Source organism: Antechinus flavipes, chromosome 1, assembly GCF_016432865.1.
Source record: "Antechinus flavipes isolate AdamAnt ecotype Samford, QLD, Australia chromosome 1, AdamAnt_v2, whole genome shotgun sequence".
Classification (NCBI taxonomy): domain Eukaryota; kingdom Metazoa; phylum Chordata; class Mammalia; order Dasyuromorphia; family Dasyuridae; genus Antechinus; species Antechinus flavipes.
In genome coordinates this window covers 391,919,786-392,063,964 of record NC_067398.1, presented here as the reverse complement: position 1 = coordinate 392,063,964, position 144,179 = coordinate 391,919,786, and the positions used below count along the sequence as shown (strand labels likewise).

The following is a 144,179-nucleotide window of genomic DNA, read 5'->3' as shown; positions in this document are numbered from 1 at the left end:
CATATTTCTTATAAACAACATATTGCTGAACTCTACTTTCTAATTTATTCTGCAATCTACTTCAATTTTATGGATAAGTTCTTCCCATTCATATTCCAATTATAATTATTAACTGTATTTTCCTCCATCCCATTATCTTCTGTTTCTTCCTGTTTTTATATCTTGTCCTTTTTCAAAAGTCTATTTTGCTTCAAACCATTGTTTTCCTTAATTCTTCTTTCCCTTTACCATTCACTTATCCCCTTCCTTTCTTTTTTCCCTATAAGTTACATTTCTGCATATAATATAGTGTTTATATATTATTTCCCTCTTTCAGCCAATTCTGATGAGAGTGAAAGTCAAGCATTATCTTCCACCATCCCTTATTTCTCCCTCCATTGTAAAACCTATTCCTTGAGTACCTCTTTTACTTGAGAAAAGTTTACCCTCATACCTCTTCCTTCTCCCTTCTCCCAATGTATTCACTCTTTTTCCACCCTTTATTTTTTATTTATTTTATTTAAAATATCATTCCAACATAATCAGCTCACACCTGTCTTCTGTCTATGTAAACTCCTTTTTAACTGCCCTAATCATGATAAAGTTTATAGGAGTTACATGTGATTACTCTTTCATTTTACCTTTTTATATTTCTCTTGACTCTGTGTTTGAATGTCACATTTTCTATTCAGCTCTTGTCTTTTCATCAGGAATGGTTGAAAGTTCTACATTTCATTAAATATCCATTTTTGTTATAATCTTACTCCTTAGCCTTGTATAATATTATATTTCAAGCCCTCTACTCAATTAACATTGAAACCATTAAATCTCATGTAATCATGAATTTTGGGATTTGGCTATAATATTCCTGGGAATTTTCATTTATAGTTCTTTTTTAAATAATTAGTGAATTCTTTCAATTTCTGTTTTTCAAACTCTGGATTCGAGATACCAGATCAGCTTTCTTTAACAACTTCTTAAAATATGATGTCTTTAATCACGGCTTTTATTTTTTATTTTTCAATAATTCTTAAATTATCTCTCCAGTTCAGTTGTTTTTCCAATAGCATAGTTCACATTGTCCTCTCTGTCTCTATCTCTCTCTGTGTGTCTTTCTCTGTGTGTTTTATTCTTTCATGATGTCTCATGGAGTAATTAGTTTCCAATTGCCTAGTTCTAATTTTTAATCATATATTTTCTTTGGTGAAATTTTGTACCTTTTTTCCATTTGGCCTATTCTGATTTCTAAGGTATTATTTTCTTCAGTATTGTGTGTGTGTGTGTGTGTGTGTGTGTGTGTGTGTGTGTATCTCTTTTACTAAATTGCTAATTCTCTTTTCATAATTTTCTTGCACCACTGTCATTTCTCTACCCAATTTTTTCTTCTACCATTCTTATCTCTTTATCTCCCCCAGGAAAATTTGTTGAGCTTGGGTCTCATTACATTTTTCTTTAAGGCTTTGTTTGCAACTGTTTTTACATTGTTGTCTTTTTCTGACTTTATGTCTTGATCTTCCCTGCCAAAGTAGAGGCTTTTTGTGGTCAAATGCTCATTTTTATAACATATAAAATGTTATAAAACTTTGACTTTGAAATTTGTTAAAGTTGGACTCTGCTCACCTGAGGGTGAAGAGGCATTGTTCCAAGCTTCACATTTTTTCATACTGATGTTTTCAGAACTATTTCTGGGAATCTGCAAGTTTTTGGTGCTTCCAAGGTATTGTGAAGAATATAATTACTGCTCTTCTAGTCTGTGCTCTGGTCCTCTGTAGGTGCATTTAAGAGTGTTCCTCATTGCCTTAGAATTAACCAGAGCCTCTGTTCCCTTATGACTGAAAACCAGCACTCCTTTCTGTCTGAAATTGCAACCCAGAACTGCATATGAATTAGAGTTGCCAATCAGAGTCAGCTATGCCCAGTGTCAGTCAGTAGTCCCTTGTAATCCCTTTCTGATCAATAATACAACCTTCTTACCATCTCTAGGCTAAGAGTTTCCAAAGCTACTGTTGCTGCTCCAGCTGTGTTGTAGAACACAGGTAGACGTTTATCCTGGTATCATAGACTTCTCCTTATGACTTTTTAAATTTTCTTAGCCTAGAAAAATCTCACCTTGAATTTCTGTTGTCTCTGCTGCTCTAAAATTTGATTTGAGGTATTATCTTTTAAATGGGTTGGAGGAGAATATTGGAAGAATTCAGCTGGATGATTGCCCCAATCCCCCATTTTGATTCCACCCTGAGCCTCTTTATTCTTAACTAGTGCTCTTTCTTCCAACATACAATCTCCCTGGAAACTAACCAAATGGTACTTTACCGATGATACGCTATTGTAATATTTTAACAGTCCCAGTGACATGAAAAAATTTCCATCTCTTCAAAAAATTTGTCATTTACTCCAAGGAGATCTGCCATCTTAAATTAAGAAAGAATATATAATTTATAGAATGTTGACTTTGGAGTCAAGAAGATCTGAGGTCAAGTCTCTACCTATCCCCATATTGACTGTGTGATCCTAATGAAGTCACATCTCTCTAGTGTTCTAGACAATTCTCTAAGACCAAAAGTTGCAGAGATGGTGCTAACCTGTACTTGTGAAGTTACTTTATCTGGGAGTTCCCTATAAAGTTGCCTATAAAGATGAACTCACAGGTCCAATCCCTATCTTCTACATCTTAAACTAACATAATGTCCCTAAAAAATTTCTTTGAAATATTTGGACTCTAAATGTGGTCCCCCAAAATACCTTGCAGTATAAGTATTTTGAAATTAATATTTGAAGTAATTGTAAATCATTTGTCCATTTATAATTCTCCGGGTCCAGTCAAAATCTCAACCATGGATCTTTCACATATAAGCAATCAATTTTGGAATATACTCTGTACAAGGTATGATATTTCTATAATAAGTTTACTAAAAGAAACAGCTGTAAGCAAGTTATCTGTAGGAAAAACCATAAAAACATAAGGGGTCTGAAGGAAATAAAAATAATAGTTTTCTCAGGTGTTTAGTGGTTTAAAAAACTCTGCTTTTACATTAGAGACTGCCTATACTGATTAGAGTATTGGATTTGGAGAGTCAGAAAGACTAGGCTTGAATTAAACTGAGACAAGAGACCCCCAAAAGTATTAATCAACCTTCTTTACCTTCCAGATCATTTGAATTAAACAGACATGTCTAAGTTTCTAAGAAGGGAGGTTCTGAACCCAAAATATAACCTGTAAATATGATTATCTGATCATTATTTCTTTGTGCTTATATTTTCTTGATTCTAGATAAAAGAAATATTAGCTTTAAAGGGTGAAAAGTAGATTTTAGGAAGTAGAATTTGTGAACAACCAAGCCCAATCCAGATGTCCTGTAGTGGATGGACTAAAGGCAAACACAAGGAAGCAATTCCACCTATTGCCTGTACCCATTCAAAACTAGGAGAAGAGAGGAAGGAAGAAGAATACTTTGTTAGAAACTTCTTTAATTTTCACTCCACTTTCCCCAGGGACCAAAGTGGTTTAGAAGAGATTTAATGTGACAAAAAGAGCGAAACTTGACGGAAAATTTGATATATAAGATCCAGAAGAAATTTAAGGTAAATATTAAAGACCAATTATAAAGGACTTGATAAGGTCAAACTGTTTACTTCTTATATGTGTAAATATTATCAGTACTTTTATAATTATCATTATTATCTGGGTAATTTTTTGGGGGAAGGCTAGGGTTCAGCCATGTATGATGGAGTCAAGTGAAAAACAACAAATAAAAGTAATTCTCTCATACAAATGAGGCAAGAAAGGAAAAATTGATACAGAATAAGTAAGTGGAGTAGGGTAGAACTTGTAGTTTTGAAACCTTAATTCTCTTTGGAAAGGGATTAAAGAGATAACAACCTATATATCTAGAAAGAATTTAGAAAGAAATCTAAATTTAAAAAAAAATCAAGAGAGCAAAGGGATAAGAGAAGAGAGGAACTTTTAAAAAGGCATGCAGCTTAAAAAATAGGAAGAGAGAAGGATAAGGGAAAAAATCTTAGAAAGATAGGTATTTTAAGGTGGAGAATAGAGGGATTCTCAGAGGGCTGAGAAAAAAATAGGCGATAGTGTGTACAAGTAAATTAGATGAGTGGGGAGGAGTATGGTACATAGGGCAATAAGGATAATGAGGAAAAACAGGATGGGGGGAAATATACAATAAGTAATTATAACTTAGAATCCAATGGGATGAATTTACCCATAAAACTGAAAAGGAATAGCAAAATGGATTTAAAATCTGAATTCAACAAGCTTTCAGGAAAAGAAATAAAAAAATTAAAGATACACAACAAAGATAAAATTAAGGGGTAGACTTTTTATGTTAAAAAAGCAAGAGTAGTAGTCATGATCTCAAAGTCAAAGCTAAAATAGATTTAATTAAATCAGAAAAATGGGGAAACTACACTGTCACCAATATTATTCAATTTTGTTTTAGACCAGTTAAAATAACTAGACATTATAAAATACCTAAGAGCATACCTTCCAAAAGAGACACAGGAACTAACTGCATGAACATAAAAACATTTTATATAAAGATTTAAACAATTGCAGAAATAGTCATTGTTCATGAGTGGATAAAGTCAATATAATAAAAATGACAATTTTACCTAACTAATCTAGTTATTCATTGCCATCCCAATTAAATTAGTAAAATAAAAGATTTAGTTGAGTTAGAAAAGGTAATGATAAAATTCATTTGGAAGAACAAAAGGTCAAGTAGTTCAAAGAAACTAAGGGAATAAAATGTAAAGGAAGAAGATTCAGCAATACCAGACCTTAACTGATACTATAAGATAAGAGAACATTATTAAAGTCTAAAATGGATAATCTTGGTTACATTGATTTTTGTTTATACAAGAAAATTAATGTAACCAAGATTAGAAGGAATGCAGAAAACTTGGGGGAATGTTTTCAATAGATAATCTCTCAAATAGGATATGATTATGATAAAATACTGCTAGAATATAGGAAAGTATGAGCTGGTTAATTTAGAAAATACATGGAAAGACTTGGACCAGTAATGCTGGAAAAACTGAGGCAAGATAGAGATTAGAGAGTATTTAATAATTTATTTAATGGGAGAGAGTTACTGAGACCAAATGGATCCATGGTTTGGTCCCAGGGCTGAATGAGACTATCGTCACCAAGATTACAGCAAACATTGAGAGTTCTCAATGACCTATATACATTGCCTCAGACTCAGGGGGTAGACTGAAGCAAGGGCAGAGTTAGGGTGCTGGAAGTGGGAACGGGATTCTGACAGGGTAAGATGAGCCTCTGGAGATGAGATAACATAATAGGGGGAGGCACTCCGGACATAGGCAGAAGTATCTTGATAAGAAGGTATCTGACATTCCAGTAGCTTAGGATGGGGAGAGGCATTCTGATATTCTAAAACATAAGATTTTTTTTATCCTTATCAAATATTCTGATAAAGAGGGAAGGGAGGATAAAGAGGTCCAACTCCAGAGAAAGAACTGACAAATGAAATATGTATAGTTTGGTCTTACATATATGTGTGTGTGTGTGTGTGTGTATAAAATGCATATTTTTCAATTTAATAATAGCCTTCTCTAGGGCAGGGAGGTGGGAAGAAAGAGTAAAATTTAAAAGTACATACCAGAGAACAAAAGAAAATCTAGAAGGAAGTCCACAAAAGCTGGGTTTCTTTGAAAACAATGTATAGGATTTATAATATAGCTTGTAGTGAAATGGAAATGTATTGTTTTATATTGAATCTTCTCTTATATTCTACAGTATACATGGAATTTTTTTCTGTTTTGATTTTGTACTTTAATTTAAAATAAATTTAAAAATGAACATTAAAAAAAGAGATAGAGGAGATGCCATGCCTGAAAGCTTTGGGAAAAGGTCTATACTTTTCTTGTTGCTATCATAGTAAATATTCCTTATAAAAGTTAATTGATATTACTTGATTAATAATAATGGAACTCTAATCATTGCCTATTTATATTGCAGGGAACACATGGTACTATCTCTCACTTAATCCCCTTTTTCTCCTCTGACCACTAACCTGGTAGCTCTTATTACCTACTATTATTACCATACTATTGTCATAGTATGGAGTATTGAAATGGCCTACTGGTTGGTTTCCCTGCCACAAGTCCATCCTTCACTCAACTGTAAAAGTGTAACCTTCTATTTGCAGATCTAAGGAATTTTGCAGTTTTCTAGATTATGAAAACTTGTCTCTGATAGAGTTGAACACTTTTTCTCAGGGCCTTTTAAAGGTGACTATAAGTAAAAAGAACTTGCTGCTTCATCAGCTCAGGAACAGAAGAGAATCGGCTTTGACCATCAGGGGAGTAGTGAAAAACCAGAAAGGATCCAACTAACAGAAAAGTGACTTTGTGCTATACAGATTGTTCATAAATAATCAAGGTACCAAGGCTTTCAGTTCAGAAGAAAGTGAGGTTGGTGATTTTTCAAAGCTCTGCCTCACTTAAATCTAAATTACAAGCAATTCAAGGCATCATCCTTGTAATGACATTGGTCTTCTTTAGGAATAAAAGATGAAAAAAAAAAAATTCCAGTAACTTCCTATCACTTTCAGGATCATTTTATTGTTCCAATAGCCTGGACCCTATTTATCTTTCCACTCTACTTACATTTTATACTTACTTTATACATTGTAGTGACGCTGGCCTCCTATGGTTTTCCATAAACATGGCGTTCCACTTTCAACTCCAAACATTTTCTTTGGCTATTCTTCATGCCTGAAACGCTTTCCTTCCTCTTCTCTGCCTCCCAGCTTTCCTGGCTTCAAGTCCCAGCTAAAACCCCACCTTCTACAGGAAGTCTTTCCTGACCCTTATTAATTCTAGTGCTTTCCCTCTGTTGACTATTGATAATTTACCCTGTATATAGCTTGTTTATTTGTAGTTGTTTGCATGTTGTTTCTTCCCATTAGACTATGAACTACTTCAAAATAGGGGCTGTCATTTACCTTTTTAATTTTTTTTTGCATCTTTGGCAATTAGCACAATGCCTAGTATGTAGTACGCACTTAATAAATGTATATTGATTGACCAGTATAGATGCTCAAGGTGAATGCATTAGAGATAAATTTACTACCAGCTTCTCAGAGGTACCTCACTGAACCTTAAGGGAAGAGGTGATTTAGCAAGAATTATCATTGTGTGTGGTTGGAAACAGGGATCAGAATCCCCAGAGTTTATATAGGAGAAGGGGAGAGTGGGGAGATTCTAGAAGAAATTGTGAACCATTTCTGGGGCTACAGAATTCCTCTATTCGGTCCTAAAGAGATCACACACATTTAAGTTTTAAGAAATACAAATTTAGTTACATCAGTCTTAGCCAACCCCAATGGACCTATACTGGTCATCACTCATCTTGTTTTTATTTTTCCACTGTGCTTATCACATGAAGATCAATAAGTAGCATGCAAATCTGGACCTAACAAGAACAAACCATTCCATGTCCTCACTAGGAAGGTAAGAAAATCTGATCATTAAGACTTGTTTACATGATATGGGGAACTCCAGGTTTGGATGTTTTTCACTGGGATTGACCAACCCTGTCAGAGACAAACCATCAACACAAACATTTTCCAAGGGTATAGGAATTGACAGTTCCCCCATCATGATCATTAACAATGACAGCAAAAATGAACTTTGAAAGGTCATTAAAACAATAGAGGAAACAGCACATTAGAGCGGAATTGCCTTGTTTGGGGCTTTTGATACTGAAAGAAATAATCCAAATCCTCCTGGGTGGGAATAACAAGTTTTCATTTAAAATGCCCTGATTTTGATTGTAGAGATTTTCCAGACACTCTTTCAGTAGAAAACGGTGGGGGTGGGTGGAGGTTTGAGATTGTTATGAATAATCATTGCTATCCTTTTTTAAATGTTCTATTTTAAGTATTAGGCACAATCTTTCTGTCCTAGAATTAACTTAATTCACAGACCTAACTTAGAGAGACACCCTCTGACTTAAAAAGAAATCACTCTTTCACAAAAGCAGCATATGGGGCCCTGATCAGACAGGCAAGGTAATGGGAGTGTTTGTTTTTCTTGCACTGAAATAAAGCAAAGACTGATACAAGAGTGCCCCCTCTCTCTGGAAAGACTGCTCAGCAACAGCAAATATTTCAGGCAGGGTTTAGAAATGTTTGGTGCTTGGGAATTTAAGTTTTCAGACTACATGCTATCTGCAAATATAGGGCATTTAGTTAATGAGTATCAACAGCCAAGTAGGTATCTCAAAGGAGATGAGCTGCACAGTGGCTCAGATAATACAAAAGTAGCCAAAGCAACAGCTAGCTTGGCCCAGATATAGGAGAAGAAATCACTCATAGATTGATAGCAACAAGACCCCATACTTACAACTTGCATCAATGAATAGTTAATGGATAGATATGTTTAAACAAAAAAAAAAGTTAAAAATCATTTAGGAAGCATTGTAAATTTTAAGACATTATAGAAATATGAGTCATTATCTCATTTTCTTCCAAACCCCTCAATGTTTTCAAATCTCTTTTCATTAAAATTGTTCCTCACTCTGAACCAATAAAATTAAGGGCCCTACAGATAAAGGATTTTTAAAAATAAGATTGCAAAGTTCTTAGCAAATTTTGAGTTTCAAATTTGAAATTCCAAAAATTATCTTTGGATAGTTATTCACAGTCCCTCCCCCCCCCCAATTTATAAAGCATATTTTAAACCTTTGAAATACTGAAGTATTGCTATATATTTGTCTGATTGAAGGAAAAGATTTAGGAACTTACAATACAGCTTTTGTTCAAGGCAATGAAAAGGCAAGATTAAGTTAACACAAGCAAATGTAATTCAATCTAAATTTACTGAGTCTCTAACATGTAAAAAGAACTGTTCTAGATGTTCTGGGAAACACACATATCAGGTACTGCCCCTTTTCTATGAAAACTTTTTAGGTTGTCTAAGGAGGAGCAAACCAGGGGGAGGAGGAGAAGGAAGAAAAGGAGAAAGAGTAGTAAGGAGGAGGAAGGGAAAAAAAAAGGAGAAGAGGAACTTAGGAGGAAAAATGAAAAGAGGAGGAGGAGGAGAAAGAAAAGAGAAAGAGAAGAAAAGAGAAAAAACAGAAGAAGGAGGAAGAGAGAAGAAGGAGTAAGAGGGAGAGAGAAGGAGAAAATGAGGAAAAAGAAAGGGGAGGAAGGGAAAAGAGGAACAACAGCAGCAGCATCACTATCCTCACTATCACCACTACCAGCAGCAACAGCAGCCAGAGACAGAAGACTTAGAAATCTTCCCATTTTGACAGCTGATTTTTCAGCTGCTTAGCTGGGGATTTTCATATTTAAAGGGAAGCACAGCTGAGCTGTTTGGTTGGAGAAATGCTGGAACAGTTACAAGAAGCTCACTGGAAGGAAACTAACTCGTGTTGCTAGTGAAGAGCAATGATGACTTATTGTTCTAGTGTCATCTACAACTGCAGGGAGGAAAACTCAAAGATCCATATGTTTCTTTTGACTTTTTCTAATTTCAGAGGAAGAAACAGATTATATATGTGCTGGGCTTTGCTATGAGAGGAGTCTTGGAGCTAATTGACAAATTATATCATACTATTGCACTTCTGATAGTTTTTACGGTGTTTTGACTTAAGGAATTTGTCACTAATATCTTATAACATTTTTTCTGCTCAATGTGCTGTTAACTGTGTCTATGAGAAGAAAAAAAATGTATTGCTTCATCAGCTCAAGAAAAAGAGAAGTTTTGCCCATAGGGAGAAAAATAAAGATCAGATGAGAAGCATCTAGCAGAGAAGTGACTTTATGTAGTTCCGATTGTTCCTGAAGGGAATAAAGAATCAAGATTTGAAGTCTAGTGTTGTGAATTTCCCCCAGGAAGGTGAGTTTTCCTACTCATGTATCTCCCTGCTAGATTTCTCTAAAGTTTGTACCCAATCTTCCTCATGGACATTGTGTACATTGCTAGGACAGTGTTTATGAATGGACTGTGATTTATTATTATTATTATTCCAGCTTTTGCCTTGTATTGAGTAACTTTGGAGTTTGAGGCTTCCTGCTTTTGTTTTCTATTAAATAAAAGGACTGGTTATTCCTGTTTTTGTGTTACAGTTTAGTAAATGTCTTATGCTTAAGAGTTAATGTATCATAATGTTTGCTTTTATATAAATGGAAAGCTAACCAGTGTGAGTTTGGGAGCTAGAGTAACAAGTATTATGAGGGTATACACTGCTTCTTGTACCAGGGTCAGTCCTAGAATCCTGACACTGAGTCATCTGGGAATCCCAAGTCTGCCACCATTGGTTTAAAATGGCTTGAGTAAATCAGCCCTGAGAATAAAAATGGAAGTGAATGCCTTGTCTAGGCTACATAAAAATACCCCCTCCTTTCAGGAGCCTATACTTGGAGAAATAACTAAAAACAAGAAAAGTTCAATGGCAGTGATAAATAATAGTTAATAATTCAAAGTCACAATATTATAAATGACTAATTAATTGTCAAATTCTATAGAGAACTCAGTAGAGAAGTTTAGAGACCAGAGTAAGCAAACAAGATTTCATAGAAGAGCAGCACAATTTACCTAAGCTGGGACTTTAAAAACAAAAACAAGGTCTTGTACTTGTATCAAAAAACACTGTTGTTATTTAGAATTATTAATAATGAAAAGAGCCCTAGAGGATTCCAACAATTGTTAATTTCAATGAATTTTGATAAAAATCAGTCATCAAAATTTTAATTAACTTCACAAGTAGGAAGAACTCCAAAAGGACCCTTCCAGGTCAAAAAAAAAAAAAAAAAACTGAAGAGAAACAATTAAGTCAGACAGAGAGAACAACAATGAGAAATCTTTGAATACTTTTCTCCCTAAAAAGACTGACTCTGTGTGAGATCAGACTACTTTGGACACACTGATAGCTTACAAATCTTCAATTGAGCTACCCCTGCAATCTTTGAAGCATACTGCACTGAATAGTCAAAGAAAGCAGCAGTAGCAAGATGCAAAACACAAAGACATCCATGCAATGTCCTAAAACTCCTTCCAAAATTATTCAGAGAATGATGTATGTAAATGGAATACACTTAAGTAGGTTGGAAAAACTCATAAGCAAATAAAGTTGTTATTATATATGAATTGTTATGGAGATGACTAACACAAACTCAGAATAAGAGGATAACTCTAAAATATCTTCAAACAAAGCATCAGGGCAAAACCTAGTTTGGGTACAAATTCTACTAGAATTAGGGGGGAAATGAAGCAAGAATTTGAAAGAGTTAAAAAATGATCTATTAGTAAGTGAAAATACACAAGGAAAAAGCTGGAAAAGAAATTGAAGTTATCAAGGAAAGATTTGGAAAGAGAATTTATAGCTTAACCCAAGAGGTATAAATCTTAACCTAAGCATAAGATTTCTTGAAAATTATAATGGAATAGAAGTTAATGACTCTTTGAAACAATAAAAATACATTAAGGCAAAATCAAAAAACTGGGGAAAAATAGAAGAAAATGTTAAGATGCCTCATATCAAAAATATGACCTAATCTGGAAAACACATTAAAAAGAAAAAATTTAAGAATCATTAAGAACCTAAAAAAGCTAGGACAAAAATAGCATATCATATTTTAAAAATTCCTTAAATAAGGGAATTTAATAAACAAACATTTATTGAGCATCTAATATGGACAATGGCAATGTTAAGTCTGGAGGACAGAAAGAGTAAACAAACAAAAACAAAAAAAAAACTTTTTTATACCCAATTAGTTAATGATCCAGTAGATTATAAGGAAATAAAATGGTCCTTTCCAACTATGAGATTTTATGACTCTTAAAGAGACCACTTTGTTTTGTTTTGTTTTTTAAAACTGAGTCAAAAGAAAATATTTTTTCCCCAAAAAAAATTAAACACAGTATTTGGGTGTTGAACAAATTAAAAGAACAAATCTAAAAAGAAGATTAAAAAGTTAGCTATTAAACTTTACTTTTCGGGTCCTATTCATTTGATGCATTTTCTTCAAAAATTAAGTTTTCAAAGGAATATAAGGATATTTCTGGCAAAGGAAAAAAAAGTCAATTTTCTCTTATTCTTAGAATGTGCTTTCTCTTTAGACCTGTGTAATTCTCTACTGCCATCTAGTGGTATTTAATAATTTTTAAAAAGTTAACAGCCTTAAAGTTTTCAAACTAATATTACATTCAGTAACAAACTGTGACAAAAAGAAACAAAAGCAGGAAAAGACTATTTGAGATGTTATAATGCTAACACAAAAATTAAATAAATCCAAAGCAAGTTCACAACCAATTTATAGAGTCAAATTTTCAGATTTGAAAAGTTCTTCCTTGGATAACATGTAGTCTAATTCGTACCTAAACTCCACCATCTGCAACATGCCTGACAGGTGGTCATCAATCCTTTATTTACAATCTTAAATGATAGGGAAATCATGATCCACTAGGGCAGTCCATTCCTCTTTTGGACAGTTCTGATTATTAGGAACTTTTTTTCTAACATCAAGTCTAAATCTGCAACCTAAAACCACTGCTCATCATTCCTATTAAAGGCCAAATAAAGCAAATCTAATCTCTCTTTCAAATTATCTGTCTTCAAATGATAGACAAGTAACATTGACTTCAGCTCCTGGAAAAAGTCTTCATTGTTCATGACATATAGAAATGGAAGCCATAATACACAACAGCATGATTTCAGTGAGTTCAAGCTATGCCACATTAACTTCATTTCCTTTTTTTTCTTTTTTTTTTTTTTTTTTTTTTTTTACCAGCTCATTACAATGTTAGGTCAGAGGAATAATAAATACACATAACATATGTAGCATCTCCTTGACAATGCTTAATGAGGAATCTTTCCACTTCAGACCATACCCAAAGGGAATATGTCATGGATAGATGTCAGTAAATTGTGGATCCTGGTATTCAAGATGGAGAAAGATGGCTAAAAGATAATACAAAAAGGTGAATTTAGAACTAGTTGAATACGAGTGAGAAATCATGATGTATTTGTTAATGATGTGGTTGTCCAATTCTGTTTTACCTTCATCAGAACTTAAGAGTATTCAGTTCTTCTATGAAGGATTTTATTAAAAGGGATGAGAGAAACAGAGAGAGGAGGGGAGAGAGGGATTGGGAGGAAGAAAGAGGGAGAAGGAGGGAGGGAGGGAAAGAGAGAAAGAGAGGAGTGAGGGAGGGAGAGAAAAGGGAGAAAGAAAAAGAAAGAGGGGAAAGAATTAAGAGAAAGAAGAGAAAGGGGGAAGGGAGGGGAAAAAAAAGGGAGGAGAGAGATTCCAGTAACTCCCAAGATGACACATTCCTCTTTGGGATGTTTCTGGATATTTTTCTTCAATTAAGTCTAAATTTGTTTATAAAGCCTCCAGCCAACACTTTTATGTGACAAAACAAAACAGGATTAAACCCTTTTTTACTCTAACAGCCCTTCAAATACTCAAAAGTCTAAGGTCATTCAGTTCATCCTTCCATGGCATGGTGTCTAGTCTTTTCACTAGTTACTTCCTCTAGAAAAATACATATCTATTACTCAGCACCAAATATACAATTTAATTAAATTCAAAATTTATTAAATATCTGTTATATCCAGGGCATTGTTACATCCTGGGAATACAAAGAAAAAAGTCCTTGCTTTCAAAGAGTTTCATTCTATTATAAGTATTCAGTGGTTGTTCTTGCCTTTCTTCTCTATCATATTCTTCTACCTTATAAATTTGTAGAACAGGAGAAGGAATACTAGATTTGGAGTCAGAGTACCTGTGTTTAAATCAGTTTCTTAAAAATGTAAATTCAGGGAGTTGGACTAAATAGCGTTTGAAGTCCTTTTATCTATGATCCCTTCTAACTTAAATTCTATTATTCTGAGCCAATGACTCCCCTAGCCAAAGTCTGGATTTCTTTCTTGCCTTTTCCAAGGCATTTTGTTGTTGTTTTTTTTTTTTTTTTTTTTGGGGGGGTGCTTTTATTTAATATTTAATATTTCTCTCTCTAGTTACATGTAAAACAATTTTTTATTTGCTTTTGAAACTTTTGAGTTCCAGATTCCCTCCCTTCCTTCCTCCCTACCACTCACCCCCATTGAGAAAGCACATGTGAACTTATATAAAAGTCATGCTGTGAAAGGAAACATAAATTTCCCCTCCCCCAAAAGAAAATCTTCAAGAAAAATAAAGTTTTCTTTTGTTTTGAAGAGTATGCTTCAATCTATACTGTTGATCACGCTTTTCAGATAAACCGATAATTTTTAAATTATTTCTCCTGGATCTATTTTCCAGGTTAGTTATTTTTCCAATGAGTTATTTTACATTGTTATCTTTTTTTTTTATTCTTTTGGTTTGTTTTATTGTTTCTTTACTTCTCATAAAGTCCATTTGCTCAATTCTAATTTTCAAGTATTTTCCTTGGTGAAGTTTTGTAACTCCTTTTCCATTTGGCCAATTTTACTTTTTAAGATGTTCTTCTCCTCATTAGTTTTTCTAGTTCCTTTGCACTACTCTTGAAGGGGGAGGGGAACTATTCCCTTTAAGATTATTACTCTGAGATTGTATACCCTTTGAGCAGGATTTCTCAGACTCCAAGAAGTCCAGATAGAGCCCAAACCATTCAAGATAAGAGAATCAACTCCCATAGAAATTTTAAATTCTCATTCAATTGAGGAATCCTGATCTGATCTGTCCCAGCCCTCACTGGGTCTGACCTGCTTGGGCTGTCCCAGCCCCCACTAAAGATACCCAATATAACAGCTTCCCTCTACCAAGGTCTTTTGCAGATGGATGTAAATAACTCACTCAGCTGTCAAGATCCTTCTGCCCATTGAGAAAGCATTCTCTCAGTGCCAAAATTCCATTTTCCAATAGATCTACCACTATAGAAGTCAGTCTCTTGGTAAACTGATTTCTATCCAACAATAAACTTTCATTTTGCAACTAATAATTCGGGAATGAGTGAATTCTTTCACTCCTAAAACATGGCCGATTTAAAGGGGATTCTTAACAACTCTCTTATTGCCACTAACCTCTAGACCATCAGGAATTGAGACCACTCAAACTGCATCATTCTCAGTTTTCTTCCCAATTTTTCATCTTTCTCTCTTATTTGATTTTCAAAATTCCTTTTGAATTCTTCTATAACCTGAGGAATTCTCCTTATTTTTCTTGAATGTAGGAGCTTTAACTTTATCTTCTTCTGAGTGTGTTTTTATCTTCGTTGTCACCACAGTAGCTTTTTATGGTCAGAATCTTTTTCTGTAGTTTGCACTTTCTCATAGATATCATCCTCTACTCTTTTATATTTATTGGCAATTTGGTCAAGAAGACTTGAAATTTTTCAGAAGCATCCATAATGATGATTTTAGAACCTTGAATTGATTTTTCTGATTCATATGTTCAAAAAAAAATGCAGCTAGATAAGCCAACCAGTAGGTAAAAATCTCTCCTTTCAAAGCACTCCTACACTGGATTTTTTTTCTTTCAGAAAAAAGTGGAAATATTGCATTTCAAACAACTTCTTTAAAACTTGTCATCCTGAAAGCCAGTACACTTCTGTATGATTAAGCAGGACTTGTCTGCTAATCTGCTAGTCTGGCAAAATCATCTTTTAAATGATCTGATTCAGAGACTTACTTTTGATAAGCTGATGACTTTTATGGCTCTTGATAAGACTTTTTTCAGAATTGTTGAAAGTCTTTACTACCAGCATCACGTTACTGTAAAAAACAAATACAACATGAAAAGTTTCTTTTTTCATAAAATCAGCAAAATTAAATATATTATGAAGCAATAAGGAATTCCACATATGCAAAGAATATGAGGTTTTTCTTTCAAGTAAAAATTCTGTTTGGGGGAGTGGGGACCCTACCATTTTCAAAATATCAATGTCCCTTTAAAGAATCACAAAATAAAAATCCTTCTTTCATGGCATTAGTATGCCATCAAAAATCACTATTTTTTGTGGCACAGTGAACAAAAACAAGAAACTGACTACACTGTCTATTGATGTCTAGTTGCATCCTGAAAGGGGATGGCAAGGCTTTCAATTTCTCAATGACTTACTTCAAAATGTTAATATTGTTTGTCTTTGAACATATTTCATATTGTAATAGAATTTACCTTCCCCCACCTTCTGTTTTAGTCCTAAAAAAATCTCTCCAATAGTGTGGGGCCGGTTCTGATAAAAAAAGTGACCCACATCTGTAGATGCATTTTCAAGACAGACAGATGTGAGTTGTTCTTTCAGTTTTGCTAGCTTCATAAATCTGGTTCAGAAGAACTGTTCTGCACAAAAAAATTCACTAATGTTTTTGTCTTGTCACATTCCTTAATGAAAATTCAACTATTAATATATAGACTTCATTGTATTTCCTTTTTATTATATCTCAACTTAAAATTGAGTCTACAAAAATACAAAATAAAACTAAAATTAAATATTAATTTAATTGATATTTTAAAGCATTTTGTGTAGCTTTTAAATGATTTCCTTGATAAATCTGCATAGAAATAAATGACTGTGTTGATTAGGTAATGCTCATGTGCCACCTGCTACAACAAACTTTTCTTGATTTTCTTAGTGCCTTCTTCCTTCTCAAATGATTTTACATATATTTATTTGTTTATATGTTAAAATCAGGAGAGTTCAAGTTTCTTAATTACAGAGACCATGTTTCACTTGAGCTTTATTCTTTTAATAAGAACTAAACAAACACTTTTTACACTAACATGATGTAGCAACAAAGACTCTTCTAACAACCCTAAAAAAAAGTATTTTCAAGAGCCATAAAGATTATTAATTTCTCAAAAGCAAGCCTCTGAATTATCCCTTTTTGAGATGATTTTGTAAATTAAATAACAACAGACCATGAAGTGCTATTTGACTATACAAAGTATACTGATTTTCAAGGTGACGAGTCAAAGCATTTGTTGAATAATCTTGTTGCATTGAATCTATCATAAATTGCTTCTTAGAAATTTGGCTGAAGGTTAAAAGTCTAGTATCAGTACTAAAGATAGAAAAACAAAACCTCTTTTAAATTAAGACAATTTTTTGTTTTTAAGAATCAAATTAGGCCCTAAAAATTTGTAATGCAAGAGAGGTCTGCTCTATTCTTCTTCATATTCTGCTCTTTAGACTTCTTAGTTTGCAGCTTGTTGGAGGCAGAGTATGTAGGATGAAAATTGTTAGGAGGCAAGGTGGCTCAATGGATGGAGCACTGGATTTGGAGTCAAAAAGATCTGAATTCAAATCTGGCCTAAGACACTCATAGGCTTGATCCTAAGTAACTCATTTAATCTCTGCTTCAGTTTCCTTGTTTACTAAATAGGGTAACAATGAAGCCTACCTCCCAGGGGTTATTGTGAAAATCAAAGAAGATAATATTTGTAAAAAGCTTTAAAAACTTTAAAGCACTATATAAAATGCTAGTGATTATGACTGTTGTTATTTTATATGACACATATCCCTACAAAGTGAATTTTCCTGGAAGCAGAAAGGGAACAAAACTAAAAAAATAATTTAATACTATTCCTCCCTGCTTCTGGAGAACCTATGCTCCATCATTCATTCTCTTCCCTTCCTCCTTCCCCCTCTAATGTTCAGAGTCCCTATGTCCTTGACCTTTATCCAGTAACTGACACTAAGAGTAAGTCTTCACTGATAATCTCTGTTCCCTTTTCTTAGAGGATATCATATTTTTCTGGTTCCTCTTGTACCTTGGTAATTCCATTTACTCTATCTCCTTTCCTGGCTCTCATTTCACTTTCTAACACCTTAATATTTATGAAAAGGTTACCTCCTCAGGCCACTTCTCTATTTTTCCATTCATTCTTTTATTTGACAAAATGACTTATATATGAATGATTACTAAATTTATATATTTAGTCCTAATCTCTCTTAGATACAGACTGTTATCCCACATGGATTATCCTACCTGAATAAACTGGTGATATCCCAAATCTAATGTATCAAAAACTAAATTATTGTATTTCTATGAAAATCTGTTCTTCTAACATAGGATAGCTCACCTCTCAGACCTGTGGAGGAGGAAGAAATTTGTGACCAAAGAAGAACTAGAGATCATTATTGATCACAAAACAGAAAATTTTGATTGTATCAAATTGAAAAGTTTTTGTACAAACAAAACTAATGCAGACAAGATTAGAAGGGAAATAATAAACTAGGAAAACATTTTTACAGTCAAAGGTTCTGATAAAGGCCTCATTTCTAAAATATAGAGAGAATTGACTCTAATTTATAAGAAATCAAGCCATTCTCCAATTGATAAATGGTCAAAGGATATTAACAATTTTCAGATGAAGAAATTGAAACTATTTCTAGCCATATGAAAAGATGCTCCAAGTCATTATTAATCAGAGAAATGAAAATTAAGACAACTCTGAGATACCACTACACACTTGTCAGATTGGCTAGGATGACAGGGAAAAACAATGCTGAATGTTGGAGGGGATGTGGGAAAACTGGGACACTGATATATTGTTGGTGGAATTGCGAACACATCCAGCCATTCTGGAGAGCAATTTGGAACTATGCTCACAAAGTTATTAAACTGTGCATACCCTTTGATCCAGCAGTGTTACTATTGGGCTTATATGCCAAAGAGACGTTAAAGAAGGTAAAAGGGTGACCCGTATGTGCAAGAATGTTTGTGGCAGCCTTCTTGTGTGGCCAGAAACTGGAAACTGAATGGGTGCCCATCAATTGGAAAATGGCTGAATAAATTGTGGTATATGAATGTTATAGAATGTTATTGTTCTGTAAGAAATGCCCAGCAGGATGATTTCAGAAAGGCCTGGAGAGACTTACATGAACTGATGCTGAGTGAATGAGCAGGACCAGGAAATCATTATATACTTCAACAACAATACTATATGATCATCAATTCTGATAGACGTGGCTGACTTCAACAATGAGATGAACCAAATCAATTCCAATAGAGTAGTAATGAATTGAACCAACTATACCCCGCAAAAGAATTCTGGGAAATGAGTGTGAACCACTACACAGGATTCCCAGTCACTCTATTTTTGTCCACCTGCATTTTTGATTTCCTCCACAGGTTAATTGTACACTATTTCAAAATCCAATTCTTCTTGTGCAGCAAAATAACTGTATGGATATGTATACATATATTGTATTTAACATATATTTTAACATATTTAACATGTATTGGTTTACCTGCCATCTGGAGGAGGGGTGGGGGGAAGGAGGGGAAAAATTGGAACAAAAAGTTTTGCAATTATCAATGCTGAAAAATTATCCATGCATTTATCTTGGAAATAAAAAGCTATAATTAAAAAAAAAAAAAAAAAAAGAAAATCTGTTCTTCTTCTTGACCTCCTGATTTATGACAATAACTAATAGCCAAAACATGATATTTACTTTTCTGATTCCTTTATTTCCCAAATCCATCAGTTGTCCAGCCCTGAGGACTATATTTGTCACAACCCTTGTAGTGATTCTTCAATTTGCTTCCTTACCATAACCCACTATTGTAAACTCTCTCCTTGAATATAAGGCAAAAAAGCTCCAGGAATATTTCTCTTCTCTGTGTCATCAGGGACTATATATTTCTTTGGGATAAACAAAGTAGAAATAATTAAATGTGAAAACAAAGAGGTGGCAAAGAAAAATACTGACTTGTTACAAGAAATTAGATGAAAGAAATTAGAAGAGATCAAGAAGAAGAACCACTAAGCACTTGAAACCAAATAATAGATAAGAATCTATCCTCAAAGAGGATTCAGGTAAACAATCTGAAGAAGCTATTGCCTGTCCTCCAAGGAATGATGATGGGTGTAGTTCAACAGGTGCTATCAGGTGAGCAATCATCCAGTGAGGAAAGGAAGAAGAAAACCTCCAAGTCCAAAATAATAGTAGAGACATTTGCTTTCCTTACAGAATATATATTCAAAAAGGGATATAGAACTACCTGACATAAGGCTACTATTTGCTTTCCAATGATTCACACATACATCAAATGGTACAACTAGAAGAAATTTAGAAAGCACTGCTAAAATTATGACATCCTGGTCAGGAAATAGGAGACCTTAGGGGCTCAAGTTGTTTCTGTCATTATTAAGCAAGAAAGGAGTTTCAGAAAAGACAGATTTGGTTTCAAATCTGAGAATGAGTTTTGGATTAATACGCCATGGCTTAAAATACAAGAATATCAGAAATGTAATGTATGTAGTAAAGTGAAGCAAGGTAATAGTTTATAAAGGTATTTTTTTCTGGAGTTTTACAAATCTAGTCAAAAGGATTTCAAACTGAAAAGAAAGGGGAAGGGAGAAAACTGTCCATGAATGTCAGCTAAACTAGATAGGCTTAGACTTACTATTACAGAGAGTCCTTATGATATTGGATCAAAGAGCGGAGAAATCTAGACACCCACAAGAGATACAATTCAAGAAAAGAGATAGGAAAAAAATAGACAAAAAACAAACAAACAAAAAAAAAAAACAAAAAACTATGGCAAAAAGTCTGATCTAGAGTTCTAGAACTGGAGTCAGGAATCTTTAAGTTCAAATTTAATCCCTAAAATTTACCATTGTTCAACTATTAGGCAACTCATGCTTTTGAGTATCTTTTTGCAAATTCCAAATCCTCCTAAATATCTGGAATACATAATTAAAGGGAGAATTAGTGAATATTTAGAAAAGCAAAAAGGCATTATGAAGAGTTGCATAGTTTCATCAGAACAGGTTGTGCCCCACTAAACTAAATTTTTTTCTTAGTATTACAAGACTAGTAAATGGGAGGAGGGGAAATACAATAAGTAGAGCTTTTTTAGATCTCAACAAAATGTCTATGCTATTTTGTGAAAAAGATTAAAAATGTAGGTCACAGAAGATTATAAATAGGTGGCTTCTGAAGTAGTTGAATGGTCAGACTAAAAGATACTAATTAATGATTTGCTGTCAAGTTTGCTGTCAAAGTTTCAATGAATAGAGAGATTTGTCCTTGGTGCTGCAGAGTTTAACACTTTTAAAAAATCAATCATTTACACAAAAGTATAGATATCAAATTTTCAGGAGCCATAAAGTTAAGATGTATAGCTAACACTGAATAACAAATCAAGATGCAAAAATACCTCAAGAGGATAGAATAGTGGGCCTGACCAAATAAAATGAAATGTAATAAGAATAGACATGAAAACTTACACTTGTATTCAAAAAGTATATTTCAAAAGAACATTATCGAAATTGGGTGATAAAATAGCAATGTATCTAAAAAAGATTTGGGGTTTTCAGTCAATCATAAATATGGTTTAAGTATCAGTGTGTTATGCTCCTCCTCAGAATGAATGCATCCAGCGGGTTATATCAGGAATAGTACTCAATTTGGAACAAATTGGATTGGAGCAAGAACATTGACATAAACTGGAGACATCCAAAGGAGGATATTCAGGATGATAAAGGACCTGATGATCTTGCCATATAATTGATTGAAGGATGTTTAGCCTCAAGAAGGACAATGGGAACATAATCACAATGTCAACAAGGAACTGTAGAAAAGCAGAATTAGGCATCCTAGAGGAAAACTTTGCTCACATTATAAAAGCTCCTGTTAGGAAAGGGCTTCTGGTGTTTTTTTTTTTTTGACCTTACTTTGCATCTACAGTATTTAATATAGGGCACAAAGTAATCCCCTACTAAATGGTTACAGACTGATTAACATTTAAAGCTGATCAATGGTGAATAAGTGCCTTAAAAAGTAATGGGTTCTCTTACAGGTTTTAAAAAGAAGGTAACAGTAACATATACTCCTAATTTGACACTTAACTACCTGTGTGACTAGGGCAAATTATTAAACTTTTCAGAGACTTTTTAAAAAAATTATCTCCAAAGTAGGGCTAATGATAATACCTATCTCACAGAGCTATTGTGAGGATCATACATGAATATATGTAAAGCAAAGCTTCTTAAACTGTTTCCATTTGTGATCCCTTTTTGCCATAGAAATTTTTAGGTGACCCCCAGGTACATAGATATATAAACTGTCATTATTCTAGAAGGGAAGAGTGAGGGGAGTGATTCCTGGCCCAATACAGTGGACTAGCTGGCTTCTAACATCCCTTTTAACTCTAGATTTTCTGATCTTTTAAGTTAGTTCTATCATTTTACTATTGCAATATCCTTCTAACTAGTTTCTTTACCTTTATTCTAATCCATAATCATTCCTTTGTAATGACAAATTCATCTTCTTTGTGTACTGTTCTAATCACATCAGTTATAGACACAAAGATTTTTAATAGCTCCCTTTTATCTACAGCATTGGTCTAAGTTCAGCATTAATCTCTGCAATTACTATTATCCCACCTTTCCAGCCTCATCTTATACCACTTACACATATTCAATATTCCCAATAAGAGTGCACTACTACTTAATAGTACTCATATATATCCCCTACTGCATTCTCAACCTTGTGTGTTGCTCATAGCATTTTCCTATTTTGAGACTACTCTTCCCATTTACATTGTACCCCCCCCAACTTACTAAAATCCTCCTCATACTTCAAGACCTAATTAAAATACCACTATTTTCTTGAACTGTTTTTTAAAATTTACTTTCCTTAGTGTTTTGCTTGTATCTAGTGTTTTATTTTACATTGTATTTATATAACATACCTTATCCCCTATTTGATTGTAGAAACCTCAAAGTCAGGAAGACCCACATTCAAGTCTCCCTTCTGCCTTCAGTTGATTCCGAGTCATTTAACTCATATCACCTCTCAGAGCTCTAAGATTGATGAGAGTAAAACTCTGTTTGACCTGAGACAGCCCTGTAAAGTTATGTAAAATCACCAGGAAAATGTATATACAAACCCAATGGTCGTGCATCCTCTGGAGACAGGATTCTCTTAGACTCATGCATAAAATGAGTCTTCAGAAAATGTCTCCTTTGATATACAAAGTGGTCTTGCATAATCGCTTGGAGGAAGTTTGACAGGATGTTGGACTCATGTATAAAATGGATTTTCAGAAAATGTTTTTTTGCAGTTCACTTCTCTCTTTAGAATGATTTGCCCGCCAAGAGAATTTGTCTTGGTGTTTTCCTTAATAATAAAAGCTTGTTACCATAGTCTTTGAGTTTAGCGAAATTCCTTCACTTCGAACTCACACCTTGGAGAACAAGGAAACCTCACCCACTCCTACCAAACCTCTTCTTACATACTGTTGCCCTCATCAAGACAATGAGTTGCAGAAAAGATACCAACTTGTTTTAGTAGAGGGTATCTACTATTGATGAAATCATAAATCTTTTCTCTGTTCCTATGTGTATGATCTCCTATTCCTTTAAAAATTTGTCTCCATCTAATATATTCAATTCTCACTATTGATTCTACAATTTCTTGCAAACTGGCTTTTATCCTCATCATTTTACTGAACAACTCTCTCAGAGGTTACCAGTAATCTCTTAATCATCAAATTCAATAGTCTTTTTCTTTTTCAATCTTCTTTCTTGGTTTCTCTGAAGTAGATGATATTGACACTTACTCTTCCCTTACTTCCAGACACTAGACCACCTTGGTATACCAACCTCTGAAGGCAGCTCTTTCTCTGGCTTCTTTTCCTCTTCCAGCACCTAACAGTGGGTGCCCCTCAAAGTGATATCCTTGGCTTTGTCTCAAAACTGTTTCCTTTGAAGGCAAGGACTTTTTTCTGACTTCAATCTTATCTAGCACTTGGTATAGCTCTGAATACAGTAGGTACTTAATATATGCTTATTATGTTTAACACAAAAGAGTACAAGTATAATTTTATAACTACAAAGAGAAACCTTTACAATAAATCTTTAGTCCTGATATCATTTCTTTTTTAACCACTTTATTTAATGCTGGTCCAGCCAGATTAATAATAAAAGGAAGGTCATTTGGCTATCTCTCTTAGATTAAAGACCCCTTATATTACTTACTAGATAACTGGAAATGAATCAATCACCCCCCCCCAACTTCAATGCATATTTGAAGGAATTCACTTAGTCATCTGATGTCTATTGTTGATGGAGGTGAAGTTCAACAACTTGTATGTGAATGTAAAAAAAATCAAAAAGATGATTATCACAGAGACATATAGATGACTTATGGGAGAAAATTCAAAGTATAACAAACTATATATACAAAATAATATTCAGGACTAAATAATGTAAACAGAAACAACAAATTAATTGAAACTAAATTCTGTGAGGTTATGATGAACAAGCTTAGACACAAAGAAAAGATATGAGAAGTCCCCGAGTCTAGCTGCTTTGCAAGATGATAGGTATAAAATTTTATATATGAGATCAGACTTTTTTCAACAACTTTGTTGGTTTTACTAACCTATGTTTTCCCCTTTTTTCCCCTTGGAATTAATGATTGAAGAACTATATTGGGAACTACAAGTTAATATATAAGCAAAAGATATCAATGCATTTCTTTTTTGCCATCCTGAGTGAAACAAGGCAAATTCCTGCTTACAAACTAATCATCCTTAGAAATTATGAAGTGTCTGAGAAAGATGGTCCACAGGTGGGATGTGAGAATTCATCCTTCCTAGAAGTATTTGAAAAAGATATAGCAGGGAATTTTGAAACTCAAAATAGAAGGGAGGTAGGAAGCAAAGGCAAGGGTGGTGGGAAGTAAGGAGTAATGGATAAAATTTTTAAAAGGAAAATTTTACATATGTTTGACTTATTAGGACCAATTATCTTCCTAAAATTTTCCCACATCCAAATTCTTAGTTACTGTTAAGTGTGCTATTCTATTACTAATTTTGGATTTTTTTGGGGGGAGGTTGAGGTAATGAAAGTTAATTGCTTTGTCCAGGTTATACAGCTAGTAAGTCTCAGGTGTCTGAAGTCAAATTTGAACTTAGGTCTTACTGATTCCAGGGGAAATGTTCTACCTATTCACTGTGCCAAATTAACTGTCTCTATTACTAGCTTTTTAAAAACAAGGCTAACCTGTAATTCTTTTTATAGGCCATACATAAGTTCCACAGATAAGTTTTTCCACTTCGTTATAATGACTTAAATACCACTTCTGGGGGGCAACTTGGTGGAATAGTAGATAGAGTTCTGAAACAAAAGTCAGGAAAAACTGAATTCCAATCCAGCCACAGATACTTACTAGCTGTGTGACTGGGTAAATCATTTAATCCTATTTACTTTTGTTTCATTATCAGTAAAATAGATTAGAGAAGGAAAAGGCAAACCCTTCCAGTATCTTTGCCAAGAAACCCTCAAATGAATAATGAGACACAACTGAAATGATTGAATAACCACCACCACTTGCATTCCAGTTCTACAATAAATTCCTAGGGAATTTATTTCCTGATGAGATTATCCTACTCTCTTCTTTCATCACCTAACTACTATCAACTCACTTCCAATCAACTTTTTAACTTCTCCTATCACCATAATGCTCAGATGACCTTTCTCCTTAGAATCTTCATATGGTTTTGCTACATCCCCTTTGTGCACAGTCCTACATTTGGGGTACATTATTGCAAAATCCTACCATCTCTTGTTTTTTTTTTTTTTTTGGCTAAACCAGCTAGTCTCATGGCTCAGATCTCCCACTTAATCTCATACCTCTTTACTACTACTACTCCTTATGTCTAGAACTCCTCCCCTCCCCCAACATTTACCTTTACCAAAATCACTGACAAAGTGTTAACATCCAATTTCCTCCTTGAATTTATTTGAATTGGTTGCAAGGGTCTTTCCTTCTTTTTTCCACTCATATGGTTTAGTGCAAAATTCTTACTAAAGCTCTAAGGTAAATGATTTTATTGACCCTTTGATCTAGGGCTATCTTTATTTTTCTTATTTTACATTTGTTATTCCTTCATATGTATTCATAGCTATGCAACCTGTAAAAATAAAAAACAAAAAATTTATTTGTAGAACACATAGCTATGGCATGCACCAAGAAATATAATTTCATTAATTATGGAAAATTCAGTTCTTATTTATGCTCCCTTGCACTCTCTCACATATCAGCATTTACTAATTTAACCCATTTATTGGTCAGGTAGGTGAGTGGATAGAGGGCCAGGCCTAAAGTCAAGACATCTTCCTGAATTCAAACCTGCACTTGAATACTCATTAGCTGTATTACTCTAGGCAAGTTACTTATTCCTGTTTCCTTCAGTTTCCTCATCTATAAAATGAGCTGAAGAAATGGCAAACCAATTCAGTATCTTTGCCAAGAAAACCACAAATAGGGTCACAAAATTAGACATAACTAAAAACAATGAAACAATAAAAGCCTAAATTATATAATATGATGGCCCTTTAACTCTCTGCCTCACAATGAATATGGATACATTTTGAGTGAACTATACATATCCCAGCTGAAGCTGCCAAGGGATAACAGGATATTGTTTAAGCCAGTTTGAAGCAGTAAAATAAATTGTGATGCTAATGAGACTGACAAAAGAAAAAAATATTTCCAAGAAATGATTAGTTGATGAGTTACCAAATAAGCCTAGTTGAAAAGTTATTGGCAGTTCAAGTTTGACTGAAAAAAATTTACCATCCAAGGTGTGATCTCACTGGATTCTTCCAAATATTGTATTTATTTATATTTAGTATTGAACTCTTGGCTTTGCTTATAATTTTTCTACCATTTAATCTTCCAAAAGGCACATAAGGCAAGAATTTAGGCACTATGTTTAATGTATCAGACACAACTTTAACTATGAACATAGTAGCATCTTTTAACTTTTTCTTTTGTATAAATTGATTCAATGTATTTCAAAACTATTTTCCCCTTCATTAATGCAACAGAAATATGTGCATTTTGTGGCTTAGTCAATACATATTACTTACCTGAATTCAGATATCTTTTCTTATAAGCCCAAATGAATTATCTGAGCTAATTTACAAAAATATATTTGCTAAGAGACTGTTTAAAACAAGACTTAAACAAGATGTAGTAGAATTAAAGGGATTGTGATAACCTAGTCCGTTCTCATTTTACAAATGAGCAAACTGAATTCCAGTTAATGAATTTAAATTATTCATTCAGGTTCTACAACTTAAACAGTGAATAATAGAAGTCAGAGCTCCCAATATTCAATGTTCTAACCATGATCGCCTTTGGAGGGGGAGGGGTGGGTTATCCCTAATGAGTAGTACAATATTTGACATTTAACAAGCACATCCCTCTCTAGACCTTGTATTGACTTAAAAAAAAAAAAATGGAGAGTGGGGAAGGAAGGGAAATACTTCAAAAGTCCCTTTTGAGCCCCTAAATACCATGAACTTGGGTGAATGTTTTATTTGAGAACCAGTGCTTAAGTAATATGTTTATCTAAAAGCATCTGTGATGAATGCTTGGTTCAAAGTTTCTTTAAAAACTTGATCCATTTTAAGCAAAACAGAAAATATTTTTTCTTCTGAAGAAATAGGAATCCTTTCAGATAAGTTTCTGTATATAAGCTGTAGTTTTCAAAAATACAAACTTTAGAATAAGTGAATTCTGAGTAGTATCATTAGTATACTTTTCTCATTCACAAATTGCTGAAGAGAGGGCAGGAGAGAGGAAGAGAGAATCAAGAGAAGGGGAGGAAAAGGAGGGAGAGAGGGAAGAGAAGATTTTGTAGTTTAAATTTCATCTTTACTTGAATATTAGAGAAGATCTATGATTTGTCTATATTAACATATTCTTTTTCTCATGCCCTCTTCCCCACTGCATACCTTCCCCTCAATAATAGCCAACTTTCTCATGATGGAATTTGCTGAATTTTACTAGATCTCAATGACAGATACAGAAATCTGTTATTGGGTCTGCCTCTGAAGCCTTTCTAGGTAAGTAGGAATTTCAGAAGTTTGTCTTCCACTGGCATAGCTTCCAAAATTAATACCAGATTCCCCTCTATACCATGACAAGTCAACAAGTAAGACTTTAATGATAATTTTTTTTTATCTGAATGTATACTTTCCCTGAATTATGTGTGGACTATTTTGAGACAATATTCCCATCAAGAACATAAATAGATTTTAAAATGAAATCAGATTAAGCAATTTTAAATTATTTTGAGCTTCCTGAAAAGATGATGCTTGATTTGAAATCTGAAATACAAAGCTTCACTAGACTAATAAAATTTTCTCAATTCATCAGAGATGAGGTCTGGAAAAACTGACTAAAATCCTACAAAAATTAAGATACTTAGAATGAGAATACTATTAATCTATGAAAAAGTAAATGATCTGTGAGAAAACAGAATGGAAATATTAAAAGTTATGATTTTTAATCCCATTTAAGTGGTCTAAACCAAAAACAAAACAAAACAAAACAAAAACATGCAATTTAACAAAGATATATATCCACAAAGACAAAGACAAAAGTGGTTTCCAAAGTTTATTAAAAATCAAAGAATAGAAAAACTTTACATAAAAATATGTCAATTTTAGCTTCCACATTGTTGTCCACACAAAAAAAAAATCTAAACATGATATCTTTTTTTAAACCTGTAGCACATAACCACAGTGGTAGCCAGGCCAATTCATTTGGTTCACCATGACTGAAATGGAACATGATACCTGTGTTCTATGAATCTAGCTTTAAAATGCACACTACATAAGATACCAACTAAAGTCTGTGTAGTGGTTTCCTTAATGTAGGTTTATACTCAATATTGCTAATGTGTAAAGATTAGTAGTATAGGCCTATGTATCAGTCTTTATAAATATCTGTTTATGAATAGGTTCACAATTTAAATATTTTTAAATATTTTTGATAAGTTTCAATCATCAAGAACTGCAGAAAAATGTGCTACTCTATTCTGGAATGCCCTCCTTCTAAAAAATCTGCAGTTGCAGTTTATAGATTCCAATGACAATGTGGGCTAGTCCTGCTTCAAAAGGCATACCACAGACATTTTAAAGCTTTATCATGCTAGATGCCTATTTTAACATTCAGATATCAATTCTAAAACTTCCCACTTCTCTACATCATTTAGATGTCATGGTAATAAGTTTTCCTCTCAACATTCTCCACTAGTGGACTTCAAAAAACAACCCACCTGTAGTGTTTAGCAGGGCTACAACCCCTCATTTTAAAAACAGGAAGTCAGATGGCATATGAGATGCAACCAACTCCCAGGACAACTGTGGTGCTTCTAAAACTCAGGGTTAGGCAGGATGGATATATTCTTGTTCAAAAAAAGGTAACAAAGACAGTGGTTGTCATGGCAGAATACACTTGCATAGTATACCTGTATGCATCTGTAAATTAAGTGCCAGTCACTCAGACATGTGCAACCCTTGGCTGTGCTCTCCTGCAATACATTAAAAGATACTTCCTAGAGTGCACTGAGCAGATGAAGTACTTTTCATATATTTGCTCTTAACAGAACTAATGCATACTGCTATACAGATTCCATAATGGAATCAACATAATTCCTTTCTCCACATTCCTAAAACTGGGCAAATCTTTTTTAGTAATGATGTTCAGCAGATCCCCCAAGTTATTATAGGTTCTGTTTCATTACTAAAACTGACTGGAGCAATTCAAAATTCACAAATTTTTTTTAAAATTTTTTTTGGATTTTATATTGTGACAACCCTTTTCTCACCCTTAGAAAGTTATACTTCTGGCACTTTAATTGCTGGATTTGTTGTCTAGTTAAAAAGAAGAAAAAAAGAAAAACAAAACAATTAAAACTCACTGGTCAGAGCAAGACAACTGACAAGAGGCCAGACTAATGAGCTAATGAGGCAGGGTCAAAATAGTTTGGAGCTTAATTCCTTCATAAAACCGTAAGCTAACTCTGCCCATTCACTATGAATCAAGAAGCCTCACATTTAACCAAGAAAAACAAAACAAAACAAAACAAAAAAAGGCTAAAAACAAAAACCCTCAGTGTGGTGTTCTAATGACATTCAACCTGCCAAAACTACTAAACCCAACTTAGAAAATGCAACTTGGGAAAGGATATAAGATTTAAAAAAAAAAAATTCCCTCCTCCCTTAAATATAACTTATGTGAAAATATGAAATTAAATTAAAAAATTCTGAGTTATTGCACAAATTATAAGTTTTCAATATTTACAGAGCAAAAAAGTTCTGAAATTTGAAAAAGAACATGAGGGCAGTAAAACTGTTACAAACTCCCAACTGTGTCTGCTGGGGGAAAAAACATCAGGGGTTTAACTCTCCTCTGCTTCTTTGACAGAAATAAAAATAAGAAACCCAAACTGCTAAGGAACAAATGCAGCTACAGCAAAAATGCCAAAGCATTTAATGTCCTTGCAGTTCTTTATGAAGAGCTGCTTCGGCACTCAATGAATAATCCTGGGAAGGCAGAAAACAACTTCCACATTTAATAAGGCTTCACAGATGAGCACAACTACTTTTTCTTTAAGATGGACTTAACCACCACACAAAGAAACATGCAAAATAATCAGCTGCAGATATTTCACAATACCCGGGCGCTGATGTGCTGAATGCTGGTCTCAGTTCCCCAGTTTAGTGTCCAATGTCACTCAGCTTCAGTTTGTAAAATTGGGGGTAGATAATTTTGACATGAGCCATTATCTGCTGAGACTAAGAGGCAAACTGTCTCTTGTGTGTGTGTGTTTTTTCCTTCTCCAGCCAGTACGGTTATATTGATGGTGTCCTCTGTTGCCCACAGGCTGCCGCATGCCACTGCTGCCAACAGGATTGTAACCATTGCCTTGGTTATGATTATGAGTTCCTTTCATGGAAAATTTCATGCCATTGTGCTGCTAAAAAAAAAAAAAATTGAAAGTTCTCAGTATGTAGGTAGTCCAAGACAGCAACTATAAGCATAGTCACAAGGCAGAAAATGTCTCAAGTATAGGATGAATAGCTTTGTGTTATGTAGAAAATTGAGGATTGGTAAATGTAGCACAAAGGATTCTAAAATTCAGGAGCAATTTAAGTATTATATAAATACTAAATACAGTATTTCTTAAAGTTCACAGACATCAATCTATTAGTTCTATTTCTCATAGAAAAAAGAGACTTGTCATAAACTTCTAAAACTCACTTACTTATAGAGAGACCATATCAGTAAGACAAAGATTATATATATTTGGGTTTATCTCCCTCTGACAAACCCTGCATTTGGAACTAATTTCAAAGATTTTAAAAGTTTAAAATCACTATAGATTTTGAATACAAAAAAAAAAAATCACAAGATATTCAGTGTCATAAATGAAACTTCCTTCAGAAATAGGCTAAATGTAAATCAAGAGTAAACAAAGGTAAGACCTGGAAAGATTCCATGACAGAATGAGTGGCAAATTGGGAGGCAGAGAGGAGAAGATAACAAAAAGAAGTCAAAGTTTCAATCATGTATCATATATGGAAGATTATTATTTATTAATAAATCTATTAATTAAATCATTTATTCTTACAAACTTTGAATTTCATCTGGAATATTCCCAGTTTTATATTAGCAATGGTATGCCCTCTACATATTAATGCTTATTTTTGATTTTTCTTGTTGAAGTTTAAGTATTATGATAATATAGTTTCATTCAGGTAGAAAAATTTCAATTTTTAGAAGATTAAAGGAGCTAAAAACTTAGCCAAGTGTTATTATTTTTGCCCCCTTAATGAGCTTAGATTCCAAGAATAAACAAGTTAGATTAAAAAAATGAAAGAAAAATAAGCAAAGGAAGTGAATTCATTTTTATCACTAATGAACATATTCCATGATTGAACCCATAGGGTTGTAAAGTCCCTATATCATTAAGGAAAAACAAATTCCTTAATGTGGAGACATTTACCTTCAGGACCTGTCTGACATATTGTCTTATAGCCATCAATTTTTGAGAAACTATCCCTCAAATTCAATATATAAGTATATGTATATATACATACATATATATACACACACACACACACACACACACACACATATAAGTACATAGAGATAACACAATCTATATTTAGCTTATCTGTTTTCTTTATAACAGCTGTTACTACTTTAGGCTGTATATATTTGGGGATTTGCAAGTAGATAAAAGAGAAATCCTTGGGATATTACAAAAACCAGAAAGTTTGATTTAATGAAATACTTTGCTAAGTAGGGGAAACATCAAGAATGCAGGTTATGAAGCAATGGCTAACACTACCACCTCCAATTCTTCAAGTAGTAGTTTTTATTTGATTAAAAGTAATATATTTTCTCTTGATCCTTAACATATGAAGAAGTGTTTATCATGACACTGAGTTTTTAACAGAAATCTTTTAATAGAAAACAAAGTGTTTTTACTTTATTTGGTTACTAATTTGAAATTCTATTTGCTAATATGTATAAGAACATAAAAACTGAGACCATTAGGAGACAAGAACTTAATATACTTTAAAGGCACTTTATATACTTTAAAGTTTAACAGAATTTCCTTTGCCCTACTTATCAAGAATAGGTTTTGCTTAAAAGGTCCTAATGTTAGCATTATATAATGTTTAGAAAAGCTGGGGTTGGTCTTAAAATTTTAACTCTATCACAAAAATATGTTAAATTAAATTTTAGCAAGTCATATACAGAACATTTTCAACATTTTTTTTTTGAATTTAACATATACTAGGATGGTTAAAACTCCAAATTCAAGTAGTATATTAATATGATTTTGAAGCATACCTTATGATACAAATGGGGGCTTGAGAGTGGGTTGGGAGATGTAGAAGGAACAGCAGGAGATGACATGTGATGAACAGTTTTCAAAGATGGTGTCCCTTCAATACCAACTTGTCTGCAAGGAAGTGGGGGCACACCTAAGGTAGGTGGAGGTATAGTAAACCTAGTCTATGAAAAAGAAATTGTAATAAACATTCAATGAATAGCAGAATAATTTAAATACAATTAAATTTTTAATCCTCATAAATAAAATTTGTATATTAAAACTACAAAAATGAAATTCTTACAGATGGCTTTTGAACAAAAGTACATTATAGTAATAAATTTTATTTATTAAAATGTAAAGTAATAGGTTTTATTTAGAATTAGGTTCACTATATAAGTAAGTAGCAGGAAGACCTGGGTTTTAATTTCTCTTCAGACTTACTATCAGTGTGTCCCTAGGCAACTCACTGATCTTAAATCAGTTTCCTCATCTGTAAAATGGGGATAACAACAATACCTGCCTCAAAGAATTATGTGAGAATCAAATACTAAAGCACTATATTCGATGAATGTATAGCAAATAAAGTACTTGTAAACCCTTAAATTATTGTTATTATTAAAGTGCAATATTGAGGACCAATTCATAAAGTAATACAATTTTGCATATATTTAATTTTGGTTCAAAAATAAGAAATATTCTACTTCATCTTAGAATACTACTATTACTATTCAGTTTTAAGAAATTGGTCTAAAGCATAACTGTCAAACTTGAACATGAACTTTGAGCAGGCTTCAAGAAGCCAGCAAAATTCAAAATATAATTGGGAAATATTTAATAAAATAAATAAAAATATGTATCACATAGATATTATAAATTTGCAGCAACCTTGCAGGAATTCTTTTTACAAGAATATACTTCTATTTTAACTTGATATCACCTTTCTAAAGTGTCCTATATTAATACTTTCATTTTCCTTTTGAAAATTTCCTAATTCAAGTATACAGTGTCATTAAGTAAGAATATGTTCTTCAATATAATCAATGACTCCAAACCTTGATCTGGCTAGTATGGCTTATGGACTATAGTTACTAGCAAAGCAATAATACTTTTTGACTTATTGTTTTTCAAAATGACAACATCTTCAGTTTATTTGTTTTAGTATTTTTATTATTTTTCACTGTGGAAAAGGTCTCACTCAATAACTCTTCCCTAGACTTCAAAGAGTTTCACAGTTGTATCTTGAGATCAATACAAGTTTACAAGAGTAAAAACAAACTTTTAATTAGGCTCTCAAATGCCAATGTGGTTGGATAACCTCACAAAACTGAAGCAGTACTGTTTTAAGAAGAAACAAAGCAAGGATCCCTCCCCTTGTATACTCTTTCTTATACATATAAACATATATGCATACATAAACATATATGTGTGTATATATAACTATATGTGTATATATGTATATGTATTCATACATATACATATAAACACACTAACTGGGTATGCCTTCAGGGAGTTGTGGGAAGCTCTTGACCATAAGGTCAATGATAGAAAGGTCCCATACATACCAAAATATGAATAGCAGTACTCTGGCAGCAAAAAAAGAAAAGAAAAGAAACAAAGTGGGTGCCTATCAATTGGAAAATGATTGAACAAAGTATGACATATGAAAATAATATAGAATATTAGAATATAGGATAATAATATGAAATAATACATAATAAGTATCTTAAAATAAAAATGAGGAATTGAAATAGAGGATCATGTGTAAAGTGATAAAGAGAAGAAAGCAGAACTGAGAACAATATATATATATACAATGAGTATCACAATTTGAATAACACTAAAAGGAAGATGAAGTTAGAATAATAGGATGAATGATGTTGGTTCTGGGAAAACAAAAAAGTGAAATATACATTCCTCCTCTCAGTACAGAGTTGGAAACTCAGGATGTTAAAAGTGTTATATTCAATAACACACATAGTTATTTTGTCAGTTGTAATTATTTTTGTCTACAAGGGAAAGTTAAAGGAAAGTATATGATAGGGTAATACTGAAAAGTGATTGATGGAAAAAAAAAAAGACATCAATTTTTTGGGAAGGAAGAAATGAAGAGAGATGTCCTTAGTGTAATTCATGAGGATCCTTTGAGATATGTTTAAATCCTAAGTCCCTTTCCTGAAAGATCTGTACCAAAATCTAATTAAAGGATTAAGGAACTGCTTCATCTTGGGTAAGTCTTCAGGGGAGGGATGGGCAAAATACCAAAGAACTTTGGCTCAACACTTGATTGTACCACTTGCCCCTGGGCACATCCCATCATCTCTATGAGCCTCAGTTTTTTCATCAATATAATAAGAGAGTCAGACACAATATGTGAAATCCATCTACAGGATTTTATGTGTCTCTATATATGGGTAAAAAAACAAATTTTAAAAATAATTGCTCCCACAAAAATAGCATCATAACATCATAGATACAGAAATAAGACTGCAGTCGTCAACTGGAGCAGCTATTTAATTTTACAGATAAGGAAAGAGATCCAGAGAGGATGGATAATTTCCCTATGGTCATATAGGTAATAGTGGCAGATCTGATCTTAGGCCTTCAAAAGGAACACTCTTTCCAATACACCAACTGAGGCTTTTCAAGATTTGTTTCTTAAGGAGGTCTTCATTAATTGTCAGAACTCAGATTACAATGTAATAATCCAAATCAGTTTAATTTCATTGAAATATTAACTTGCTAAGCACTTGGCACTAAGAATAGAAAAAGAAAAAAAAAATGGCAGTAATTACACCTCAAGGAGATTATCATCTACTAAAGCGAGATATCACCACACATATAAATAAAGGTAAGTTAAAGTGTGATGGAGCAAAGAAGCCAAAAAGAGTTTTAGAAAAATTTAGAAAGAAGAAAATATTTTCAGCTAGGAAGATACTTTAACTTACTTCCTCATTAGCATTCAAATATTGAATTTTAAATATAAATTTCAATTGCCTAGAATCACTCAAAAACTTTTACACATTTCCCATGTCAACGTTTTCTTTTTTTTTTAAATAACAAATATTCATCTTGAAAAATATGGAACTAAATGTTGCCATATTTCCACAAAATGGAATAAATGATATTCAAAATGCCTTGGGAAGCAACTAGCCTATTTTATGGTCAAATCATTACAAAATTTTTGAAATTCTTTTAGTTTGCCTACTTAATGAATGCTTTTCCTCACATGTATACTATTCTGAAACACAATCTGGCAACAGAAAATTAAATTATTTTCAAATTTTCCCTTTGGTCTATTAATCATCTCTCGAAAGGGGGGAATCTGTTTATAATTATTTGAAGCAGAATAACCCTATATGCCAGTTTAGTGCTAAAAAATAATTCACAGTAAATGAAACAGAAGAAACTATAGCTTTAAGGTTGCTTTTTAAATTATTTAAACTGAAAATTTAAAGATGGAGTGCAAAGTACAATATACTCTAAAACACTGCTCACTAAGTGCAATTAAAAACAGATGTAGCAGGACCTCTCTCTCTCCCTCCCTCTTCCCTATCCCTAAGAATATTTACTAAACTATCAAAAGGATCACATTATAAAGGCAATCCTACTTATAAAACAACTCCACTATATTGGGAAATGTAGATAATATTAAAGAAAAAATTATAGAGTCACAGAGGTAGAAATAAGTTCAGAGGTCATTTAGTCCAACCCCTTAATTTTACAGATGAGGAAACTATCGGGGCCCAGGGAGGTTTGGTGACTTGCTCAAAGAATTTGTCTCCAGAGCATTCTATCAATTGGTCAAAATATTTAGTATTTCTGAAAGATGAAATGTGTCAATTTCTAATATATGTATATGTATGTGTGTGTGTGTGTGTGTGTGTGTGTGTGTGTGTGTATAAAACTTATTGAAATGAAATGAAATCATTTAATGGATAAAAGATAGGTGGACTACTTCTGTGATTTCAGAATTTTATTTTCAGATTTTATAATTAAATCAGTGACTGATAGTTGAGGATTACTCACTTTTCCCCTGCACCCTCTTAATAACCACATAAACCCTGACAAACTACCTGCACACTCTTTTCATTTAAAATCTTTGATGTTTGTGAAGATTTGTCTATTCATATTTTTGTATTTACATATGGAATGTGCTGGATGGGAACAGGGAGAAGGAAACAGAAATGGGATAGACCTAAAACGGGTATTAAGAAGAAAAGAAAAAGAATATAATCAATCAGCAAACATTTTTATTTACTATGTGCCAGAAAAAGTGCTAAGGATGGGAAATATAAGGAAGAAAAATAAAGTCCATGGTCTTTAAAGAGTTCACCTTCTAATAGAGTAGACAGTATGCAAACAACTATGTATATACAAAGTATATACAGAGCAAAAAGAAGATACTCAGAGGAAAAGGTAATATTAATTGATTATTAAAGGAAAATAGAGAAGCTGGTAAGCAGAGGTGAGGAATTAAGCATTCCAGGCCACAACTCAGAAGAACAGCCATTTAAAAGGCACAGAATTGGGAGTTGGACTATTGTACAAGAAGGCAGATGCTGCTAGCTTGTAAAGTATATTGAGAAGAGTAAAAGGTAACAGGCAAGAAGTGAATTGTTTTAAATGCCAGAGCATTTTATTTTATTTCTCAAGGTAATAAAGAGCCACTGAAATATATTTAGTTAGGAGTAGAGTATCCTCAGCTTTAAGATAATAATTTTGATAGTTGAATAGAGGATGGAGTGGTCAGAGAAATGAATAGAGACTATTGCAATAATCCAGATATGAGATAACAAAACATTTGCAGCACAGTGAATAGAAAGAAGAGGACATATACATAAAATAATGTGAAGTGAGAAGTAGTAAGACCAAACTTGATAATTATTTAGATATGTGGAGTACAAGAAGAGAGTCAAGGACAATATCCCATAAGAACTTGAGTGACTAAAGGGTGGTGATATCCTTGACAATAATGGAGAAGTTCAGAAGAGGGAAAGGTTTGTAGGGAAAGAAAATGAGGTTAAATTTGAAATGCATACAGGACATCCAGTGTGAGATATCAAAATACAGTTGTTGATGCAAAACTAGAGTTCAAAAGAGATTATTGTTGAATACATGACTCTGGGAATCACTTATACAAATATAAAAAATGAACTCATGAGAGCTTATGAAACCACAAAGAAAAAAGAGGAAAAGAGGCTCCAGAAAAGAGTTTTGGAGGACATTTACAACTGTAAGTGGACATGATTTTAATGAAGAGACAAAAAAGGATACGGGGAAACAGTAGTTAGGCAAGCAGGAAGAGAATAAAGAGAGAACAGTGTCACAAAAACCTAGAGAAGATTAGATTTAGATTAGTGTCTTAAAAGGGAAAGCATTCAGGAGAAAAGAGTGATCAAAAATTTCAAAGATTACAAAAAAAAGTCAAGATATTTGAAGAATAAAAAGAAGACATAGAGATTTAGTAGGTAAGAGATCACTGATGGGCAGAAAGGTGGTATAATCCATAGAACACCAGCTGTAGAGTCACGAGGGCCTAAGTTCAAATAAGCCTCAGACTTTTATTAGATGTATGATCCTGGACAAGTTATTTAACACCTATTTTCCAAAGACAGACAGACTGACCTCATTGGTGATTTAAGAAGATTAGCTTTAGTTGAATGAGAAGCTTGAAAACCAGATAACAGAAGATTTAGAATAAAATGAAGGGAGAGAAAGTGAGGGTAGATTGACTTCTCAAGAAATTTAGTCAAGAAAAATGAGAGTATGTACAAGATAACCTTTTGAGATGGTAGGACCAAGTGAGAGTATTTTAAGGATAGGAAGACATATTTAGAGACATAATGAAAGGAATGAATAGACACAAAAAGATCAAAGAGTGGATGGCAGAGGAATGGAATGAAATCAAGAGTTCATGTAAAAGAGATTTGCCTTGGCAAGGAAAAGGGTTATCTCTTCACAAAAGGAAGGCATAAATGAAGGGTATTTGGGAGAGAAAATGTTCTTAGGTGAAGGTAAAATATTTTTGTTTCTGTATAGGTAAGAGAAGATGTGAACAACTATGAGAATATATACAAATATCCTAAAAAGGTCTCTTTTCTTCCCACGGCTACCTTGAAAACCTCTGATCCTTTTTCCTATTCAGAAGTATCCCTGATTAAGTAAGGTTTATATTGTATTTTGAACAACTTCTTCTCTATCATCAATATCCTCTTAATTACTTTTAGACAGCATTGTACTCCTCATCCAATATAACAAACTAACCAAATAAATTAAAAAAAAAAAAAAACCATCCAATCTTGGGGAACATTTGTACCAATGAAATATTTCCAATTGGAATTCTGTATTCTAGAAATGAAAAATTAACATTTTAGAGAAATATGAAAATAATTGTACCTGGTTATTGGTTGTCATTATTAGCGTTCTAGTAGGAGCTGACTGAGGTTTACCACTTGGCATTGGCAATGCTGTAGGTAAACTGGCCATAAGCGGAGATGGTGCTTGCAGACTAAATTGGTAAACATTAGGAGTTGTGCAAGGTGGTGTATCAGAATCCTTTTTTGTAGAGAAAAATTAGAAAGGAAAAGCAGCTTCGTGAAAGGAATATTAGCTTATTTTCCAAAAACTAAGTAATGACAAACAAAAGCACTTATGCTAATGAAAGCTAATGAGCCTGATTATTTTTATCAGTGTGAAACTCAAGTCACAAAATTACATGTACTTTCTATGAAGCAGTTTCAAAACTTAATACAATTAGAATAAAAAATATTGAAGAACAAAATTAATAATTCAAGTCTTTATCGATGTTTCTTTCCCTATTGCAAAAGTATCTTTAAATCTAATATTTAATCATTTGAATTTCTGTATGATTTTAAAGAAGTGCACATGATAGATATTAACCACAAGAATCATGTCTCCTACATTTTAAGCACATGGATAAAGAAAGGGCTACATATAACAATAAATCAGGTTTAAGTCTTTATGCCAATTTTTAATAAATTTTTAATGAAAATGAAAATAGAATTTTAGCACTGAAATTCTTTTGTAAAAATATCAACTTTCAGAAAGATTTTAATATTTGCCACTAATTACACTGTTGCAATGTGTTAAAGAAGTATCTTAAAAAGAAGATATTATCACATTATTAATGGGTGCTTTACAATGACCACAAAACATAAAATATTCCATACTTACAATATCACTTCCAGAAAGTGAAGATACAGAAGAAGCAGATGAACCAGAGGAAAGAGGTTGGGTGCTAGACAAAGGCAAAGTCAAACGCTGGCTAAAGGGTGATTCTGTGTCTCTGCTTTGAGGCTGATCCCCATTACATGGAGTTATCTGCTCTTTTATCTTTATTCTATTATCTGTTAAGGCAAGAAAAAAAATTAGAGAAAAAAAGTTTCTTAAACAGTCAATGTTGTATAATTTTTATTAAGAATTTTGTAAAAATGAGTATAATTGGGGTTTTTTTCAGTTGTTAAGTTTGAATGAGAAAATGTTATATTGGAAAACTATAAAAGTCATCATAAACATAATTATCTTTCTTACCAAGTTCAGGTGATAGATTAATTTTGTTTCCCCATTTTTCTTTGATCCATCCTCTATAGTCAATCACTTCCTGTGTTACTTTGATGATTCTACCTAGTGTACTTTTAAAAAAAAGTTTGAAGATTACTGTAAAAATTTCTGAAAATTATCTTGTATCCTTCCCACTAACTAGCTAATTTAAATACTATTTCTCAACATGACAGCTTGCTAAGTCAAAGGCAATTGTAAAGAAGCTAACATTTTATAAAATTTCCTTCATTTCTGTTATTAAGTAAAAATCCTGTTTACATTTCAGATACTGGATGCTGCTATAAGTTTAAGTCCTTTTAAGAGATCATATTATGGAAGCTGTGCTCAACAAGTTCCTTATTTGCATACTAGCCCTCTTCTCTTCAGGCCTAGAGCTACCTCCTCTTAATTTTCCCTGCAAAGAAAAATTCTTTAATTAACTCAAAATCCTAAATAGCATAGCACCCAAAAATCTATATAATGTGGACATTAACACCAAAATTCAAATTTTGTGGGGATAAAACTATTTCTACATTGTCAAATGCCATATATCCAATAAACATTTAAATACCAGAATTTTGCCTATCTCTTTCTGATAACTTTGGTAAGAGAATCATTTTCAACAGATAAAATTATGAGTGAGAGGCACTAAAAATTGCTTTACATATTAAGCAGAACAGACTGTGTGAAGTACAGCAAAAGATAAGAATCCATATAGGCTGTTCCAAGCATATGAAAAGGTTGTATTCTAAAATTGTATTTTTAAAGTTGGTTATTTGGAATAGCATCATAGAAATATAAGTGATGGTTAAGTTTTTTAAGACTAGTCCACAAATACTAATTCAAACCAAACTACACCCTAGCATGCACATTTCAACTATATCTTCAACTATAATTATTAATGTATTTTATGGTAAAATGCATTCTCTAGGTTTCAGCATGACTTCATTCTCTTCTCTTCTTTCTCTTAAACACTTTGAGGGGAGAAGAGAGCATATAAAGGGTAAGGTATTAGCATGTTGCTAATTCTCTATACTTCACTAAGACAATTCTCTAAGTCAAACGTTTTCACAGAGTGGTCAAGTGATCCTTTCCCGGGATCATAAGCTCAAAACTAATTTCATAATAATAATAACATGTCTTAACTCTTTTATCGTGAATACCAATTGATATAATTCACATAAACAAAAGTTTTTTGAAACTGCCAAGTTTTAAAAGTGCAAAAGGGTCCTGAAATCAAAAAATTTGAGAAGCATTGCTCTGAGCCAAGTAGTTTTCATGTATTTTAAACTAAGGAACAAAAAAAGAGTTGACTCACAAGAGTTGTGAGGGGGAGTCCAGTTACTCTGAGAATCTCCCCCCTCCTTAATATATTCAATTGCCATACAGTTTAAATTTTAATAAACTGGGAGACTTCCTGTAGAAAAAACAAAATCTAAGAAATCATTAACTATCAATTATTCAGGTCTGGATTAGAATTGGAAAGGGGCAAAGCAGGATCATTTGAAGAAAAGAAGACTAAAGTAAATGCTAGTTCTGCTAACATCTTTAGATTTTGCATCTTCTAGATCATTAGACAATAAATATTTTCAAATGGTTACTCCTTATAATCACTTTCCAATAAAATTTGATTTAACACCCAGAAAACAATTTGTAATTAGAGAAATTCTGCTTTTACTAGTGTTTTCCAAATAACAATAAGGAATATAATAACTCCATAATGATAGGTAACTGAATATATAATTCCAGAAAATTCCAAAAACAAATGAGACCATATTACCTTTCAGAATCTCTGTTTGGGTATGATCTTGCTAATGGTGACACTGCATGGCTAAGAACAATGTAGGCATAGTCAAAAACTTGCTTCACTTGCATGGCACCATATGAACTTCTGCCAACATCATTCCCTATAATAAGATGAACAGTTACAAAAATCTACAAAACATTTAAAGAGCAATTACCTAGATGATTTTTTTTTGCATTTATGTTTGCAAAAGGCTTTTGTTTTAATCGGTTCACAAATATCCATAGCAATGATCTGGACCTGGTCCCCAATAACAGGGTATAATACATACAACAGGACATGAGTGGGGAAACAGGTACTGAATGATCTAATATTCTAATATTAATAATAACGCTAATATTAATTTAAATTAAAATACAAATGATTGTTAGATTGTTTTATGACTCTCTCCTACTTTAAAAATGGGTAACAGAGTTGTTAATAAAGTTTTTATATATTTATCAAAACAAAAAAAAAAGACCAACCAAAAACTGGCATCTCCTAATTAAATATTTTGTATTCAACCATTAAGACAAAATTGACATACTATGATAGCTAAAATACTTTAATATACCTAGAGCTAGAACCTAAAATTAAAATTAATTATATACTGCAAGGCATATAACTGACAGAATTTAACATGTTCTTAAATTTTAGGTACTTAGGTCTAAGCTTTGATCCAACAAACCAGAGCACATTTTAAATAAGTCACTTAAATAAAATCATTTTATTTTACATAAATAATATGCCATAACTAATATATAATCTTTGTAATTCAGAGGGAAGGGAAGTATTAGGTAAAGAATATGTCTTATGTTATTTTCCTAGTTAAGATTACCATGAATTGGAAATCTATTTAACAACTAAAAATCCTTACAACTTTCAGTATTCATGTTATTTCTGAGTCAAATAATAAATGTCTAAATTTTAAAATAGTAAAATGCTATTCTTGTTTATAGAATGCTTTCTTGCTCAGACTCTGGGAAAATGAGAACATTTAGTGATTTTTATTTAGTCTTACCAGGCAGTAGAGGATCTTCAATGCACAACATGGATGGTCTATATCCATTGGTCATGGCTTTCATGATTTCTTCTTTGGCGATATAGGCACCTCCATTTTTTATTCTAATACCAGTCTTCAAGTAATTAAAATTTCTTCCATACAGTTCAAAAAATTCTACTAGAAGCATTCCAAGGTTTTCATCAGCTCTTCTGGCATCAATTCTGGGATGCAACTGCAAAAGAAACACATTTCCTCTTTGCACAAATCTGAGTGAACCTTTTAAATATGTCATATATCATCAACTCTGTTGTCTAGGCATCCTATAAGATTCAAATCCTTATTGGACAGCATTTCTTTTACAATCACTAGCTGGTACTTATGATGATTATAAGGCCAGGAAAGAATTTGAAATGCTTTCTGAATCAAAGCTTTTATTTAGCACAATTATGGTGCAAAATACATTTTATGGCATATTTTAAATATTTTCAAATTGGTTGACTTGTGATTTATAAGGTAACTAAAATTTATTCACAATATTGCCTTAATTAGAATTAATCTGTGTGCTAGAGACACAGTTTACTAACTTGAACCTTGGTTAAAAGTAAATTCCACTATTTGTTACATGTGTTATATTGAGCAGGGCATTTCTGGGCCTCATTTCCATATCTATTAAATGAGTCTATTGGATCCTTCTAGCAATAAATTTATGATCCTGTGTAATAGCCTGGATTCTAGACAGTCCAAGTTGAATAGTCTTGATTATTCTGAAGTAAAGCCAAAAGGGGGCAGCACCAGAATGAATAATTCACATTTTACATAAAATAGACAAATCAACAGACCTAATGTGTAATAATAATTAGTAAGCATATTTCCACTATTCAAACAAATCAGTATGTGATTCAGATCACCACTGCTTAGTCACCTAACATTCTGCTTTAAAAAGAAAGTTCAGTTTATACTAAACCTAAACAAACAACAGGCAAGCAAGAAGAGACAGGCAAGGAAGAAAGATTTCTAAGAGCTGCTTTTCTTGAAAAAGCTTGATGTAGCCTGCTCATACTTTCCCCAACACAGTAATAAGAGATGCCAAAACCTATTACATTTAAAAACTAAATCCCTACCTAAAGCAACAATTTTCAATTAAATAACCATATATTAATTGTTTCTCCACAGGGCATTGTAATAGGTTTTCTGTATATAAAGAGGATAAATGACAGTCTCTGTCCTAGTATGTAGACTACAACAATAGAATGAATCAGCTTTACTAAATCCTAAAATAATTGGGCTACCTAAATAGACTAAGGACAAGAATCCAGGGTAACTAAGCAGAACTATGTGGCCCACAAAATTTTCTTCAAAAATGATTTCAAGTAGAAATCAATATTCCATAATACACTGTTCACAAATATTTGATGTGGGAAAAGAAATAGTTCTAATCCAATCTCTTTCAAAGAAAAATGTGGAACATCCAATCTTTATTAGATATTAAAATAAGATTTTCATCTCCTGATTTTAAAACAGAGTAGGAGAAAAAAATTATAGACCACCCACAAAACTATGGTGGCAATCCAGTTATGATATGGTGAAGGTTACTGTCAAGAAAGATGAGTCTAGGATATTAAAAATAGTAATCACAAAAGAGTTTACAAGTAAAATTAGTACTTCATACCTTTTAAGATTGGCTAAGATGACAGGAAAAGGTAGTAACAAATGTTGGAAGGGATGTGGGAAAACTGGGACATAAATATGGAAAAATCAGATGGTAGAATTGTAAAATGATCCAACCTTTCTGGAGAGCAATTTGGAACTATACCCAAAAGGCTATAAAATTGTGCATGCCCTTTGATCCAGAAGTGTCTCTACTGGGTCTATATCCCAAAAAGATCATAAAAAAGGGAAAAGGATCCACCTGTGCAAAAATGTTTGTAGAACATGGAAAGGGAGTGGATATTTGTCAATTTGGGGAATGGCTGAATAAGTTATAGTATATGAATGTGATGGAATATTACTGTTCTATAAGAAATGATGAGCAAGCTGATTTCAGAAAAGCCTGGAAAGACTTATATGAACTGATGCTGAGTAAAGTGAACAAAATCAAGAGAACATTGTACATAATAACAAGATTATGTGATCAATTGTGATGGATATTTCCATGAATATTTCAATAATGCAGCGATTCAAGACAATTCCAATAGACTATTTCCAATAGGAAAATGCCATCTTTATGCAGAGAGAATTATGGAGATTGAATGTTTTACCTTTTGTTATTATTGCTGTTTGCTTGCTTGTTTTTTTTTTTCCCCCCATGGGTTTTCCCCTTTTGATCTGATTTTTCTTGCACAAAATAATAAATACAGAAATGTTTTTAAAATTGCACATTTTTTTTAAAAAAGTAGAGGTAGAAAAAGATTAATTTAGTTTTGAATGTAAATAATACAATTTAGAGCTAAATTAAGAAATCATCTAATTCAACTCCCTCATTTTATAGTAAGAAAAAGGAGGCATTTTAAGGTCATAAGAGTAGATAGTAGAGTTGAACTCTGAACTCAGGTCTTCTTATACTACGTAATAATTTTATCCATTATACCAAGCTGTATCAATGTTTTGACGAGTTTAAGGTGACAACAGAATATCCAAGTGGAGGTATCCTTTAGGTAGCTGTAAATATGGAACTAGAAAGCAGGACAGAAGTTAAGGGAGTCAAATATCACTTCTATATTGCTGAAACCATCAGAGTGAAAATGTCATCTACCAGAGTGAATGTAAGAGAAATACTCACTAAAGAGGACCATTTTAATATGACCCAAAGAAGTCAAAGATTTTCAAAAGAGAAAAAAGTTACATATCCATTCATTCTCTGAGAGTATCAGTTTCCTCATCTGTAAAATGAGATGGTTAGGTTAGATGCACTTTAAGAGCCCTCCTAATTTTAAGTAATAATCTTCACAAGACCATTAAATCTCTGTAAATCATTGTCTAAGTTACAATATTAAATAATACTACTTTTATTATAGTTGACTATATATACATGTATATTTATGTGTGTATGTGTATGTTAACACACACATACATAGAATTAAGGCTATTTTAAGAGATTCCATATTTTCTCAATTGGCAGATCAGAAAATTTTTTTTGTATTATCAGCTCTCAAAACAGTGTTTGGCATGTAGTAGGTGTATCTAAGAATAATCTGCCACATTATCACAGTACTTAAAGACATAATAACAATTAATTTTTCTATGCTCCTTATAAAAACTGAGATTATATTTTATTCTGAGAAGCAGATATCTGGAGTAAGGATACCTGAATTCAAATCCATTCTCTCCTGTGACCTTGGGTAAGGAGTCTAGCGCCAGAGTTACTTCATTTATAAAATAAGATTATGGGAGCTAAGCCCCCTTCAGCTCTAGATCTGGATGTGATCCTATAATTTTGATAGGCTTAGATCACAACATTTAGCTCTCAAAAATACATGCCATATTTTCTAGTAACTCTTCCATTTTTGAAGATGAAGAAAATAAGGGCCAGAATGGCTCAGAGAATTGTCCAAGATTACCTCAGTTCTTAAATGCCTTTTCCAATGTACAACACTGCCCTGAATACAGTGTATTCTACATACTATGTGACTCTACAATTCGAAGAGATCTATTAAAGAAATATTAGAGTGAACTACCTAATAAGTAGTAATAGCTTGCCTAAACATATTAATAAATGTTTTATTTTACCTAACTGCCCTGGAAAAATGCTTAACCAAAAAAGGAAAAGAAAAATATATTTAAGTTAGTCTATTTTTTTCACAAAATACTAGAATGTTAGATGAAGCAAAGTTCCTTTAATGAAAAAGGCTATTCAAGTTCTCTGTCAGGAAAAAATAGCTGTACCATATTTTAAATTATAACTATATTCTATGTTAAGTGAAGATTTTCAGAATCAGCTATAGTAGAATATAAGCACTTTGGGGGAAGGAATGTTTTTTTTTATATATCTATAAAAAATTATATTATATTATTAAAAAAAAAAAAAGCCCCAGCAGCTAGTACAAATGGTGAGAAAGGCTTATTAAAATGAAGAAAACCATTTAGAAAAAAAGATTTATAATGAATAGCATAGTAAAATCCTTCTCATTATAGGGAGAAGGGGAACCCTCTTTTCCCCATTTGGAGGAATTTATATCCTATGTGTACCACCTGGCTCCACCTAACTAAAGCTTTAAGTGAGTTGAGGTGGACCAAGATCTGAAGAAAGGACAATCTTCCCAACTCTTAAGCACCAGGAGAAGAGCTTCTATGTTCCACCAGGTGTTTCCAATAGAATGAATCATTACTTAAATTTTTATACACAAAGTTTCAGGTTTATTTATACAAAGTGACCTTATATGTTCCATAAGTTCCAAAACAAAATAAGAATAAGGAGATACTAAGGGAAAAGGACAAAAACATTTTATCTTCTTATGAAACAAAATTAAGTATAACTAGAATATAAAACACCTGTTAACTTATTTTTTTTAAATTGATCAGGGAGAAATCACTTACCTGTAGAAAGCTAATGGCCATTAAAATTAGGCTATAAGAGCTAATTCCACCTGTAAAAACTTCATTCAGGTCCCTCTGCAAGAGGAACTGTTTTAATACTAAAATCAAGTAAGGCAGCAATGAATATTTCTGTAAATAAAAGAAAACAGATGCACTATAGTTAATATATTTTTAGACAAATTTTAGATTATCTTAATAGGGAGATAAAGGAGAATATTACAACTTCCAAGTGGATTACATAAAGGCTTTAAGATCTGTCCTAGGTATCTAGATAGCTGAAAATTGCCTTTTACCAGCTCGGTTATCAAGGTAAAAGTTTTGCAATTTCTGTTTGAGTTTTGTTTTGCTACAAGAGGAGAATAGGTAAAAAGCATGCTTTGAAGAAATAAGTTCACCTCTCTTCCTCAAATAATACCTAGTTCTAAAACTATATCTTCTCCTACTTCCTAAAAAGTAATATTTGTTTAAAAGAGTATACTAGAGAATTAAGGATTTTCCCCAACCCATCCAATGTAATTCACTTTTTCTCCAATCTGAAGGTCGGTTATAACTTTATAAAAAAGTTATCATTTAAAATAGTATGGGGGCTGAACTTCCGGATCTTCAATAAAATGCTTTTCAGCATAAAATCATCTATATTGCTTCTACTTCATCTTTTCATTAATTTTTATTGCAAACTTAACCAAAAATAAACATTTCAATATAAAAATAAAAGACTGAGAAAAAACTGTCATCTTATATAATTAAAAAAAATATATATATATATATATATATAAAATAAAATATAGAAACAAATTTTATGTCCTGTACTTTTTGTGGTATTTTGAATACACATACAAATATATGTACGTATATGTGTATATATGTACACATATAACATGTATATATATATGTATATATGTATTTTGTAAGGAAAGAAAACTTAAACTACTATAATAAATATGTATAATCAAGAAAAACAAAAGCCTATAGTAAATGACTTCAACTCAAATGATTTCACCTCTTTAGAAGCAAATATTGCATAGCTTCCTAACTTTGGATATTTTTCTCAGAAAAGGCCATGGTGACATTTCCCCAGGGCTTCTTAAACTTCTTCCACTCACAAACCCTTTTTGCCTGAGAAATTTTTACATGACCCCCAGATATAAAGGTATATTACAAGCATTTAATGATATGAAATCATGATTTCTGCACTCCCAACCTTCAGTCACAAGATTCTCCCATGGGATGGAGAACCACAGTTTAAGAAGCTGGGCATCATCCAATGTTAATCTGTGGTTTATATGGTGAAATCAGTTAAATGGATGATTTGCCAATTTTCATTCTTTGTAAACATCTTTATTTTTATATTCAATCTAAATACTTAAAATATTACTTTATAGTTCTGAAGTTTAACCCCTTAATTAGTAAACAACAATTTTTTTACTACAAAGATTTTATTACAAAATAATAATATTGAATTCATTGGTGATATATATATATAGCTCCAGTCTCTGGGGAAAAAAAAAAAAGCTACGAGCATTAGCATTCAAGGGGGAAAGACAGGGTTCACACACTTTTAAAGTACCAAATATATTTATTTAATATTGACAGTTTAAGCATCAGCAAGTTAACATTCACTCTGATTCATTCAGGTACAACCTTTTTTTCCAAAACAGATATACTTCAAATTTGAATACAAAGCCACATTTTTTCCAATTTGCTTTTTATTAAAAATTGCCTGTATTCTCAAAAAAATTTCTCATAGAAATGAATTTGAAAACCTCTGGATAAAAAAAGATTAAAATGATAGTAGCTAATCTAGTAATATAATATGACCAAGTGGTCATTGTGGTACAGACACTTCCTAGTTGTTGCTTCTAATCTATCAATTATTTCCTGCATACAACATTTCATCTTTCACTTCCATGCCTTTGCTCAAGTAATCCCTTCACATCTGGAATGTATTTTTTCCTTATTTCTGCTTCTAATAATCCTTAGCTTTTCTCAAAGCATAGCTTCTACATTAGACTATTTCTGATCCTCCTGGTTGGTACTACATTCTACTTCTTAAAATTTGTTTGCATTACTTAGCTCTCTAAACATGTAAAACCCCAGAAAAATGTAAGCTCTTGAAGGCAAGGAAAGACTGCTTTGTTTTTGTATCTCCATCACACAGGACATTGTCCTATACATTATTTCTGAAAAACATTTATTTGTCTAAATGAATTTGGTTTGTTTTGCATATTCATCTCCTACCAAAATTTATTCACTCCTTCATAGGCACCTCAAACAATTCAGCCACAGCTAATCCAAGCAGTAAGGTGTGTGCCCTCTCTAAATGAACTTCAATGAGGTTAAACTATCCATTTCCATGCTTTTTAAAACTATGCTTCTAATATTTCAATATTTTAAGGACCAATTGATTTACTAATTCTCATCAGTATGAGAAATTCCTCTACAATACACATACAAATCCTTATGGAGTGATTACCTTTGAGAACTTATCTAGGCTCTTGAATGAAACACAAAGGTCATCTATTGACCTTACCAGCTTACAAGAATCTGCTAGAGCTTGGAATCTGCTAGTATAATTCTTCAGAATGCAGGATTAGCTCCAATTCATGATTGATAGGATATGTCAGTTCAATTTTAGAGCAAAATACTCAATTTAAATATTATACCATGAAGTTCTGTTAAATAATACCCAATTTTTTACTTTAACTATTTTCCCAATAATTTACTCTAACTCTAATTTTATAAACACAAACCCTGATTAGAAACATTTAACTTTAAAATACTTTCAATTTTATGTTCTGCTCTTTCAGTCTGTTAATGTCCCTCAGGTCCTATTAAGAATCTTCTCTTATTCAGATTCTCCCTACTATCACCACCCTAACCGAGGATATAAATACTACATGTTTTATCCCCATTCTGCATATTAAGAAATCAAGGTTCAATCACATTCCTATGGTAACACAGATGAGAAATCTCATAGCAGAATGAAAATTCAGGCAATCTTAACTTCAAATTACTCTTCTGACTACACTTTCACTTGTCAAACAAAAGCAGTAATATGTAACATGAATTTTTTTGAACATTTATTTATATTTTTATTCCAACATTTTCACTACATATGAAAAAATAAATTATACAATCACATGAGTCTTGTCAACTATCACCCTGGTTAGACTTTCTTAATTTAAGACTGTTAATCCCATTCACTAAAGAAAACTCATTCCAAGTTAGAAAATGAGTAGTAATATTAATGATAACTAAATTTAATATTTTCCCTCTTCATCAATAATTCCTGCTGTTCCTGAAAAATACACATTAGAAAACATCTTTAAAAAAAGCAAAGATTTTTCCTATGATATTTCTTTATGAAGAACTCACTGTTTATATTATTAAGGAGATCCTTAAATAATCAGGGTAAAGGTAATCAAAAAGAGACCACCAGAATGAATTTAGTGATATGCAACTGATTAAAAGTTGACCAATATATTTATTATTTCCACTAATTTTCAGATTAAGGATTTAAGTATGTCTGACCCAGATGGGAAAAAAAAAAAATCATTCAGTACCAAAAGCAGCAAATAATTTGCTCTTGATTTAGATGTGTATATTCCATCTCAACTTAGACTCTAAACTATAAAGGCAAGTAACACATTTTTTACAACAAATAGTATAACACCTTCACTTATTTATTGTGTATCTGACTACGCAATACACAGTGTTAGATGTTGGGAGAGACAGATTTATTTTTAAAAGCACAGATCCTACTTGCATAGAGCTTATAATCTAGTAAAAGGAAAAATTTGGACACAGACTCATATAGTATAATGTAAACCAAAGCAGTGAGGAAAAAAATACTTAATAGAAACATAATAAAAAGAGGTGTAAGCTCCAGAGAATAAATGTTGATTTCATATAGCTTCATCTCATCAACTGTCCTTACTGTTTTTATCTTTTAATCTTTGCTGTGATGAGAAGTACTTCATATTCTAAGGAGAAAATAATGCCCAATGAAGAAGCTTCTAAAATTGCACTAGAGATCACATGTGGCTAAAAAGAAAGGTGGACAAACAGACAGAAACAGAGAGGGACAACAAAAAGGAAAGGAGAGAGTACAGAGAAAAAAGGAAAGGTAAGGAGGGAAAGACAGAAGGATGTAAAGGAGGGGGAAAAAGGAGAGAGGTGAGCACATGACGAAAATCAAGGCAATAATAGAAAGGAATAATGTGAAACACATATTGGCCAATAATCATTTAAAGTTGTAAATGTTTACAAAGTAAATATTTGAAAGTGTGTCTTATCTATGTCCTCATAAATTTATTTTAAGATTTACTGTTCTGCTATGCCCAAAGGACTATAAAACTGTGTATACCTTTTGATCCAGCAATATTACTATTAGGTCTGTATCTCAAAAGGATCATAAAAGAAGGAAAAGGCCCATGTGTGCAAAAAAAAAATAGTTTGTAACAACTCTTTTTGTGGTGGCAAATAATTGGAAAATAATGGAATACCCATCAGTTAGGGCATGGCCAAATAAATTATGGATATGAATGTAATGGGATATTATTGTTCTATAAGAAATGATGAACAGACTGATAACAGAATAGCCTGGAAAGACTTGATGAATTGATGTTAAGTGAGAAGAATTAGAAGAGAACACTGTACACAGTAACAGCAAGATTATGTGATGATAAACTAAGATAGACTTGACTCTTCTCAGCAATACCTTGATTCAAGACAATTCCAATAGACATAGGGTGAAAAATTCTATCTGTATCCAGAGAGAGAACTATGGGGAATGAATGTTGATCAAACATACTTTCACCTCTTTTTTGTTTGCTTGCATGTGCTATGCACATGGCGACATTTTTTCTTTTCTTATTTTGCATTTAAGTTTTTTTTTGAAAATTGTAAGGTTTTTCCCTTGTGTTCTGATTTTCCTTTTGCAAAATGACTAATATGGAAATATGCTTAAAATGATTATACATGCATAACCTATATCAGATTGCTTGCTATCTTGGAGAGAGGGTAGGTAAGGGATTGGGGAAACTGGGGGAAATTAAAAGGACTAGACAAATGGTAAGAAAGGAAAAGTTGTAAATTTCATAGACTAAGTGAAATTCCCATGAATTTAAACATTTTCTAAAGCTAGAGATAAATCTGGTACTTTAGGGTTGCAGCCAAAAACATCATAAACAATAAAATGCAGCATAATGTTGAACGACAACAAAGACATTCAATGAATTGCCAAACTTTTAGGATATTGTTGTAAAAAAGACTTCAACTTAATAGAAAATTTGATATACAAGATACAAGGGAAATATAAAATAAACATCAAAGACTAATTACAAGGAACTCAATAAGGACAAATTATTCACTTTATATATACTGTATGTCTAAGATTGTTATTGGTAATTGGGTAGTTCGAAAGAAAGATTAGGGTAGAGTCAAGTATAATGTAATTCTAAAAAGCAAAACCATGTAGGGAAAAGAAAAAAAGTAATTATCTCATTACAAAGGAAGTACAAGAGGAAGAACTAATATAAAGAAATAAGATGAAATAGGAGGGTTTTCTGGTACCTTACTCTCATCAGGAATGACTTAAAGAGGGAACAATACATATATATCTAAAAGGATATAAAAGTCTTATAAATTAAGAAAGAAATAAGAGGGTAAAGAGATAAGAAGATGGGAGAGGATAAGGGAGGGATTTTTAGACAAAACCCTACTCACATCAGATCTAGGTTAAAGAGAGAACAACATATTATATATATACACATATATATACATACATACATACATATATATATATATATATATATATATATATATATATATATATGTAGAAAGGAATAAAAGTCTTCTAAATTCATAAAGAAATAAGAAGGGTGAAGTTATAAGGTATGGGGGAAGGGTATAAAAGAGATGTGTAGATTAAATGCAATGGGGTAAAGAGAGAACATATATATTTGAATGTCTAGAAAAGTCATCTATATTCAGATAGAAACAACAAGTCAAGGGGATAGGCTCTCAGGAGAGGATAAGGGAGGGATTTGTGAAAAGGGGGTAAGTTAAGTAATAAGAGGGCAAGAGAGTGGATAGAAATAAAGTAGAAGAATTAGAAGGAATAGGAATAGAGTGAGAAATATAGTAAGGAAAGGAGGAAGGAAGAAAATAAATAAGTAATTATAGCTTAAAATATTCAACTGTATGAATTCACCTATAAAATGAGCCAAGAGTAGATTTAAAATTCTAACTCATTGCTTTCAGGAAATATAAAAATGAGAGATATTCACAAATATAAAATAAAGATCCAGAGTAGAATTTATTATGTAAAAACAAAGCAGATGGAGCAATCTCAGATGAAGTTAAAGCTAAAATAGATTTAATCAAAAGAGAAAAATGGAAACTAAACTAGATATTAGCCACATTAATCTTATTTTAGACTATTTAAAATAACTAGTTAGATAAAATAAGTCAGTCAGGCTGGAATATTGTTGTGGTATAAGAAATGATGAATTTGTGGATTTAGGAAAATATGGAAAGACCTGGATTTATGAAGAAAGATGCTAGCCACCTTCAAAGAAACAGAGGAAAAGTGGAAAAAAGCATAGTATGTTATGTATATGTCTATGATTATAGATGTATATGTATGTGTATCCATATTTAACTGTAACCTTCTTGGCCTGGGAGAAGGGGGGGTGGGAAAAGACAAAGAGGTTAGGAAAGGGGGGAAAATTAAGTAAAAAGTATACAACGGAGAATAAAATAAAACCAACAATGAAGTAAAGAAAAAGACGGACAGCTCAGTATTTATTATATAGGCTTTCTTGAAATGGAAATTTATTGCTTTTATTTTGAATTTCTCTTATGTTCTGCTATGCACATGGCAACATCTTTTCTTTTCTTATTTTGCATTTAAGTTTTTTTTGAAAATTTTAAGAAAACAAATTAAGCAACAATTGCTCAATTAAAAAGGATGTAAATAATCAGAGCACTTCAAAGCAGAAAAAAAACCACAGAGATCAATTCACTCCCAGATATTGCCAACAAGACATAATCTACTCATTGACAGGTAGAACTGGGGTTCTAAAAAATAAATTATATTAATTTATAAATCAGTGCTTACTCTGGCTTCCCTCTCTCTCCACTTGGCAAGAAAATTAAGGGTTTGCTAGATGAAGCAGTTTCTAGGTTCTTTCAGTTTCAGTTTAATTATTGATTTACAATAGATAAACTTCCATAAGAAATGGTGGGTCATTTTCTACACATTATCATTTTATACATTTCTCATTTTAGGGAATGAAAAATTTGTTTAAATAAGCTCCAAGCAGACCAAACTAAATGTTATATCTTCTCATTTTGATATTCTAATTTAGGATTGATTTTAAAGTCAAATCTGTTACGTAACTATACAAAAGACAGCTTATAAGGGAATGACTCCCACATTAGTATTTAGTATTCTTTTCTACTAAAATGTAATTAATTTCATGTTTTTGATGCTAAACATTTTCCATATCCAGTTCCAATTTTTTTCTCAAAGGAAATATTCATGATATATAAGAGTAAAGTTTCTACCCAGAATGAAAGTACTTTGCCTCTTGTTTCTTATTTTGACTCATGCTTTCCAACAAATTTTTCTGTTTTTCCCTAATGTCAATTTAATATAGAAGTCCCCAAAATATTAAAGTATAAGTTGATTTAATTTAGAGGGGTCTGTTGAGCTCTTCATAGATTTTTCTCCAAATTTTCATTCTCTGAAGTAAGAGTTGTTTCAAAAGCTTCCGGTACTTTTATAGTGATCTTTTTGCATATATTTATCACATATTATAAGAGTCAATTAAGTGTAATGGAGGGAAGCTGTGACCTGAGTTCAAGTCCAGCCTCAGACACTTAATAGCCATGTGATCCCAGGCTCACCACTTAATCCTATTTGCTTCAGTTTCTTCATCTGTAAAATAAGCTGGAGAAAAAAAAATGGCAAATGACTCCAGTTTCTTGGCCAAGAAAATCCCATATGGGGGTCACAAAGAGTCAGACAAGAAACAACACAATAAGTGTAGCAAATGATGTTTCTTATTATTTTATGACAGACCCAACTCCATCAACTTTTATTTGCTTCTTCAAAGAGAATGAATAAGTCCTACCAAGTCTTATTCTGATGGTTTCTTGTGGCATAGAGGAAACCCAGATTTTTTAGCATTAGTTCTTTTAAAGTTCTACCAGAACAGTCCTCAAATGAACTCCCAGCAGTATGTAGCTAAATACTGAGAAACTCACTACCTAGGCAGGCCACCTAGTGATGAATATAAAGCTATTCAATTCAATAAATATTTATTAAGTGTCTACTATATACCATATACTGTGGTAAATGCTAGACAAAGAAGGGCAACCATACTACCCAAAAATGTAGCAGGAATAGAGCCTGTTTCTAGCAGAAACCCAAATTCAGGAACTAAAGCCAGAGATGGGTAAATAGAAGAAGATGCTGAGCAGAACCAAAAATTAGTGCTAATTTAGAGATATTACAAAAGAAGAGAGTAATTCTGTAATAACAGCAGCAGACATTTAAAAGAAAAACTATTAATTTTCCACAAGGACTCTATGAATACCTAGATTTTTTTTTTTTTAAATCTCTTAAGGAATTAGGAGATTTAAAAAGGGGGGGGGGAAGCTCTGGAGGAAAGAATAGGAAGAAGAATAAATAATTTAAAATAGAAAGTAGCAAACTTTAACAAGTAATACACTCCCTGAAAACCAGAACAGACCAGACAGAAATAAATAATTCTATAAAAAAGAGAAATAAATATAATAATTGGGGGGAGAGAAAAACCTTATACTAAATGCAATTAATCTAGAAAACAGGTCAAGGAGAGAGTTTTAAAATCATCACCTTCCCTCAAAACTATGATTTTTACAATACATATTTAAAGAAATCATAAATGAGAACTAACCAGATCTGTAAGATCAAGAAAGCAAAGATAGAATTCTATCACTTTCTGAAATAACTACAAAAGAGTTCAAAGCTCCCACATCAAAGAAGATACCATGAATATCCAAAAAGAAGCAATCCAAGGACCAAAGATAAAAACCAGGATCCTAAAAAGACCTAGAAACTCCTGTGGTAAATGAAAGGAGACCTTGAAATGCAATATTAAAAAGCAGAAGACATACTTTTGCCACTAAAAATAACCTATCCTGAAAAGAAATGTATCATCTTACTAATTAAAGTAGGGAAAAGAGACCTTTAATGGACTTGAAGATTTTCAACCATTACTAGAAAAGACTAGAACTAAGAAGGAACTCTGAAATGCCAATACAAGAGTTAAGAGAAACCAAGAAAGTTAAAATTTATTTGAGGAAATGGATGAGGCTTTATGATAATGTAATGCTAACAACATGATAGGAGATAAAACAAGTATCTCTTCAGAACTTTGTTTTCAAAAAAATTTTTGGGCTCTAAATCAGAAAAATACAAGTCTTGGGACCAAATTAGTCCCTTTCTTGGTATTTAAAAAGAAAATATGGGTGACTATAAGAAATACTTAATAGTTGTAGGACAGTTAGATGGTGTAGAGGACAGAGCACTAACCTTCAAGTCTGGAATATCTGAGTTCAAATCCGACCTCAAACACTTAACACTTACTAGCTGTGTGACTCTAGGCAAGCCAATTAATTCCAATTGCCTTGACAAATAAATAAAATTATTATTATAATAATGCAATTATGTTATATAATACATTATATAATTACTATTAAGGATAGAAAGTGTTAAAAGTTGTTCTTTTTCATAATGGAGATGTGTGAGAAGAAAAGCATGGACAGGCATCAAAATGAACCTCACTTTTAACTGAAACAGATAAAGGTAGATTAAACATAGATACAATTTAGTGCAGAAATATATCAAATTCAAGAGAGAAGCAATCAGAAATGAAGGGTACAGAATTAAGGAAAAGGAGAATACTGGGGTAGAAATAGCTGCAGGCAAAACAAACTTCTTGATGTTGAGAAGTAAAAGAAAAAGCAAAGAATTAGATTCTAAAGGGGATGCTTATTATCCTTAGGAGAATGGCTGAACATATTTTGACATATGAATGTTATAAATTATTATGCCATTAGAAATGAAGAAAATTTGCAGAAAATCATTTATAATATGAATTATAAGAGGGTAAAGTATGCAGAAACAAAGAATGGTTTATATACGGACAACAACTGTATAAAGAAAAACAAGAACTCTAATCAATATGATAATCACTCATGTCCAAAGGATATATGATGAAACATATTAGCCATCTAATAAAAAAGAGGTGATAAAGAAAGAATTTAGGAAAAAAGGCATACATGGACACTGAATAGATGCTTTTTGCTTAATTATTTTTGTTACAAAAGTTTTGTTTCCCCACTTCCTCTCACTTTTTAAATTTGGAGTACTGGAGGAGTGTTGAATAAAGAGGACAGGTTATCAGTGCTAATACCAAATAAGGGAGCTAGCCACTGAAACAAATTTTGTTTAAATGCACAGAAGAAATCAGGAAAAAATAAAGACAAGTAGGACAAATTTAAATGCAATGCATGGAATTTATCTACTTTTTAACAAATAAAAAAAACAAACAGTATGAATTGGAAACTTATGGTCTCATATACTATCCTTTGCATTCTTCTGTTTATATCACTATGTTGTTTTTTATTTCTAAGTTCAAAATTTTAAAAATAGCAACAGAAAACTTATAACTAGATGAGAATCCAACTAAGTCAATTCATACCAAGAGTGGATAACAATGAAATTAGAAGTATAATGAAACAAAAAATAGAAAAGATCTATAAAAATTTATATGACAATCTGTTGTCTTCAGTAATAATAGAGACATCATGTTCATACTACAATAAAATAGTCCCTAAACGAGCATAAAAATGTCTTTAAAGAAAGTAAAGATGGAAAAAACAACTAGATGACGGCATATAAAAGGTCCAACAGTGAAGGAATGAGGGGGAAAAAATCTTGGAATTTATTAGGAATTCCAAAACAGATATATGAAGAAATATCAATAACTACAAAATCAATTATTTATTAAGCAGCTACTATGCTTGCCCAAGATCACAAAGGTAGTAAAAGGGTATAGGATATGAGTCCAGGTTCTTTGACTCTTGAGCTAGTTTTTTTTAAAGAAACAGTTCATCTATTTCACTACTAACCATTACATGAATGATGAAATCTTCTTCCTTAGGACAATGCAGAGCATCCTAAATGAAGTCTATAATCATCAGAGTTCAGGCTAACTATCCAAATAGGAAAAAGTAAGTGAATGAAGCATGTCTATTATCCAGAATTTTTAAAATATAACTGGACAGAATTGATCCAAAAATAAATACTTTGCACAGACACTGAAAAGTAGACAATGAACTGGGTCCAGAATTAAATAGAAAGAGACAAGTAGGTTATATTGCCTCTAGGAAATTTAATAACTTATCTTCTCTTTAAAAAACAAAACATCTTAACCACATCAATATTCTTTTTTTTTCCCCCTGAGGCAATTAGGGTTAAGTGATTTGTCCAGAGTCACACAACTAGGAAGTGTTAAGTGTCACAAAGTGTCATGGTCTCTGAAGAATTAAAGTTGAGGGTGACCTTAAGGACAGTAGAAAGACAGACAAGCACGAGTAGGCTATAGCACATTACCAAGGGAGAATTCCACATCTATGAGATCATAGAGCCATTAAATTATGAAATGACTTCATTTGTAAACACAAGAATTTTATAAAACTTTGATGTTGAATTTTAAAATTCTGATGATTAAGAATAACAGTACTTAGAAAACTTTAGTTAAAGAAGAAATCTTTAAAATTTATACAAATCTATATCTGATTGTTTACCATCTTAGGGAGAGAGGAATGAAATTTGAAATTCAACATTTCAGATGTTTTAACATATAACTGGGGAAAAATATATTTTAAAAAACTACACACGTGTATGTATGTACATATATGTGTGTGTGTGTATTATAGTTATATTACATAGTTTAATGTTGTCTGAAAGATGAATCACATTAGGAATGTTTATAACTTTCTACAAGTCATCCTTTTGGTATTGCTATCAGAAAGGATTTTTAAAAACCTATGGTGAGATAAAGTTATATCATTTTAAAGAAAATTTAAAAGGGTATGTATCTAAAAAAGAAAAAAAAGGGGTTCAAATAAAATGTGAAGCTCATTTTAATCAAAATGAAGGACATTTCAAAGGATATACTTTTCTTTGAATTTTTAAGTAATAGTAACACAGTTACAACTGAATGCCAGACAATGTTACATTTCTAAATTTTAAATTCACAACTAATTTAAGATTTGCCTGAATTCTCATTAAAAATCCTGAATTAAACTTGTAAATATGGCCAATTTTCTATGTTATTTCTATAAAGAAACACCAGAAAAAGAAATTTAATAACTTCTTTCAGACCAAAATCCTACTTTGTTTCAAATTTAAAGATAGTACAAGATATTTCACAATGTAGAAGCAAATTTGCCAAATGGCTACTGAAATGAGACTCCCTCAGCTAAAACTTTGTAAATACTTAAGTGTAAGTGGAAAGGCAAATCTTAATAGTTACTTAGAAAAGGACTTTCCTTTATAATTTTGTAGCACAAATTAGGGCAAATACAATGCATTAAAAATAAAACAGTCATTTTCCAAATATATACCATATCCAGCACTGTTACTTAAAATTTTTAAGTTTAAATCAAAGAACTAAAATAACTTTTAAAATTCCTTTAAATTTTTTGAGATCCAACTTTTTAGCTTTATAAACATACCTTCATGTAATCCTTGATCAACCGAGCTGCCTTCACACCAGTTTCCATATTAAAACTGATGTCAACTTTTACTTCTGTCTCCTGGTCAGTGAGTTTTATTATTGGTACCTAAAAAAATTTTTTAAAGTAATTACTAAGTTATTGTTTAATATTTGTAGTAATAAGATTTTTCAAAATTGCTAGTTTCTATACTTTTCAGGAAATAAAAATAACAAACAGCTGGACAAAAAGGACTTAACAATGATACCTCCATAAATGAAGAGACTGAGATACTACATAATCTTGTAATCATAAACCAGATTACTAGAAATGCAAATAATGTAGAGTGAAGTAGTGTTGCCTTTCAGAACTATAAACAAATAGTGCTTATAGTATCTTACATATAGCAGAAATTAGTAAACACATTAATTTAAAGTTTTAGAGCTGAAAAAAGTCTTAGAACACAGACCTCATTTTTATCAAGAAGAAAAGTGACCTTGACAAAAATGGAATGACTTGTCCAGGAACACCTAACTAGCAAGAACCTGAGGCTTAAACTAAACTTAGGTCTTCTTGACTTCAATTTCAACTCTCTATTCAGTATGCCATTCAGCTGCCCCATAATTAGTGACAAAGCTGAAACAGTACCATGTATAACTACACCTAAATGCTTTCACATGAAAGTACAACTCAATAAGTAAATGTAGGTGACTGAGATCTCATTCATCCTTGTTTTTACAGAATGGAGAATTTGAGAGCAAGAGGTGTCCTGGAGTAGAGAAGTAAAGATGCAAGCCTCTCATTAAAATTTGCCTGTGTGTATAATCAGGTAATGAAAAATATTTTGTCTATTATTGATCTAAATTGTGTACTTAAATTAAAATCTTTTTTTTTAGAATTTCTAAATATTAAATATGTATGCCTATATTAGAATTATATATATTTTTACCATGTTTAACAGATATTGGATTACTTGTCATCTAGGGAAGGGAGTTAGGAGGAAGGAGAGAAGAATTAGAACACAAGGTTTTGCAAGGGTTAATGGTGAAAAATTATCCTCACATGTTTTGAAAATAAGCTTCAATTTTTAAAAAAAAAAAGAATTTTTAAATACTTTCATCCAGCTTTAAGAATCACAACAAATCTAATCTTCTATATTACCAGTAATTCCATTTCTTGGTAATATAAATACATAAGATTATTTTTATCCCTCTAAAACTAAAAGTAATAAAATATAAGAATATAATTTCATCTAAGGGGCAGCTAGGTGACGCAGTGGATAGAGCACTAATCCTGACTTGAGTTCAAATTTAGCCTCAGACACTTAACACTTCTTAGCTGTATGACCCTGGGCAAGTCACCTAACCCCAATTGCCTCAGCAGTTAAAAAAAGAAAAAAGAAAGAAAAATTTCATTCAATTTGAAAATGGAGCAAATATTTAATAAAGTTATTTTACAAGTTCTCTATCTCAGAGTTTATACTAATGCCACTGTTTTGGTGTTTACTAATACACCAGGGTACATTAAAAACCCAAAATTACCCTAGCCTCCCATTTTCAAGGTCTCTAAATGATTACAAAATTTCTAACTTAAATCATTTTTCTTCCTCCACAAAAAGGAAATTAAGTTTAAGTAAAATCATGGTACTCTGCCAAGAAAATCTTGGTTGTTTACAAGCTCTTGCTCTACTGATAATTAAAATTTCCATTAAGTTCTTATACAGCTGGTGATCACGATTACAGAATACATTACAAAAAGATTTACACGCATTTTTAACCTACATAAGAGCTAAATGTTAGTTAAAAAATTAAACATATTAAGTCTTATAATCTACTGGACTCAAAGAGCTGTTTATACAGAATTTCTTTTTTTAATTCTTTAAATCCACCTGCCTCATTACTTTAAAAAAATACTTACTGTAGCTTTGTCAAGTACTTTAATGGAACATGGCTCAGCCACATTGTGTTTCCGTAGTGCTTGTTCCAATAGCTGTAAAGGCGGACGTTCCCATTTTCCAAAAACTACTAAATCTATGTCGCTACGCAAAAAACAGAGTATATATATCGATAAAACATGCAATAAGTACATTTTATTTATATTCATAAAGTATAACAATACATAATATTTAGAATGAATAAATCATTCACTCTTATCTTTAGAAACATAAAATGATTCTACAAATTGTCACCACTGGTAAAAGGCAGTTTATTTCCTGTTGCAAAATGACACAGAATAGAGAAGACAAATAGTTTCCCTGGAACATCCAACAGTTATAATGTAAAAACAGAGCTCATGTCTCCCAATTCACACTTCTGTGCTTTCTATTGATTATAGTGAATTTCTAAGTCAAATTCATCTTTTGTTAATGTGATTTGAGATGTCCCTGAATTATCTAGAATCCTAATAAATTTCAAAGACTGTTTCTCCCTCAAGAAGGGCATTAACTCTTAAAAATCAAATTTTTAATGAAATTTCTTATATGATTATGACAAATATTACCCATAATTATGAGTAAAAAGGCCTATAATAGAGAAAATAGAAAAGTATAAAAACTACTTAGTTAAGATCACTGAATCACAGAGTTAGATGGCTTAGATACAAATAGTTTATCTTCTCATTTCATAAGTAATTTTAGTCTTTAAATGAGTCCAAGACTAAAACTAAGAACTATTAATAAAAATTTATAACCAAAACCGCAAACTTCTTGATATTTCATTTCTTACCATCAAGATTCTTCACCAATTCATGTTTTGACTCTAATCATGTGATATATAATCTAAAACTTTAAAAAAGTAAACTACTTTATCTTTAATATTCACAAACACACAACATTTAACAGGAATTTTAGACACTAAACAAGTAAAAATTTAACTTAGAATTAACTTACCTAGTTGGAAGATAAAGCCCTGTACTAAAGCTGCCAAATATCTGAACCTGAAAGAAAAAGATATGCTCTACTAAAACATTTCATATAATTGATAATGATCAAAGTTCTAATTAAATTAACAAGTTTAATGTAAAAAGAAATATTTATTATTAGATACTAAGTCAAACTAGAATTTTAATAGTAAAACACAAATCAAAATTAAATAACTGGTAAGGAAATATTTTGTAATCTAGGAACATTCTTATTTTATTGATTTCCTATTCCTATTTATGAATCTCTAAAGCACTCAAAATCAAAAAATTAGTCATATTGCTCCACCTAAATAACTTTAAAATAAATACTTTAACTTTTGAAAATCTCAAAAAATGATATTTGAATTACTATATCAAAATAAATCACTTAAGCAATTACATTTGTAAGAACAAAAAATTTTGACGGAAACTCAATGGTGAAACTAGATAAGTTATAAGACAAAATATGTATCCTGCTGGTACAAAAAGCTAGTGTGCTGAAGAACTAGCAAATGGGCACTAATTCTAAGACACAAGAATGCTCTGTAATAGACCCTGAGAAATGATGAAGTCACATTTTCATGAAAATTAAATTTATAAATCCATAATTGAATGATCAACTAAACCAACTTACTAAAAGGAATTCATGTCGAATCTATTAAAAATTCTTTAGGGTAAAAACCTTGTTTTGGGATAGCCAGAAACAGTTGATAATAGCTTTTGCTGATAAAGGTTTTCTGAATAGCTATACTTCAATTTCTTTTAATAAATATTTAAATGCCTATCATGTTCAAGGTATTTTACAGGACATTAGGGACATACAACACCACAACCAAAGGAAGAAAAAACCACCAGTCCATGACCTCAAGAAGCTTGCAATATATTCCATGCAAACAGATTATTAAACACAAGATAATGTGAAGGAGAAAGTACCTCCCACTAAGAAGATCAGAAAAGGTAGGTGAACTGGGCCTTGAAAGAGTTAAGTATTTTAAGTGGCAAAGATAAGAAAAAAGTATATTCCAGGCATAAAGGACACCCATGAAAAGATCTGGGGGCAGAGAATGGTGAAATTTGGGAAAGAGTAAATAGATCAGTTTCGCAGCAATGTCATTGTGTAAAAGGCAGTAATGTTAAGTTGGAAAAAAATTTGCCAAGGGTCAGAAAAGCAAGCACTAAATACTGGACTGAGAATGTAGGCAATAGGGAATCACTGAAGAGTTTTGAACAGAGGAGTAACATGATCAAAGCTGTACATCAGGGATATTATTTTTGACAATTCTGTGAATGGTCGATTAGGGAAGTAAAAGACATAGCAAGAAAACAAATCAGAAAGCTACGATATTAGTCCAGGAAAGAAAGAAGAAGGTCCTGAACACCAGGATAGTAGAAATAAGAATAGAGATAAGAGAAGAAATTCAAGAGATGTTGTATAGCACAACTTAGAAAGGGGCTGGATGAAGAGTTGGAGTGGTTTAGTGATTCCTTCAAGAAAAATAATGAAATATGGAAATGGGATCAGCTTATTAAAGAAATATTGATAATTTTCTTTACTAAGCTGATCCCATTTCCATTTTGAACACATTGGGTCTGAAAAGCCTATAGGACATCCAGGCAAAAAAAAAAAAAAAAAACAGCAGGAGATAGCTGAGTGAGTGAGAGGAGCCTATAGTTCAGGAAAGAAATTATAGCCAGAAGTTAACTTGGAAGTCATATGCATCAAAATAATAAATGAACCCATTAGAATTAATCACCCAGGAGAAGAAATAAAGAGAAAGGGGAAGAGGGTCCAATATTAAGCCTGAGAGGAAGAGGGGAGGGAAAGGTGAGGAAAAGTTTGATAGTATATAAATAGGAGACAAAGGCGGAATGGAAGCCAAAGAAATGCCTTAAGTGGGGTTGACAGTGTTGAAAGCTATCAAAAAGTCAATAAGAATGATGTGATTAAGAGACTATTAACCTGTGAGAGAACTGATTGTAGTAAATGACAGTGGCAGAAGCTAGATTTTTTAAGGAGTCAAACATTGAAGAAGAACTGAAAAAGTGGACATAATGACTATGGATATCTTTTTTCTCTAGGATTTTGGCCAAGAAAGAGAAAAATATCTAGGAAAAAAAAAAAAAGAATGAGAAAATTACAGTGTTGAATGAAGGTTTTTTTTTGTTTGTTTTTGGTTTTTTGGGTTTTTTTAGAATGAAGGAGACCCTAGCATATTTTTAGGGAAGGGAGTGATAGGTAAAAGAATCTGAACAGTAGAAAGAGGTTAACTGAAGAGAAGGTATGAAAGGGCATAAAGAGATGTGGGTCTTAACAAAGAGGACAACTTCTTTGTCAGAGACAGGAACAAAGGAAGACACTATAGCATATAACAGAGAAGGGCTTTGAGTACAGAATAGAGAAGAGGGTATACACAACAAAAGGTATCAATTTTCTCTTTAAAGTAGGAATCAAGGATCTCTGTTGAGTGAGCCTGGAATAGGATGATGGAGGGGAAGAGAAAAGCAATTTGAAATGATAGTCCTGGCAACATGACCAAAGCACTATCAGAGAAAAATAAAAGAATTACCAGGAAGTAGTGAAACTGTTTTTAAAATATTTCTTTACCATGGAACTAAAGAAGACTGTTTCTTTAAGGTTAAACAAGAAAAGAATGGAAAAGAGAAAGATAAATAGAGGTATCTGGAATACAGTCTTATACACAAAGAACCTGTGATTTCATAAGTATAAGATACTTCAAAGATGGAACTCCATCCACCAAAAGCTCCTTTTATAGCACAAGTGATAAATTTACAGAATCTATTATAAGGTGCTTTAGAGCAGGAAACCATGCCTTTAGACATTTTTTATCTCTCACAGTGCTGATCATGTAAGAAGTAGTTCAGTAAATAAAAACTTTTTCTATTCCTACTGTGTACTGCGCTGCTTCTCATATGGCATGCAGATTAAAGAAAATTAGAATATTTGGAGAATTCTTAACTTTTAAGACAGAAGATAAAAATCACCCCTTTCCATAAAACATCTGTTAGTGGCATTCTGACTAGAAAATGGGTCTAATTGCTTATGGAAATTATATTTTTTAACAACTATTTATTTGTACAGAGGTTTGAAAATATGCACTTACATCAGCTGTAGGCCAAAGATCTTTTATGACAGTTTCTATTCTTTTAACTACTTCTCTTCGCATAGCTGCTTCTTCGGGACAAGGGGACATGAAATTATAAAAGTCAATTATTTCCTCATGTAGCCTAAAAGGGAAAAAAAAAAGGTAGAAGGAAAAAATCATTACAAGATTACTTAACAATAAAGACCTATTAAAAGTATTACTAAAGCTACATAAATTGCAGGAATAATTTTAAAATCTTATTAGTTATTTTACACTTAAATGTATAAACCACACATTTTTTAATGTTAACTGAGCTGAATTAAAACAAGTCACACAATAGGATTCGGTTCCTACAGTGAAACAACTTGGAAGTGACTTAGAATCAACACTGCTTAATTTAACCTAATAGACATATAAAGATATTTTCTCTAAAAGAGAACATTATAGAAGAACAGCAAGAATTCAGTTAATTTTAAAAAGCATTACCTCACTTTTCTAAGTCAAATCCTGAATAGTATGTTTAAAATGGAGATCTTTTAAAAGGCTTATCCATCTTTACTTGCCTCCCCTTCCTTCCTGCCTCCAGCCACTTATCTACCTAGGCACAACTTTATGTCAGCAACTGATAGATCTGACTATTGGCCTTTTTGGAAAGAAGTAATGATGTCAATTTAGCATCACAGATGCTAAGCAGACTAATTTGTCATTTTATTAAAGAAGTTAACTAGGAGGCAGAAGAAAGTAAAACTAGTACTTCAGAGTTTTAAAAATAGGTATTTAAAATTTATGTGCTAATACTGAAAAGCCTACAATTGTTAAATATACAGATTCCATTACTACTGAAATACCAAGCAAAATAAACAATTATTATCTGACTTAAAAAGCTGTCAAAAAAGAAAGCAAAACGATGTCACTTTACTGTTACTATACTACATACAGCTTCTGGTGCTGACTTCAACAAGATGACCACTAAATGAGTACTTTGTTGTTGTGGGTTTTTTTAAAACACCACTTTTAAAAAGTTGAAAAGCTGGACAGGAACCATACTGAAAAACCCTGGGGGTGCCTGGGGGTTACTGTATTTTAGTAGTCCATCGTTAAAGTCACCATATGTTCAAAGTGCTTAATTAATAAAAGCCAAAGCCATTTATTCATGATTTATGGAATGGAAATGATTGCAGCCTTTTGGGATGCAATTAAATTGTATATAATTTTTATCAGAATGGTAATAACCATCCTTCAAATGTAAACACTACCTTAAGGAACAGAGTTAGTCTAGAAGCAAAAATCAAATTTTTCTGGAATGAATTTATAAGAAAAAGGGCAGAAGAGCAAGGACATCAAACAGTTTTAGTACATTTATTATTATAATAGAATTTTCTGTCAATACTTTACCATATATTTTATCAGGTAAACTGAGAGCAACTTAAAAGAACAATGTTTCATATTTCATATCAAATACAATATATTTATAACTATAAAGATCAAACTACCCATAAAAAAGAAAACAACAATTAACAAACTGTGAATCTATATAAACATCTCTGATTTAGACTTTTAATATCAGTAATATAGACCTACAGAAGCTGCAGAGAAGGGAGGAGAGGACTAGATTTGAAGGTAGTTAGACTTGGCCTCAAGTAATTTTGTATATCTTATCTAATAAATCATAAAAATCTGTGATCTTCTTTAGTTACAAGATATTCCTATAATGCAGTTCTTAGTCAAAATTAAAGATCCTCTTTTTTTTACTTAAAAAAAATGATTACCTTCTTTTAAATTGGTGATTATGACCAAGTAAAAGAACAACTAAGAAAAAATAAGACAGTGATAGAACTCAAGAGACCTTCCTTCCATTTTCTGCTACTTTATTCAAGTCAAAAGAAGCCTGAAAATGTGTTAAGACATATTTTGCCATTGGTAAGAAGGGACTAAGGTATGCCCTATTAATAGTAGCTTGAAGGAGTGGTGTAAGGAGGAAAATAATTTTATGCATGATATCATTCAATAATTTACTGACTACAATGAATGAAAGTCAGTAAGAACTGTGAAAATAAATTTTAAAACATTATATAATTCAAAATATCAATTACTGTCATTTTAACTTCAATTAATCAGCACCAGCACAGCTAAAGCATTCCAGAAATTACAGCTAAATCCAAAAGATAAAACAAAGATCTCAATGAGTTAACCCCAGGAAACTTTAATACTTAAGAATTCTCACTTACCATCACTGACCTCAACCATTATTAAATACCTGCCTCAATGAGCACAAGATCAAGCTCCCAAACTTATCACTCAGGGGACAACTATGGGAACACATCCTTCTCTGCTATGGTAGTGACCCTGTCTGTTTTTCTTAACATATGAAACCCATAAAAATCAGCATGCACTGATTCTGTTCAGTCATAGAGAGCAAAAGGGCTCAAGAAGCAGGAGTTGAATGAACTGAGAAATTAAGGCTGGCCTGAAACAGGGATATGTAGGATTTAGAGCCAAAGGATAGAGGAAAAGCAGGGTAATGGCATTAGAAATCAAGTTTCCTCCCCATTTACTCATGAAAAAGATCTGATTGTCACTTCCCCTAATGAGAAGAGGGAAAGCCACCTAATACATGAGACTTGAGGACAGACTAGGGTCTGTCCATCTGTGGAAAGGAACTAGCAAAAAAGTGATAGAGAATATAAAAAAACTGTTAAAATATTTCAATATCCTGAATAAAAACCTAGCTCATATGTAGTTGAACCAGAGAAGACTTTAAAAAAAGGAAAAACATTTTAACAATTTTAATTTTAAAAAAGGAAAATGAACAAATATTGTCTGATAAAAGACTCAGGTGGACTCCCTGGATATCATAGAAAAGCAATGAGAAATTCCAGAGTGACTTAAAAGAAATAAAACTCTTAAAAAAAAAAAAAAGAATAAATTTACACTTAAAACCTAAATAGCTAAATAAGAAAAAAATTTTGATCAAGAATTTTCCAAAGTAATAAATAAATGAAATACACAGAGGCAGATGGGGGAGGGGAAAAAAAAGAAAAAGAGATGGAGACAGAGACAGGGAGGGGGGAAAAGGGCAACAAAAGAGAGACTAACTTGAATACAAAAATACTGAAGTGGAGGGGAAAAGTGAAAGATTTATAAAAATGAATTTTATATAAATGAAACTGACATCAAAGATATGTCTAATCACTAGAAATCCTAAATCTCCTAAATAGTATGAATTTTTAAAAATTTTATGGCATAATTTAAGAAACAGAAATCTGTAATTCCAAGTGCAGATAAAATCATGAGAATATACAAAATACTACTAGGATAAAACTTCACACTTTAAATGCTGACATGCATTAACAAATTTTGGAAGCCATGAAGAGAAAATCTTTCAAATATGAAGAATAAGTAATTTCAATATAATTATACTCAATACAATATATAATAGGAATATAATTTTATATTCAAAAGACTAAATGAATCCAAGCTGAAACCTCAAACAGCAAATAATGCTATAAATCAGAAACTTAATGTCACTGAACAAATCTCCCCCAAAATCTTTAAGATGAGAAGAGAAATAAATAAAATGGAAAATTAAAAAAACTATGCACCTAAAAAGCAAAACTAAAGCTGGCTCTTCGAAACGACTAACAATACTGATAAACCGCTAGCTATTCTCTTTAAAAAATGAAGAAAATCAAATTGCTGAAGTTAATAGAAATAACATAATTGAAACAGAGAATACAAATTATAAATACACATCCCAAGCACATGAAAGAGACTTTGAAAGAGATGGAAGATTATCTGCAACATAAAAAATGCAAATTAATAGAATGTGAAATAGAGATCTTAACCAAATTTCAAAAACTGAAACTGAAATATGAACTACTGAGGGAGAAGGGAGGAAAAAGGGGGACTATCTAGTCCAAATAGTTTCACTAGTGAATGCTATCAAATAATAATTAAAGAATTAGTATCTATGCCATACTGACTGTTCTCAAAAATTTAAAAAAAAATACCAAATATCTTATGTGACAAATATAATTTAATGTCTAAACCTGAAAAGAAAAAAAGACCAAAAAAATTAAACTATAAACCATTATAACTAATGAATACTATTTTTTAAAGTTTAACAAAAAACTAATATATCCAAAAATCATTTATTATGATCTAATTTGGATCCAGAGAACTCAAGCATGGTCCATCATTGGCATAAATAATTACTTTTTTTTTTAAATCCCAAATAATATGATTTTAATAAACAAGCATGCCTCTTATTCCCTAATGTCATTTGACACTGTTTTAGAAATTTCAGCTGTAAAAAAAAAAAAGAAAGAAAGAAAGAAAGAAAAAGAAATTAAAAACATAAACACAGTCAAAAGGGGGAACAAAATTACCATTTATTTATAATGTTATGATTTATTTAAGATAATCTCAAGGAATCAAAGAATACAAAAAAAAAAATCTCCAAGTCCATCAACTAACATACTCTCAAGACATATGTTGTTACAAAACATTTTTTTAAATGACAAATAATTGGAGAGATATTCATTGCCCATGACTAAGTCAAATGAATGTAAAAATAAATGGCAATACTACCTATATTATTTTACATATTTACTTATTAGACCCATGAAAGTACAGATATATTTCAGAGATACTGCAGTTTCAAACTATGGCAATAAATCAAGTCACATGAATTTTTTTGTTTCCCAGTATATATAAAATTAATGTTTATGGTATATTATAGTCTATTAAGTATTCGATAGTATTATATCTTTTTATAAAGCAATGTACAGACCTTAATTTTAAAAATACTTTACAGCTTTTGACAAGTCTCTTTCATTAACCTTAATCATTTCTAGATTTTAAAATGAGAGACTTTTGAATTTTTCTTTCACTTGAACACTTAGAGACCATTAAAGAATTATTAACTGACCTAACTTCAATACTGTTGTGTCTCAGGGAACAGGGAAGCCTACTGGAAAAGCAGACAGAATATAGACAACATTTACTGAATAATCTCACCTTCTTATATGGGCTTGTTAGGGGAAACTCTAAACAATCACAATTGTAACATCAAAGATTACTGATCATATATCACCATATCAGATATAATAATAATGAAAAGGGTTTAAATATTGTGAGAATTACCAAAACATGACACAAACACAATAAGAGTATAGACCACTGAAAAAATAGCAGGGAAAGACTTCCTTGATGCAGAGTTGCACTAAACACTCAATTTATAAAAAACACAATATTTATGAAGCATAGTAAAATGTAGTATACCTGTGCCAAGAAAGATACATTACAAACCCTGACAAAATAATAAAATTCATTGTAAAGACAACCTAGAATCTGAAGAGAATTAAAAAAGAATAGAGATGAACAAGAAATAGCATTCCCCAGATTTCAAGTTACACTACAAAGTAGTAAGCATGAAAACAGTATGGTGCCAGATCAGGAGAACATTTGTAATCCTAGCTATTTGGGAGGATGAGGTTACCAGATTTCTTGAGATGAGGAGTGCTGAGATACAGTGGGCAATACCAATCAGGTGTCCACATTAAGTTGAGCACCAATATAATTACATCACCAACCCTAATTCGAAATCCTTCTGATTACTAAATAAACTCTTGGACTACGGACAACTAGTTTCCTCATACTACATGTACTCTCCACTCCTCATTTTTGCAATAACTAGTTATGATTTTCAAATACTGATGATGATTTGTACTTCCCTCTTGGCAGAAAAGATGAATTAGAGATACAAGATGAGACTTAATTTTCAGATGTGGCCAATGAAGAAATCTGGTTTGCTTTATTATACTTATTAAGTATAAAGAGGGACTTTAATGGGGGAAAGGGAAAGCAAGGAGTGGGGTGGAGTGTTGTAGAGAAGTTGGTGAGTGGTGATAGTGGTGAAAAATAATAGAAAAGTACATCAATGAAACAAAAAAAATACATAGGAGAATAAATGAAAGTTCAGAAGGAGATAAAGAAAAGTAAGAAAATATCATATTAAGTTTAACATACACTTTCAAAAATTGTAATAGACGTTAAATTGCATATACAATTCTCTTTTTTCTGGTCTTTGAATATTAAAATGGTCATGTTTGTTGAACCTTATTGAGTTCCTAATTAAAAAAGGAAAGATTTCTTTATACAACACAAAAAATTAGAAAAAAAACTAATAATGTTTAAAAATATAGATGAAACAAAGAAAAGATATCAGAAGAAGAATGCAACAGCATGCTACAATTCCTGTAAGATAAAATGAAGGATGACTAAAGATTAGAATGAGGTGAGGTGAGAAGGGGAAAAAAAAGTTTCTAAAGATAAACTAGAGAAAGAGGAGGGTCAAAGGAGAGATGAGATGAAATCTAATAATAAAGAGAAGGAAACAGTTCTTCAATTATTCTCTTATTTAGCTTACTTTGTGGGCCAAGGGTAAAGACCTTTTTCTATGAAAGTGAAAGAACAAATCTACTTAGTAGGGACCTGATACTCAAGATAATCAAGGCGATAAAGAGAACACCTATATGCTCTGGATGAATTCAAGTGGATAGCTACAGCAAAGTACCTACTGCTAAACTACAATCATTTGTGAGAGATGAAGGATTATAGAGAAAAGGTGAGATGTCACAGAAGGAAAGAGCAAATATCTTCCTTAAAAAAAAAAACAAAATTAAAGAATGTATAAACTCTAAGAAGCCAATGAGATTGCAAGCAATTCCTTGAAAATTTTAGAACACATTAAAAAGATAGTGAAAATCTTTAAAAAGGACTTGGTAATATAAAGACCCAACATAAATTCATGAAGGGAAGGTTGATTTCCTTTTTTCAATAAGAATTCACACAGGTAAATCCCATGGAAAACGTTACAATTTTAGTTTAATTAAAAGTAAGATGTTTGATTTTTTAAAATTTCATAATATTCTTATGCAAAAGTTGGGAAATTATATAGGCTAGCTGCTAATACAGTTTGACAAATTTAAAATTGCTAAATGGCAGGAATTAAAGATTATTTATTATAGTTAGAAATTAGCTCAACAGAAGGGCCCTAGTGGAGTACTGCAGGGATCTATAGCTTTACCCTCAGCTGTTCAATAATGACTTGAATAAAGGTGCAGTCAGAGTCCTTATCAATTTTTTAGATAAGAGCTGAGAATATGTAATATAAGGTCATGATGCAAAAATGTCTTGATAGGTTTGGAAAATGGGCTAAATCTAGTATGATGAAATTCAATAAATAGAGAGTTCTACTGGTAATCAAAAAACTAAGTTCCCAAGTACAAAATGGGGGTGGCACGGTAAAGATAGCACTTTGTCTGATAAGGAAGGAAAATATATAATATAATAAGGTCAATATAATCAACAGAATGGTATGATGGCCACCAAAAGAAAAAAAAAAAAAAAAGCTAATGCAATCTTGGGCTACATAAAAGCTTTCTAGAATTAGGAAATGATAATCTCTTTTGTATCTTGCTCTGGTCAGACCTGATCAGGAGGGCAGAATATGTAGAGTATAGTGCACAGTTCTGGGTGACACCACGTGAAAAGAACTTTGTTAAGCCAAAATTGTCCAGAGTTGTGTAACCACAAAGACTGAGAGCTTTCTTATAGAAGCTGATAATGGAATTAGGAATGTTTTTTAAAAAGGTTAAAATGGAAAATGTAGTAGTAGGCAGAGAGGTGGGAACTGTCTCCAAATATCTGAAAGGCTAGCATTTGAATGAGGTTATGAGAATTATCCTCTTTGGGCCCAGAGGTAGAACCAAAAGCAGCAGACAGGTTGTGGAGACAAAAACTTCCTAATGATCAGATTTATCTAAAAGTGGAATGGGATGTGTGAGGGGCAGTGGACTCCTCTTCATTGGAGGTCATCAAACAGAAGGTGGATAATCATGTGTCAATTATGTTGTAATGAGAATTACTTTCAAGGACAGGACAGACTAGGTAGCTCTGATTCTATGATACAGAAAAAATCCAATATTGGAAGGTCTGTGGGAAAAACAAGATTTTTAATTCATTGCTATGAATTTTAGCAAGAAATCTGAAAAAAATTAGAATTATTCAAGAAGAGTTGTATAATTGTCCATTACCTCTGAGTCATCAATTTCACCAAATTTCTATCCCTACAAATTTGCTAATAACAAGAAAAGACATTTGTACCAAAAAAACTCATAGCACCACTATTTGTATTAAGAAAGGATGGAAATAAAACCATGGGTCCACCAACTGGAGAATAAAAGAATTAAGTATAACATGAATGTAATGTAACCTAATTGTGCCTAAAGGATAAATATTGAACATTCAATAAAATGTGGGATATGTAGAAAATGAATGAAGAACTAAAGATACTACAATTATATGAATTAAAACAAAAGCATCAAATAGCAATAAAAATAAGATTAAATACAATAAACAACTAACTTTTTAGAGAATGCATACTTTTGTTTCTTTTTAACAACTGGTAAATATACAAAAGTATATGGTCTTATTGTCAATAACTCCTTTATGTACTTTTTGCTGAACATTTTCAGGGACTTACAGTTTTTATTTTAGTGTCTTTCTTGAATAAAACAAAATCTATAAATTAACAAAAAAAAAATACTTCCTTATGTCTTCTTTTTCTCATTAAATTTCTCTGTACCAAAAGCATTCAAAATCATTCCAACAACTTTAGAAGCTGCCTCCAACTTTCCTACTTATTCTATCTAACCAGTTTATTTTTGATTGTCAGAATATTTCATTAGATGATCAAAAAAAGAAATTACAGTTTCTTATTAACTACACATTTAGAAAAGAAAGCCAAGACAGTTCTTATTGAAATACTAAAAGAGGCTTAAGACCATATCCTGAGTATGCACATTCTTGTCCTTCACAAGACATTGGCGGAAATCTCTGAATGAAAGGATAAAAGCAAGAAAAACTGGAATGAATGTTAATTAAGCATCTTTAAATAAGTAAAGCTTTCTAGAGCTTCTAAAATACCAAAAGACTGAACTGTTGAAAAAATTTGAAGACACATGAAAGTAGGTGGCAAATTCAGTTAATAAGATCTCTATACATTTTCAGATGTGCATTAACTGTAGACGTACAAATAAAACAAGTAGGGTGGTAGAAAATATCTGTATGATTCACTGCAATACATCTTTTTTTTAAACACAAACTTCCAGGATAGACATGTGATTTTTAAGGGAAACACTACTATTCATTGTGTATTTAACTTGGCTAATGTCAAGTTAAATTAAACTCTAAAGTTCTAAAAGGATCCAAAAACTAATATATATATATATATATATATATATATATATATATATATATATATATATATATAATATATATATATATATATATATATAATTAATATTTATTACACTTAGGAACCCTTAGCCTAAACCATACATTTTTTCAGATGTGCATACTCATGAAATAAATGTATGCCTTGCTGAACAAGTTGTGGTATATGATTCTGATGGAATTCTATTGTGGTATAAAAAATGATGAGCAGGATCCTTTTCAGAAAAACCTGGAAAATTTTATAGGAACTGATGTAAAGTGAGCAAACTAGGAGAACATTGTACACAGTAATAGCAATACTAGTCATTCTCAGGAATACAATGATCCAAGACAATTCCAAAAGACTCTTGATGAAAAGCTATCCACTTCCAAAGGAAGAACTAATGGAATCTGAATGATGATCAAAGCATACTATTTTTTACTTTATTTTTTGTGGGGGGAGAAAGAGTTTCTTGGTTTGTGTTTTCTTCTGCAACATGACTAATATGGAAATTTTTTTTATGATTCCACATGTATAACTGATATCAAATAGTTTATTATCCCAGGGAAAGGGAATAGAAGGGAGAAGAAAGATAATTTAAAAATCTAAATTTAAAAAAAATTAATGCTAAAAATTATTTTTACATGCAATTAAAAACAAGTATTATTTAAAAAGATAAATGTAGCCTTGAAAAACTATTTTAAAAATCATGTCCTCTTTTATTATGTCACTTTCCCATTAACTGCATTAACTGTAGACGTACAAATAAAACAAGTAGGGTGGTAGAAAATATCTGTATGATTCACTGCAATACATCTTTTTTTTAAACACAAACTTCCAGGATAGACATGTGATTTTTAAGGGAAACACTACTATTCATTGTGTATTTAACTTGGCTAATGTCAAGTTAAATTAAACTCTAAAGTTCTAAAAGGATCCAAAAACTAAATATTTTAAAATGTAATTTTTCTTAACAGTATACCTAATAAAATATTAATCATCATCTTGAAAGACAGTAAAACTGAACAACATATTATGACAACTTATATATCTAAACAATTATTTGCCTTTACTATCCTATTCAGAAAAATGTATAAGATAGTAGCATTTAGTTACTTAAAATAACATGCTTATCAGTTCAATTCTCCAAAACTTTTTGAGTTATTGTGCCAACCAAGTTAGTATTATGTAATTTTCCACTTAAAAGCTAATTAATCCACTAACTCTTCAAAGACAAATAGCTTTCATTTAAAAAAATTAATAATGCAAAGTCACCAGTGTCTAGCCTCCATATTGTTTTCTTCTTCCAAATTTACTGTGCTAGATAGAGTCTTTGAATTCCCAATGTACATCAGTAGTATCAAACTCAATAAAAATTAATCCCTGTAGGTCATATAATGATTCTGAAAGCCACAAATTAGTATTATCTAAGTTTAATTTAACATTTTTTACTTGTTTTCCTAAATATTATCCAATTACATTTTAATCTGGTTCAGGCCATATGAGAATTTTGGAGTTACAAGTTGTACATCACTAGTCTACATTGTACAAGACTAATGGGTTATAAATACAAATAAAAGTCTTTACCCTCAATGACTTATAATCTACTAGAGGATACTAATGAAAATGGTCAAGTACATAGGCAAAGGAGAAATTCAGAAAAAGGATTCTTGGATCTCTCTCATTAGGAAGAACACTATCAATGTGCCAGTAACATAAGAAGCAGTATAACATAACAGAAAGAGGAAAGAATGTTATTTGAATCTTGCCTTTGACTCTAATGAATAGGGTAACCAAAGACAAGCCTCTTAGCTTCTCTAAGTCTCAATTTCCTCTTCTATAAAATGGGAATAAAACTGCACAAATTACACCATAGTGTGGTTGTGCAACTCAAATGAGACAATACATGTCAAGTACTGGCAAACCAAAAAGCATTATGTGAAAGTCCACCATAATCCAGCTGGTCCAGAACAGAGCATACATAAATTATGTGAAATAAATGTGGAAAACTAGATGAGAATCAAGTATGAAAAGAGGTCTTTAAATGTGAAGCTAATATTTATAAATTTACCAAAGAGAAAAATAGGAAGTCATTAAATGTGTCTAAGTGAGCAGGTGAATGGCTCAGTGAATAGTGTTCCAAGTCTAGAGAACAGAGTGCTAGATCTTCCTGAGAGCAAATCTGGTTCCAGACAATTACTAGCTATGTGACCCTGCAAGTCACTTAAGTCTCTTTACCTCAATTTCCTCTTCTGTAAAATGAGTTGGAGAAGGAAATGGCAAATTACTCCAGTATCTTTGCCAATAAAACTCCAAATGGAATCACAGAAAAGTAAGATATGACTGAAAACGACTCAACAAGATGTTTGTACCTAATCAGATCTATGAGTTGTGAATGAAGCAAATCTTATAGAGGAGGGACAAAAGGCCTGGAAATCACTTAGAAAACAATAATAGCATAAGAGACTGATTAATGAGGGCCTAAACCAGGTTACAATGATAACCTGTCACTAAGTATTTATTAAACACTTATTATGTGCTAAGAGCTAAAGTAAAAGCTAGGGATACAAAAAGAGACAAAAGGCAATCCTTTCCCTCTAAGAGCTTACTACCTATTCAGGGAAACAACAAGCAAGTATGTATTAACTAGATATATAGAACATAAATGAGAAATAATTTTTTAAAAAAATACACTAGAATTAAGAGGAATTATGAAAGGGTTCCTGTTTAATATGGAATTTTAGTTGGGACTAAAAGGAAGCCAAGGAAACCCGTATGGATGGATGATGAGGGAAGAGCATACCAAACATGAGAAACAGAGAATATATCTGGGGCTGGGAGATGGAGGTTCTAGTTTCTGGAGCAGCCAATGACATTACATCAAAGAATAAATAGTGAGATATAAGGTATAAGAAGACTAGAAAAGTTAGTCTGTGAATACTAAAAATAGAATTTTTTTTTTATTCTGAAGAAAAAAAGGAAACGCTGGAGTTTATCATGTAAGGGAGTGACATGTTGGAAATGAATACAGAAAAGGGAATACATGCAAGATACACTAAGGAAAAAATAAAAAATAGCATTTAGCAATTGACAATATAGGAGGTAAAGAAAAGAAAAATGAGAAAACTATTAGGTTTTGATCAGGAAAGGCAGAATTATCAACAGAAACTGGGGAGAAATTTGAAGGCAATATGAAAGAGATAATTACTTCAGTCTTGGATAAGTTGAACTGAGGTACCAGTGAGACACCCAGACAGATATGTCCTACAAGCAGTTAAGGAGGTGGGCAAAAAGTGAAAATTAATATATACATTTGGAAATTCTAAATGTAGAAGTGATAATCAAATCCTTAAGGAAGGATGTGGCTGTCCATCTTAAAAACTATAGTTTCTCAAGGATAAACAAAGCTGACAAGAGTACCTTACATTTTAAACATAAATTTCTGTTGCAAAAAAGTATAGGCCAGCTTTTTCACATGAATCTGTGAACATCAATTTGAGATTCTCTTCAATGAGGCAAATGACAACCAAACAATGCCTATCCGTCCTCTGGGACTCTTCTCCATGTCTTCTCATAAATTTGCCAAAGAATAGCCTTTCTAGTTCTCTGCTGGCTTTTTGAGAGTACTCAGTGCAGCATCTCTTCCCATTATACATTTCCTTGATGATAATTTTTACTCCTATTATTCAAAGTTCTTGAATACATAATTGAATATATGTGTCAGCCTACTCACATCTATCTTATTCCATTGCCCTCTACGCAATCTTCATTTTTAATTCTGCAGATAACCTTTGTATTCGATGTCTCACTGTCACACAACACATGTAGGATGTTGGTATTAAAGATGGAAAACTTGGAACTTTTTAAGGACACTGCAGATTTTAGAAGACAATTTAAATCACTATCTGCTCTTCCAAATGCAAATAATAATCTGAACAACATTCTTGATGCAATGGATTTTTTTTCAAAGCAACAAGGTAGTACAGTACAGCCCAGAGTCAAGAAGACCTATGTTCAAATCCAGCCTCAGATACTTACTATGAGACCCTGGATAAGACATTTAATCTCTTTTTGCCTCAGTTTTCTCAACTAGATAAGGAAGATAATAATAGCACCTACCTTCCAGGGTTGTTGTGAAGATCAAATGAGATAATATTTGTAAAGTGTTTAACAGAGTGCCTGGCACATAGTAGGCACTTAAATGCTTGTTTCCTTCCTTTATCAGGCCAAATCTGGAGTGTTTTCAGAACTCTTCTTCCAGGAGCCTCTGCAATGTGCTGGGGATTGATTCAACCAGCACAACATGTAATCTACAAATAAGCATCTGTAAGACTTCTTTCTCAGCATAATTCATCTGTAACTTAGACTCTTTGCTGGAACTTCTCAAAGACACTTTTGACAAACAAGTTATCTGCCTTTTTTACAGCTCAACTAATGTTTAGATACAAGTGATTATTGAATATGGTTGTTTCTATTATGTCTTTCAAGGAATTTGTAATTATTTTGAGAGATGGATAGGTACTGACAGTCTTTGATATGGCATTTCACTGTTCCAAATCAAAAAAATTTTCACAATCAACAATAAGACACAGTAGGACCTGGATGAGTTAAACTCAAGAAATTTTAGAATTTATCTACAAATCAGAGCCTATCCGCACATTACACTGAGTGACAGGCTTTAAATCAAAAAGATCTGCATTTAAGTGCTCCTTCTGACACTTATTAGCTGTCTGATTCTGGGCAAATCACATAACCTTCCAGAGCCTCAGTTTTCTCAATTGTAAAACAAAGGGCTTATATTTTATGTCTCTGAGGTTCCTTTTAGACCTATCATCGTAGGATACGATTTCTCTTTCATTTACTCTCTGTAACCTAGTAGAGTAGCTCTTATATGATTTTCTTCCTTCTCCTTTTAATCCATTAAATTATTTTCCCCAATCCTGTAAGGTTTCCCATTCTTTTCTATCTCTATGCTTTTTCTCCTCTGATCTCATCCATGATTGTGTCTTTGATTTTAACTATCACTTCTATATAGATTACTCCCAAATTTTTATCCTTAGTTTCAATTTGAATGCAAAATGCTATACTAGCACTTCTAAATTCCTACAGCACTGAGGAATAGCTAACACATTAACATATCAGATTTTCCTCAAAGCTATACAGGGAAAGCAGTTCAGCAAAAGTACAAAATTAGTAGGAAGAAAAATCAATTAAAAAAAAAAAAAAGAATGCTGGTACCCAAACCAGGAAACTTATTTATGCTTGATTCTTACTAATAAGAAGGTGTATTTATTGCTTTATACATATACACACATACATACACACACACAAAAGAAGTAGCTTCACAAGGATATGACTTTTTCATCTCAAAATCTGATATAAAGGAAAGCAGGTACAATATGACATATATCCCAGGTTTCAAGAAAGAGATTGTAAAGGAACAAAAAGAAAGTTGATGAGAGAGGAAAAGTTAAATAACCTAAGAAAACAAACAAAAAAAAAGATACACTGGGAATTCAGTGGGCAAGTAAGACTTTTAAACATGAATATCAATATACTTCAAGGAGGTTAATGATAAGAAAAAAAAAGTCTCCATGTAAAGAAAAATATTTAAAGTAGTATATATGTAATAGTTAAAACCTAGAAACAAAAAAGATACTTATTTATTGGAAACTGACTAAACAAGATGTGCTATATAAAATTATATACTATTTTAAATATTTTTCTTTACGTGCGTGCGTGTCTGTGTGTGTGTCTGTGTGTGTGTGTGTGTGTGTGTGTGTGTGTGTGTGTGTGTGTGTGTGTTTGGATCGTCTTTGTCACCACAGTAATTTTCTGTAGTCAGAATTTTCAGAGCACTTTACAAATATTATTTCATTTTATTTTTACGAGTATCTGAGGTTGATATTATTATTATACCCATTTTATAAATGAGGAAACTTAAGCAGAGAAGTGTGACTTGCCAAGGACCTAGTAAGTTTCTGCAGCAGGATTTGAATCTGGCTTTTCCTGACTCTAGGTCTGGCAAACATCATATAGCTGCCTCTATTTTAAGATAATCTATAACATACCTGATGATTTTTAAGATAAGTTATGTACCCATCATTACAGAAGGTACCATGATGCCTACACAATGCTAAGTAAATAGTAAACACTCAGAAAATATTTATTGTTTGATGTCATTATTAACATAATTCAATTCCATCAAGATAATAGAGCAAGAGAGCATGAAACAAACAAACAAACAAAAAAGGATTCTATTGCCTCATATTTATATTTAGTGCTTTTAAGAGTTTAAAATGTACTATCTCTTAAGATTATGAAAATTCATCCTCACAGTGGCCCTATGAAATAGAAGGGGTATTATCTATTATTAATAGATAAGGAAATGAAATTTATTTTTATATAATTATAACCTTTTTATTTATATAATTATATAATTATTATAACTCATCCAGCCTACATAATCATGCTGGATAATTTTTTACATTATCCCTTGCACTCACTTCTGTTCTGACTTTCCCCCTCCCTAGATGGCAAACAGTTCTATACATGTTAAATATGTCACAGTATAAGGGAAATGAAATTTAGAAAAACTTAGTTATTTGACTAAAATCACATCATTGATAAGTGTCAGAAAAATAAAACCTAGCTATTGACTCCTGATCCAGCACTCTTTTTACCACATAACATTGTGGACATTAAATTCCCTTGTATGACAAGCTGAAAGGGTACTCTCTGTTGAAAAAAGCAAATGTCTTTAGATTATAATAAAATGAAATATTAAGTAACATCACAAATGTAACCAACAGGGAAAAATCTGGTATAAATTGTTCTGTTCAAAGACTAATAGGGTTAAGAAATAAGGGAATGAACTCTAGAAACAAAAAAAGACAAAAGTATTACTTTATGTGCTGATTAAGGATAAATATGAAGCATGTATTTTTTACTCCCCTTTGCACACTAAAAGATTCTGCCAAAATCAGCTGGTCAATAAACACTTATTAAGGATCTATGTGCAAGGCACTGTGCTAAGTTGTGGACTACCACTATTCCCCAAACTCTTCTTGACTGTTCCTGCTTTTTTACATTTATTTATACTACAATGTATAACTGAAATTAAATTTGATATAGAAATGTGTATTCAGTCACAACTATGTACAAGGAACAGTGCAAAAACATAAAGATGAAAACCAACAATCTTTATATTCAGGAAGCTTATCTAATCTCCTAGTTGGAATATAACATTCCCAAATATATATATTTTTTTTAAAAATGGAGAAAGTAGAAAACTCTAGAAAAATACAAAACTCGGAAAACTTGTGGCAGGGGTGGGAAAGCAGTTAGGGAAGAAGGAAGAGAATCAGGGCATCATTCATGAAGAAATTAGCCCCTAACCTAAAGCTTAGAAGAAAATTTCAATAGGCATAGAAGTATGTCCTATATATGGAGGCAAAAAATAGCAAAACTATCCTTATTTACACATATGTATATATATACATGTACACACACACTTGTACGCGCACATACACAGAAATCTTACCATCCCTAGAGTTCAGCTCAAATGCCACCTCCTCTACAATGCTATCCTTGAATATTCTTCCTTCACAGACACATCTTGATAATTACCTCGCCATCTCCTTGGATCCCTTACAGGCTTATAAATCCGAAAGAGAAATACAAAGTGAAATTTTGCATTATGCTACTAAACAACTTATCAACTTAGGTATAAAGGAATATACATATTATCTCCCTTAGTATATTGCCTTGATGGCAAGAACTACATCTAATTACTGTTTTCCTTCTTACAACTTTTATTTTCCTCCTGTTGTTTCTCACATAGTGGGCAACAATTATTTGTTCAATTAAATTAAAATGCTGTGATAGGGTCAAAATAGGTCAAGGATCTAGATATACTTGCAAGTTCAAGAATTTTATTATACTAATAGGTGCAGATTATGAGATTCTAGGAACTGGTTCAGACTAAAAAAAATCAAAAATAATAAAATAGAATGACAGATTATTAATTTGTATGTTGTTGTATAACTGAGAGACAGCATGACAGAGTGAATAGCTGGCCTCAACTCCAGCAAGATTCAGATTGGAATCCTATCTCTGACACACATGGACCATGTAACCCTGGGCAAGTTGCTCATGCTTTCTGTACTCTATACAGTAACTCTCTAAGTCCTCAAACTTTTTAAATATGGGGCCAGTTCACTGTCCCTCAGACTGTTGGAGGGCCGGACTATAGTAAAAACAAAAACTTTGTTTTGTGGGCCTTTAAATAAAGAAACTTCATAGCCCTGGGTGAGGGGGATAAATGTCCTCAGCTGCCGCATCTGGCCACGGCTGTAGTTTGAGGACCCCTGATCTTAGGTTGCAGAGAAAATACCAAACTGCATTGGTGGAGCTAGCATACTCACCTAGGAATTTTCCATAACAATAAAATCATAGGGCCAGTTCCTATCCCTATCTGCACAATGATCAAGCTGACCAAAATAACTCATGATAGCTAGTCAATGTATTCTCAATTCAGAAGGCAGTTTATTTTGAAAATCAATTAAGATCAGTTCATTTAGTGAATATTATCAAAGCAAAGTAGAATGAACTTAAAAGACAGTATCATAAAGCTTTGACAGTATAATATACCCCAACAATTAAGATACAATATGTTTGACTGCTAATTAGGCATTTTTCACCCTATGATAGTGATGAACTAAGCAAATATATTCTCTGGCTTCCTTTTTCTAAGCTCTAGGCAGATCATTGCCCTTTTAGCTTAATTTATAAGATGTAACTAATTAAATTACAACATATGTTATTTTAGTTACACTTTAGTTTTCTTGAGGAGACCTGGATCTTTAATTACAACAAAGCCAAAAGTTAGTAGAATCAGTCTATTAAGCTATACCTTCTAAAATAGTTGTAATAAACTGCATTTTTTTTAAAAATTATTATCCACATAATTCATAACTATAAATTCAAACAAAAAATGTCATGTGTACCTTCATATTGATTAAAATTGAATATTATGAAGTAAACACTCTATAAAAAGCTTTGTGTGTCTTGTGAACAAAAAAAAAAAATTGATATTCTGGACCTATTATTTGAATTGAGCTTTGATGTGTTATCTGATGTTCATATAAGTTCAATTTGAGCCATGTTCACATAGTGATTCACAATACAGATTTAACATTACATGAGACTTCTATTAAATATTGAAATAATCTTATTGTTTTTCTATAATACCATAATACTGGTAGTTATAAAGGGGAAAGTATTGCATAAAGTGTCAAGAAAAAATCAACCACTTCACTCAAATGAAAACTATTGTTTTAATAAGTGCAAAAAATCCACATTCAAGTACTCAAAAGTCTATATGTGATCTACTCCTACCTTAGACTCACGGTAAATATTGGTGAATAACCAATTTAAATCCTCTCTGGAATTCTGGGAATACACAATGTTTGCATCTGCATTCTCCCTCTACATTTACTAGTTTGTCTTTTATACTCTTCTTGCTTCCTGCAAGGCCCCTTTCATCTCCAATCCTTTTTTCTTCATCCAACTTAAGCTGTTAATGATACCTTTTTAGTCAATTTTTATACTCTCTATATTTTCTTATCACCCTCAATTCCACCATGCTAGTTCAGTGTCTCACTAATCTGGTCCCCTTGCCTCAATCTTCTTCTGACTCCATCCATACCATGCTAATAAATCATATATGCCACTATCAAACTGACCAAGCTTCCCAGACCAAGTCTCCTTACTACTATAAAACACAGTATTTCGTCACATACTAAATCAAGCCAAAAATCCTTTATCATACTATTCAAAAGTCTCCAAAAATCCTTTTTCTTTATATGATAGGAATTTTAGTAGATCGTAAACAGCTTGACCTCAGAGTACAAAACTAAATGATAAAGGGGTGATGAGGGAGATTTCAACTAAAGAAAAACATCCCACTGACTTTAGTTGTCTAAAAAAGCAATGAGCTATATGAGTAGCTAATATGTTTTACCTCATGGGATATTTTCTGAAGGAAACTGAGATGACCATTTGTGTCATGGATGCTGTAAATGAGAATCATATTCCAAGCAGGTAAGGAAGTAGAGTAAATCTAATAATATAGAATCAAAACTTTATCACTTTATATTTCTCATTCCATAGCACATTTTATGCTTTCTTATTTCTAAACCTTTACTTAAGTTAATCTTTTGTCTGGAATACCTTACTTCTATGTCTGCCTGCTGAAACTCTACTCATCCTATAATGTGTAACTTAAATGCAACGTCCTCCCACATAAGCTTCTTTGAAGCTTTTAGTCATAAATTACAGTCTCTCAGACTTTTGAGTCTCCTAAAAGGCAGTGACCTGCCTTATCCTTCTTCATATTGTCCTTGAACCTTCAACTGTGCACTTTTCATATGGTAGCAGCTAAATAAATTAATTATTGAATCAAGTAATACAGATAAGCCCCAATAATTCAACAAAATGGTTTGAAAAAACAGAAATTATAAAACCCCTCCAGTAGGATAACTTAAGGCTCACTCATCAGCCTTCATTAACAAACATGCATGCACTTAAAAACCGACTCAAATCCTGCATTAGGCAATGATACCATCTTAGGGAGTAATTACTATGAAGAAAAGGTTCACCCTGACTGATACCAACAATACTAACTGCCACTGAAAAAAGGCAGATAAGTCCAAGAAGCCCCGGAAAAACGGCATCTCCAATCTTGATTTCAGCCTGCCCTTGCAACCCAACCTTACTTGTGCAGATCGATCTAGGAAATTGTTCAGTGGGTAATACAGCCCTACCCCCTCTTCCTTTGTAGTCCCAGAATTCTGAGATCCAGAAAATGTTCTCACCAAAGTCCTTAGCACAATCTGTAAGGTCCAGGCTGGCTTTCTCCAGAATCTCTCTGAAGTCTGGAGTGTGAGATCGAGCTTGAGCACACTCTCACTCGAGTCTCTCTCGAGTATGTTTATTTCAAGTCCTCTCAGTCCTTATATACCTTAGTATAATTACATCACTACAGCACACTGAGCATGTTGTCAATTGTAGAACCATTACATCACTATAATAAGTATAGTGTACTTATTAGTACTTATACTAAGTATATGTAAATTAGAGAACCATTATCTCATCAATCACACTGAGTAAACACCCTGTTGTTAGTATCTTTGTTTCAAGTATAGTTTTCCAGAGTTCTCTGCAGTCCTCTACAACAATCCAAAAGTTTAACAACAGAAATAGATAATGTTTTATCAATAGAAATGACATTAAAGATAGATAACCATATGCTTGCTGCTGTATCATAAGAACCACTGGACCTTTCTATTTAACTTGCAAAGAAAATCTTGCATATTGTAGTTTTCTCTTATTAGTATGTGAGTTCTTTGAAGACAGGGAATGTTATAATGTTTCTCATTTATTTATATCATTAGCACTTAGCATATTATATCCCTGAAAAATTACTTTTCATTAATTCACTATTCATCAATGCTTTTTTCCCGTCTTAATAATCAGTAAGTCCTTTGGTATTCCAGAAGAGATTTTTCCTTCAAGTTAGCCACAGTAAGCTAATAAATCAACTAATACATTAATATTTATCATTAGATACATAAAGATGGTATTGGTGGTGGTGGTGGTGGTGGGTTTTTGTTTGGGGAGGGACAAAGTGGAAATGAGGGGTAGTGGACTAAAGAATGTTCAAATGATCATGTTACAAGTATATGATGACATGGTTATCTTTTTTTTTTAAATGAATGAGATAATAAATATAAAGTACTTTGCAAAACTTCAAGCTATTATTATGTTCCCTTATTAGAATACAATTACTGTAGAAATAAGGTTTGGTTCATTACTCGCATCCAGCACATGGTGGGCACTTAAAAAACATCTTTTTTTTTTTTTTTAAAGCAAATCCTAGGATAACAGAACAACTTTAGATCTACACAAAAAACTAAAAAACTATGTTGCATATCTGAATTTTTATAACATTTCTAAACTCCTTATACCTTTTAAAATATGCCATTCTAATGTCTACATTTTACTTTAACAGTGTTAATGCTTAAACATACAAAGTCAACTATTCTTTTTTTCCCACTTTAGTTATTCTATCTAGAGCTCCCTCTACCTTCAATGTCCTCCCTGATCCCACTATCTATTGAAATTTTAGCCATCCTTCAAAACATTTCTTCATGAAGCATTACCCAAATGCCAATAATGTTTCTTCAAAATGCTAGAGTTTCTTCCTGACACTTTGCTTCTATCTATTATAACAATAACTTATATTCATCTAGCACTTTACAGTATATGAAAGCACTATTTCCCCAACAACTCTTTAGGATAGTAGTACATGTATTACAGAAAAGAAAACTGGTTTCAAAGAAGCTAAAGGACTCACCCAAATATGATTACATAAGTGACTGAGTCATAACTACAATCTAAGTATTCTGCCTTTGAATTAAAATTTATTATAGGAAATATTACTGTGGTTTAAAAAATGACATGTCAGACTGGCTAAGATGACAAGAAGAGATAATGAAGAATGTTGGAGGGGATGTGGGAAAACTGGGACACTAATACATTGTTGGTGGAATTGTGAATACATCCAACTATTCTGGAGAGCGATTTGGAACTATGCCCACAAAGTTATCAAACTGTACGTACATGATCCAGCAGTGTTTCTATTGGGCCTATATCCCAAACATACCTTAAAGGAAGGAAAGAGACCCACATGTGCAAAAAAATTTGTGTCAACCCTTTTCGTTGTGTCAAGAAACTGGAAACTGAGTGGATGGCCATCAAATGGTGAATGGCTAAATAAGTTATGGTATCTGAATGTTATGAAATATTGGTTTATAAAAAAAGATTGGCAGAATGATGTTAGAGAGGCCTGGAGAGACTTGCATGTGAACTGATACTAAGTTAAATGAGCGGAACCAGGAAATCATAGTAAATGGCAACATCAATATTATACGATAGACAGTTCTGATTCATGACGATTCAGACCAGTTCCAGTGATCTTGTGATTAAGAAAGTCATCTACACCAAGAGACAGGAATATGGAAATTAAGTGTGGACCACAACATAGCATTCTCACTCTTTTTGTTGTTGTTTGTTGTTGTTTGCTTGCATTTTGTTTTCTTACTCATTTACTTTCCTTTTTGAGCTGATTTTTCTTGTACAGCAAGAGAATTATATAAATACGTTTACACATGTTGGATTTAGCATATATTTTAACACATATAGCATATATTAGATTACTTACCATCTAGGGGAAGGAGAGGAAAATCTGAAATACAAGGCTATGTAAGGGTCAATGTTGAAAAATTATCCATGAATGTTTTGAAAATAAAAAGCTTTAAAAATAAAAAATAAAAATGACTGATGTGATTAAATACAAAAAAAATGGAAAAATATACATGAATTGTTGCAATATAATCAAAGACAAGAAAATAATATACACAATAACAATAATGTAAACAGAAAGACCATTAAAAAATTCACAAAGTAAATGTTTAAAAATTATAAAAACAAATGTGGCTTAAATGTAAAAATACGAGAAAATGCCCCACTCCACCCATTGGCAGAGGTAGGAAGTCCCCAAGTTTTGTACACTGCACATATTTTCAGAGTTCAAAAGACAAAGTTTCATGTATATGGAACAGCAATTAGGTTAGTCTGGCTAGGCTAGGAAGTATATGAAGGAAGTTATTATATAATAAGTCTAGAAAGGTAGACAGCAGTCAGATTGAGAAGAGTTTTACAATCTAAAGAGAGGCATAAAATGTGCTAAGGAATGAGAACAAAGCTTCTTAAAACTGCGTTTCAATCCCATATGGGTCATATAACTAAATGTGAAAATGGTGAAATTATGATTTGTCAATAAATGTTTGAATTGTATACTTATTTTATCTACCTATATACCCAGGGCAATGTAAAATTTTCTCAGATGAAAGAAGGGTTGTGACAAAGACCCCAGCTTTGGGGATAAGAACTCATTATTTGACAAAAGCTGCTGGGAAAATTGGAAACTAGTATGGTAGAAATTAGGCATTGACCACATCTAACACCATATACCAAGATAAGGTCGAAAAGGGTTCATGATTTAGACATAAAGAATGATATCATAAACAAATTAGAAGAACATAAGGTAATTTACCTCTCAGATCTGTGGAGAAGGAAGGAATTTGTGGCCAAAGAAGAACTGGAATTCATTACTGAACACAAAGTAGATAATTTTGATTATATTAAGTTAAAAGTTTTTGTACAAACAAAACTAATGCAAACAAGATTAGAAGGGAAGCAATAAACTGAGAAACCATTTTTATCAAAAGTTCTGATAAAAGCCTCATCTCTAAAATATATAGAGAATTGACTCAAATTTATAAGAATTTAAGCCATTCTCCAACTGATAAATGGTCAAAAAATATGAAAAGACAATTTTCAGATGAAGGAATTAAAACCATTTCTAGTCATATAAAAAGTGCTCTAAATCACTATTGATCAGAGCAATGCAAATTAAGACAAGTCTGAGGAACCACCACACACTTCTCAGACTAGCTAAGATAACAAGAAAAGATAATGACAAATGTTGGAGGGGATGTGGGAAAACTGGGACACTAATGAATTGTTGGTGGATTTGTGAAGTGATTCAACCATTCTGGAAAACATTTTGGAACTATGTCCAAAGGGTTATCAAACAGTGCACACCCTTTGACCCAGCAGTGTTTCTGCTGGGCTTATGGCCCAGAGATCTTAAAGGAAGGGAAGGGACCCACATATGCAAAAATGTTTGTGGCAGGCCTTTTTGTAGTGGCAAAAAAACTGGAAACTAACTGGATGCCCATCCGCTAGAGAATGGCTGAATAAGTTATGATATGTGAATGTTATGGAATATTATGGTTTTATAAAAAACAATTGGCAGAATGATCTAAGAGAGGCCTAGAGAGACTTACATGTACTGATGCTAAGTGAAATGAGCAGAACCAGATGTACATGGCAACAGCAAGATTATACGATGATAAATTCTATGGACATGGCTCTTTTCAACAATAAGATGATCCAGACTAGTTCCAATGATTTTGTGATGAAGAGAGCCATCTACACCCAAAGAGAAGAGTGTGGGAACTGAGTCTGGATTACAACATAACATTCTTGCATCTTGTTTTCTTATTCATTTACTTTCCTTTTTGATTTGATTTTTCCTGTGCAGCAAGATAATTATGTAAATATGCATGCAATATTGGATTTAACATATATTTTACCATGTTTAACATATATTGGATTTTTGCCATTTAGAGGAGGAAATAGGGGAAAGTCATGGAAGAATTGGAACACAATATTTTGCAGGAGTTAATGTTGAAAAATTATCCATGCACATGTTTTGAAAATTAAAAAGCTTTCATGGAAAAAAGAAAAGAAAAAGAGTTGTGAATGGAAAAAGTTTAAGAAGCCCTAATCTGGAATGCTATAGGAACATTTGAGGCAAAGGCATAGTGTATGAGACTTGAGTGTTATTAGAAATAACAATTTAGAAATTGTGGAGGATGGATTAAAGATTAGGAAAAAATGGATTGAGAGCAAAGAAATCCAATTAAGAGGCTACTAATAGTTCAGATGAGAAGTAACAAAAGCTGAACCAAGTTGATGAATATGTGAGAATAGGGAAAATGCTGTAGAAATATAATTAACAGAGCTGTCAATGGGGATGACTTCAAGGTTAGGAAGGACAAAATTAGAATTAAGTCAAGTCAAGAAATTATTATCCAAGAAGAGATGAGAAAGGGAGACAGCTCCAGAAGAAATCTGAATATTTAAAATCAGTCTATCAGTTACATAGCATGACTGTAACAGAATTCTGACCTGTTTCCCATACTCTTTCTTAGTTCCTCTTTTTATCCTGATAATCAGTAATATACTCTGACACAATCAATGCTTCTGTTTTCCTTTCCACCAATGTTCTCTATCATTCTTCATTTCCATGAATACTTTTTCACATATAATGCTATCTAGTCCTCCTCTTTACCTGTCTTTTTTCTTTTCAATTAAGATATAGCCATTCAGAACTCTATGCCATATTTTAACTCACTATCTGTAATAACTATAAAGTATAATTTCCTTCCTTGTGTTAGGGCCGTTAGCTCCTTGCTTGTCTAAATTTTATTTATTCATGTAGAAAGATATTTAGGGCAATGTACTTTGGAGACTCTTGTTTTATTTTGTTTCCTATTAACATTTGACTGCCTCAACTGAATGACTGTACTATAGTTCAGAAAGACTTTATTTTCACTGAAAAAGTTTAACACGATCATAATAGCTTGTACTTATCTGGAAATAATAACAAGACCTGTAATTTCATTGGTTTAGAAATTCCTAAATAACAAAACTCCTTCTGCCTAAGTACATGGACACATTCTCCACAACTCAGGAGCTCAGTTACCTAAATGACTGAGGATTTAATGACTTGCTTTGAATCACACAAAAGTGTGTGATTCATATGAGAATATGAATTGGTCTTCTTGGATCCATCTCTCCATTACGCCTTAATGCCTCTCATTTCATTTATAAATCTAAGATTTCAAATTGCACAAATTAATTTACACACAAATCAAGGTAGAACCAAGATGGCAGCATAAAGACAGGGACTGATCCAAGCTTTCCCCAAAATCACTGCAAATTCCTTTAAATAATGACTCTGAACAAATTTTAAACTGACAGAACACACACACACACACACACACACACACACACACACACACGCACACATACACACACACAAAGATGGAGTAGAACATTTTCTAGCAGAAGACTGAAAGGTCAGCAGGAAAGATCTATGGCCCCAGAGTAGGAGTAAGTACAAAGTTCTGAAGCGGGCCATGTCAGCACAGTTCCAGCCCCAGCAAAGCAGAAATTGGCATTGGACCTCTGAATCAGCAGCAGTATTGGTGATTTCTAGACTTCTCAGTCCAGAGATACCAAAAGGAACTTGAAGGTCAGCAGGAAAGATCTGTCAATAGGGTGAGGGGGTCTTGGGAAACCAGTATACCAGGAGTGGACTTGAGTAGTGCAATGGCAGCAGCTTTTGGAGGCCTCAGCTCACATGAAGTTTCTTTATGAGCACTGAGGAAGGACTCTATTGCTTTAGCACACTAGAACTTAAGTGGAGTAAAGACACTCCTCACTATTCCAAGGCACAAAGGAGTGTTTATGGTCAGGTTCCTAGAAAGATCTTTGAAAACAGCTGCATAAAACTCTTGAAGCTTGGAACAATACACCCTCTACCCTGAAAACAAGGCCTTCTTTAATAAAGAGTTAAAAAAAAAAAAAAGTAATAAGCTGGGAAAATGAGCAGAAAACATAAAAACATTCTGACCACAGAAAATTACTGTGGTGACAAAGACGATCCAAACACACACACACACACACACACACACACACACACACACAGAGATAACAAAATTTAAGCTCTAACATCCAAAACCTTGAAGAAAAATAAGAAATGGTCTCAAGCCATGGAAGAACTCAAAAGGGATTTCAAAAATCAAGTAAGAGAGATAGAAGAAAAATTGGGAAGAAAATTGAGAGTGAAGCAAAAGGAAATACAAAAAGCTAATGGGAAGAATACCTTAAAAAGCAAAATTGGCCAAATAGGAAAAGAGATACAAAAGCTCAATAAGGAAAATAATTTCTTTAAACAGAGCAAATGGAAACTAATGACTTTATGAGAAATCAAGAAACAATAAAAGAAGCCAAAAGAATGGGGGGGGGAAGGAGAGGGGAAGAGAACAATGTGAAATATCTCATTAATAGATCCAAGAGAAATCAGTTAAAAATTACTCATCTACCTGAAAACCATCATCTTAAAAAGAGCCTAGATATCATCTTTCAAGAAATTATTAAGGAAAATTGTCCTGATATTCTGGACATTGAAAGAATCTACCAATCACCTCCTGTTGATCCCAGAGATCCCAAATTGAAAATTCCCAGGTCAAGGAGAAAACACTGCAAGCATCAAGAAATAAACAATTCAAGTCAGTATAACCCAAGATTTGGCAGCTTCTACATTAAAGGATTGGAGGGTTTAGAAGATGAGCAGTGGAGCAGTGGAGCTAGGATTACAATCAAAAATCACCTACCCAAAATTGTGGTATATGAATGTTATGGAATATTATTGTTCTGTAAGAAATGACCAGCAGAATTAATACAGAGAGGACTGGCGAGACTTACATGAACTGATGCTAAGTGAAATGAGCAGAACCAGGAGATCATTATACACTTCGACAACGATATTGTATGAGGACATATTTTGATGGAAGTGGATTTCTTTGACAAAGAGACCTAACTGAGTTTCAATTGATAAATGACGGACAAAAGCAGCTACACCCAAAGAAAGAACACTGGGAAACGAATGTGAACTATCTGCATTTTTGTTTTTCTTCCCGGGTTATTTATACCTTCTAAATCCACTTCTCCCTATGCAACAAGAGAACTGTTCGGTTCTGCAAACATATTGTATCTAGGATATACTGCAACATATCCAACATATAAAGGACTGCTTGCCATCTAGGGGAGGGGGTGGAGGGAGGGAGGGGAAAAAAAAATCGGAACAGAAACGAGTGCAAGGAATAATGTTGTAAAAAAAAAAAAAAAAAATTACCCTGGCATGGATTCTGTCAATATAAAGTAATTACTAAATAAAAATTAAAAAAAAAATCACCTACCCAGAAAAACTATAATCCTTCAGGGAAAAAGGTGAAAATCCAATGAAAAAAAAATTGGTTTTCAAGCATTTATCATGAAAAGACCAGAGCTGAACAGAAAATCAGATTTTCAAATATAGGGCTCAGGAAAAGCATAAGAAGGTAATAAAGAAAGGGATATCATATGGGACTTAATAAGGTTAATATGTTAACATTCCTACATGGGAGAATAATACTTGTAACTCATTAGAACTTTCTCATTATTATGTTAGAAAGATTATATATAAACAGAGGAAACAGGTGTGAGCTGAATCTGAAAGGATAATCTAAAAAATTAAATTAAGGGGTAGAGAGGAGTGCACTAGAAGAATGGGAAAGGGAGAGGTGCAATAATGTAAATAACTTGCCATAAAAGAACAGTGGAAGAGAAGGAGAAGGAAGGGGATGTGAGTGAACTTTACACCCATCAGAACTGACTCAAAGAAGAAATAATATACAAACTCAATATAGATATAGAAGAGAGAGTATATTGGGAAAGGGAGTGGTCAGTAGTAAAACACTCTTGAGGAAGATGAGGGTGGAAGGAGAGAAAAAATAAACAAGAAGGAGGGAATACAATTAGCAATAGTAATTAGGAAAAGAATTTTGAAGCAAGTTTCTTTGATGAAGTCCTCATTTCTCAAATATATAAACATATGAATCAAATAAAAAGAAAAATATAAGAGCCATTCCCCAATTGATAAATCATCAAAACATATGGACTATAATGTTCTATATGGATTGTACAATGAACAAAGTACAATGAACTATAAGCCCAATGTCTATAAAATCATGCATATCCTTTGATCTTATAATACCACTACTAAGCATGAATCCCAAAAGAGACATAAAAAATAAGTACCAATATGTACAAAAAGATTTATAGCTGCTCTCTTCTCAGGGAAAAGAACTGAAAAATGAGGGGATGCCCATCATTTGGGCTGAATAAATTGTGGTAGCTGATTATGATAGAATATTATTGTTCTATGGGAAATGATGAGCAGGATGCACTCAGAAAAACCTGGAAAGTCCCCTATGAATTCGATAAAGTGAATGTAGCATGTACAAAATAATACCAATATTGTGGGATGATCAGCTATGAATGACTTTGCTATTCTCAGCAACATTGATACTTGACTATGCTAAAGTAATTACAATGTTACCCATTCCCAGAGAAAGAACTGATTAACTGAATACAGATCGAAGCATACTCTTTAAAAAAAAAAAAAAAAAAAAAAAAAAAAAACCTTTATTTTTCTTGAGGATTGCAGTTTTGGGGGAGAAGGAGAGGAATTCATGTTTTCTTTCACAACATGACTTTTATGGAAATGTTTTGCATAACTCCACATGTGCTTTTTTAAAGGGGTGGGGGAAAGAAGGGAAAGAATCTGCACTCAAAGTTTTAAAAAAAAAATGTAAAAATTGTTTTACATGTAACAGGAAAAATAAAAATATTAAATAAATTTGTCCACAAATCTGTATAAATATGAAGGGTATTCTATGAATATGTAAAATGAGAACATTTTAGTTGCTTGAAAATGGAGTTTTTGTTTCTATCACACACAACTCTTTCAGGTCACCATCTAAAACATTCTATTTTTTCTATCCTATTTAATATTTTCTAAATTTAATTTTTCTCCCTTCTCCCAATGTGGTCCTTCAAATGGAGATTTCTTTGATTTTGGGGGTAGGGACAAGAAAGAGTAAAAGCAAAATCTCCCTGAACTTCATAGTCTCTCCTTTTACTTTTGCTGCACATCTGGATTTCTACAAAAGTCTCCATTGAAAACTTTTCTTTTTATCATTCAAGTATTACTTTTTTAAAGTACAATTCAATAACAGGAAAACATCATTAAATCACAACCCAACTCAGTGAGACAGGGAAAAAAAGTCTACCTTTTCACTACCTATAAATGAGGATTTCCTAAGCAAATTAACAAGTCCCATGTTTTGTTTATATAATTAAAGTTATAAGGAGAACATACAGTTTTTGAAGACTACTCAGGTTCACATCTAAAAGTCAAAAGAAGGCCTTTAAAAATCATTCTCAGTTTTTACTTCAAAGGAAAGGACCTACTTAATTTAAATAACATGACCAAATTTTACAGTTATGAGTCTTAAACCTATGCCTCAAGTCACCAATCTCCCTAGGCCAAGGTTTCCCATTTCATCCAGGACTCTCTCTAGTAATTCTGATCTATATCTGGCCCCTGGGCCCAGATGGTTCTGGAGGAGAAAGTGAGGCAGGTGACCTTGCACAGCCCTCCCTCATTTCAATCCAACTCACTTGCCTGTCATGGTTCTGTTTGAGAAGGACAACCAATCAATAATATCTTCCAAATGAATGGCTTGCTCTCTCCAACCATTTTATTTTTTTTTTTTTGTAATGTAAACTTCACTAATAATAATAGCTACAATTTATTTAGTACTTTAAGTTTTACAAAACTCTTTACAAATATTGTCTCTTTATCCTCAAAACAACTCCCGAAGAAAAGTTATTATAATCCCTATTTGTAAAAAAGCAAACTGATGATTTATCCAAAAATCACACAATGTCTGTGGTCTGAAACTACACCTGGACTCAGGTCTTCTTCACTCCAGATCCAGCCTTCTATAAGTTGGACCACCAGCTATCTATATCTTTACCTGTTTACAGGGGTATCCTTAAGATCTTTTAGTGAACAATGATTTATTGACTAATTTCAAATTACTGTTTTATTTTTTAGATGAACTAGATTTCTTCATTTATATACTATTATATCTTCATTAATATACTATTAAATATACTATTTAAAATTTGACAGTCTTAATTCTCCCCACTTGCTTGACAGCTTTTGTAGTACTTTACAAGTCTTCTTTAAAAATCAACTCTTTCAGTTTCAAAATAGAGTATTTCATTGCATACATGTCTCTAATATTCACTGGTCCATCTGACAATCTACATTGAGTTCCAAGAGAACTTTAAGGCAGTTATCACACATTTGCATTTACTATAAACTGTGAAAACCAAAGGACTTATTCAAGTACAGGAAAAGTTTTCCCAAGTAGCACTCTAGCAACTATAAAAATTTATAGAGTTCTACTCTGCATATGGTTATTATCTTGTCTCAGCATCCCCAGGGGCTCGCAGGAGGAGCAAAGTTAAGTGATTACAAGTAGTACCCAATTTAAAAACAAGCCACATTCTGAAAGTTAATTTATAAATCAGTATTTAGTACTTTGAACTATTTTTCAATGGAAACACTATAATATAAATTCTTGCCAACAAAAGACTTTTTGAACCATTAATAAACTCAAAGTATAATAATATGTTATTAGTACCAAAGAATCTAAATACTTTATATAACAATGTTTCTATGGTTTTAAACACACACACACACACACACACACACACACACACACACACACACACAAGACATTCAGATTTCTAATTTGGGGACTTTAAGACCAACATCCCTATTGAAAAAGAACTGTGAATTTCTCTTGTCCAGCCCCCTCTTCAAGCACAATAAGGATTCAAGAAGGGAAAGAAGCACCAAGGGATTACCACTTTCTTTTCTCCTTCAATTCTTTCAGTAATTATTCAAATTCTCCCTGGGCTATGGTTTCTGGAATCTATCTTTTTCCTTTAAAAAAAAAAAATCATTTTTTTTTTCCATTTCTGACATTCTAGCACAACTTTTACTTTCCTCAAGGATTATATTCATTTGATAATCCCATCTGCAAATTCTTCCATACCATATGACATCATTTCTCTACTCCTGCAGACTTGATCTCAAAACTCTGAAAATAGACTTTTCAGAGCAGTTCTCATCCCACCATAGTGAGCCACCACACTATAATTTGCTCCCTTTATCCTAAGTGGTTTTATACCTTTGTTGTTTACACTCTATCCAAGCTTATTTAAAGGCCCTTTTTACTGTCATAAGTTTCAGGGTGGCTTTTTTCACCAAAAAACAAAGAAACAAAAAAACCCTTCAATTTCTTCTGAAATTTAGCCTTATTAATAATGTTGATGATTATGACCTTCATCCTTGAACAGCTATAGACTGAGGTGGAATTTTCATCACTATAGAGGATGGGTAGAGTTGAATAAAAGACAACAAAACATGGTATGTTCTTGGACATGGATGAAGTACATCTAACAAGACTAGGAGAAGGAAAAAATATTTTCCTGAAGGCTCACAAATATAATTGAGAGGGTTTTTAAACAAACAATGTGTGGGGGGAGGGGGAGTTAGAAAGGTAGACTGTCCACATAAAATCTGAAAAATCTGATACTACAGAAACAAACATAACAGAAGAAAGAATCAGTGATTCAGGGGGGAATATGCATAAAGATGGAAAGATAAAAAGTTTCAAATATTTGCTGGTCAAACAAATTAATAAAGAGGGTAAAAGAAAGCTTCACAAGAAAAGGAAGCAAACTGATCTCATAATTATCAAAAATATGATAGTGATGAATCTCATGACTAAAAAGATCTGGGAAGACATATACTTTACTTTTTAAAAGAAAATACTATTTATCTACTAAGAAAACATAAGTTCCTAAAAGAGTGTAAGTTCCCCGTAAGCAGAGACTATTTTGAAGTTTTGAACTAAACTGGTTAGTAGAAAGAAGTCCAAAGTAAAGGGGGAAAAAAATGTTCAGGAAGTAACAACTGACATTTATATATTACTTCTTTTTTTTTTTTTTGGCTTACACAATTGGGGTTAAGTGACTTACATAGGATCACACAGCTAGGAAATGTTAAGTGCCTGAGACCAGATTTGAACTCAGATCCTCTTGACTTCAGGGCTGGTGCTCTATCCACTATGCCATCTAGCTGCCCCTTATGTATCACTTTTAAAATTTTTTAAAGAATACATTTTCATACATTTAGTTTAAACGCAAGATAGCTAATACAATTTAATTTTTTTTTAAGTTTATTTATTTTATTTTTTATTGTTGGGAATTTGAGAAGAAAGAAGGGCTACACCCTAATTAGTATGGAGAATTCATAGATGGAAATTATTTCATCCCCAGCCCCTAACATAATGCTTGACACATAGTAGGTATATAATAAGTGCTTACTAATTGAGGAAATCTTGAAATCTTGGAATCTAAGATTGAGGAAATATATTGAAAATATTTAAGTAAGGATTAAAAAAAAGAGAAGCCATATGGTTTAAGGCCATATTATAGCCAAATGGACAAAAGGAAGAATTAGGTGAGGAGTTTGAAAAAACAAGTCACCAATCTGGCACAGAAGCATGATATTCTGAAAATGGGGGATTCTAGCCGAACTTTCTGTCAAATACAAAGCATTTAGTTAATATGTGATTTGCCTTAATGATGAAGTAGAAAATATTAATGACAATTCCATCACAGAAATAGGAAGAGGAAAAATACAAGCCTTGTTTGACTATGCACTAGTTCTGAAGACAGGGAGTTTCAGAATATGTAGATAAAGAATAGATGGGATATAACAGATATTTTGCAAAGAACGTAGGGACAGAGAGTATAGGACCATAAGATCATAGAATTAAAGGATCCATATATACAAAAATATTTATAGCTACTTCTTCTGTGATGACAAAAAAAAAAAAAAAAACTAGAAATGAAGTAGGTCCCTATCAATTGGGGAATGACCAAATAAATTGTGATATATGAATATAATGGAATAATATTGTGCTGTACAATTATGGAGAGAATGTATATAAGTTATCACAATTTTGTTTTTCTTTTTCTTTCTTTTTTTCTAATGGAGATAAATGGGAAAGAGAAAAGAATATATTTTTGATTGAATAAAATTTAATTTTTTTCAAATTATAAACCAGGAAGCCTGAAGATCACATAGTTCAAAGTTTCCATTATATAGATGAAGAAATTGAACCTATTTAATTAATAGGCTGATGAAACAAAACTAAGCCTTAAACCCCATTCAAAATGTAAAGAAAGTTTTTATGACCTTAGAAGTTAAAAAAAAAAAATTAATTCAATGAAAAATACAAGACAGAGCACCTACAGAGACTGATATAGTAACAGCACAGAGAAGCAGTACATTAACTAATTCAAATTTTTATATGTGTGTGTATATGTGTTTTTATAAGACATGTATAGAACATAAGAGCACAGGCAAATAACTGAGGATACAGACAAAGGAAAAGTAAGATCTTATGAAAACAGTATAGGAACACCTAACTTCAGAATGGATCATGCACCACTATAAGATAGCAAAAGGTTTGTTTCTCTAAGCTATGCTGAACAGCTAAAGAGGAAATTTTTAAAAAGGGTAGGACAATAAAAATGGACAACAATGAGAAAGCTGAACTACTACTCAATTCTTATATTGCACCTGTTTCCATCAATGTTTCGAATTAAGAATTATAAAATTGCTTAGTAGAAAGAAGCCCAAAATAAAGGAGAAATTTTTTTTCAGTTAATAACTGACACTTATAAAAACTTTTAAAAGTTTTTCCATGAGAAAGCTAACACTTTTAAAAAAAAAATGTGTTTGCAGAAAGTTTTACAAAAAATAGTTGCTGAAAACTATCCTTACATGTATTTGGAAAAATAAAATACTATTTTTTTAAAAATCTGTTTGCTTATTAAAGGGAATGTATGTATGTATGGAAATGTATGGAAATTCCTTCCACCAATGCAGAAAAGCAATTCATCAATAATTTACAATTTTCAAGAGTTGCCAGGTCCAACAAAAGGTTGTTACTTGCCCCATGGCCACACAGTTTCAGAGAAATTCACTTCTTCCTAATTTCAAGTCTAATTTTATTCACAATAACATACTACCCTAAATGAATTATGTCACCATGAGTGAATGAATATACCAATGGGTTAGATCAGATTTAATTTGTGTGGAAAGTATTTTGTAGTTTTGCTCATAAAGTTTCTGATTTTCCCTTGGCAAATAGATTCCTAAGTATTTTATACTATCAGTAGTTACTTTAAATGGAATTTCTTTTTGTAACTCTAACTGTTGGGTGTTGTTAGTGATATATAAGAATGCTGATGACTTATGTGGGTTTATTTTGTATCCTGCAACTTTGCTAAAGGTGTGAATTATTTCTAATAACTTTTTAGTAGAATCTCTGGGGTTCTCTAAGTATACCATCATATCATCAGCAAAGAGTAATAATTTGGTTTCCTCATTACTTACTCTAATTCCTTTAATCTCTTTCTCAACTCTTATTTACACAGCTAGCATTTCTAATACAATATTGAATAGTAATGGTGATAGTGTTTCACTTATCGTAAGGTACTAAAAGAACAAGAAGATGGACTTTTGAGATACTTTTAGTGACCTCTAGAAGGGAAGAAGTACTGTAAAACTGGACGATGGTAAGTATCCTATTTAAAAAGATAGAAGAGGATGGTAAAATCTGCTAATCAGTGAGATTGATAAAATTATTTTGGACAAAAATATTTTACTAAAATGGTGTGTAGTTTCTCAAAAAGAAATAATTATCACTGAAAGCCAATATTGCTGTATCAAGAGTATGCTATGCAAAAGATAGGCAAAAAAGATAATTCCAATTACATCAAACTTAAAAGCTTTCACACTATCAAAATCAATTCAATTAGAATAAAAAGCAATTGGGCAAAAGTCTTTACATCAAATAGCTTAAAAAAAAAAAAACACTTGAAATACACAAGGAATAAATCCCAATATGAGATTAAGATTTCCCCACTATATAAATTTGGTCCAAAAAGATGAAAAATAAAAAATAAACTCAAAGATTTCAACATGGGGAAAATGCATCAAATTACAACTAACATAATTGCAAAGTAAACAACTCTTGAGATTTCACTTACCCCCTATCAAATTGATAAAGATAATAAAGGATAAAAAATAGTTAATGTTGGAAGGCCTTTGGAAAGACATCATACTAATAATACATTGCTGGAAGAACTGTGAATTGATCTGACTTTTCAGGGAAAATACTTGATTTTAAGAAGAAATACTAAATAATCTCTAACCCAAAAGAACCACAAAGATATCAAAGTCAGAAAGAATTATTATACATATTATACATTAATAAACATATGAAAGTTTTTATAGCAGTATTTTCTGTATTGGGGAAAAAGAAAAAGTGGGAACAAAATAGGTACCCATCAATAGGGAAATGATTAAACTGTGATTTATGAATGCATTAAGAAATTTATGACAACATTGGAGAAGCAGTCACTGGAAGATTGTTGAAATCGGGTATGCTCAGACTAAAGAACAAACAACCTTGAGTAGGGATACAGTAGTATTCTTCAAATATCCGAAGAGTTCTCATGTGGACAAAGGATTAGACTTGTTCTGCTTAGCCCCATCAGACAGGACTAGAAACAATGTGAATCTTTACAGAGTGGTAAATTTAAGCTTGATGTAAAGAAAGCAATGCTAACAATTATAGTCTTCTTCAGGGCAAAGGTCTTCAGAATCTGAAAGGATCATTAGTCAGATGTACATTGGCCTTTATCAGCCAAGATCCTTTCAGTCTTTGGTAATGTGTTTCTCTAGTGCTCTATGAATTCATTCCTATGTTCTGTCATTCTGCACCATACAAATAATGTATAACAACAGTCATCTATTCTTCTCTGCTTAACATTTCCATCCTAACAGACCAGGGTTTTCACCAATTTTTAAAATTCAACATAGGATCAAAGATCTAGAACAAGAAAGAACTTCAGAAACCATTTAGTTCAACATCTTCGTTTTACATATAAGGAAACGAGTCAGGAAAGTTCAAGAAGTTGTTAGAGGTCACACATAAATGTCAAAGGTACTATGAACTACAAAGACAATAAATTCTCAAATTAGTCATCTGTGGTCAGGTAAAATCTAATCTAAATTAATTGCATAATCCTCTACCAGCATTGCATCAGGCAAAGTATCTCTGATCCAAAAGACAAGTCCTTTCTTCCCTCTTCTCTAATTTACAGAATTCTTCCATCAATTATACAATATAATTAATTCAATAGAAAATTTGAAGTCTCTATCATATGCAAGAAATAGAATTGAACTGCCCAAAGGCTGAGCTCCTGTGAGAAAAATCACTGAAATCCTGTGACAATAAACTTATTCATTAAAAAGGAATTTGAGAAAAGTTTGTTTCAGGACAGAGAAGGAACTGAAGGAAAAATAAAGTAAAATTTTAAAATAATATACCATGAAAGAAAAAGTAGCACTCATGTTAAACTTTTTGCTCATTATATTATATATCTCTCGTTAACTGAAAAAAAAAATGTTGCCATTCTAAGGCTTGCTTAGGCCCACAGTTCCTACCATCTTCCAATTTTTCAAATTTGGACTAGCTTTTTCTAAACTATAGTGTATTAGCTCTTAAAGTATGTCAGTATTCTGTCATCATCTATTACAACACGCTACAACCAGCATGTATTCGATACATACATACATACATACATACAACTATACAACAGATACACAAGATGAATCATGATCCCTGGCTCTATATTCCCAAAAGTCACATGCTATTAAAACAACAAATCTCAGTTAATCATATTGGGTGGATAAAAAATAAAAAGAGTAAAATCAGAATGTGGCAACTTTTAGCATACAGTATTAAAAAGCCATATGAATATAAACAAAGCATAAGATGTGGCCTTTTAAGTATTTAGACTTTGTAGGAATATATCTATGAAGAGTTCGTTTTCCTTTGAAAGCACTATCAAAAGGAGACTTTAACAACCTGATCCAGTAGAATCCTCAATCTAGTACTGTAATCACTACATAACTATTGAGAACTGGCAAGAAGTCTCTCCTACATCAAAATGACTGGAAAATCAAATGCAAACAGATGCCAAGAAGAATTGCAGCATTTATTTAAAAACCTAGATTATTAGCTTTTTATTTATATTTTAAAATCTAGACATTAGATTTACATAGTAGATAAAATTTTAATAATTTAATATAATTTAAAATATATTCTGAGTGCTCAATATTTTCAAGTTTTCTAAGATTATTTTTTTGTAAAATGAATACAAATATCTAATATTTATGTTTTACAAATCTGTTTAATATTGCTCAGTATTATTCAGAGCATTAAACATGATTTTAATTGCTTCCCAATTTTAAAAAACATACTATGCATAGCAGTATGCATACCTCTTTCATAAAATACTGTATTAGCTCGATACTGTGTCTCATTTGATTCTTTGAAACTAAGGGAGGAAGCATATGCATTATTGTCCCCCTTTTTAAAAGAAGAAAAACTAAGGTTCAGGAATTTAAGTGACTTCCTTACTGCCACAGGCTGGTAAAAAGAGCTGAGACACAAATAAAGTAGCAGAGGATATGCAAATCTGAAGTTGCCTCTGGATCAACTAAGAAAGCCCAGTCCAGGGCATTGGCAAAAGGATGAAAGAAAGCAAACTTGGACTTTGGAAAAAAGAAGCAAAAGGAGGGCAAGTAAGCTTTAACTAAGCTTCTGAATCAATAGCCTATCACTGTGAAATTCTAAAACTTCATACTTTCAATGTACTCTGAATATATAAAAATGGAAATATGGATGTGAAAAAAATTCAGCTTCTGAATTTATTCAGTTTGTTAAGTGATTAGAGGATAATTTATGGTGCATATTTCTCCTACTGCCTTTCTATATGATTATTTTATGCAACATAAATCCTAATCATGCCAAAGATTTCTGAGTCACCTAATTTTTTATATTACTAGTCAGGCTTTTTTTCTTGTCATAAAAATAACTAAACTTGCATTTTCATGCCTTCTTCCTAATAAAACAGTGTCATTTAGTTTAGTTCACAGATTAAGGTTAGTCTTCAATAAAAGTTTCTAGCACTTTCTAACTAGAAAAGTATTGAATAACAAAAGCTTTTACTATATGCCACATGGTTCACAGATGCAACACTAAGTTAAAATTTGAATTCCTGCCCCTCCCTGTAACTGAATAAATCACTTTACTTTCCCAAGTGCCTTTCCTCATCTATCAAAATAATAATAATAATAGCTAAGATTTTACAGTGCTAAATTTAAGGTTTGCAAAGCACTTTATATGCATTCTCTCAATTAGGTCCCTTCTAATCTGATCTGAGGTCCCTTCTAGTCCTAAATCTATAATCTTAAAATTCTAAAGCTAACAATTTAGTTAATTCTTCTTTGATCTTCTCTAGCCTGCAAGTTTACAAGCATTATAGAAAATTAAGCAATTATTTTTACCCCTTCATTGCCTGCCCACAATAATGATAATTCTTCCTTGAGTGGAGACTAGAGAACACAAGTACAAGGCACATTTGTAAACAGCAAATGCCAGAAACAAATACATAAACAAGAAAGTACAGAAGGATTGCTCTCTGGGAATTTTGAAAAAGTTTCTCTCAAAAAAAAAAGTGGGAGGAGGGAATTTTCTAATTTCAAAGAACAGTTTCAGTCTCAAACCAATTGCTTTGCTCAAGTCTAAAAGACTTAAAATTAAGAGTCATTAGTAGTTTCTATATGAAAGAAGATTTGTCCCGTCTTGGAAAGGTTGGGGCGCGCGCGCGCGCGCGCGCGCGTGTGTGTGTGTGTGTGTGTGTGTGTGTGTGTGTGTGTGTGTGTGTTTAAACAAATTAAAAGAATTTGCAGAACAGGACTTTTTAGTTTTAGGTTCAGTCTACAGGAAGAGGAAAAGGAGCCTGTATGCCTTTTAAATCTAGTACAAGTTGCCTTTAGCAGCTGAAGAGATAACTTGTACTCTGTATACAAGTATATCTCATAAACACTGAACTAATTATGATTAAATTTTATGTGACTAGATAGCTAACCATCATTCATTAAAAACTATCAGAACTATTTATTACACATCCGTCAATCTAGTCAAACTGTCTTTCTTGCTGTTCCTCATATTTGGCATTCCATCTCCCATATTTCTTACTTTTACATAGATTGTTTCTGAGGCCTGGAATGCCCTCCCTCCACACCTTCCCCTTTAAAAACTGCCTAGTTTCTTTCAAAGCTCAATTAAAATACCATTTTTTACATGAAAGTTTTCCTGATCTCCCTAGCAAAAAAAAAATTAAAAAATTAAAAAAGATCCAGTATATATTTTGGAAATTTGTGTGTATGATTATGTATATATTTATGTATATGCTAACTTACCCAACAAAAAATAAATTCCTTGAGGAAATTGTATGTTTCATTTTTATCTTTGTTATCTCCAGTGGATAGTATAATACCTGATAAATATTAGTTAATTACAAAAAGTGAAACTGGTTATATATTAAAAGACATCAAGTTATTAATAAGAGTCATTCCTGAATCAGTTATGTACATTCAGAACCACAAATTCTTATTAGCACAAGGAAAACACATTTAAACAAAAGTACAAGAGTGTTAAAGGACAAATCAGACAACAAAAGATATATCATCAAAAAATCCCCAATACTTACTTGATCTCTGATGTTACTCTTTAGGACATATTTGCAGAGAAGTGAGAAATGGCACTGAAGACCATGAAAATGGAAAATCAGAAAAATATACAAAAAAGGTGATAGCTGCTAAAAATAACAATTTTGAAGACGTTGAAAAACTAATTCTTCTCTTTCAATTGAATGAAAAGATACCAAAGGCAAAGAAAAATAATCTCAAACTTTATTATAAATTTTAAAAAAGCAACCGAGATCAATAACTTCCAAGCCTCCTTTCCTATCTACATGAAACTTTCCTGAAATAAATCTGTACACATATCTCTATAATTATTTCTGGTAAAGAAAAAAGCAGATTTTTTCAAACAATATTCTATAAAAGAATATATCTCTGCCATCCTATTTGAAAGATTCAGAGATTGCAAAGTTCTATCATTGTAGGGTTTTTTTTTTTGTTTTTTTTTTGTTTGTTTGTTTTTTAGTGAATGGGCACAACTTTCATAAAGTATCTTCTATACAAATTGCCAAATTTACAAAAAATTTAATGTTAAAAGTGATTTGTTTTTAAAATCTAAAATATTGGATAGGATGACAAACTCAACCTACACAAGTTTAACCTGGAAAAGAAATATTTTCCTGTTTTTCATTACTAAATAATGCTTCAATCTAGAAAGGAAAAAAAAAAATTGAATATCTGAAAGCAAGAAATCCTAGATTCCAGTCTTGATTTTGCTACTCTCACCTTATTTGATTTGGAACAATAAATACACTTTGTTATTTAGGGCCTCAGTTTATTTATCTGTAAAATGAGGGCAGATTTGTCCTTATAGAATTTACAATCAGCAAAATTTACAGGCACAACTGTGACACAAACGAAACCTCTCATTGAATGCAATAAAATAAGAATGACAAATCTGCCCTGTAGATAGAAGGAAGAGCAATAGTTCACTTACACTGAAGTCAAAAGAGCTGTTTTTAACTCCTACCTAAAGGTAAAGATACCTTTAATATCTTTTCGACCCAAGTAAATTACAATTTCGCTGAGTCTCAATTTATTCACTCATAAAAAGAAGAATAGACAAATTCTTCAAATCCCTTGAAGTTCTAAATCTATGATCAAAAAACAAAACAAAATACAGTATGGGTACAACATGAAATCTTATATGAGAAAGATCATTATCAAATAGATTTAGAGACAGGAAAAAGGAAGGCTAAATTCAGATATTCCAAATATAATGAATAGCATAAATGAAAGTAAAGAGACAAAAAAGCATAGAAACCACAACAACAGTGGTAGAAGCATGGAGAAAAAGCATGAAAAAAAGCCAGAAAGGTATAGTGACACCAGATTGCAAAAGACCTTAAATATCCAAGAAGACTGAACTATATTCCTTAAGCAATAGAGTAAGGGTTTTGAAAAAAAAAAATTTATAATCTAGCAGCTTTGTAAATTTTAGGATGGGGAGAGAGAGTGAAGGAAGGATAAAAGAGAGGGAAAAGGAAATTAAAGAGAGCAATAACAAAATGTCAGTAAAATAACAATACACATGGTTTGTAGAAAAGATGGTTCTGAAGAAGGGGAAAATGCCAAAAAGTACAAAAGTAAAGTCAACAGGACTTACATACTCACTAGACAAATAAGAGATGGCTAAGTCAAAGGCATTACCAAGATTTCAAACATGTAAGACTCACTCATTTGTGATATCAATGAAATGGTTAGAAAGAGGGGACCAGGGCAGAGGTAACAAGCCTGGAATTGAATATGTTGAATTTGAGGTATAAGTGTATACAAGTAGAAAATCCTATAAGTTCACATCCTAACCCTGAAATCTGTCTTCTTGACCCTATTGAACTGAAACTGCTTTCATCAAGCCTACTGATGATCTCAGTTGTTAATTCCAAGGTCCTATTCTCAGTTCTTAACTTTTTTAACCTCTCTCAGAATTGATCATTCCCCTCCTACAGAACACTTCTGTTCCTTAGGGTTTTGTGACACTTCTTTCTAAATATCTCTTTTCTCTCATTATCTTTGACTGGCTCATTATCTAATCTAAATCCTATATAAGCTCATATCAAAGAGCTGCATCTTCATTTTCTATTCTCTATTTCCATTGTGATCTTACTTAGCTCTTATGGGTTCAATATTCATCTCTATGAAGATTTTAAGCATTTTTAAATGAATGTGATTTGCCATGCACTGTGCATAATAATAATAAGCCCTCCTATCTCTCTTAAATCCTACTACACCAAATTTCTGCTAGGAATCACAACCTGTATATACCACAAACATCTCAAATATAATCAAAACAAAATGTATTTTTCCCCTTTTCTTTTCACAAGGGAAAATCCACTTTTTAATTTTCTCTCTCTCTGATAAGGATTCCATTATTCTTTCAGTCAACCAGATTCACAATCTAAGTTCACAATTTCAAAATTATGTTTGATTCTATACTCTACCTTACTACTTTACCCTATTCCCAGTCAGATGTCAAATTATGTCAATTCTACCACCAACAACTTTGTGATCTGTCCTTTTATCACACAGTCACCACTCTAGTTCAGGCCCACTCCTCTGGATTTTGCAAGTTTCTTAACTGGTCTCCCTGATACAAATCTCTCCTTCATCAATTATCCTCCACATTGCTACCAATCTGATATTTATAAAGTATAAATCTGACCACGACTTTTCCCACCTCAAAAAGCTTTGCTCATTAGCTATTATCTCTAACATAGAATTAGAAATTCTGCTAATTAAGCATTTGACACTGGCCCCTTCAATCTTTCCATATCAATTTCATGTTCATTTCCCTCCTTCTCACTCACCATATAGTTTACATTCCAGACAAACAGAACTAGATACTTTCCACATGTGACCTTCTATCTCCAGTCTCTATGGTCTCCTCCCATTCCTGGAATTTATTCCTTCTTACTATTTACTGCCTATCAGTATAGTAAGGCTCCTTTCAAGTCTCTGACCAAGTGCCTTTCCTAATGCCCTAGTTGTTAATATTCTTTCCTCACCCCAAAATTATTTCAAATATATTTTATATTGGCATTTGAATGCATATGCATTTTGTATTTATAATTTGTTTTTATCTTGTTGAATGCTATCTCCTTGGGGTCAGGATTGTTTCATGGGTAGCCAAGGTAAGGGAAAAATCATCATCAGATGTTCAACCTAATACTAATGTGCTTCTAAAGAATTACAAATTATTATCACACAAAGAACAATGGAGAAGAATGTGGTGGTCCTAAGCAGAAATATAATTACTGAGAAATTTTGAGGAAAAATAGGAATAAAAGATGCCATATAAATAAACTGTATAAGATGGGCTAGTTATATGACAAGATTTAGGAATCACAAGTAGAAAGTCATAGTGCCTCACAAGTACCCCTGGAATGTCAAGAGGATTAGAGGAAGTCCTTAACCATTGTGATTAGATCCCATACTAAACTAATAGGAAAGCATAGAAAAGAATGACACAGGTATGGATCAATTAAGATCCGCATCACTAAACCTATCAAATCTAAAAGATCAAAGACCCATCACTAACTTGTAGAATTAAGTTAAATGTTAATCTGGAGATATAGTTTTGAAAGGCATCTGCAGAGAGGCAATAGGTAAAACTATGAAAGTAAATTAAGTTGTCAAGGGAATGAATGGAGAAAACAGAAGGGTCAAAGCACCAGCCTTGAGAAACACCATTGTTAAAAGACTGGGAAAATGAATCACTGAAGTTAGAAAAAGGTATTCAAGAGAGACAATGAGAATGAATATTATTTTGTTTAGGAAGAAAGCATATCCTAGGGAGAGGACTGTCAGAAATCAACAATTACAAAATTTGGTCATTAAATTTGGTGAGAAGTGAGTAATCAAGAGAATGGATTCAGCAGAATAGTAGGGTACACCTACTGAAAACAGGACTGCAAAAGCTGATGAACAGAAGTAATGGGGTAAATAGAAATGTAGCATAGACTATTTTTTCCAAGAAGTTAGTGTTAAAAAGAAGATTGAGAGGATATAAGGAAGACTTTTTTAGGATGAGAAGATTTCGATATATACAAAAGCAGATGAGAAGGAACCAAAGGGAAAGAGATTAATGATAACAAAAACATAAATTGTGCTGGCAAGGATTTCTGAGATTATTCCAGGGATTCTTGATCTAGGATTTATGGACTTGGATTTCAGGATGTCCATGAACTTAGACTGAAAAAAATATACATCTTTATTTTCATTAAACTCTAAGTCAAATTTAGCATTTCCTTTCTTTATGAAATTGTTTAAAAATATTATTTTGAGGAATCCATTGGCTTCATTAGACTGACAAAGGGATCCATGACACTCCATTAAAAAAATAATAAGTTACAAACTGTTGTTGTTCCAACTCTCTCCAGAAAGTCACTTGGCCACAACTGAGAGGGTAATAACTTGAATGTCTTTAAGTTATTTTCTGTATCACCTGATTTAATCCAAAAACCATAATCACTACATCTAATTAGCAATTAAAGTTTGCAAAGCACTTTCTTCACAATCCAGTTAAAATTTTATCATACCCATTGTTTTTTTGTTTTGTTTTGCTGAAGCAATTGGGGTTAAGTGGCTTGCCTAGGGTCACATAGTTAGGAAGTGTGTTATGTCTGAGGTCACATTTGAACTCAGGTCCTCCTGACTTCAGGACTGGCAAGTGCTCTAACCACTGCATCAAGTAGTTACCCCCTATCATACCCATCTTAAAGAAGAGCAACCTGATGCTCTAAAAGATGAAATGGATTATCCTGGACTATATAAATAGTAATGGACACATTTTGTGACAGAACTCAAACCCCAACAACCTAATTTTAAAATCTACCTTTTTCCCACTATATCCATTACCTCTCAGTTCCATGAAATACACCTAAATACAATTTTTTTCATCTGATAAGATTAGTTACTTTTAGAAAACTTCCTACTTTCTATATTTTATATTTCAAATTACAAAATTAGTTTACCAACACTAATTGAGAGTTTTATTGTTGTTTCGGAGGGGAAGCAAAGGAAAATAAATAACTTGCTTAAGATCATATAGCTAGTAGTTATGCTATAATGACAAGAAAAAAAAGGTATAATTTTTGTAATAACCAAAAGAATGTGTAAGTACTGTATAGAATTAGAATTTAAACCTTAGAAAAATCACTGGGCAACAAATGAACAAGAACTGTCTTCAACAATGAGGGAATATTAGTCTCTTATTATATAAAAATTCAAGTCTGATGTTCTAGGGAAATTTTCCCCATATTGTATTATTTTCCAGTTCTCTCACTTGTCCATTCAAACGAATGGACATGTTTTCAGTAGCATGTAGCACCAATAGACATCTATTGTAAAAGATCAGGAAGGGTCAGTTTATCATAGACTTTGAGCCTTTAAGAAACCTTCTAAATTTTATAGATGATGAAACTAAAATTCAGAGAAATCATGACTTGCCAGATATCATACTAATTTATTAAACATAACTTGAACTTGAACCAGAATTTATTATTCTAACCCCACTACAGTTTTTATTATACCACAAAGGCCCTGTTTATTTCCACCTAAAGAAGAAAACTGAGGAGTAAGATCTGGAGTAAGGACTGGAGTATATGAGTATTTGTAAAATAAATGGCACCTTATTGATCCAAAACAGTCAATTTCTGAAATAAAACATCAGTTCGTTGTTTCTGTGTTTCAACTCTTTCTAACTCCATTTGGAGTTTTCTTGGCAAAGATCTGATTCACCATCTCCTCTAGCTTATTTTAACAGAAGAGGAACTGAGGCATACAGGGTTAAATGATTTGCCCAACTAGAATATGAGGTAGGATCTGAACTAAAGTCTTCCTATCCATTGCACTACCTAGGTATTCCTAAAATGTCACTATTGTGGATCATTTGAAAAAAAAATTCTGTTTATATATTTTTAGGAAAATAGGATGCAGATTCTATCAAGTTTGACTGAGTAAATCACTTTACTCCTTTCTGTACAACAGCTTCCTCATATGCAAAATGATTATTGCCTCTTCTACAAAATAAAGCCATAAGAGAATTCATTCCATTTAACACACTACATATCAATTAATTACTGAATCAAATTATAAAATACATATGGAATCTATACATATACATTGATTACAGAAAAAAAGGTTAAAGTTTTAAAAAAAATGTAAAAATGTTAAAAAAAAAGCACCTTGTTAAATATTTAAAGTATAATTAACATAATGAGGTATCACTAAGCATTTTGAGACAAAACATAAAATATAATACTGATATCTGTCATAAAAAGGAAATAAAATATTTGTAAAGAATAAATAAAGGTAGAGTCCAAAAGGGAGAAAGGAGAGAGAATGAGTGTTTTCAAGTTCCTTGCTTTTTTTAAATCAAAAAGATAAAAACAATTCAACACATAGAGGTTATAAGTAAATTTAAAACTATTTTTCTCTTACATCCAAATGATCTTTTTTCCCCATCACATAATGTATTGAACAAACATTATAAAACAGTACTTTTTTCCCCAGTAAATGGATTAAAATACAAATCAAACTAAATATTTTCAAGAGTTAACAAGATCTAAATATAAAAACTGTTGCAATCAATAACCACTAATTAAATATATGACACATGATTATATTCATTAAGTTCAACAACTACAAAACAAATACTACAGGTTTGTTTTTTGTGAATTATCGATTGTTTAGTTTCAAAACATCCCCAACCCCTACAAAATGGAATGAAACATACAAGACACTGACCCTACTTCTATCTCAGAAATACCTGGTAGATTCCTTATAATAGTTATTCTTTTTTTTTTTTGGGGGGGGGGGTCAGGGGGGGCTTTACTATTTAATAAATAACTAGCTTCTCCTCATCCTCCTCATACACAGATTCTCCTTATACTTTACTGACTTATGAAGCAAAAATTCACATAACCATTCACAGACTGTTAGGGTGGTAGGGAGATAGGTTAAAAAAAAAAAGTCAAGGTATTAAAAAACAAACAAACAAACAAATAGACCAAGCAATACTAGGCATTAACCCAGGGTAGTTCAGAAGTAGGACTGGGTACTAGATTTTTTAGTAACACTGACAAAATTTCTTTCAGCCACAATTTTAACCTTTTTTTCCCCTTATTTTCAAATACTATCAACTATTCCCCAACAGCCTTTTTAAATGTAAAATAGACCAATAAGATCAATATAGATTAGCAAAACCCAGGAAAACATTTTACCTATCCCCTGTTTTTCTGAAAATTCCCCTTTGCTCTGTTCTTTTTACCTTTTGACTGTTTTTCCCTTATCACAATCAAGATTCAATTAATTCCACAAAGTAGATTGGGCAAATACTCATAATGCCAACCACTTGTTCTGATGATAGAAAGCTCCTGCTGAATCTCCCCTTATACTTTTCCAGAAAAGTACAGGTTGCTACATAGGCCACCAGGCAAATGTCCAATTCCCCTATGGATTAGAGCCATAAGTCTTTATTTGAATCCCACAACTTCGATCTACCAAGGAGACAAGCAATTTCAACTTCTAGTCCTCCACAGCTGACTAATTAAGCAATTGAAAATTCCAAAGTTTTATCTATGCTTATTTCTGTTTAGATCCTTCCGAGGCTCAAGTGGATTAGACTCTTTGTAGTGCTAAACTATCACATTAGCTATTTATACAAGTCACAGTCAGGTTCAACCCCCCAAGGCAGAAGCTTCAGAAATAGTTTATGACTAGCTTAGGTTTTTCCACATATCAAACTGGATAACAATTAACCCGTAGTCTTTTCTACCTTAATTTTAAAAACAACTCTGATTTTCTACTTCCAGATTTTTGTACATTATTGAAGCAGTATAGGTAACATGGAGAACATAAAAAAGCTTTCTGCTTACTCAGCCCCTTCAGGAAGTAGGTGACAAGCCATCAATCTTCCTTTTCTTTAATGCAAAAGTGAGCTTGCCTTCAGTTTACAATAATATATGGAAGCATCAAAGGAAACAGGGGAAAGTGTGAATTCTTGAGAAGGTCACACTTTTTAGATAAAAGTCTCTAAGCAATTTGGGCCTCACTAGAATTGACAGATGTTCAGCATTTATACCACTAACTCTAGTAGTGGCATAAGCCGTGTACCATGTACCACAAAATGTCCTGCTACTTGGCAGGTGATAGGTAAGTAATGATAAACAAACACAACAGAAAGAACAACTTGGGAACAGGATAGAATCAGCAGAATCATTTAGCAGAGCTCTGACGTGTATGCAAGTCATAAACAACTCCAAACCTAGAACATGCTTCCCAAGATGGATAGTAAATAAGATGCAAATAAGATGTCACTGAACAATATAGGCCATATGTGTTTTATCAAATAAATTCTATTTAAATATTTTAATTTGTAAGTACATTTGGATGTTCAAAATGTATAAATACTACATTACTTAAATTTTTAAATCCAATTTCTCCTGAGGAAGCCCTAAAAAAATAAAAATTTAAAAGCTCTCATCATCCCACTAAGAATTCTCAATAGCCACAGATTTAAACTTCAAATTCAAACCAAATGAAACAAATTATGGGCATGTAGTTATAATGTATCATGCATACTTTCAAGTATCAATTTCCAAGCATTCCACTTAACTTAAACTGATTTTTAAAAACACAGAAAAATAGACCTAGTTTAAAAAGAATCCTTCACTATTGCTTTTTGTCAACACATCTAATAGGGCAAAAAATAATCACTGTTCTTAATAAATGCTGAAAAATCTAGATGTGTCTCCTTTAAGGTTTAAAAGTTTTAAGATTATAATTTCTATGTTGAATTTGGTTTATTATCTTGATTGCTTGGGAAGACAGTGACAAATGTTAACTGTCCATAACATAACAGTTAACATTGTGCTTTACACCAAGAAGTACTTATTAATAAATGTTTATTGATGTGAACTCAAATAAAGGGGGGAAGGAGTCTTGTCTTTGCTTTAAAATTCTCAATCATACAAATACCAAAATGGGAGATAGGTAATGAGATGAATACTTTTAAGCACTCATTACAGAAAAATAGTAGCAAACTGGAGACCTTTTTTTTTGGGGGGGGGGAGGGGAAGGAGGGGAGGAGAGAATTTTCTGTTTTCAATATTTTCACCAGAATTCACCCCCAACAAAACTTCTCAAGCAAATTAAATAAATATTTTCAGTCAGTTTCCAATAAGAGGAATAATGACTATGAAAGTTGAGACTAAAGATCTACTATTGTTTCAGTTTGTTCATGCAAAGGATGAACATTGAATCACAGTTTATTGTAAAATGAAAGATGTATCTCGTGAATTAGCTTTTCGGCTACTCAATTGCATTATTACAGAAAAATATACCCATTTAATGCAGTATGCACACCAATTTTCTTGTCTTTAAAACTTCTTTAAAAACTTTTGATTGTAACAGTTTTCATAATATCTATACAAATCAAAACCTTATGCCAATTTCCTTTAAGAAAACATATACTTAGATGTATTACATATAAAAAGTGAAAACAAATTAAAAATTCCATTCCATTCGTAAGTGATTAGCAAGGAAATTTTGCACAGTACCAATGTAGAAAAGTCATATATAAAACTCCAGTAGGCTTTGCCTTCATCTTTTAGTTTCGTAATCTAAGCTGTTATGATCATATTAAAATCGAAACTTTTCCTTTAAAAGACAAATTGAAGTTAGTAGTTGTAAATTATACCATGCTTATCTCAATGGAAAGAGCAATTTGATTTGCCTTTAAATTCACGAAAATAACTTCAAACGAAATTATTCGACAGCAAGGTACTGCATGCAGCTCGATACTGAATCAGTACAAATGACTTTTGACTGGTACTCTACAATTCATGTGTCTGTCCAACTCTCTCTGCTGGATCCCTTTTAGATCTAGCAACCAGATCTTTTTTCGAGAGTTTATGCCAAACGAGGAGCAGAATTTTTTTTTTTTTTTAAGCACCTCCTTGCAATCTAACCACTCTAATAACAATCACTTTTCTAAACACTTCAATTTCCTTTCTTCACCAGAGCAATAGGGGAAATAGTGACTTGAATAAATGCTTTCCATATGGGACTGTGGCTTAATGCTCAACCTCTCTCACTTTTTATAGCTTGTTCCACATTACTTTGTATAACCAAGTATCCGTTGCTGTACTCCACCACCCCACCACCCCCATAAAAGTCTTGCACTTCAGAAAGAAACCAAATAACCACAGCCTCTTAAGCCCCTTCTTTCTCTGTACATTAGGATATGCAGGTCACTCCCCCTCCCCCCAAAACACACACACGTTAGCACACCATTTCCTAACATTTATAGCTGCAATAGAATATTACTTCCCGTCCTGCATCCCCAGGTTCCCGTTACTTTAACTCTTCGAATGCTGTCCACTCTCTACAAGCCATTACTCACCCTTGGATGCCCGGGCTGTAAGTCCTGGTCTTCCAGGGGGTGCCGGGTCTCTGCTGCTGCTCCTGGGGAAGATGATTATTGTTCAGCGCGGCCCCTCGACTCCCGGACAGCAGGTAGTTCATCCCATAAGTGCTAGCTTTATTTTCCCGTTTCCTGCGGCCCGGATGATACTGGTGCTGTTGGATGGAGTTAGATGAGGCGGGGGCAGAAGACGGCGGGGGCGGGGGCTGGGACTGCTGCTGCGGCTGCTGCTGCTGCTGCGGCTGCTGCTGCTGTGGCTGCGGCGGGGGCGGAGGAGGCGGCGGCGCCAGGAGGTTGCCGTTGGCTCCACTGTGCGGATTATGGTGGTGGTGATGGCCATTCACGCTGTTGAGATTGTTCAATTTGTTCTCATTGAAGTTAAAAAAGGCGCCCGGGCCTCCACCGCCTCCCCGACCAGGTAAGGTCCCACCGCCGCCCCCGGACAGAGTCCGGCCGGAAGAGGCGCTGCTTGAGGACGAGGAGGAGGAAGAGGAGGAAAACCCGGGGCTTTCAGTGCCAGACTCGTTGTTGGAAGAGGTGGAAGACGAAGAGGACACGGAGGGAGACTTCTGCAGCCGCCGCCCACCTTCGGTGCTCCCAGCAGCGGTGGCAGGTACTAGTCCTGTCAGCAGCACTGGCAGCGCCGCGGGCGGCGGAGGCGAGGAGGCGGAGGAGAGGCTGCCGCTACCGCCGCCGCCGCTGCCACCACCGGGGGTCGAAGTCTGAAGAGCCGCGGCAGGGCCAGCTTTGACAAGTGGGGTGCAGCTGTGGCTCCCGCCGCCAGGGGTGCAGGGAGAGGAAGCGGCAGCGGTGGTGTCCAGGGCCGGGGAGTTGAGGCAGAAATACGGCGGGTAGCTAGAGCTGCTCCGCCCCACTCCCTGCGAGGTCTCCCAGATCTGCATCCAGAGAGCATTAGCGGGTCCTTTCTGCTCCGGCTGAATCCAGGCCACACGCGGATCCATTCACTCTCTCTCCGCCGGCCGCCTCTCCTCCCCAAGCGGAGACGACTGCAAGCACACGAACCCTCCCCACCCCCTGCACACGCGCGCACACACACACGACACACTCACTCACACTCACAGACCCGACCGGCACTCACTCACCCCAGACAGAGTAGGCTCGGCAGCCGGCAAGAGCAGCAGCAGCAACCCCGCCCCCTGGCTCTCCCGGGCGGCGGTGGCGGCGGAGCGCAGCCCCGCAGCCCTGCCCTCCCGGTTCCAACGCCTCCACCCCCACCCTCCAAGCTCACACACACTCACACACAAACCCACCCCCCACCCCCCCAGAGAAAGACAGACAGACAGACAGACACGGAGCGCTGCTGGCCGCGAGGTCCGGCCCCAGCACTGCTCCAGGCCGGCTGCTCACTCGCCCTCCCCCGTCGGTGTCTCGGCCGCCGCCGCCGGGGTGGGAGGAGAGAGGGAGCAAAGGCAGAAGGGAGGGAGACAGAGAGAAGGAGGAAGGGAGGAGGGGGAGGGAGAGCAGGCGGTGGCGGAGGCGTCGGGCCCGGGCTGGGGTGAGCCTGAGAGGCCGGGGCCGGGACCGGCAGGGTCGAGGCCGGGGACGCGGATGGACTCCGGCGCTCGGCACGTTCCTGGCGGGCGGCTCCGGCTTTTCTCTCTCTGTCTCTGGCTCGCTCGCTCTCTCAGGGGTTCCCGAGTCACACGCCCCGGAGCGGGGGCCGCGGCGGCGGCGGCGGCGTTATCCACAGGCCGGGGGGAGCGGCCATCTGTAATGGGGCGGGAGGGGAGGGGGAAAGGGGAGGGGGGGGGCAGCCGAGGGGGCGGGCCCAGCCGCCGCGCAGCCGGCACAGGACGCCCCGGAGGAGGGGACCGGGCGGCGGGCGTGCTACGTCTACCCGGAGCCCGGGGCTTCTCGGTCACTCTCCAGCCCCTGCTATTTGGGCACACAGTCCAGAAGACAGCAGCGCAGAGCAGGAACCCAGACCGAGAAGGAGGCCGCCGCCGAGGCTCCAATGAGGGGAGGGGGGGAAGAGGAGGAGGGGCCGGGGGCGGGCAGAGGGAGGGGGAGGGGGGAGTAGGGAGGGCCGCCCTCGCCGGCAACAGAATTCGTACTGCGCATGTGCTGTCGATTTTAAATCCTCACTAGACTCGGCCGCCTAGGTTACCACGACTGCGCACTAGGACTCTTCTCGGGACTGGCGGAGGGGAGACTGGATGGAAGATGTTGGAGTACGCGACAGGGAGGGGCTATGGAGCTGGGGAGGGGGTGTCGGAGTGGTGTCTGGAGGGTTCGAAGTCGGCTCACCCGCGCTCCTTTTAAAATGGACTTGGCCTAGGGGGAAGAGGTTAATGTGTGTGTGTATATGAATGTATGCGCGCTGCGGGGACTGGAATGGCACCCACAGATACACGTTGGGATTGGGGCCAATTCCGGGAGACGTGCGCGCGGTGTCTGCTAGCGGGAACATTTGGAACCTCTCAGAAAAGCCGAGACGCCGGCACCGAGGTCCCTTTACAACCCCGCCCGGCTTTCAAGTGCGCTTGCGCAGCGGGACCCCTTAGCTACCACCTCTGGATGGAACTTTCTGCGCAGCTGGGAAGGGAGGGGTCCTATTCCCCACCCCCACGCCTCGTATTCTGGGCCCTAATTCCGTAGGGGGGAGAGAGGAGAAGGTGATGAAAGCTGCCAGGGCTTTTGCTGTTACATTGAGGAGGGAGGAGAGAAGCGGATGAGGGCCCGCATTGATTGTGAGCTTCAGCGCTCAGCAATTTCCTTCGAGCTGCCTTCCTCCCCCTGTCATAACTGGAGCCATGTGCCGCCTACGCTAGACCCGGGGATGCTTGTCCCCGAGAAGCTGTGATTTATAGCTATCATCAAACGGCCGCTTCAATTTCCTCTCCTCCCTGCTGGGCTCAAGCAAATGCCTGCTAAAGCCTCCGCAGCGCGGTGTCCTGACTTGGAAAACGTCTAAATTGCAGTTCATTGGCCCCCTTCGTCAGACCCTCCATCAGCCCCCGGTACAGTTCCCTACGTCGGACTGCTTTCAAAATCTCTTTGGTCTGGTTAAGCCAGAAGCCCTGGCAGTGGCATTCTCCGTGCCCTGCGTGCGGGTGGATCTGCCCCGCTGCTGAGCAACGAGCCCCGGGAGTTTACCCTGGCTGCCAAGCAGCTAGTTTCAGTTTCGTTTCCTTTATACTGTTTCATTCAACGGGACTGCATTACATAAGTAACAAAAGTATAATAAATAACTTCGGCCTGGGTGGGAACACGACCTACAGCAGGGTGTTAAAACCGGCAGGAAGTGACAAATCACAATTCCTGGGGTCCGATTCCAGCTTCCGAACTGCAATGTGGTTATGTTTTATTGGACGGAAAAAAGAAAAGAAAAAAAAAAAAAAACTGCCCCTACCACCACATTTGAAGCACAATATTATGTATATGCATGAAAAAGTGAAAAGTCCAAATGTTAACTTCCAACTCTTGTTATGAATTGGCCCTAGAGGAATTCATAAGTACACATCTTGTTAGAACATTTTCCTCTCAAAATAAACTATAAAGTTTTAGAATCATTGTTATGCCCAATGTGCCTGCCCAAAAATTTTCAAGTACTCTGCTGCTTTTATACTTCAGAGTAATAATACCACATTATAGAATTACTAATGTTGTACTCAAGTTATATTATTAAACAATTAACTTGGTGGCACAATCAAATACAGCATAATTAGTAATGGAAGCATTCTCAAGAAAGCTACTCTACACCTAACTTCCCTTGGCTTGAAGTATATAAATTGATGGTCTTTTTATTGACAGAATTCATATTATTGTCCAATCTTTTGCTACCTTTGATTTGTGGCCTGTGGAGGAAGAAACTTTGGGCAAATCCCTTAACTTTGACCCAACAAGAAAATCTTCTGACTGTTGAGAGAAATTGCCAATTTGTACTGATAAAAGCAATTTCCTTACTGTTAATTTGCTCACTATAGATTTGATCTGGAAAGGAAAGAGAAGAACGTTAACCTCACATAAATCCTCCAAAATAGATATCTATTGATCATAATAGATAGAACTTATACAATGTGAGATTTAGTAGCTGAATCTCTGATAATTCTGAGTTCTACCCCACTTCTGTTTACCATTATGAGATTTATTAAACAATCACACAGATTGTTCCCCTAGAGAGCAACAATTATAATTTCAGGCCTCTAACTATGGAACTGAAGACAGATTTTTTAAAAAGTTTGTCAGACTCATCAATGGAATTCTCTGCCTTCCTTAGTTCTTATTTTGTAGTCTATTATATAAAACTGGCTTTGGTAAAATATCCAACCTGCATTGAGTGATATTAAAAGTGTCCATTTTATGATATTCTCATATTTTAAAAAATAAAATATATATTACTAAAGCTAATCATTCTAAATATTTTACATACACCAGTGATTTAATTGTATTTTGCCCTGAGGCATTTTTTTGGGGGGGAAGATACTATTGAATAAATCAACTAAATAAATATGATAGATGAGATGATAGCCATAAAACTTATTTTGAAAAATACTGGACTTTGTAAAATGTGTACATTAATAAACAGACCAGAAATGTATAGGCAAGTTTTATATTTTGAGAGCACTTCTATTTTATTTTCACTATCTTCATAATACATCACATATAGGCTTACAGTATTATTCTTTTTAATTAAAAAAAAAAAACTAGTATTTTCCATTCTGTACCTTGTATTTAAGGATGAAGCCTATTCCATCATTTTTATTTCTAATTATGCAATTTTCCTTAAACCCTTCATTGCAGGTTCATCAGCACATGATCCTTTATTTTATTCACTAACAAATCCAGTCATTTATGCAATCTAAATTTATTATTATATATTACCAGCAATAATTGTACCATCTTTATTAGCTATGTTTATTCCACTATGAAAAGAATCATAAACTCACTAACTACATTTCCTAACAATCAGTCATTCACTTCTCAATTCCTTGCAATATGATTTTCAACTTAACCACTTTGTGGAAACTGCACTCACAGTGTTCTCAGAAATGATAAATTCAATGCAAAAGTCCTAATTTCTCATGCCTCTGGACTTCTTTGCAGTTTTTGATACCTCTTTATAGCTTAACTTTCTCCTTCCCTGTTTGAATGAATAGTTCTCCTTCTGACTGCTTGTTCCCAGTATTTTGTTGATTTATGTATTGTTCCCCAAGTAAGATTATGCCTTCAAATCTAAGGCTCCTTTCATTGCGTACATTTTTTCCCTGGTCCCCTATATCTTGCCTCTCTTTAAATTAGATTACAGATTCCTTCAAGGCAAGGATTCTTTCTTTTCTTTATAATGTTCTGGCCTTGCCCTTCTCTACTCCTTCTACACATTTATTCTTAATGATACCATATATTTGTAACAAACCTGAAATGACCTGTAGAGGACCATGTGCCCAGAGTTTCTTTGGAAATTTCTACAACTTCAAGTAATCCATAGCTTGACTTCCTTTTAGGAGTAAATATCTATCTGCCTATGACCAAATAGTGGCCAGTTGATGAAAGCATTTGGCATTTTAAAAGTGAAGAAAGTCCTGAATGGTCCTTCCCTTAGTCATCTCCTCCATGTGGCAGTAACTCTCCAGGTAGTATCCTGTGACTTCAATGAAGGCCTGGAAAGAATGTCTTTCAATACCTCAGTATCACTGTGCCCTCTACTGCCCATCTCCACTTCAAGCATGAACTGAAGTACACAGCCTTGCACCAAGTCCTACAACTACCTTTGCCCTTTTTATATTTGTTCTTCCTTGATTTCAGGCAAATGAGTATCCCAAACTAGATGTGTCTAGGATTTGAGGCAACTGGTTTGAAAGGTCTAGAAGGACTGAATGGGAGATGTCTGCAAGGGAATGTGTTATACTGAAATCAATCACTGACAAAAAGTTTAACACCACTCTGTCCCATTTTATACACAATAAAATTGTACCTTGAGTTGTTTGGATAGCCATCAGCTGAGGTGTGGTGTAATACTGATTAACCATTCTTGAAATTATTTTATATTCTAATTAGACTCCTAGTAGATTGGTATTTAATTCTGTTCCATTCTGTTACTGCACACTGTGATTCTTTTATGCTTAGTATTCTTTTGAATGTAATAATAACTTATCTGTTCTATATAGATTGTCCATCCAGTACTTTTTTTCCTCCTTTCTTTTTAGAATTCCTCAGACTTTTGAGCCTAAGGATTTATTGAGGGAGAGGGTGGAGGAAAATCATAATAATAGATAGAATTTATATAGTGCCTACTCTTATAGTATCAGGTCTTATACTAAGTACTTTACAATTATCCCATTTGATCCTCAGGAGAACTCTTGGAGGTAAGTGCTATTATTATCCCCATTTTACAGCTGAAGAAACTGAAGCAAAAAACAAATTACATGACTTAACCAGAGCTACATAGTGAGCGTGTGAGTGGATTTGAACTGAGATTTTCTGACTCCAGGCCCAGAACTCTACCTGCCTATTGTAATTTATTTATCTAACTTAAAAATCACTTATGGTGAGAGGCTTTATGAGACAACAAATGCAAGAAAAGGGAGCCCCCTCTCACCAGAAACCAAGACATCCAAGGCTGAACACTATCATAACAACATATCTGCATAATGAACAAGGAGGGGAGAGTATCTTGCATATGGTAGGTTCGGTGAAACAGTGCCTTAATCCTAAATACTCAGGTTCAATTATTGTTTCTATACAATTTACTCCCAAGTCTATAAGCCCAGCCTTACCTATCTTTAGAATTCTAGCCCTTCAATACAAGTGCCACCTGGATGTGTTTTGCCATCTCAAACTCATCTTCAAAATAGAACTTGTTATTTCCCACCACCCTTAAAGCTTCCTCTTTTCCAAACTTCATTATTTTTTGAGGGTATCACCATTCTCCCAGTAACTGAGATTTATAATCTTGGAAACTCCTTTGGTTCTTCCTTCTCCCTCTTCTTCCACACCATCAGTTGCTAAGATCCACCCTTCAGCACATCTTTTTTTTTTTTTTTTTTGCATTCATCTCCTCTCCCCTCACACAACAACCTAAGCATCATTGCCTCTCAATTGTTCTCATCATAGTCTCCTAACCTTCATTCATCCCCCTCTCCAATGCATTGTTCATATGGCTGCAAAAAAATGCTCTTCTTAAAGCATAGGTCTAACTATATTACTCCTCTACAAAAAACAAACAAACAAACTCTGAGTGGCTTCTATTGCTTCTAGTATGAAAAATGGACCAACTATTTAAGCTTTTCCATAGTCTAACCCTAATCTATCTTTAGAGATTATTTCATATAACTTGTCTTCACACAATCTGTGTTCCACAAAAATAAATCTACTGGACAAGCCATCCTTGATGTATTAAATCTTCATCCATTTCTGCATTTTCCTTTGAGACTAGCACAGTTAATAGTTATTCTTTCCTGATCTTCCTGTTGTCTCTAAACTTGCTGTATCATTCCTGTATAATTTAATTTCCTAAAGGTATTCTTTTGTTTATTCTTTGTATCCCCAATGTCTTACATAGAGTTAATACAATGTATATGTTGAATTGAAGTTAAGAAACAATATATCTAATAGAACTTTAAAGTATCATTCATAAAATCTTTCAATGATGACTTTCCCCTTCTATTTTTTTTGTATTTTTCTTTAAAAGTTTTTTTAATAAGCCTTAGAGTCTTACAAAAAATTTTCTTTTTTGATCCAAAAGCCTCTACTTTCTCCCTGTTGAATTTTTCAAAGCAAGGGCCTATGATTTCATTGATACAAGGAAGTTTACGATGAGAATATTCCTTCGAGCGATACAAGTAAGCACTTTCCCTACAATTTAAGGTATTAAAGGATTGCTTAGAGTTGTGATAGTTTAAATGATTTGCCCACAATTGTTGTGTGTCAGAGGCACTCAAATAGAAGTCTTTCTGGCTTAGAGACCAGCTCTTTATTCTTTGTAGACTTTATGCCATGTTACCTTTCAAACTTTTAAAAGAGATATTAATTATCTCTTTTTTTAATGACCACTCTTTTTGAAAGTATAATGTGTAACATTTCTGGGAAGGAAGATATTTAATGTTCCTTATGGTTCTCCATGGACCAAGAGTTCTTCCTGACATGAGGACTATTGCTCTATCCATTGTACCAACTAGATTAGTTGGTGCATTAGAACCATACTAAAACCACAGCTTTATGAACTGTAAAACTTAAAAGATTAAAAAAGTTAACTGATGCTATGCCACAATGACTTGTAGCACAAAGAATCACACAAGATTTAGAAGGATCAAATCCAAGACTTAAATGTGGCTCTTGGTAAGTATACTTTATTCAAAAGTAGTTAAGATTGGGGTAGCATAGAGTAAGTAGAAAATATACTCATTTAAGGAAACCCAGGAATGAAAGGGGGGAAAGCATAGTGAAAAGTTTTAAAGAAAATCATTGAGGGGGAAAACAGAAGCAATTTTGTCATTGGAATTATTATAAACCACCTAGAAAGAAAGGGGAAATAGATGAACTGAGAAAACATCACAATCCTGGCAGAAGGATGTTATGAGTGACGAGAGGTATCCATGTTCCAGAAATCGTTTGGCATTCTCTATCTGCTAAAAGCAAACTAAAGGTACAGAATGATGCATATATTTTCAGATACCAAATGTGTGTATTTCTTTTGCTTGATTCTACTTATTTGTTACAAAAGAGAGCTTTATTTTTTTAAGGGGAGTGAATATAAAGGAGAATAGGAACTAGTGATAACAAAAAATAAGAAAGGAAAGGGCATATATAGCAAATATTTTTAAAATATACAAATGAGAACATAAGGGAATAATCAAGCAGAGTAATTTTGAAACTGCCATGTTAAATTTAATATATGCAGGAAGTCCCAAAAATCTTAGTGCAGAAAAAATATACTGTCATTAGAATAACTATTCTTTTTAAATGCTGTGGACAATAGATTCATAATATTATATACAATCCTTTTCTATTATTTTTTAAATAAGAAAATGTTTATTTTTGTTGATGTTTGCTATGACCATAATATTTTAAAAAATAAAACAAAGAACCCATTTGGCATGGTCCTATAAAAATAGTTTCAGGAATGTTAAACCTCACAATGAAGTAAGGCTAATGGAAAAGGTATAGGATGTAAGAGAGAGACTGCTCTTAGAGTTTGGGGCCTAAGAAAACCAAGTTATTCAAAGTTGACTTGATATTTGTCTAAGCTGAAAACTCATCCAAGGATTTATTATTAATCAATATTGTGGAAAAGAAGAGCTATAGAAAAGGAAATGGACCACCACTTAAGGTAAATATGATAATTGATAATAGAAGGAAAGAAGAGCTTCTTAATATTTTGCTTCTTTTTCTTTATCCTGAAGAATGATCTGATTTACAGAGGAAAGAGCACCAAATTGCAATGAGGAATGTTTTCCCAAGAAAAATAAGAAGATATTATTAGAGCACCTAGTTGCCTTGTATGAATTCAAATCATCTCAGCAAGATGACTGGTCACTGAAAGAACTGATGGGTGTGGTTGTTGGGCTATTGTTAGTGACATTTGAGAAACTATGAGAAATGAAAGTAGTACCATAGACCTGGAGAAAGACATATGTCCCTTTTTAAAATAAGACAATATCTGAAAATTATTCTCCAGTGATTTGATTACTGATAAAATTGAGAGAGCTTCTCTGGACTTTAAAAGTTCTGAGCATCTGAATCATAAAGCTTCACTGTATTTGATGTGGCAGGATCCCTAAGAACAAGGCTTGCTGGATCTCTCTCTCTTTCTTGAAGTTCTAGGGTTAGTTCATGAGGGAGTGTTTTTTCTAATGCTACCAGTTTAGACCCCCAATCTGTTTTGATCTACCAAATACTGGCAACAATTAGCACCTTAATTTCATCAATATTAATTGGTTTTTTTAAGAGATAGATAAAGATATTAAGAAGTTATAGCAAAAACAGAAATAGAAAACACTCACCTGAACCAGGGACATGTTTTCCTCTATACTAATTCAGGCCCTAATTTAGAGTAGGTCTTAAAGTATTTGCTTAAAGCATTTACCCTCGCCCAATTTACTTTCAAGTGCTGTTTAGCTGTTGGACAAAGTTGTTTAGTATTACTGATCTAATCCCTAATACATATCCTTAAAGAGATGGTCAGTGAGTTTCTGGAAAGAAAAAAAGAATGATAACAAAGAGCCAGCATAACTATATCAAGAACAGATCATGACAGAACAACTTTTCATTTTTTGACATGTTTACTAAACATGTAGTAGATCAGGTGAAAACTAGTTACAGTTTATCCCTATTTTCAGCAAAGACACTGACAAAGTATCTTATTCTGTAATTATAAAAAAATGAAGACATGAGGACTAGAAGATGATAGAATTAGATGGATTTGGAATCAGCTGAATGTACTCAAAAAGTAGTTGTTTAATAGTTCCATATTGCACAAGATCTTCCATGAAGAGTCTTGAGGATATGTATCTAGCTCTATGTTATTTAACATTTTTATCAATGACTTGTATAAACATGGTATGCTCATCAAGTTTAGAAATGACACAAAGCTGGAAAAGTTAAGTTAAACACTAGAGGACAGGATCTAAAGAGATATGGACAGGATGCTGGGCTTAAAAAGGAGGAAATTCAGTTGGAATAGATATGTCATACATATAAGTTTATAATCAGCTTTATGTATGCAGAATGGGGGCAGCCTGATTAGATTGAACTTTATCTGAAAAAGATCTAGGAATACTAATGGTTTATAAGCTCAATATTAATTCAGTATTATAGGATGGACCAAAAAAAAAAAAAAAAAAGCTAATGCAATATTGTGCTGTACTAAAAGAAGAGGTATTTTTCCAGGAAAAAGGAAGTATTCATCCTAAATCACCCTGGTCAGATCACATTTCAAATACAATGTTCAGTCCTGAATTTAAAGATCTCTATAAGTTGGGAAGACTAGCCAAAACAAAGCCATCAGAGTGGTTTAAAAGTTTTGAGTAAACATCATATAAGAACAAATTGAAGAAAGTAGGAATGTTTATTCTGGAGAAAAGATGTCATAGGTAAGATATGATAGCTCTGTCCAAGTATTTGGAGGGTTGTTATGTGGAAAAAGGATTAGGCTTGTTCTATTTGGCCACTGTGGGAAGAACCAGGAGAAATACTAAGAGCCAAATTTAGATTTGATGTCTGGAAAAACTTTCTAGCAACTAGAGCTCTCCAAAAATGGACTTGGCTGGCTCAGAAAGTAATAGGTCCCCTGTCATTAGAAGTTTTGAAGTAGAGACTAACTGAGCATTTGTTAAGCATTTATAATAGAGATTCTTTGGGCATATAAGTTTGGACTATTTGGCTGCTGGCACCTCTTCCAACTCTAAAAATCTGATGATTCTGGGGAAATTTCTGTAAAAAAGATAGCATACAGTAAGTAATAGAAAACTGTCCTTGAAGCCATAAAGATCTAGACTTAAGAATTCCCTGTGACATGTAATTAGCTTTGTGACTTTGAGCAAGTTATTTTATCTCCCATTGTCCTAGGCAGCTCTTAAGATTATAAACTGCAAAGAGCACACAGATCTGCATTGCTATAGTGAGTTTGCTCACTTGTGAATTATCTATACCAATGAAATCACAACACATCCAGCCATTCTGGAGAGCAATTTGGAACTATGCTCAAAAAGTTATCAAACTGTGCATATCCTTTGATCCAGCAGTGTTTCTACTGGGCTTATACCCCAAAGAGATACTAAAGAAGGGAAAGGAACCTGTATGTGCCAAAATGTTTGTGGCAGCCCTGTTTGTAGTGGCTAGAAGCTGGAAAATGAATGGATGCCCATCAATTGGAGAATGATTGAGCAAATTGTGGTATATGAACGTTATGGAATATCATTGTTCTGTAAGAAATGACCTGCAGGATGAATTCAGAGAGGACTGGCGAGACTTACATGAACTGGTGCTAAATGAAATGAGCAGAACCAGGAGATCATTATATACCTCAACACGATGCTATATGAGGATGTATTCTGATGAAAATGGATCTCTTCGATAAAGAGACCTAACTCAGTTTCAATTGATCAAGGATGGACAGAAGCAACTACACCCAAAGAAAGAACACTGGGAAATGAATACAAACTGCTTTTCTTCCTGGGTTATTTATACCTTCTGAATCCAATTCTCCCTGTGCTACAAGAGAACTGTCTGGTTCTGCACACATAAATTGTATCTAGGATATACTGTAACCTATTTAACATGTAAAGGACTGCTTGCCATCTGAGGGAGGGAGTAGAGGGAGGGAGGGGAAAAATCAGAACAGAAGTGAGTGCAAGGGATAATGCTGTAAAAAATCCCCCTGGCATGGGTTAAAAATAAATAAAATTTTAAAAAAGGAAAAAAAAAAACCAGTGAAATCACAGCTCCACAGTTTAATCCTAAAAAACATGAAATAGAAGTGAGCACATCTACCTAGTTATTATCTTAGATTCTGGAGCCTAAAGTTATGGACCCTTGAGAATACTTGAAAGATTCTATGGACCTTTTGGATCTCTTTACTTCAGAAAATAGAGGAAGCTGTTGAGTTTGGGGGAGTATTATTGTTTAGTTATTTTGGTTGTGTCTGACTGTCCATGATCTCATTTAGGATTTTCTGGGCAAAGATACTGGAATGGTTTGCCATTTCCTTCTCCAATTAATTTTACAGATGAGGAAACTGAGGCAAACAAAGTTGAGTGACTTGCCCAGAGTCATACAGATAGTGTATCTTGAGATCAGATTTGAATTCAGAAGATGAGTGTTCCTGATTCTAGGCCCAGCACTCTATCCATTATGCCATCTAACAGCCCTGTGGGAAAATACAGCTAATTAAAAATGTACCACAATTGCATTCAGTTATATTCTGTTTGGTGATGTACTTGTCAAAAGTTTCTCCCTATGCCAATCCTTTTTCCACTCAGCTGCCAAACTGATCTTCCTAAAGTACAAGTCTATTATGTCACTTCTTAATCAATAGATTCTAGCAATTCCCTCTCATCTCCTAGATTAAATATAAAATCCTCAGATATTCATTGTTCTTCATAATCTCCTCTCATCATGAACTTTCCATTCTTCTTATATTTTATAATCCTATCCACATACTCAGGCTCTACCCACAGTGACCTAACTCACTCTAACTCACGCTCTCCACCAGATATTCCATGTCCCAAAACCTTGTGTTTTTACTGGAGGTCCCCAATGCCTAGGATGCTTATCCTCTTCCATCTCTGTTTCCTGGCTTCCCTGCTTTCTTCAGTTGCCAGCCAAAATCCCACCTTTTACAGGAAACCTTTCTTGATCCTTCTTAATTCTGTGATTATTTCCAATTTGAGAACCAGGAACTTTCTTTTATCTTTCTTTGTATCTCCAACATGTAATACATTACCTGGCACATAACAAGTACTTTATAAATGTTTATTAGCTGACTGATCTATTCCAATAGGAAGTTTAAGATCAATGCATTTTTTTCCTTCATTACATAAATTTAATTTCATGAAGGTGCTATAGTGATTGCATGAGAATCAGTCATATAATTACAGATATATATATATAAAATATATATCAATCTTATTTTGATCCATTTATGAAGCTTACATTTCTTTTCATCTTTGGTCTTAGATATGAAAACAAAGCTAAAATAGTCAAAAAATATATAAATTATCTTTCTGATTGGTCATGCCCTTTGATTAATTAATTTCAATTTGTTTTCTGGATGTGATAGAGATTTAGAACAACAGAATTTATTGATAGTTATGATGACTCACCAAACTCCCTGTTGTCCCTGCCAGTTCCTATGGCCTCAAATTTTAGAATAAGTTATTCAAAAAGTGCTAGCTTTGGCAAGTTTCAAGAAGTCAGAAACTACATCTTTTATTCCCAAGGAGACCCACAGGTGAGGTTTCAATCACGTATTGATGAACTTGGTAGGAAAAGGAAGATCTGAATAAAAATCTCAATGAAGTCAACATCTTTAATTTTTGTTTTATACATATATATGACCATACTAAAAATAATGCCATCATCTTGGTCATGTAAGTTAACATTCATACTACTTATTTACAGAATTAGGTAAATGGCATAGTGAATAGAGCACTGAACCTGGAATCAAGAATTGAATTCAGATAGGCTGTTTGATCTTGAACAAATCACTTAACCTCTGCCTGCCTCAATTTCCTCCTTTGTGAAGTACAGATAATAGAACCTAATTCCCAAAATTTCTATGAAAATATAATATGGGTAAAGAGCTTTGATGACCTTGAAGTTTATATAAATGCTAGTTAATATTAATCTGTTACCAAGACCAAGCTGAGAGGAGACAAGAACATTTGATTTTTTTCCTTTACCCCATCAGCCTTCATAGAAAAAGATAGCTTTTTCCTGGGAAGATGGCTTCCCTTTCTGTTCAAGAACTAAGTATTACATCTCCATTTGTTATGTCTGTTGAGTCTCAGTTAACTACTTGGCTATTGAATTTAAATAATCATCCTGGTCTGTAATAGAGTATGAAGTAGAATTGCCAGAATAATGATAAACCCAAACCAAAAAATACATTGTTCTTAAACTTCCTGTTGTAATAGATGAGTCGGTCAGTTTATAAACATTTATGAAGTACTAGTTATGTGCCAGGTACTGTGATACATGCTGGAAACTTGGAGGTAATAAAGAGTCTTGCAAATGATGGAACACATGATACATCTTTTTTTTTTTAACTTTTTATTATAGCCTTTTTATTTACAAGATATATGCATGGGTAATTTTTCAGCATTGATAATTGCAAAACCTTTTGTTCCAATTTTCTCCCTCTACCCAGATGGCAGGTAGACCAATACATGTTTAAAATGTTAAAGTATATGTTAAATACAATATATGTATACATGTCCATACAATTATTTTGCTGCACAAGAAGAATCAGACTTTGAAATACTGTACAATTAACCTGTGAGGAAAACAAAAATTCAGACGGACAAAAATAGAGGGATTGGGAATCCTATGTAGTGGTTCACACTCATTTCCCAAAGTTCTTTCGCTGGGTATAGTTGGTTCAATTCATTACTACTCTATTGGAATTGATTGGTTCATCTCATTGCTGAAGAAGGCCACGTCCATCAGAATTGATCATCATATAGTATTGTTGTTGAAGTATAAAATGATCTCCTGGTCCTGCTCATTTCACTCAGCATCAGTTCATATAAGTCTCTCCAGGCCTTTCTGAAATCATCCTGCTGGTCATTTCTTAAAGAACAATAATATTTCATAACATTCATATACCACAATTTATTCAGCTATTCTCCAATTGATGAGCATCCACTTAGTTTTCAGTTTTCACTACAAAGAGGGTTGCCCCAAACATTTGTGCACATACAGATCCCTTTCTCTTCTTTATGATCTCTTTGGGATATAAGCCCAGTAGTAACACTGCTGGATCAAAGGGTATGCACAGTTTGATAACTTTTTGAGCATAGTTCCAAATTGCTCTCCAGAATAGCTGGATGTATTCACAATTCCACCAACAATGTATCAGTGTCCCAGTTTTCTCCCATCCCCTCCAACATTCCACATTATCTTTCTCTGTCATCCTAGTCAATCTGACAGGTATATAGTGATATCTCAGAATTGTCTTAATTTACATTTCTCTGATTAATAATGACTTGGAGCATCTTTTCATATGGCTAGAAATAATTTCAATTTCTTTATCTGAGAATTGTCTGTTCATATCCTTTGACCATTTATCAATTGGAGAATGGCTTGATTTCTTATAAATTAGAGTCAATTCTCTCTATATTTTGGAAATAAGGCTTTATTAGAATCTTTGACTGTAAAAATATTTTCCCAGTTTATTGCTTCCCTTCTAATCTTATCTGCATTCGTTTTGTTTATTCAAAAACTTTTCAATTTGATATAATCAAAATTTTCTATTTTGTGATCAATAATGATCTCTAGTTCTTCTTTGATCATAAATTCCGTCCTCCTCCACAGGTCTGAGAGGTAAACTATCCTATGTTCTTCTAATTTATTTATAATCTCTTTCTTTATGCCTAGATCATGAACCCATTTTGACCTTATTTTGGTGTACATTGTTAAGTGTGGGTCAATGTCTAGTTTCTGCCATACTAATTTCCAATTTTCCCAGCAGTTTTTGTCAAACAGTGAATTCTTTTCCCAAAAGTTGGGGTCTTTGAGTTTGTCAAACACTAGATTATTAAAGTTATTGACTGTTTTGTCATTGACTGACCTTTGAGCCTAACCTATTCCAGTGAAAAACTAGTCTATTTCTTAGCCAATACCAAATGGTTTTGGTAACTATTGCTTTATAATATAATTTTAGATCTGGTACAGCTAGGCCATTTTCATTTAATTTTTTTTTCATTAGTTCACTTGAGATGCTTGACCTTTAGTTTTTCCATATGAACTTTGTTCTAGGTCATTTTCCTATGTCACTAAAATAGTTTTGTGGAGTCTGATTGGTATAGCGCTAAATAAATAGATTAGTTTAGGTAGTATTGTCATCTTTATTATATTTGCTCACCCTATCCAAGAGCATTTAATATTTTTCCAATTGGTTAGCTCTAACTTTATTTGTGTGGAAAGTGTTTGGTAGTTTTGCTCATATAGTTCCTGATTTTCCCTTGGCAGATAAATTCCCAAATATTTTATACTATTGGTAGTTACTTTCAATGGAATTTCTCTTCGTAACTCTTTGTAACTTTGTAACTGTTGGATTTTGTTAGTGATGTATAAGAATGCTGATGACTTATGTGGGTTTATTTTGTATCCTGCAGCTTTGCTAAAGTTGTGGATTATTTCTAATAGCTTTTTAGTAGAATCTCTGGGGCTCTCTAAGTATGCCATCATATCATCAGCAAAGAATGATAATTTGGTTTCCTCATTACCTACTCTAATTCCTTTAATCTCTTTCTCAACCCTTATTGCTGAAGTTAGCATTTCTTATACAATATTGAATAATAATGGTTATAGTGGACAACCTTGTTTCACTCCTGATCTTATTGGGAATGGTTCCAGTTTATCCCCATTACATGTGATGCTTACTGATGGTATTAAATAGATGCTACTGATTATTTTAAGGAAAAGTCCATTTAGTCCACTTAGTCTCAAGTATTTTTAATAGGAATGAATGTTGGGTTTTATCAAATGCTTTTTCTACATCAATCTACATTGAGATGATCATTTTTTTTGTTAATTTGGTTATTGATATCATCAATTATACTAATAGTTTTTCTAATATTGAACCAGCCCTGCATTCCTGGTATAAATCCTACTTGGTCGTGGTATATTATCCTGGGGATGATTTTCTGTAGTCTTTTTGCTAATGTTGTATTTAAGATTTTAGCATCAATATTCATTGGGGAGATTGACCTGTAATTTTCCTCCTCTGTTTTCAACCTGTCTGGTTTAGGTATCAGTACCAACTCATGATACATCTTTGTTCTTTATCTGTACTGAGATTTTTATTATAATCAGACCATGATCTCATTATACAGAGATAATTAATCCTAATTAACTACTTTATTTTATAGCTCCTTCTTTTCTGCTAGATTAGAGATTATTTTTTATGCAATTCTATGCCAATTTCATTCAGGGCCTTCTTACTCTTCTTAAAGAAAGGATTCATAATATAGAAAAGTATATCTTCTGAATAACCTAAAAAGTTTTGGCCTTAATTTCTTGATTCCAGATTCTACAGCATAGGATTTTGATATTACTTTTTTGGCCTCTACTTCAGCAATGCACTACAGTTACTAAATATTGAATATGTACTGTAGACCATATCACTGAATAAGATCAACTTGAGACTCATATGAGCCAAATTAAATCTGAGAGGATTCTCATTAACTGGTTCTGTGGATCATAAAATATCTATGAGGTGCTAGGCATTCAATGGAGTCAAAGAAGACCTGTGTTCAAATTTTACCTCAGATAAATATTAGCTGTGTCACAGCCATTTAACCACTTAACCTCTGTCTGCCTGTTTCTTTAACTCTAAAATGGAGATAATAACAGCTTTGCAGGGTTATTGTGAATATGAAAAGAAATTATATTTGTGAGATACTTAGCACAGTCCCAGACACATAGAAAGTGAGGTATAAAATGTTTATTTCCTTCCCACCAACTTAGGAAGTCATGTCATCCACTACCGATGTTTACCCTCACTCATGGTTCTATTTGGCTCAAGTATAGGTCTTCCCTTGATTAAAAAAAGAAAAGAAAAGAAAAGAAAAGAAAATGTCTTCAGTTCCCATATAAAGAGAGGAATTAAAAAGATATAATACAGGACAGATTTTATTTAACTCATAACAAAGTTCATAAATAGTCAAAAGCTCTTTACTTTTTCATTTTCCACACTAGATATCGTATAATCTACAATTAAATCATTATGGTATGCTGCCTTAGATTCAGGAGCTTGGAGTATTTTGTCAGTACAAAAGAACCAATTTTCCCATAAAGTAATACACCTTTTTGCTCTTGTGTGAGGCTAATTCGGTCAATTTTGTTATTCACTTTTCTAAGGAAAACTGGGAACCAGCCTTCCATTTAGCTGCAAATTCTTTGTTCATTCCATTTTCATTTATGGGGAAAATGTCATATGGATATGGTTCAATTCCTCTAGTAGTATGTCAGTATTTTTTATCACTGAACAAAGATTGTGACCAGAATACCAAGAGTTACTTTAATGTTTGTAGATATTCTAAAAAGTGTTTGGTACTAAAAAACCTCTGCTTTTTCCTCCACTTGGCTACCATCAGTTATGGAAACAAAAAGAAACCACACAAAACAAACAAACAAAAAATTTCCTATTTATTACTATTAACATCATACACACAGCTTGCTGCTGAGCTCCCACTCAAAGCCTTTTCAGCTTGATATATCTTTCCAAAGCATATACTCTTCTGGCATAAGTTTTGAGAATCCATGGTCCACTCAACACCATAACAAGGAATCAGAATAGGACTTTGTTAGTACCCAGCAAAAACATATCCAGTAAAAAATCCACATAGGGGTTTGCAATAAGAAGCCTCTCATCACAAAAGCTTATATTCAAATTGAATATTTAGTCAAGTCTTCAGCTTCTCTAACTCCAGCCACTTTTTATCAATTTCTTTTTGATATCTTAAATACTGTTTTTCATATTCACAAATATTTTCTATGCCAAATTTTCACAGAAGTCATGGGAATTTTAATCTTCTACTTATTTATACTTTCTTGAAAATTGGTGATATTTCATGTTCTTGGCTTGCAGAGAGGTCTCCTCAAGCAAAAGGGGAAAGAGTGGCATTCAATCTCAATATTTTGCTTGCTCTGTTCAAAGAAAATAAGCTTTCTTTTTACACAATTGAAAAAAAAAAAAGATTCCAACTTACCTGAACACACTTATGGAACCAGAAGTTTACAATAGAAGGGACCACAGAGATCAAATAATATGACTTCATCACTTTATAAGAATGGGAAAGTTGAGCCCAATGAGATAAAGAAACTTGCCCAAAATAGATAATACAGTTAATCAGTGGTGTAGCCAGCATTCAAAGCAAATCATTTTAGTTTGAGTCCTATGTTCCGTCAAGCATATCATGCTGATATAAAACATGAATAACTAGGCAACTGATACAGAGTACACCTTACCATTAGTACTAATAGAGAATATTTTTGAAGTGCATTAGTAATCCCAAGGCACTTTTACATACATTCTCTCAGTTCATATTCCTACCAACCCTGTGAAGTAAGTATTCTCCATTTTATAAATGAGTAAACTGAGACCTAGTTTAAGAGCCTGATTTCACAGTGTTGGAGACAGGATTCAAACATGTTTCTCCTTATTTCATATACAATGCAAGCCACCACTTTCATTGCTTCTAGCATAAATTCAAGTGAATCATAATATATATTCATCATATGCACATTTGTGAACATAGGATAGAGAAGCAAATGAGGGAATGCTTCTTAGAGAAGGTATGTCATAAGTAGTTTTCTGATGAATTAGCATATAGATCAAGAAGAAATAGGAGGGCATTGCAAGAAGGAGGATAATGTTAAATATATCTTTTTAAAGATATATTTGGCACAAGTTCAATTTTGACAAACACATTATTTATGGAAGACTAATAGTACAAATACCAAAATAACTACTTGCCATTAGAAAAATATACTTTGTTGTTTATCTAATAGTGACGATGGATTTACATTGATGCATCTGCATTCTGTTTTTTTTTTTTTTTCTTGCTTAGCCAGTTAGGGTTAAGTGACTTGCCTAGGATCTAAGTCAGAAAATGTTAAGTGTCTGAGACCAGATTTGAACTCAGGTCCTCCTGACTTCAGGGCTGGTGCTTTATCCACTGTACCAACTAGCTGCCCCAATGTGCATTTTTAATGCAATTCTTAGAATTACAAAGGACCTGAAAGATCCCTATTCAAACACATATCCAAATCATGAATTCCATCTATAACATGATTATGAATTCTGATGCAGACTTCTCTTGAAGACCAGGGATGATGGAAAACACATTACCTTCCATGGCAATCTATTATATATTTTGACAGGTCTAATGATAAGAAAATTTTCTTTACATCAAACAGAATATGCCTTTTTTACAAATTCCATATATATAATGCTAGTTGTATATTTTTAAATTAAACAAAAGTTGACAATTTTTCAAATGTTGAAAGTGACTATCATGTTCTCCCTTAAGTCATCCTTTCTACAAGCTAAATAATCCTAGTTTTTTCAATAGATCCTCTTTTGATCAGGTTTTAGTCCTTTTATCATTCTGATAACTATCCTTTGGAATTTCCAATTTGCTATTGTCCTTCTTAAGATGTAGGATTTATAGTACTTTAAATTTGGTCTAATATTACCTCTGTCATTCTGTTATCTATGCTTCCATTAATGTGATACAGTATCACATCAATTTTTCTGGCTTCCATGTCATACTGCTCACTCATAGTTAGATTTTAGCTCACTAAAATAACAAAGTTTTTTCCCACATGAAAGTTTGTCTATTCATAAGTTCCCAGTGCTGTTTTTGGAGGTGTGATTTTTAAAAATTCAATATACTAAAGTTATTAGTTTTTAATATTTTAATCATATCTTCTAATAGAAGCTGTCTATTTTTAATCGGTCAATTTTTAAGTAAAATATCACTCAAGTCCAGAATTTTTCAAAATTAACATATTTTAAGTGCCAATTTTTATTTTTCTTTCCTTATTTCTGAAATCAATAGAAAACATTTTTAAAAGCATTTGGTTTTAACTTTTTCTCCATCTTTGCTTCTACATAGCAAAACCAGTTCAAGTTTTTGAAATACTCCATGCTTCCCTCTACTGGAAAGAATAATGTTTAACTCACATCTGCACTTATGCTAAAGGCTGATGGGACATTTTTGTAGAGTTTCTAAAACCCTTTATTCATGCAAAATTCACAGAATTGTGTGATTTATAATTGAGAAGGATGTAAAAGATTATAAATTAGTCCAACTCACTGATTTTACTGCTAAGAAAGCTGAGGCCCAGAAAGGTAGAGTAACTAGTCCAGTCCAAATTATTCTATATAATTTATAGAATTATATAGCATCATATCTTTCTGTACACGGATATATTAAGATTCTGTATTTTCTGAAAGCACAAGTTATGTAATTATAAAATGAAGGGAAGAGTGAAGGCAATTATACAGCTAATCCAGCAGCAAAACAAGCTCTGGAAAATGGAACTTATATTAGCTTCTTATTACAAAGACTGAATAAATTTGCTGAGTATGTTTCATCACTTCACTCATTCTACATTGACTCAAACGTAATTAACATGAATCATTAATGTATGATTGATATTATTTAGTCATTACATATTGTGAATATACTTATTCTTTTGAGACCTTTATTTATAATTGTATAGTTATTTTAATTGTGCATATTTATCTTCATATTCTCTTATGCATGCATATTGTTTGCTTGTCTAAACACTTCAATCTGATACTTTATTTCATTGTTATTTTATTATTGAGTGCCTTTATTATAAAGTACATGATGCAATATTATACACAAATCTGAAGGTAGAACAAAATATTTCTCAAATATTGATTTTAAGTTTTCCTATAGTGATCAATTAAATATTTTTTCAGAAAAGATAATGCCCAGACAATGTAATAAAAAGAATTACTAGCTCAGGTATCAAAGGCTATAAGCATGAGAGATTAACATATACTGTTATCCAACATGGAATATAGCAAACTTTCTGTTTGTCAAGGTTCATTTCTTTTTGGGGGGAGAGAAGAAGAAGGAATACCCAATGTTATCATTTTTCTCTTGAATAGAATTGTTCCAGTATTATAGCTGTCCTACAGAACATTTGAAAGGGGAGTGTTCTAATAGACCATCAAACATTCAATACATTGTTTTGTTTTATGTCATTTTCTGGTCACTTGCAGGTTTTGTGTCCAATTCAGGTCTTCCTGATTCCAAGCTCAATGTACCATCCACTGAGTTACCCAGCTGCTTCCTACCTTCATACCTTACCCTGTTTTAAATCTTGAGGATGAAGTAATACAATGGAAGCACTAATTATTGGTTAGTATGCATACTGACACATAATATCATTCATGTGGTACAGAGGATAGAATCTTCATTTAAGTCAGGAAGACCTGAGTTCAAATTTACTGGCTGTATAACCTGGGCAAGTCACTTAATCCTCTATATGACTCAGTTTCTTCACATATAAAACGAAGATAATACTTAGCTCTCAGATTTGTGAAGATCAAATAAAATATTTGTAAAACATTTGCAAATCTTAAAATACTATCTGCTATTATATTATTATTTTATTACTACTGCTGCTTTTCTTTGGTATTTAAAAAAAATGTCATCATGATTGTCCTCTAAAGTATAGCAGAAATTCTTTTAAGTTCTTGGGAGGGGGAGGAATAGGCATATCTTTGTTGGTTGTTCTGAATGATCTTTTAGTTCTCAGTGCCCAGCTATGCAGTCCAAAGTTTACATTCAAAAATATGTCCATGAACTATGCTCAAAAAGTTATCAAACTGTGCATACCCTTTGATCCAGCAGTGTTACTACTGGGTTTATATTCCAAAGAGATCTTAAAGCAGGGAAAGGGACCTGTATGTGCAGGAATGTTTGTGGCAACTCTTTTTGTAGTATTTACAAACTGGAAATTGAATGGATGCCCATCAATTGGAGAATGGCTGAATAAGTTGTGGTATGTGAATGTTATGGAATATTATTGTTCTGTAAGAAATGACCAGCAGGATGATTTCAGAAAGGCCTGGAGAGATTTACATGAACTGATGCTGAATGAGATGAGCAGAATCAGGAGATCATTATACACTTCAACAACAATACTAAATGATGATCAATTCTGATGGACATGGCTCTCTTCAACAATAAGATGAACCAAATCAGTTCTATTTGTTCAATAATGAAGATAATCAGCTATACCCAGTGAAAGAATATGGGAAATGAGTGTGAATTACAACATAGCATTTCTACTTCTGTTTTTGTCCACTTGCATTTTTGATTTCCTTCTCAGGTTATTTTTACTTTATTTCTAAGTCCAATTTTTCTTGTGCAGCAAAATAACTGTATGGATATGTATGCATATATTGTGTTTAACACGTACTTTAACATATTTAATATGTATTGGTCTACCTAGCATCTAGGGGAGGGAGTGGGGGGAAAGAGGGGAAAAGTTGGAACAGAAAGTTTTGCAAGGGTCAATACTGAAAAATTACCCATGCATATGTCTTGTAAATAAAAAGCTATAATAATTTTTTTAAAAAGTTGTCCATGGTCCTAACTACAAAACCAATCATTCTATTTTCTTTTCTGTATAACAAGGAAGAAATGAACTGAATAATAAATATACATGCCATTAACAATGTCTGGATTTTATCCTGTCATATCAACTGCGATAACTTTTGAGACAATGAAAAATGTTGCAATGACAGCATTTAATGAATAAATGCTGTAAGTTTAATACTGTGCTGTGTATAATGAAGATGGCAGAAGTATGAGACCTAATCTTTGACCTTAAGAATTTAATCTATTTCCCCAATGGTATTTTATTTTTCCAAATACATGCAAAGAGAGTTTTCAACATTTATCTTAGCAACGCTTTGTGTTCTTTCCTTCCTCCTGCCTCCCCAATACAGGTTTAACATGTGCAGTTCTACTAATATTTCCATATTCATCATGCTGTGCAAAAAAAAAAATCAGATCAAAAGGGAAAGAGAAAAATAACAAGCAAACAACAGCAATAACAAAAAGGTAGAAATACTATGCTTTGATGCACATTCAGTCTCCTTAGTTCTCTTTCTGAATGCACATGATACTTTTCATCCCAAGGCTATTGGAATTGCTTTGAATTATATCATTGTTGAAAAGAACCAAGTTCAGTATAGTTGATCATCACATAATCTTGTTACTGTGTTCAGTGCTCTCTTAAAAGACTTTAATGTCTTAAGGAATGTAAAGTCTAGTGAAAGAGACAAGACTAATATATGTTATTGGGGAAAAGACAGACAGTATATGATTAAATGCAAAATTTTAAGATATAAATTATATTGATATATTTGTTCAGAAAAGGAATAGATTAGTGATGACTAGAGTAGCAGGCAAAATATCAATTACATAGGTCTTGAAGGATTGATAGTCTTCAGAATGGCAGAAAGGAGAAGAGGCAGTCATTTCATTTCTAGTTATACCTGGAGGAATGGATGTTCAGCAAATATGACTACATAATTTTTCTCTCTTCTTCCCCTTCATATGTTATTCTGGTATCTAACTTCATAATTAATCCTCTTTCTAGGTGCTTTTGGAAGGAATATTTGAATGGGAATAATTCTTTGAGGCCCCTTTGTCAAGAGAGAGACAATGAAGATAGGTGTTCTCTCCCTGAGTCCTTAGTCCCATTGGTAATTGTTAATTCAAGCAGAAGGTACAGCACCTTTACATTGGGGAAAAATGAGGCAAATGACAATCAGTCAACAGGAACCTACATAGAATTGGAAACAGATTCTGCAAATAGAGATTGTTCATATAATCTCTTGTGTCAGATCTGGGGAATGTGAGGACCAGTAAGCAAAAGAAAGCTTAAGGATAAAAGAGCTGTATTTTTTGAACTTAAAAAACCCATAAGTTTCCAATATGGGCTAGTCAATAGATGACTGATACCTTGGGAAAGGAAGGAGTGCAGTCTCCTGATAGCTAAGGAGAACACCAGAATTTCAAGAGACAGTGGTTGATGCTGGTGATAAAAATGATCTCATGTGAGAAACTAAGGAAAGATTTGGGAAACAAGAATAAGAAGCAGAAATGAGATAGAGTAATTGCTGGCAATATCTGGTTAAAGGAAAGAGTTGTTGTAAGTAAGCTATCTATATAGGGCAGAGGAATTACAGAGGAGCACTAATGTTAAAAAGTCAACTCTGATTGTCCCTACCTAAAAATCTATCAAGAGCAATTTTTTGTCAGTAAGTTTGTACAGATCTCTTGATTTTGACTATCACTCTCTAAGATTTGGGATATAAAGACACTCAATAAATCAATAAAAATTTATTAAGTATATGAAATGTACACGAGCACTAGGTGCTTAAGTTACAAAGAGAAAAATGAACAGCCTCTGCTTTCAAAATTACATTCTTTTAGAGAAGAAATATAGATGTAAATATATTCATTTAAAATACAAGGTAAATTTAGAGGAATAAGGGCACTACAAAGTGGAAGAGCAAGATTCACCTAGATATTACTTGACTAGTATTTTGAAAGAAATGAAATATCCTAAAAAATAGTGGTAAAGTGAGAGTGAATTTTACACATGAGGAATAGCTAGTGCAATGATGTAGAAACAAAAAAAATGAATTGTTATTCATAGGTACCTGCAAGGTAAGAAAGCAAATTTAACTGAATTGTAGAATGTGAGAAGGGGAGCAATGTATATAAGTATAGAAAAATGTATTGGGGCCAAATTGTGAAAAGTTTAAAAAAGATAAAAAATAACCCTATTTGATCAGAGAGAAAATTGTGAATAGTAGAATTGTATTTTCTTCTTCCTCTTTTTCTACCCATTCTTTCTTTAAAAAAAAATTTAAAGGAAAATGAAAGAAAAGCCTTGGAAAAGCTTTTTTGGTGTAAACACTCCAGAGAGGATTTTTAACCATCTATGGCAGAGAACCACAACTTCTCATTGTGACACTAAATGATGGTGTAGAGTACAAATGAATAGCTTTTATATCATTGAAAGGACATCTTAGTACTCTTGCTGATATTTCAACATTCAGTATACTAGAGGGACAGCTAAATGATGCAGTGAATAGAGTGTTGGGTCTCAAGTCAGGAAGACTCATCTTCATGAGTCATAAAATTTAACTGTGTGCCATTCAAATCTAGTTGTATAACTCTGGGCAAGTAGCTTAACACTGCCTCAATTCCTCATTTGTAAAATGGGCTGGAGAAGGAAATGAAAAACCACTCCAATATCTTTGAAAAGAAAATCCCAAATGGGATCATAAAGAGTCGAGCATGACTGAAAAACAACCAAACAACAAATACTGGAAGATATGTTGTTTGTTTCTTTTTTAAAGACACTAAAATGAGAACACACAGTGAATCCCTTTAAACTGAGTAGGGCAATTATCCTCTTAAAATAAATAAATGTGTGTTAATTTTAGGTAAGACTTTTAAAGGAAAATTAAGGAATGTTCCTAATCAGATGACTATCTCATTGTTGTCTATAGAGGTAAGGTAGGTAGTGAAAGCAAAATAGAACGAGTCAAAGGTTGGTTTCCTCAGGATATCAAAATATCAGATACAACAATCTACTCATGGATAGAGAATTTATTAGACTTCCTCTTCTACTACCCTTTTAAGATTATTTATAATCAAACCTTTCCACATTTTTCTTAGTTAATTCCACTTATTCTAGAAGCCCTGACTCACCTCTTCCTTAGGGTTCTCTTACAGGTCCTGCCTACAAAGATTTGGATAGAATATTGCAAGCATCAGATTTGGTTGTGAGTGACAGAGGAGACAAAGATGTGTG

The 144,179-nt window shown here is 33.2% G+C and overlaps 1 protein-coding gene across 2 annotated transcripts; it reads right to left on the bottom strand.

Annotated features, from left to right (window-relative positions):
- Positions 1-28,352: 28,352 nt before the first annotated feature.
- On the bottom strand, positions 28,353-118,332 carry TENT4A (terminal nucleotidyltransferase 4A). 2 transcript variants are annotated; one of them, XM_051969825.1, is made up of 14 exons: positions 117,087-118,332; positions 66,279-66,402; positions 63,146-63,192; positions 62,176-62,296; positions 60,280-60,387; positions 47,482-47,610; positions 42,967-43,180; positions 41,943-42,069; positions 40,154-40,254; positions 39,797-39,969; positions 38,999-39,157; positions 34,165-34,185; positions 32,620-32,784; positions 28,353-30,733 (listed from the first exon to the last, which is right to left on the bottom strand). In XM_051969825.1, the coding sequence occupies exons 1-14, from the start codon at positions 118,067-118,069 to the stop codon at positions 30,539-30,541; spliced, it is 2,667 nt and encodes an 888-aa protein (XP_051825785.1). In that variant the 5' UTR covers positions 118,070-118,332; the 3' UTR covers positions 28,353-30,538. The 2 variants fall into 2 exon arrangements, with proteins under 2 accessions (XP_051825785.1, XP_051825786.1); XM_051969826.1 differs by lacking the exon at positions 34,165-34,185 and having other exon boundaries at positions 117,087-118,215.
- Positions 118,333-144,179: the final 25,847 nt, after the last annotated feature.

Bases quoted from the DNA above. Each gene is read 5' to 3' on its own strand.
- TENT4A (XM_051969825.1), bottom strand. From the start codon at position 118,069: ATGGATCCGCGTGTGGCCTGGATTCAGCCGGAGCAGAAAGGACCCGCT. The intron at 40,255-41,942 runs GTAATATGGTCT...TTTTTTTAAAAG, and splicing joins CCAAACAGAGATTCTGAAAG to TACACTAGGTAGAATCATCA. The intron at 34,186-38,998 runs GTACAATTATTT...TTTTGCTGCCAG, and splicing joins TAATGACAACCAATAACCAG to AGTACTGCTATTCATATTTT.